General features: G+C 41.9%; 1 protein-coding gene across 1 annotated transcript; it reads right to left on the bottom strand.

Annotated features, from left to right (window-relative positions):
• Positions 1 to 2,628: 2,628 nt before the first annotated feature.
• On the bottom strand, positions 2,629 to 112,625 carry LOC139380300 (contactin-associated protein-like 5). Its single transcript, XM_071122887.1, has 24 exons — positions 112,451 to 112,625; positions 66,424 to 66,534; positions 64,476 to 64,669; positions 39,846 to 39,993; positions 35,429 to 35,632; positions 34,963 to 35,147; positions 34,665 to 34,808; positions 33,359 to 33,626; positions 32,329 to 32,472; positions 31,997 to 32,165; positions 30,080 to 30,186; positions 25,259 to 25,378; positions 23,670 to 23,870; positions 20,198 to 20,354; positions 19,596 to 19,723; positions 19,305 to 19,475; positions 18,271 to 18,489; positions 16,571 to 16,810; positions 15,480 to 15,704; positions 15,264 to 15,397; positions 14,243 to 14,330; positions 12,101 to 12,301; positions 11,769 to 11,843; positions 2,629 to 3,079 (listed from the first exon to the last, which is right to left on the bottom strand). Exons 1-24 carry the CDS (start codon positions 112,623 to 112,625, stop codon positions 2,838 to 2,840), a joined length of 4,050 nt encoding a protein of 1,349 aa, XP_070978988.1. The 3' UTR covers positions 2,629 to 2,837.
• Positions 112,626 to 144,179: the final 31,554 nt, after the last annotated feature.

The following is a 144,179-nucleotide window of genomic DNA, read 5'->3' on the forward strand; positions in this document are numbered from 1 at the left end:
TAGCGAGCTAAATGTCCATGAATGTTTCATGCCTGTTTCGACCTGCTCCCGAATTAATATAGTTTGTTCACAGTTGGTTTTTATATTAAAACCTGCGTGTCATAATTCCATCTGGTGAGGATGGACAAAATCAGGTGGACGCAAGCACGTGCCTGGTGTAGTCAGCATTTGGAAAGTGTGTTTCAGATATCTCCTTAAAGTAGTAGAGCTGCTCCTCTCCTCACAGAAGTCCTCCACCTGCAAATCCAAGGCCCAAATTGGGCTTCTGTTGCGGGTGTGGTTGTGAATCAACCTTTATGTGCATGCAATTAACATATACTGAACAAAAATATAAACGCAACATGCAACAATTTCAAATATTTTCCTGAGTTACAGTTCAAATAAGGAAATCAGTCAATTGAAATAAACTCATTAGGCCCTAATCTATGGACTTCACATGACTGGGAATACAGATATGCATCTGTTGGTCACATTTACCTTTAAAAACACTTCTAGCACTGAGATGCAGTGCCTTAGACAGCTGTGCCACTGAATTTGCCTAGTTAAATAAAGGTACATACATTTTTTTTTATTATTGCTTACACCTGCCCAAACCATAACTCCACCACGACCATGGGTCACTCTGTTCACAACGTTGATATCAACAAGCCACTCACCCACACGGCGCCATACACGTGGGACTGCGGTTTTGAGGCCGGTTGGGCGTACAGCCAAATTCTCTAAAACGACATTGGAGGCAGATTATGGTAGAGGAATTAACATAAAATTCTCTGATAACAGCTCTGGTGGACATTTTTGCAATCAGCATGTCAATTGAATACTCCCTGAAAACTTGAGACATCTGTGGCACAGTGTTGTGTGACAAAACTTCACATTTTAAAAGTAGCCTTTTATTGTCACCAGTACAAGGTGCAACTGTGTAATGTTCAAGCTGTTTAATCATCTTCTTGATATGCCACACCTGTCAGGTGGATGGATGATATTGGCAAAGGAGAAATGGTTGCTATCAGGGATGTAAACAAATTTGTGCACAAAATTGGAGAAATAAGCTTATTGTGCGTCCCACGTTCATGAAATGTGGGACCAACACTGTACATGTTGCGTTTATGTTTTTATTCAGCGTATATTAACATGCAATACCATTTCTCCCGAAAGTAGAATAACTGCTCTGGTTCTCTGCATGAAACAGAGGCGTGCTTCCCCCGCGCTGAAAGAGTGTCAGACGCTGCCGAACTAGTAGTCAAAAGTCAGGTGAGTATTCTATGGTTTCAGACCGCACTCTATCCCCGCTCTTCGAAAGAGAAAGTGATGTATTTTTAAGGTTGGTGCATCAATAGAGTGGGGTTTGAAATAGGGATTCTTTTACATCCACAGTGACATTTAAGATGACTCATTGTATTGTTCTATTTCCAACTGACTGTATCATACCTCTATTGAGCATGTGAATTTGCCTGGAGGATCACGAGAGTTTAGATGAGGACACAGGGCATTTTAAATCATGCATTGGACATTGATTTTTACAATCAACACATTTTAAATGTAAGTTACTATATTTTGGGAAGATCAGATTGACTTGCAGAATTTTAATTGACATCACAGTCAACTGAACTATTACAAGGAATGGGAATAAGCCACGTTACAACATATAATTAATAAAGTCTTCAATTTATTAATAAATATACATCTATACAATATATCTGTACAACTGCAACTATACACAACAAAGAAGTTAAGGTAAATACATTTCAAATATTGTTATAATCAGAAAAATCTGATTAGAGATCCTCTCTTCATACACACCTTTGTGACTTGAACTTTATCACAACCATACATTGATTAAAATGGCAGATATGTTAAGGTAAATTCCAGTCACAGGCATTTCTCTAAAAGGATAGGATCTGGTCCTATCAGGCTGTTATGTTTAGTCTTTTTGTTGTTGTTGTGTGAAACATATACATCAGTGACTTTACCTGGCGGAACATACTCATCTTTCTACTTTACAGCTAAATGTTTCACCTTTGAGCATTATCCATCTTTGAAACATTACTTAGATAAATTACAGCATTGTGTAATACACCGAATTACACCATCCATTTGGAATAGACTTGAACAGATGATGATTACAGTACAGGTGGTTCATGTTCAGATCTATGATTCCCTTAGCACATAAAGGAAACACAAATGAACACTAATTCATTTAAACAAAGATCTAAAGGGTTTAGAAAAAAGGAGGTTAAAACAACATGAAGAGGCACTCTAAAAGAAGGCCGTAAAGTCCTTCATTCTTTCATTCTCTCATTTCAATGTTCGGTCATTGCCACACGGCAGAGTTTACGGTTCACTTACATGCTTGACCTACATCTTTCAGATGTCATTTAGGACGTTCCACAGAACGATGTGGAACATCTTGAAGATTATTGGGGGTCACAAGAAGAATGATGTCTTCAGGAGTTTGTACGACACATTCAGACGGTGTGACAGGTGACATTCAATGTTCTCATGGTTCCTTTCCTTCTTTGTCTCGGTCCTTTCCTCTGCTGGTTGAGAGATTGTTCCGAAAACACACCTGCATATTCGCTCCATATTGTCTGGCAGTTTTACCGACCACATGATACACCTACAGCCCTAAACACCTGCTAAACGTGTAGTCCACTACATACATGTTTTGTAATAATCGGACAGTGGGCAAATTCCCGAGCAGAATCCCTGGAGAAGGGTTCTGGGCTCAGACTCTTGGCCATTTTCTTGTCCGGAATTCTGCAGTGACATCTCCACCTCCCAATCCACTTTCAGAGGAGAGGCCTTCCCTGATGACCAGGGGACTGGGACACAGGTGTTCAGATGTAGTACTCCCTGTTGTCATTGAGGGTGGAGCTATGACTGTCATGGAGGTGGAACTCTGTCCGGTAGGCTGGTTCTGCACGGTAGGCTGCTTCTCTCCGGTAGGCTGTTTCCAGGTTAGTCCGGTGCTCCTTCTCCTTGACGCTGGCGTCTCTCCGGGCCTGCCAGTGCTGGTACAGGAAACGGGTCATCACGGCCACTACACACAGACTGATGAAGACTACTGCTGACACCACACCTGCGGGGGAGCAAAGGAAGCCATCTTTATTGGACTACAGAATAAGTTCTTTAGTGGACTATATAATAAGTTCTTTAGTGGACTATATAATAAGTTCTTTAGTGGACTATATAATAAGTTCTTTAGTGGACTATATAATAAGGTCTTTAGTGGACTATATAATAAGTTCTTTAGTGGACTATATAATAAGTTCTTTAGTGGACTATATAATAAGTTCTTTAGTGGACTATATAATAAGTTCTTTAGTGGACTATATAATAAGTTCTTTAGTGGACTATATAATAAGTTCTTTAGTGGACTATATAATAAGTTCTTTAGTGGACTATATAATAAGTTCTTTAGTGGACTATATAATAAGTTATTTAGTGGACTATATAATAAGTTCTTTAGTGGACTATATAATAAGTTCTTTAGTGGACTATATAATAAGTTCTTTAGTGGCCGGCGCCGACAGAGATGGCCGCCTCGCTTCGCGTTCCTAGGAAACTATGCAGTTTTTTGTTTTTTTACGTGTTATTTCTTACATTAGTACCCCAGGTCATCTTAGGTTTCATTACATACAGTCGAGAAGAACTACTGAATATAAGATCAGCGTCAACTCACCATCAGTACGACCAAGAATATGTTTTTCGCGACGCGGACCCTGTGTTCTGCCTTACAAACAGGACAACGGAGTGGATCCTATGCAGCGACCCAAAAAAACGACTCCGAAAGAGAGGGAAACGAGGCGGTCTTCTGGTCAGACTCCGGAGACGGGCACACCGCACACCACTCCCTAGCATTCTTCTTGCCAATGTCCAGTCTCTTGACAACAAGGTTGATGAAATCCGAGCAAGGGTAGCATTCCAGAGGGACATCAGAGACTGTAACGTCCTTTGCTTCACTGAAATATGGCTCACTGGAGAGACTCTATCCGAAGCGGTGCAGCCAACGGGTTTCTCCACGCATCGCGCTGACAGAAACAAACATCTTTCTGGTAAGAAGAGGGGCGGGGGCGTATGCCTCATGGCCAACGTGACATGGTGTGATGAAAGAAACATACAGGAACTCAAATCCTTCTGTTCACCTGATTTAGAATTCCTCACAATCAAATGTAGACCGCATTATCTACCAAGAGAATTCTCTTCGATTATAATCACAGCCGTATATATCCCCCCCCAAGCAGACACATCGATGGCTCTGAACGAACTTTATTTAACTCTCTGCAAACTGGAAACGATTTATCCGGAGGCTGCATTCATTGTAGCTGGGGATTTTAACAAGGCTAATCTGAAAACAAGACTCCCTAAATTTTATCAGCATATCGATTGCGCAACCAGGGGTGGAAAGACCTTGGATCATTGTTACTCTAACTTCCGCGACGCATATAAGGCCCTGCCCCGCCCCCCTTTCGGAAAAGCTGACCACGACTCCATTTTGTTGATCCCTTCCTACAGACAGAAACTAAAACAAGAGGCTCCCACGCTGAGGTCTGTCCAACGCTGGTCCGACCAAGCTGACTCCACACTCCAAGACTGCTTCCATCACGTGGACTGGGAGATGTTTCGTATTGCGTCAGATAACAACATTGACGAATACGCTGATTCGGTGTGCGAGTTCATTAGAACGTGCGTTGAAGATGTCGTTCCCATAGCAACGATTAAAACATTCCCTAACCAGAAACCGTGGATTGATGGCAGCATTCGTGTGAAACTGAAAGCGCGAACCACTGCTTTTAATCAGGGCAAGGTGTCTGGTAACATGACCGAATACAAACAGTGCAGCTATTCCCTCCGCAAGGCTATCAAACAAGCTAAGCGCCAGTACAGAGACAAAGTAGAATCTCAATTCAACGGCTCAGACACAAGAGGCATGTGGCAGGGTCTACAGTCAATCACGGACTACAGGAAGAAATCCAGCCCAGTCACGGACCAGGATGTCTTGCTCCCAGGCAGACTAAATAACTTTTTTGCCCGCTTTGAGGACAATACAGTGCCTCTGACACGGCCTGCAACGAAAACATGCGGTCTCTCCTTCACTGCAGCCGAGGTGAGTAAGACATTTAAACGTGTTAACCCTCGCAAGGCTGCAGGCCCAGACGGCATCCCCAGCCGCGCCCTCAGAGCATGCGCAGACCAGCTGGTCGGTGTGTTTACGGACATATTCAATCAATCCCTATACCAGTCTGCTGTTCCCACATGCTTCAAGAGGGCCACCATTGTTCCTGTTCCCAAGAAAGCTAAGGTAACTGAGCTAAACGACTACCGCCCCGTAGCACTCACATCCGTCATCATGAAGTGCTTTGAGAGACTAGTCAAGGACCATATCACCTCCACCCTACCTGACACCCTAGACCCACTCCAATTTGCTTACCGCCCAAATAGGTCCACAGATGATGCAATCTCAACCACACTGCACACTGCCCTAACCCATCTGGACAAGAGGAATACCTATGTGAGAATGCTGTTCATCGACTACAGCTCGGCATTCAACACCATAGTACCCTCAAAGCTCGTCATCAAGCTCGAGACCCTGGGTCTCGACCCCGCCCTGTGCAACTGGGTACTGGACTTCCTGACGGGCCGCCCCCAGGTGGTGAGGGTAGGCAACAACATCTCCTCCCCGCTGATCCTCAACACTGGGGCCCCACAAGGGTGCGTTCTGAGCCCTCTCCTGTACTCCCTGTTCACCCACGACTGTGTGGCCACGCACGCCTCCAACTCAATCATCAAGTTTGCGGACGACACAACAGTGGTAGGCTTGATTACCAACAACGACGAGACGGCCTACAGAGAGGAGGTGAGGGCCCTCGGAGTGTGGTGTCAGGAAAATAACCTCACACTCAACGTCAACAAAACTAAGGAGATGATTGTGGACTTCAGGAAACAGCAGAGGGAACACCCCCCTATCCACATCGATGGAACAGTAGTGGAGAGGGTAGCAAGTTTTAAGTTCCTCGGCATACACATCACAGACAAACTGAATTGGTCCACTCACACAGACAGCATCGTGAAGAAGGCGCAGCAGCGCCTCTTCAACCTCAGGAGGCTGAAGAAATTCGGCTTGTCACCAAAAGCACTCACAAACTTCTACAGATGCACAATCGAGAGCATCCTGGCGGGCTGTATCACCGCCTGGTACGGCAACTGCACCGCCCTCAACCGTAAGGCTCTCCAGAGGGTAGTGAGGTCTGCACAACGCATCACCGGGGGCAAACTACCTGCCCTCCAGGACACCTACACCACCCGATGTCACAGGAAGGCCATAAAGATCATCAAGGACATCAACCACCCGAGCCACTGCCTGTTCACCCCGCTATCATCCAGAAGGCGAGGTCAGTACAGGTGCATCAAAGCTGGGACCGAGAGACTGAAAAACAGCTTCTATCTCAAGGCCATCAGACTGTTAAACAGCCACCACTAACACTGAGTGGCTGCTGCCAACACACTGACACTGACTCAACTCCAGCCACTTTAATAATGGGAATTGATGGGAAATGATGTAAATATATCACTAGCCACTTTAAACAATGCTACCTTATATAATGTTACTTACCCTACATTATTCATCTCATATGCATACGTATATACTGTACTCTATATCATCGACTGTATCCTTATGTAATACATGTATCACTAGCCACTTTAAACTATGCCACTTTGTTTACATACTCATCTCATTTGTACATACTGTACTCGATACCATCTACTGTATCTTGCCTATGCTGCTCTGTACCATCACTCATTCATATATCCTTATGTACATATTCTTTATCCCCTTACACTGTGTACAAGACAGTAGTTTTGGAATTGTTAGTTAGATTACTTGTTATTACTGCATTGTCGGAACTAGAAGCACAAGCATTTCGCTACACTCACATTAACATCTGCTAACCATGTGTATGTGTGACAAATAAAATTTGATTTGATTTGATTTGATTTTGATTTGATTTTGATTTGAAGTTCTTTAGTGGACTACAGAGGAAGTTCTTTAGTGGACTACAGAGGAAGTTCTTTAGTGGACTACAGAGGAAGTTCTTTAGTGGACTACAGAGGAAGTTCTTTCAGTTGTGAGGATTTGACAGATTTCTATATTATTTATTAAGTATTTATTAATTTAGCTGTTTAGACTCAGAAAAAGTTCATATGAATTTAACTGGCACTGAGATAATTGTGAGCTAAAACTTAAAATCCCTTGCCAAATATGATTCTTACACTTAAAGAATTTACGGTAACACTTTATTTGGCACCTAGTGTCAGAACACGTTATGACACGGTCATAACCATGTCATAATATTTCATAAGAGCTGACATAATCTGTCATAACGCTGTCATGATATGGTCATGACACACATTTAGACGTGTTGTGACATATTGCAATATTTTATGGCTGCTTATGACACTTACATAAGAGTGTCAAAGCCCACAAATCCTACCACGCAAGGCAAACCATTCCATTCTACCTATAAATAGTATGTTATATAACATTTCTCAAAACGGGCCATTTTATTACCATTGTATTTGTACACACACTGATGTCAAACATGTGCCTAGCCCAGTGCTGTGTTGACGGGGATGAATATCGGAGCAGGACAAAACACCCTTGTTGGGACTTATGACTGACATGTGGTCATGTACGTGATAGGTCCATATGGCTTACAGTATATAATTACCCGTAATAATAAACAGAAGAGTTTTGGCTGGACACTATTTAAAAGAGGATTACAGAATGATCATGCCCCCCTGTATTTCTTGCTCAATTCTTAAAATGAAGCACATTAATCCGCTTTACAACGTGTTAAAACAAACATTTAAAAAATTTTTTTTGCCTTGATAATAAAGCAATCTATGCATCATCGCATTTGCAGACTTATGTAAGATAGTCTACTATTCGTCATGTGATGAGTAGATTGCATAGTCATAATTTAGGCTAATAATATAAATCATTCACTGTTCGCAAAAAAAACATGGATGAGGCATGTAGCGTAGAGTAGGCCTAGGCTATGTATCAGATTGTCACGCCCTGACCATGGAGAGCTTTTATTCTCTATGTTGGTTAGGTTGAGGTGTGACGAGGGTGGGTCATCTAGGTCATTATATTTCTATGTCGGCCTGGTATGGTTCCCAATCAGAGGCAGCTTTAGGCAGCCATTTCCCCTTTGTGGGATCTTGACATTGCCTGTGAGCACTATAGCAGCTTCACGTTTCGTTTTGGTATTTATTGTTTTGTTTTGCTGTAAGTTTCACCTAGTAATAAAAAGATGTGGAACCCAGATCACGCCGAGCTTTGGGGTCCAGTTATTCTAACGATCGTGACACAGATACGTTTCTTCTTTATTTGCATTGGAAAAATGTGGCCTTTCATAACCCCATTTCATGGAGTACCACAACATTTTATATACCTGGAGACATTAGCAGAATCTTTTTTAATATGACACATTACAGGGAAGCCTACGCTGCTGACACTGACAAGCAGATCAATAAAAACAACGCTGTCCATATAATAGGCCTACAAGAAGGGGAGACACAAATATAATATAATAGGAAATTATTGTCAAAAAACAAACTTTTAAGTAGCACTGACCCAACAATGATAAGTAGTGAATATGCACAGTGCCACACTCAGCGGAGATATTGCCAATGCTCTCTGCTGGTGCAAATAAGATTTTGATAACAGAAAGATTAGGTTTTCATTTTCCTCTCTTTATAGCAATAACCATTTGATTTCCAAACTAGGTTTCCCTGAGATTGTATTTTGAAATATTTCAATATGCCTGGCTTGTCCTCTACTTTTCACAGACAGTCGCAACAATAATCTCCCCAAATTGCGTGCACCGTCTTTCCTTCTGACTGTAGGCAATACGATTTAATAAAACAAAGAAGAAGCTAATGATCCTCTGTGGCCAAATCATGCTTTAGTAGCCACATTTTTTATTTTTTTATTTATTTCTGTGTAGACAGGAGAAAGCTAATTAGGCTATATAATTTTGGCAATTTAAATGAATTTACATTAGCAGAAGTTTAGCTTCCCCTAGCATTATGGACACACTGCCTATGCTTACATATTAAAGAGGTAACCACACGTAACATCCCTATTCGATTGCAGGCTACGGATTATGTTTTTTTGTGGGCCATTATAAATACAAATTCATCTTGATGGGTGGGAATATTATCAAGTGCATGTCAAATTGTTTATGTTGATGTTAATTAATTGTCAATTACCACAGTTATTTGCATGACCACCACAGCCCTAGGTGAGCATACATTTACGCGCTGATGGAGCCTTTATCTGATGGTCAGTCTCAGCGGAGGAAGAAGCCAGCAGGGTCCGCCTCTCAACACCCTTTGCTCTCCCTTTCCTCAATGACCAAATAGGGACACCATCTTCCAGCTGTTAACAAAACTAGAGTTGTACTGTATTATTTTTGCTTCATGCACAAATTCATGTTGTTTCTCCTATGATCAGAAAAAATACCAAAGCTGCTAAAAATAACGCAAGCTCATCAATACACTTTCCAACTCATTCATTGCAGCTGCAGTGCTTGTTGTAGTGCAAGTGGAAGTAGTGTGAAGGTAGATTTTTATGGCTTATAAAAGTGTTGAATAGAAAGTGTTGACAGTGCTGAATAAAAACGTAAACATGAACTCACTCATAGAAACAGCAGCTCTTTGTTGTAATTGTTGACAGTCTCTCTCTAAAAGTTTAGAAATCTCACAACATCAACTTTGCTGTAGCTTTCTTTTAAACGCCTGCTACGTTACTGCAGACACAATCATCTGAGCCATCCGATTGGCCAGTGGTAGGCCTATAGTCCACTTGAATTGCTCCCCAACGGGAAGGCTGAGTTTGTGCCTTGAGACATATGAGATGGTTCAAAACGGGAACACGTTTTATACCCGGCACGACACAAATTAAAAGAAATAGGAACGCAAGGCTTATCTTTGGGTTTTCACAGAAATGTTTGGCAATCGACAAGGAATGCCTTGGAGCTCAACCAGTCAATCGTGATTGATCCGTTGGTGACCACTTAACTAGATGGTAGCTAACTGTTAGCTAGCTAGCTACATGAATAGTTGACAGCTAGCTTTAGCTATGTTATGAAAACATTGAGAAAACTGGATTGTAATGTATTTGATAATGTGTGAAAGTGTTTGCTATTGCCATAATATATTTGGTATAACGTTTTAGGTTTTCAGCTTTCTTTAGTGGTGTCACTGCATTGTAGCATACTCTATTCTGATTTCTGTCTTTACTTATATTTTTCAGAGAAAGTATTGCATCCAGGAGTGGAGGTGAAGACCTTGAAGGAGGCTGCAGAAGCAAACTTTCAAATGAAAAGAAATACAATAATACAATTTAGGAGTTAAGTCCTTGATGTTGTAATTCATTCTTTACAGTCATGTTTTTTTTTCATTGTATTTTGAAAAACTTGTAGAAAACACACTTTATGACACTATCATGAAGCATTATGACCATCATAATCATATAAGCCAGATGGACCTATCACGTACATGCCCTAATGTCACAAAAAGGGTGTCTTGTCCTGCTCCTGAAATCTGCTCCTGCATTCATCCCGGTCATCAGCAACAGAGCATTGGGGTATGTGCATGTCTGACATAAATGTGTGCGCAATTACAATGATAACTTAATATGGTCAATAACAGAAAAAGTTCTATAAGATAAACATACTGTTTACAAGTAGACAATGGTGTAATGGATTGTTTTGCCTTGTGTGGTAGGTTTTGTGGGTTTTGACACTCTTATGTAGGTGTCATAACCAGCCATAAAATAATGCAGTATATGTCACAACAGATCTAAATATGTGTCATGACCATATTACGACAGGTTATGACATATTACGACAGGTTATGACCATATTACGACAGGTTATGACATATTACGACAGGTTATGACATATTACGACAGGTTATGACATATTATGACACTAGGTGTCAAATAAAGCGTTCCCGAATTTAATTAGGAATGGTATTCGGTCTTCATTTTCCCCTTTTTTTATCCATTAGCTTCATTATCTACAAACATATCTGACTTAAAGTCAATTCATAAGACCTTTTAAATCAAATCAAATTGTATTTGTCACATGCGCCGAATACAACAGGTGTAGTAGACTTTACCCGTGAAATGCTTACTTACAAGCCCTTAACCAACAATGCAGTTCAAGAAAGAGTTAAGAAAATATTTAATAAATAAACTAAAGTAATAAATAAATAAATAAAGTAACAAGATATATACATACCAATAACGAGGCTATATAAAGGGGGTACCGGTACTGAGTTAATGTGCAGGGGTACAGGTTAGTCGAGGTCATTTGTAAAGTGACTATGCATAGATAAGGAACAGAGAGTAGCAGCAGTGTAAAAATAAAGGGGCATCAATGTAAATAGTCTGAGTGGCCATTTGATTAACTGTTCAGCAGTCTTATGGCTTGGGGGTAGAAGCTGTTAATAAGCCTTTTGGACCTAGACTTACTTTACAGTGCAAATAACAGCCCTTCTGGGTAATTACTTTGGAAGTCTCTCCAGTGCTGGAAATGTCTAAATTGTGGCATGTTATCCTGTCTTGACAGACACACATTATTCCAAGAAAACGTCTGAGGAGAGAGCAAGAGGCAGAGATAGCCGGGGCTCATTTCACAGGACACTGACTTTGGCAATTGAGCACTTTAACAACTCTGAATTGGAAATCTCACCTCCAATTACCGCATAGTTGCTTTGTGAAGCGTTCCTTAATGGCCCCCTGCCTCTGCCGACTGTCTCTGAATGATCTACCGGGAGAGGGAAGAGAGTGCGGTGACATCATGAGGAATGTATTACATCATTGATCTGTCATTTGTTTGAGGACAGGGGACCGACATAAAACAATGAGCAACGTTCCCTTGGGAACCGTCATTGTGACAATGGTAGAATCTGTAGACTGAAAACTCTATCCCGGCTTCGGTGTTGACAGTGTACAATATTAAAATGTTAGACGACATCGTCCACAGAAATACAGTATATTCTGAATACATTCTACATTCCTCACCTGATTGAGAGTGAAATATTGTTGAGTCAGCCAGCGCACCACAGTTAGACTCCACCAAGTGACCCCGTACGCTGACCAATGAGCTGGCACGGTTCAGTAGCGCTGCCTTCAGTGGAGCCATGTGATTGAACTGGACTGAGGACAGGCAGCCAATGAAGCCCTTAGATCCTGCCTGCATCACTTCCTCATCCATAGTGTCAACTATGTAAACAACAAGGAAGGTACTAATCAAACTCACAGATTTACCTGATTAATCAGAATGGTAATAAAGCAATCCAACGTCCACCGACGACCACAATGACATCAGTATCTCACCTTGACTAATGCACATGTTGGATAGCATCCCTCAAAGCAATCTCTCTCTTTGTCAATGTGAGATAGCATGAACCACTGAACAGGCCCTCTTGAGACTGTATGTCAATTGTCCCTGCTTGTTGTGTTCAATGAGACAGTCTGTAAATACATATGAACTCTATACAAATCCAATTAGAGCTCCACTAAAATCAAATTCAAAGTTTATTTGTTCACATGCGCTGAATACAACAGGTATTCCAACAGTGCAGTTTTAATAAAAATAAGTTAAGAAAATATTTACTAAATAAACTAAAGTAAAAAAAACAAAAAATAACAATAAAATAACGATAACGAGGCTATGTACAGGGGGTACCGAGTCAATGTGCTGGAGGGTACAGGTTAGTCGAGGACAATAAATTATTTTAAAGATTTCTCAGCATTTGCAGTAAATGAATCATAACAACTGCCAAATAGGATTGCTGGCTGCTTAGAGCACTTGAATATCATTAAATCAGAGATACGAGCTCTGAAAGCAATTTGCTATTTTGATTTGTGTTAAGGACAAGAGTAGATGGGCATAAGATACAAGAGAGATCAGTGTGTGCTTGTAATTTGTCTAAAGATATTAGATATTTAAATATAATGGAGCCAATCAGACCACGAGGGTCAACATTCAACAGCTTCGTCCCTTTAAAGTAATATTGTATCTAATTGGTTTGAAATCTATAATTACCATACTTCCCATAGGGGGCAATTTACTGTACAGGAAGTAGTGTAATTGACCCCAAAAAAGTTTAGCGATGATCATCGCCACCATGTTCATCATTGGTCTTTGTTTGTGGTGCTGCAGCATTCCTTTTGACTTAATAGATCCCTAGGAGACATAACCCAGCCAAGAATGCATTTCCTTTCATCCTGCAGAAAACACGTTGTAAGTAGTGGATGCTGTTGTGCTGTGCTGGAGTCATATGAATACAGTATGTGTGAAAGATAGAACAGGCATACTCTAGAGGGAATGGATGTTTTGTCCTGTATACAACAACCCAGATTTAGCATCCATAATGTGGTTTAGATTTTGCGTGTTTAACTTTACTTTCGTGACTTTTCATGAGTTTGATGAAAAATTGGAAATCATTTAAAATGATTGATGCTTAGGCCTGCCTATGTTTAGTATTTTGATTCAATCCTTCTAAATATCTAATACATCGTCAACGATCAATGTCTTAAAACAGTGTTCTTCTCAAAATAATGTACAGGTATAGACAGCATCTATTCGTACATATATGCATCCTCATCCCATAGGAGATCCCCAGTACCTTAATGATAAAATGAATACATTTGTTTTGAAATGCAAATGATGTTGTCAATTAGCATAGATTTACTCGTTCCCTAAACTATTGTGAATCTCTGTGTTAGACAAATGACGCTTGGTTTACTTAACAGTTCCCTTTATCTCCTGACTAATGTGTGAAGTGATAAGCTTGAGTACAATACTCCCAAGATGTGTGATGCGTGCAATATGTGAAACAGATTATTAGACAGATACAATGTCCTGGTGGGGTGGCTGACAACCCTCCGAATCAGCCTGTCAAATCTATATCAGATGCGAGAAGTGATTATTTGACCAAATCTAGTGCTTAGATTGTCTATATCAAGTTATATCACAGACACGACTCGTCTAGCTCTTCCAGCTTACAAGCTTTGCCTTAATTGCAAAGACTGATTCTTCTAAGCCCTGCACTGTGGTACGCTGTTCATTTACAGTAAAAACCATGACTGTAGCCTCCAGTCATTTAATCATTTCAAACTACCTCAACAAACACGTCCTAATTTCTCTGGTGGGCTCACCTGTGACCTTCCCCAAGGTCAGTGATTTGATGGAGATGAACTCTGTGTCTGATGACAGGCTGTACTTTAGGTTCATGTCCTTGTCAATCTAGTGGATAGGGAAAAAAGGACATGGAGGTGTGAAGAACACACACAACCCTCCTGCTCCTCAACCTTTTCACCGCCCTCCTCTACACCCCCTACTCCTCACCCTATTCACCCCCTACTCCTCACCCTCTTCACCCCCTACTCCTCACCCTCTTCACCCCCTACTCCTCACACTCTTCACCCCCTACTCCTCAATCTTTTCACCGCCCTGCTCCTCAATCTTTTCACCGCCCTGCTCCTCACCCTCTTCACCCCTTACTCCTCACCCTCTTCACCCCCTGCTCCTCACCCTCTTCACCGCCCTGCTCCTCACCCTCTTCACCCCCTGCTCCTCACCCTCTTCACCCCCTGCTCCTCACCCTCTTCACCCCCTGCTCCTCACCCTCTTCACCCCCTGCTCCTCACCCTCTTCACCCCCTGCTTCTCACCCTCTTCACCGCCCTACTCCTCACCCTCTTCACCCCCTACTGCTCACCCTCGTCACCCCCTACTCCTCACCCTCTTCACCCCTTTCTCCTCACCCTCTTCACCCCCTACTCCTCACCCTCATGCTCCTCACCGTCCTACTCCTCACCCTCTTCACCCCCTACTCCTCACCTTTTTCACCCCCTACTCCGCACCCTCCTGCCCTTCACCGCCCTACTCCTCACCCTCTTCTCTCTCCCCTGCTCCTCACCCTCTTCTCTCTCCCCTGCTCCTCACTCTCCTCAATCTCTACTGTTCCTCACCCTATTCTCTCTCCCCTGCTCCTCACCCTCTTCTCTCTCCCCTGCTCCTCACCCTATTCTCTCTCCCCTGCTCCTCACCCTATTCTCTCTCCCCTGCTCCTCACCCTATTCTCTCTCCCCTGTTCCTACATTTCTATTTCATACATCAAATGTAGGAATCCCATTTGTTGTAAAAATCCCATATTTATCCTTATATTTATGCTCACCTGTAGGTAGACGTCTTTTCCCTCACGGTGGATTCTGATACGGTGGAGGTGTCCGTCTGCCAGGCTGGAGGGTCTGGGACTGAACACATCTGGCCTCCTGTCCACATGGAGATGGTACCAGATCTGGATACTCCCTGTAGACCACAACACATGCTGGGTTAAACCGTGAATTCAAAGGGTTGAAGCCTACCTTGATAATCCTAGACGTGTCCCTACCGTTGCGTGCCAGGATGACTGCTATGTACTGCTGGCTGAAGGTGCTGACAGTGAGCAGCATGGCAGGGCTCTGTGTGGTCATGAAGATGAAAGCCATGTTCTCTCTGGCCCTGCTGTTCCCTCTGTAGACACTGGAGGCCTGGAAGCTCCTATTCTGCATCACAGAGAAAGGCTCCTGGAAGGTGTAGGTCACCGACGACTCTCTGTTAAACGACACAGACACCTCTGTAGGGACAGGGAGAGAGAGCATGGGTTAGGTAATGCATTTTATCATGGGTGACAGTCCAGCACAATTTGGTCCTCTCTTACTTGTTGCTAGCCATCATGCTATAGTAACTACCCCAGAGGCAGCAACTTAAATAGCATCTGTCATTCTGCTAATATGTTTACGGCTATCTAAAAGTTAAAAAAAAAACGTTTTCTAAAAATAACAATGTTGTCTAAGTTCTGTGTTCCAGATGCTACGGTAGTGGGATTGGATCAAAGTGAGACTATTGTATTTCAGACCAGTGGAATATTTCAGGCTTGTCTGCTCCATGATAATGGAGGCCTAGATTAGTGTGAATGTGAGAGCAGAGACAGACCAAAGACAGCGGAGGAGGAAGGATCTGTCATCTCATCTCATCCCTCTTTGATCTCTTCTTCAGATGGACTCCAATCGGCACTCTGCCACTGATCTCAACACCTCTACTTCAATACTTCAAGAGCAAGTGAACATTAGGACTGAGGATAAGATCTTGATAAGATCTTTGGCCTAAGATCTTTGCTGGCATCGAATATTTCACTTGAAAACACTAAATATTCAAGGTTTTCATCACCTCTGAGCGATGTTAGATTTCTGTAAAAGGGCTGTCGTGACACAGCTCTATGTTAATCAACTTCTTCTGACTGCAGCAGATTGCACTTGGCGAGGGAACTTTTCACCCAGCTCTTAGAAATGATACTATACAAACTGGAAGTGCATGTTTTGTATGTACACTTGAAGTTAAAGGTTAGAATCATAGATTCAGCATCAGAATGAATAGATGAAACAACATTACAGCTAAATCAACCCCTTAACCTCTGTGATGGAGTTACTATGCGTTTCACACCTTCCTTGCAGGAGGGTCCCCCATAGGCAGACTGAGAGCAGTCACAGACGTAGCCGCTGTTCTTCTCAATGCACCTCCCGCTGTTGTGGCAGAGACTGCTGGAGCCACTGCAGTGGCCGGGGCAGCCAGCGCTCACCCCCGGGGTCATCTTAGCCCGCTCCTCCAGGTTAAAGGTCACACCGTTTATAGTCAGAGTTCTGATGCAACCCAAGAAGCCCCTCTGCCTAGCCGCCGTTCCCCCTGGAGGAGGGACGACAGGTTATAACTAGTTCATATGTTTATTACAATGTTATAACACAATTAGTATATAACGCATCACATTCTACTGAGTACTAGCTGCTGTTCCCTCTGGAGGAGAGACGACAGGTATTACTAGTTCATAATGCTTGTTATAATGTTACAACCAGACCTGGGTTCAAATAATATTTCAGGTATTCAGGTATGGGGCGGCAGGGTAGCCTAGTGGTTAGAGCGTTGGACCTGTAAAGATACAATTTGGTTGACAATTTATTTTTATTTTTTTTATATTTAAAAAAAAAATTATATTATAATTTATTTTTTAACAGCCATTCAAATACACATTTTGTTGATTGAACAGTTAAGAACCAAATCGTATTTACAATGACGGCCTACCCTGGCCAAACCCGGACGACGCTGGGCCAATTGTGCGCCACCCAATGGAACTTCCAGGATGTGCAGCCTGGATTCCAATCAGGGACTGCAGTGACGGCATTTGCACTGAGATGCAGCGCCTTAAACCGCTGCGCCACTCGGGAGCCAAACAATGGTGGAGATGCCGGGGATTGAAACAGAGGCCACATAAATAAAAGTACTTGCTTTGTATTTGAAAATACTACATTAGTTAGAACTCATTTATATGGTTTATATGGTAACACATTTAGAACTGCTCTATGTACATATTAATCCACAGAGGGGCTGTTCACCCTAGCCCTACCAACACACAGCTGGCTGATGAGACTGACTATGAGGCCAGCCCTACCCTACCTGGCTGTTGAGACTGAGACTATGAGGCCAGCCCTACCAACACACAGCTGGCTGTTGAGACTGAGACTATGAGGCCAGCCCTACCAACACACAGCTGGTTGATGAGACTGAGACTATGAGGCCAGCCCTACCAACACACAGCTGGCTGATGAGACTGAGGCTATGAGGCCAGCTCTACCAACACACAGCTGGCTGATGAGACTGAGACTATGAGGCCAGCCCTACCAACACACAGCTGGCTGATGAGACTGAGGCTATGAGGCCAGCTCTACCAACACACAGCTGGCTGTTGAGACTGAGACTATGAGGCCAGCCCTACCAACACACAGCTGGCTGATGAGACTGAGACTATGAGGCCAGCCCTACCAACACACAGCTGGCTGATGAGACTGAGGCTATGAGGCCAGCTCTACCAACACACAGCTGGCTGATGAGACTGAGACTATGAGGCCAGTCCTACCCACAAACAGCTGGCTGTTGAGCCTGAGACTATGAGGCCAGTCCTACCCACAAACAGCTGGCTGTTGAAACTGAGACTATGAGGCCAGTCCTACCCACAAACAGCTGGCTGTTGAGACTGAGACTATGATGCCAGTCCTACCCACAAACAGCTGGCTGTTGAGCCTGAGACTATGAGGCCAGTTCTACCCACAAACAGCTGGCTGTTGAAACTGAGACTATGAGGCCAGTCCTACCCACAAACAGCTGGCTGTTGAGCCGGAGGCGGAGGTGTCCCTCAGATGGAGCTTCCAGGAAGCGCAGGGGCAGCTGGTCCACCTGCAGCGAGGCCTCCTTCACGCTGCGCTCCGCCCTCACATAGTGCCACTGCCTGTCATTCAGGGGCACGTGGGACTTAATGGCCAGGACCACCGGCCCGTTTCCCACATCAAAGGAGAACGTCACTGCGAACGGAGCTGGGGGAACAGAACGGGGACACAAGCTTACAGTCATTCAGGTCAATAGTGAATCTGAGACTCCTCTTTTCTATGGGACACCATTTCGTTCTATGTCGATGAGATACAATGTGATGCATTGATCTTCAGAGGATTTATTTGTGACCAAATCTTTACACTATTTGTTATTTTCTTGTTGGGGGGAGACGGGGGCTATAGGTGCAATACACAAATGAATATAATATGAAAAGCCTGCATCCACCTGTATGCAAATAAAATAAATACAAATAAGTGAGCCTCCACCCCCAACCTCATCCTACGTCTCCATCCATCCATCCAACCACCCACAGTACCTTACAGTCATATTATATATGCATACACGCTGCACTTATTTCAGAGCTCCAAATGGAATATTACGAAAGACTTCAAGATAAGCTTTTACAGACTCATTTTGAACTCAAGACGGTGCTAGCCAGTACATTCACAATGTAGTTTGATCATTATTTTCTTCAACAGCCGCTGTTTACATGGCTGCCAAGGAAAATGTTATTAGAGGCTTGACAGCTTGATAACAGAGCACTGTGTGTGTCATTAGTATTAAATTATGCAGCGCAGGTCAGGAGTGACATCTTGCACATTTTTCTAACTGCATGTCAAATGTAGGCTACTGTAGCTGGGAAGTGCTTTCATCAGAAAAGAGAATATTTATGATTTCAAACCACTGGCCTCCTCCAAATGGATCCTGATGTGTGTGTGTGTGTGTGTGTGTGCGCATGCGCGCACGTGCGTGCGTGCGTGCGTGTGCGAGTGCGTGAGAGTACGCCTAACAAACTCACAGCTGAGCTCCACTCTGATGAAGTCCTTGAGGCCCACGTTCTCCAGGAAGACTCCTGAGGGAGCGCTGGTCTTGAAGTAGAAGGAGATGTCAGCGCTGAGCTCTGCCTGGAGGGTGGGGAAGTGCAGGTAGGATGACTCCTGGTAGAAGGACGCTGCATTCCACACAGACTCTAGAAAACAGGAAATACACGTATTTTCTAAGTTTGAACACAGTCAATATTTACTCAGCATGTTGTTCAAAAGGACCATCTGTAAGATAAAAATGTTACAAAATAAAACAGTTCACCTACTGTCGCCATAACAACGCAGCGGGCCGATTCTGTAGAGCGCCTCAGAGCCAGTTCTGTTGGTGTCCCCAATCACGATCTCACTCACTGGTAAGTGCTCTTTGTAGGAGAGGACTCCTGTGTCATTAGACCTGCAATAAACAGAGAGAGAGAAGCCTCTTAATTTCACTACAGATAAACTAATCCAATCCTCAGTCAGCATTGAAACTTCAGAGTAAGGTCTGGACTGTATCTCAGGAGATATGCAAATTAGGTTCCCCAAATGCAAAATTACATGGGGGCACACAGGGTGAGAATAAATGTTTAAAAAATAATGTACACAACAGAATTCTAGTTTAAAACAAATGATGTAATAAAGAATATTATCATAAGAACTGCAGTTGAATATGTTTTATAGTGATTAATACCTTCGTATAGTAAATGTTTTCCAGCAGTTGAATTGTGATGAAGATATCCCTGTATTTAAAGTTCTATATGGAAAGTAAGTAATGCGCCAAAAACATTTTCATTATGATCAAAAAGACAAACGCCAAGGTCTGTACAGCCTTGATATCGATCAATGAACAGCCCAGTAGATACACAGAGATACATATTTGCCTAGTTACCATGAGTCTGTGTCGGCATCACAGTTGCAGAAGTAGTTCATGTCCATGCAGTTCTCCTCCAGGCTGCAGGAGCACTGCTGAACACCTGGCAAGAAGCCTCCCCAGTAGGTCCGTCTCTCTCCACCCTGGTCCACCCACCAGGACAGAGGGCTGCCATCTGGACCGGTCACAGGATTACAATTAGGTCCACATGTAGAGAAACAGAATCTGCACAGTGAATGTGATTAGAGCCCTGGGCATATTTTGGTATCCCATGGCATTGTGTCAATGAGTCCTCAGTGATGTCAGTTAGACTCGCAGGGCTCATTTCCTGGAGCATCTGTAAGTGGCCCTGCTACAGTCTTCTGTCCCACAACATGACTCTGCCTGAGAGACACTACAGGCCTGCAAGAAGTATCCTCTCAGCCCTCTGCATAGATATAGACTTCTATCAACACAACATGACTCTGCCTGAGAGACACTATGGGCCTGCAGGGAGCAGCCTCTCAGTTCTCTGCATAGATATAGGCTTCTATCAACACAACATGACTCTGCCTGAGAGACACTACAGGCCTGCAGGAATTAGCCTCTCAGTTCTCTGCATAGATATAGGCTTCTATCGACACAACATGACTCTGCCTGAGAGACACTACAGGCCTGCAGGAAGTAGCCTCTCAGTTCTCTGCATAGATATAGGCTTCTATCGACACAACATGACTCTGCCTGAGAGACACTACAGGCCTGCAGGAAGTATCCTCTCAGTTCTCTGCATAGATATAGGCTTCTATCAACACAACATTACTCTGCCTGAGAGACACTACAGGCCTGCAGGAATTAGCCTCTCAGTTCTCTGCATAGATATAGGCTTCTATCGACACAACATGACTCTGCCTGAGAGACACTACAGGCCTGCAGGAAGTAGCCTCTCAGTTCTCTGCATAGATATAGGCTTCTATCGACACAACATGACTCTGCCTGAGAGACACTACAGGCCTGCAGGAAGTATCCTCTCAGTTCTCTGCATAGATATAGGCTTCTATCAACACAACATGACTCTGCCTGAGAGACACTACAGGCCTGCAGGAAGTAGCCTCTCAGTTCTCTGCATAGATATAGGCTTCTATCAACACAACTACATTCTGTTACATTTCAAACCCGCACACATTACAGATGCCCTCTCATGGAACTTACTTTGAGGTCTTGAAATTAACAGAGGTACAATATTGACAATTAAACAGTCTTCTTTGGCTCCAGTGTTGCTTGCCTATTTAATCAGAGTACGTTCCAGTGTTGGGCAAACATTTGAAAGCTTAATACTAGACAAATTAGTTGTTGTTTATCGTTCTGTTTTTGTAGTCATGACAAATAATGTGCCAATGTGCATCCTCAGTACTGAAACGGTACATTTATACAGCGCATTCGGAAAGTATTTAGACCCCTTGACTTTTTCCACATTTTGTTACGTTACAGCCTTAAACTAAAAATTTATACAAATATTATTTTTTTTATCAATCTACACACAATACCCCATAATGACAAAGCGAAAACAGCTTTTTAGAAGTTTAGCAAATGTATTTAAATTTTAAAAACAGAAATACCTCAAGAGTTGCTCTGTGGAGATGGGAGAACCTTCTAGAAGGACAACCATCTCTTCAGCACTCCACCAATCAGGCCTTTATGGTAGAGTGGCCAGACGGAAGGCATTCCTCAGTAAAAAGGCACATGACAGCCCGCTTGGAGTTTGCCAAAAGGCACCTAAAGCGTCTTAGACCATGAGACGCAAGATGAAACCAAGATTGAACTCTTTGGCACCATCCCTACGATGAAGCATGGTGGTGGCAGCATCCCTACGGTGAAGCATGGTGGTGGCACCATCCCTACGGTGAAGCATGGTGGTGGCAGCATCCCTACGGTGAAGCATGGTGGTGGCAGCATCCCTACGGTGAAGCATGGTGGTGGCAGCATCATGCTGAGATGTTTTTCAGCATCAGGGGCTTGGAGACTAGTCAGGATCCAGGGAAAGATGAATGGAACAAAGTACTGAGAGATCCTTGATGAAAACCTCTTCCAGAGCGCTCAGGCTGAGGCGAAGATTCACCTTCCAACAGAACAACGACCCTAAGCACACAGCTAAGACAACGCAGGAGTCGCTTCAATTAAAGAATATACAAGTCTCTGAATCTCCTTGAGTGGCCCAGGCAGAGCCCGGACTTGAACCCGATCTAACATCTCTGAGACCTGAAAATAGCTGTGCAGCAACGCTCCCCATCCAACCTGACAGAGCTTGAGAGGATCTGCAGAGAAGAATGGGAGAAACTCCCCTAATACAGGTGTGCCAAGCTTGTAGCGTCATACCCAAGAAGACTCTAGGCTGTAATCGCTGCCAACGGTGATTCAACAAAGTACTGAGTAAAGGGTCTGAATACTTATGTAAATGTGATATTTCAGTTTTTTATTTTTAAAACATTTGCTAATTTCTGAAAACATGTTTTTTATTTATAATTAAGGAGTATTGTGTGTAGATTTACGAGGAAAAATAGGAATTTAATCCATTTTAGAATAAGGCTGTAACGTAACAAAATGTGGATAAAATCAAGGGGTCTGAATACTTTCCGAATGCACTGTAGATGAAACGGTATAATGAATCAAGAAGACGAGTCAAAATGACAGTGTCATTGTGGATGCTAATTGGCCTTTTCTTGTCATATTACAAGCTGCAGCTGTTGCCTGTGCCCAACACTACAGACACATCATTAAACAAATGAAAATGACAAACAAATGAATAACAATCAAACATATTAAACTAATGTGAACCATATTCCATTAATGCGTGCAGGTTATACATTCATTACGGTGTGATGTATGAGTTCACAAAAATACACTTTTTAAATCATGCACATTTACATAAATCCATTTGCCAAATTGGTCTAATAATTAACAATTATTGATCGCTATATTTATTGAACAGCTAAGTAACATGCTGTGTAGGACAGAGGGGCTGAACATCATTGATCTCCTATAGAGAGAATATATGTGTTGAAGCACGACAGCCAGCAGAAAACAACCTACAGTATTCATGTTCCATCTGACACTGTTCATATATAGCCCATGAAATGACTTGTTTCCTGTCTCTTATTGATCCACTGTGAAAATTAACTTGTTTGTTTGCGCACACATGACAGCCAGGGAATCAGGGAATTCAGGACTTCATGAATGTTTCATGATTTAGGAGCAAATGTGGGATGCCTGGGAGACCGTTTGCTCTCAAAGCAATTGAAGATTGATGCTCAGAAACATGCTGGGCGGTAGCCTTTCAAGTTATTGCAAGATAATGGGATCAATGTTTAGAGGATTGAGCGTATATTCACACACTCAGGTCAGAGTCAGGTTCATTCTTAGAATACTAACCAGTCATATTATGGAACAGGTCCATCTGGGAACATGTCTAAGTTTGACTTTATAAGGTGAACAGGAAGCTATCAACCCAACTCACCTCTGGTGTTGAAGAGGCGGGACTTCCTACAGCTGTACATAACTTCCTGTTGACATTGCTCTGACCCGGACACGAGGGCCAACAGTTGTTCAGGTGAGGCGCTGTAGTTAAACTTCATAATGTAGGGCTTCTGTAGTGTAGAACCCTGGACCCTGACTGGATCTGTGCTGTTGTGGGTCACTACTGTCCACACCTTGTTCTCTACAACACAACATAGAACAAAACACAAACCTGAAGACATTTTGACCTGTAACATGCTGTACATGATGTGCAGAGCCGGTTGGTTGTGTCATTGTAAACCTTTTGATTATAAAACCTTGGATACATTCACAAGCTTTGACTTAGTACAAGCCATTATCCAAATAAACATGTTGAATTAATGATTAGGTTGATTAAAAAGGGGCTTCCTGCAGGTACAGTAATCCACAGTCAAACATAAGACTTTCTGTAGGCTCTCTAACCAAGGGTGAATAGTTTGCATGATTCAATGAGGTGAGAACTTCTATTCATTACCATCCCCCCATTTGATGTACTATGGGGGAATTGGTGTTTACCTTGCCTGAGAGAAAATCCTCTTCCACTTTGTGATTATTCACATCCCAGGTTGTCAAGCTGAGAGTTATTTACATCTCTAATATATTCTTTAATTGAGGTCAACCTGAGGCGACTCAATGCAAAATTATTAGGATTTGTGGAAGGCAAAAAAAAAAGCAAACATTGTGATCTTGAGCCAGACTATCAACAGGCAGCAGCCAGACTATCGACAGGCAGCAGCCAGGCTATCGACAGGCAGCAGCCAGACTATCGACAGGCAGCAGCCAGACTATCGACAGGCAGCAGCCAGACTATCGACAGGCAGCAGCCAGACTATCGACAGGCAGCAGCCAGACTATCGACAGGCAGCAGCCAGACTATCGACAGGCAGCAGCCAGACTATCGACAGGCAGCAGCCAGACTATCGACAGGCAGCAGCCAGACTATCGACAGGCAGCAGCCAGACTATCAACAGGCAGCAGCCAGACTATCAACAGACAGCAGCCAGACTATCAACAGGCAGCCAGCCACCCAGCCAGGCAGCCAACCACCCAGCCAGCCAGCCAGCCTGCCAGCCAGCCTGCCAGCCAACCACCTCCGTAATTACTTAAATGTTGCATTTACCTCCGTAAAGGTCAGAGCTGTAAGCTCATGACAGCAAGTAATGGATATTGTCTTGAGTGCCAGTGTTGAGGCATCAAGCTCTCATTCCTTTAATCTGTCTGTCAAAAGTCTAAAGCCCTGAAGACATGAGACACAGACTTGAATCAGAGCCTTGATCATTTTGTGTATTCACTTTTTCCCCCCACTTTTTTGGTTTTTGAGTAACTTTGCACACTTTTACACAAATAAGTTATTATTTACAGCAGAGATTTACCCAAATATTTATTTGAAGCTCTCATTGTAACCAAAGGGCAGGTCCATATTGAGTAACCCTAATGATTTTCCACATGATAGCTTGGCTGTCAGTTGTGCTGTGGGTCAAAGCAATGTGATCTGTCAGTGACTGAATCGGATATTGCTTACCAAAACTGGGGGCCCCGGTGGCAGCTCACCTGTCATGTTGCAGTAGACCTGTGTGGGCGCCAGTGGACCACTGCCATCTGGATCAATGGAGAAGTAGCCTGAGGAGCTGCCAGTCAGACGGTAGGCCTCACATGATGCCTCATAGATGGCTACAGAGGAACACAAGGAAACATCATGCCTCATAGATGGCTACAGAGAAACACAAGGAAACATCATGACTTATAGATGGCTACAGAGGAACACAAGGAAACATCATGACTCATAGATGGCTATAGAGGAACACAAGGAAACATCATGACTCATTGATGGCTACAGAGGAACACAAGGAAACATCATGCCTCAGATGGCTACAGAGAAACACAGGGAAACAGCATGCCTCAGATGGCTACAGAGAAACACAGGGAAACAGCATGCCTCATCGATGGCTACAGAGGAACACAGGGAAACATGACGTCTCATAGATGTCTACAGAGGAACACAGGGAAACATTATGTCTCATAGATGACTACAGAGGAACACAGGGAAATATGACATCTCATAGATGGCTACAGAGGAACACAGGGAAACATGGCGTCTCATAGATGGCTGCAGAGGAACACAGGGAAACATTATGTCTCATAGATGACTACAGAGGAACACAGGGATACATCATGCTCTCAAATGTCTGACAGAAATTTTATAAGAAAGTTTAAAAATGATTGTATTGGCTAGCATGTAACATAATTGCAAAGTGGCTGGCAAATTTGCCATAGTTCTGAGTGGATATTAGTTGAGAAACTATTAAACACAGACATCTACCTTTGAAAATAGGAATATAATATATCGTACATAAATATACATGCTTTATACATGCTTTATATGAACCTACACATCCAAGTATAACTGACCAAATTATAAAAAACAAGCATAGTAATTTTGAATTCTGTAAAGTGAGTGTGGAAGAGGTGAAAAAAAGTATTGTTGTCTATCAACAATGACAAGCCACCGGGGTCTGACAATCTGGATGGAAAATTACTGAGGATGGTAGTGGACGATATTGAGGATGATAGTGGACTATATTGCCACTCCTATTTGCCATCTCTTCAATCTTAGCCTACAGGAAATAGTGTTCCCTCAGGCCTGGAGGGAAGGAAAAGTCATTCCGCTACCCAAGAATAGCAACGCACCCTTTACTGGCTCAAACAGCCGACCAATCAGCCTGTTACCAACACCAAGTAAACAAATTAACAAGAGATTTTCTGCATGCTTATAGGGAAGGGCATTCAACATGTCAACAAATGGCTGATGATTGGCTGAGAGAAACTGATAATAAAAAGATTGTGGGAGCTGTTTGCTAGACTTTAGTGCAGCATTTTGACATTAGCAATAATAATTTGATGATATAAAAACATATATGTTACGGCTTTACATTCCATGATAGTGTATGTTCCAGCAGGTATATCTCTCTGGTCCTCCCAAAACCAATTCCTCCTTTGGCCGCCTCTCCTTCCAAATCTCTGCTGCCAATGACTGGAACGAACTACAAAAATCTCTGAAACTGGAAACACTTATATCCCTCACTAGCTTTAAGCACCAGCTGTCAGAGCAGCTCACAGATTACGGCACCTGTACATAGCCCATCTATAATTTAGCTCAAACAACTACCTCTTCCCCTACTGTATTTATTTATTTTGCTCCTTTGAACCAAATTATTTGTATTTCTACTTTGCACATTCTTCCAATGCAAATCAACCATTCCAGTGTTTTACATGCTATATTGTATTTACTTCACCACCATGGCCTTTTTTTGCCTTTACCTCCCTTATCCTGTTATGGATGATGCGAATTTTCGCAGCTTTTTGTAAAAAATCGCGCAACATTTCAAAGTCCTGCTTCTCATGCCAGGAATATAGTATATGCATATGATAAGTATGTGTGTATAGAAAACACTCTGAAGTCTCTAAAACTGGTTAAATCGGGTCTGTGGCTATAACAGAACGTGTTTAGGAGTAAAAATCCCTGGTAAAACTGTTTACCAAAAACACAAAAAAAATATTAGTCCGCCATTCAATGTATTGTTTAAGACGACAGAAAATTTATATGTAAACGCCTACAGATTCCACACGATGTTGCCATTGCTATCAATATCTGACTCATTTATCCTTTGTTACAACACGAATAGACCCCTCCCTTCTTGAGGCGCACCATAGTATGTTGTGAAACTGAAAAAATGGACGATGATTTCCAGACTTGCTGCTATCGAATACAGATCGCCCCGTGATCAATTTGATACATCATTAACGTTTATTAATACCTAAAGTTGGTTTAGAAAAGTCGTTTGAAGTGATTTGTAAAAGTTTATAGGCGACTTTTGTAATTTTAAAAAGTGACGTTGCGTCTTGTAAATGGGCTTTTCGCAGCATCAGACTGGCGTTCAGAAAATGACATTTTGGGTATACAATGACGGATTTAATCGGGAAAAAGACCCAATTGTGATGTTTATGGGACATATAGGAGTGCCAACAAAGAAGCTCGTCCAAGGTAATGAATGTTTTATATTTTATTTCTACGTTTTGGGTAGCGCCGGCTACCGCAAAATCTGTTGTTGGTATTTTGGGGGGGGTGCATGCTATCAGATAATAGCTTCTCATGCTTTCGCCGAAAAGCATTTTACAAATCTGACTTGGTGGCTAGATTCACAACGAGTGTAGCTTTAATTCAGTACCTTGCATGTGTATTTTTATGAAAGTTTGAGATTTATTGAGTACTATACTCGAGTACTATAGGTGGCGCTCTGAAATTTCCGCTGAGCAGTCCCTGTGCAGGGACCACCTCCGTAAGTCGTTATCTTACCTAATTTGCTCACATTGTATATAGACGTATTTTTCTACTGTATTATTGACTGTTTGTTTGTTTTATTCCATGTGTAACTCTGTGTTGTTGTATGTGTCGAACTGCTTTGCTTTATCTTGGCCAGGTCGCAATTGTAAATGAGAACTTGTTCTCAACCTGCCTATCTGGTTAAATAAAGGTGAAATAAAATAAAAATGTAGAGAGTTACCTGTCTAACAGAACACAGAGAGTTCTTTAATGGAAGCCTCACCAACATAATCCAGGTAGAGTCAGGCATTCCCCAGGGCGGCTGTCTAGGCCTCTTACTTTTTTTCAATATTTACTAATGACCTGCTACTGGCTCTGAGTAAAGCCTGTGTGTCTATGTATGGTGATGACTCTATACTCTACACATGTCAGCTACCACAGCAAGTGAAATTACTTAAAGGGCTGCAGTCTGTATCAGAATTGGTGGCAAGAAATAAGTTAGTGCTAAATATTTCAAAACCTAAAAGCATTGTATTTGGGACAAGTCATTCACTAAATCCTAAACCTCAACTACATATTGTAATGAATAATGTGGAAATGTAATGAATAATGTGGAAATTGAACAAGTTGAGGAGACTAAACTGCTTGGCGTAACCCTGGATGGTAAACTGTTATGGTCAAAACATGTTGATGCAACAGTAGCTAAGATGGGGAGCTGAGAACTGTCCATAATAAAACACTACTCTGTCTTCTTAAGAATGATACCAACAGGGCAAGTCCTAGGCCCTAGTTTTGTCACAACTGGAACACTGTCCAGTCATGTGGTCGGGTGCAACAAAGAATAGGGCAGAACAGGGAAGAACAGGGCAGCACTGCTGGCCCTTATATGTACATGGAGAGCTAACATTAATAATATGCATGTCAATCTCTCCTGGCTCAAAGCAGAGGAGAGATTGACTTTTACAACTATTTGTATATGTGAGAGGTATTGACATGTTGAATGCACCTAGCTGTCTGACACCCATGCATACCCCACAAGACATGCCACCAGAGGTCTCTTCACAGTCCCCAAATCCAGAACAAACTATGGAAGGCGCACACAGTACTACATAGAGCCATGACTACATGGAACTCTCTTCCACATCAGGTAACTGATGCAAGCAGCAGAATCAGGAAAAAAAAACTGATAAAAAAAACACCTTATGCACTCTACACACACATTCACATGGATTTTGTGTTGTAGATATGTGATACTAGAGTAGTGGCCTGAGGGCACACACTTAACGTGTTGTGAAATCTGTTGTGAATGTATTGTAATGTTTTGAAAATTGTGAAACTACCTTGATTTTTTTGGGACCCCAGGAAGAGTAGCTACTGCCTACGTAGGAACTAATGGGGATTGATAATACATAGAAATACAATGGGACCTTGTCATACTAATGTTGTCGCCTACCCATATCGCATATGTCATATTGCACACATATGCATACTGTAACTAAGAAAAGGTAGCAAGCCAGACACCATTATACATTAAAAAGAGTATGTTCGAAGTAAGTGGGGGCATTTTCAATCATGTGGTGCACATTCATATCAAGGTACACTGCATCCGCTGGCGAATAAACAAGAAATCAGTATTCAGGAGCAGAGGGTTCTGAGAGTGCTCAGTGGTGAATATCGACAAGGGTATCTGTACATGTCTGGAGACGACAGATGAGAGGAGAAACTTCCATGTGTCAGACTGAGGATCTTGATGTACAACTAACAGGGATTACCTGAGACCCAGATAGTTAAGCCAGGGGACTGATCACTACAGGTTCCCTCTGGCTTTAAACCATTTCATGTTGTTACCCCTTTGAATGACACTTTATAAGGAGGGCAGCACATGGATAACAGCTCTATGTGATTGTGAGATACATTTAAATATAGTGCATATCCTGTCATGGGGTGTATTGTGCAGTATTGTCAAGAACACATTTGAGAAAGGAGTGGTGAGTGTTACTGTAAGGTACTGTATATAGTGTAGCTAAGAAGAGCATACGGGGGGGACTCACAGTTGTGGCAGGTGGCTCCAGTGTATCCTGTCCCAGAGCAGTCGCAGTAGAAGCAGCTCCAAGACTGGGAACACTGCCCTCCATGTTCACAGAAGTTGGGCAGACATCTGGAGATAGGCAACAGCAGAAATATACATGACGTTGTCATGTATAAAGATATCTATACTATACATGAGCAAATGCCAGTGTGTTCATAATAAAAAAATTAAAAACATTCTAAAGGTAGAGAATCAACTGCAAATCTGTTTTTACAATGTCAGAGATTGATGATATACTGTACGCATACTAGTTATTTGTTTTAAAGATTCTAAACTTGTTTTCCCAGTAATAAACACAAACAATCACACAATGAAAGGTCTTAGAAGGATAAAGTGTTGGCAAACAAAGAAATGCAATCAAAGCCCAACCACAGATCTCACAATCCTTTCTGTAAAGACGGGTCAAAATGTGATTTGTCTTTGTGTCCAGGCCTACTATCCTGAACCTTGCATTATCCGCTAAGGAGACTCCCTCCCGATATATTTTTCATTGCCTTGTCATTATCAAGGCACGGTCTGACACCCGAGTACTCAAGAGGTGAGACGATACAGTTTGTGCATTTTTCTTTTGCCGTTGTTTATTTATGATTTACAAGACCGCTCGGTAAATCCCAAATTAATTGGTACCCCTCAAACTCAGATTGTTTGGGCAACTGGTAAACAAACACAGTACTGTGTCATTATGTTTGAACAAAATAAACGGCAGCATAATCACATCAAACCCAGAACATGTGTTTATGGGATTTGAACACCCAGCGCTTCACAGAAATTCCTCTGCTAACCACAATTTCCTGATTAATAGTATTCTCCTCAAGCCTCCTTCAGTTTTGCGTAATTGCCCGGCTTTCAAGCACGCAGCTATACAAGCAGGCATCTACAATTTCATACACTGTCGTCTTTCTCCCATGAATTGCTATGGACCGGAGTGACCGCGGCATGGATAAGGTGACAAGCCGTGGTTTCATTATCGTAGTACTGTTTCTATTGTTGTGTTCACGGCTGCCCTCGCAGGTCATGAAATTAGAAGCCGCGGCACAGAAGTGAACACTTGCAAAAAAAACTGTCGTCATGAAATTTGATTGGACACAGAGAAAAGAAGATTAGCACTCGTAAAGGTTAATCTTCCAATCCTTTTAATGAAGCATAGTTCTGGTAGTTACATCAAGACACGCCACTCTGATGGACGATGACACATTTCCAACCGTCTGCTTGCACTAGCCTCCCTAAATAATATTGCATGGCAGTGAAATCTACAACACATTCAGCGTACTCTTTGAGGAAGGCTCCATGAGAGGCAGCCAATAATTTTGTTGTCACCAAGCATCTCATTTCCTCTTTTTACAAATTCTATTGCTTTAACTAACATCAACTAACATTTAATCTGTAATTGTTCCACACACTCCAACGGCATCTCAATCTGCCGGTTCGCATTCCGAACAGAACAATCAGGTATAGCTATGATCTGACATCAGAGGTAGGATTCCCCTCAGGGTGAATACAAGGAGAAACGCCTGCTCTCTTGTTTGTCTCCTCCCTGTAAGTGTTCCCGTGTTTCCACAACCTTGCCATGACATCCATTCAGCGTGTACTAATTCCACCCATTGGTCCCACAACAGAATGGGGCAATAAGGGAATGAGAGGACGCCCCGCGCCACACAGGAAGCAGCTTGTTAGCAGGGCCCTCAACCAGGATGATGAGGCTACAGTACCAGGCTCCATTGCATGGTCTAATTGGCTGAGCCTATCTGTAAGGCTATCTCTATTGGCTGTGGTGGAGAGAATAAATGCCGTTTTGTTTTAGTTTCCAAACACACCAAAATGTGGGGATTGGAGCCCTACCTTACTTGGTATAACATCTGCAGAAACCCTAAAGTCCAACCTGTCATGGATGCCACATGTGTCAAACTGCAGCTCCTTGAAGTCTCCTAGTCGTCCTTGGTGCACCAGGTTCAGGTCCATGGGCTGGCTGTTGATGGAGAAGAGACGCATGCACCCCTGGAACGCCAATGTGGGGTTCTCACAGCCTGAGACGTTCAGAGACGGACAACCTGTGACACAGATTGAAAAACTGTTGCAAAATCATCATATTTTCATCATCCAGCATTTCCTGTATACATCTTTAGATAATGTCTTCAGAAGCTGCACCAAAACCTGACCACCAAGACCTGGTCTCATGAGACAGTTATGCAGACAACAAGTGTGTGGCCTTACCTCCGAAGTAGAGGCTGTCTCCTGCCTCCATGTGGTCTCCCAGCTCCATAGTTGAGGACGGCTCATTGTCCAGAGTCATGGTGACCTGGAGACCTCGGGAGCTGAGACTCGCAGAGTGCCACAGTCCATCATTCACTCTGTGACCTGTGGACACAGCGAGGTGTTGTTTCTGTGCATGTCACATTTCAATGAGACACCACCAATCTCTATTACAGGCTTATCAGACATCACTCGCAGGTTCTTTCAGGGACTGTTGATATTACCCATCTCCAACATCTCCAACATGGGTAATATTTCAGATTTCGTTGTTCGTGCTAGGCCTACATATTGCAAATCAGAGCCTGTCATTGGCTGTGTGATCTATGGTCACGTGCTACGACATACTACACTGTACTATGAAGAGAAGAGGACATGGAAATACAAATGAATGACTATGTGGTTGGTCAGATTGAAGCTAAGTCATTGCCAGAGGACAGAACGTAATGCTGTGACTGTACTGGTGGTTATTGTTGGATGAAACATTGATTTGGCCGTCGGTACCAACTCAAAATAGACCTACAGTAACAGTGGATTGTGGGATATTAATTTTGATTGTCCTTTATAGTGAAGGGCTTTCCAAGCTGTGGCGGTCTTTCTGTGGGTCTATAATTCCCTCTGTGCCTGCCATCTGCTGAAAGTCTGGGCTCTGCAATCCAATGTAATTCTACATGTTATTTCTGTCTGACTGCAATCCTGCAGAACTGGCATCCAAAATACAAGATATAAAGGATGGCATTTTAACTCAAACCATTCAAAGAAGATGAAGCGTCCTCTGAGTTTATAGGGGGCAAAAGATAATATAAATGATGTAGATGAAATGTGCAAAACCAAACACAGATGGTCTCCGCCTGGATGATGGATGAGTTTTTCACTGTCTGCCTGTTTCACTGGAATGAAGAGCCTTTTATACTCTGAGTCCCCATAGACAGAACCACTGATTCCAGCATAGAGTGGGCCTGGGTCAGCTAGACTAGGGGCTGTTGGCCCTCACCGGTGGAGACCTCTTCTTTCTGCTGGGCTGACATGTGGTGGGTCAGGCGCAGCCGACTGTTGCTGATCTGCAGCTCCAGTCGCTGGGGCTCCAGGGCCAGCCGGGTGGAGAGCAGTAGCCCATCTGGGTTCCACGTTCTGAACTGGAAACGCACAGCGAAGCCCCCTGAAGCAGACAGCGTGGCCGGGAGCGACAGGAAGCTGCTGCTGGAGCTCAGAAAGGTAGTGGACACCAGCTGGGGCTCAGAGCACGAGAAGGTCACGTTGCCCTGGTGACACACACAGAGCACACATATGACGGAATGATTTACACACCATCATCAACATGATGAATAGATAATGAATCTCATGTTGGGTTTACTGTATGTTCATCTGAGCAGAATGACAAACAGTGGGCTGGTAAAGGAAGGTATCAACTGAATATGGTACTTAGATAACTAAATTGCCTGTAAGAACCCCAAAAATTATTGAGAATGCCATATAAAGCCAAATGACTATCTGAAATGTAAAAGGTGCATTACAAGACCACCACAAATGAAGAAATGTAATACAATATCAAACTATGACATTTCTGAGTTTCTCCACTCCAATCTAGGTCAGCCGTCAGGTGGGCAAAGAAAGAACACACTAATTCCAAGTGGTCCAGAGGCCTTGTGTGGTACATGGAGCTAAAGAGCAGCCATGTCAATTGAGGTCAGCGGCCCATCAATCCCAGAGCCTCAGAGGCAGGGAAGAGCAATCGGCAGCACTTGACTCTCAATGTGATCCCTCGCCACCAGACCACCACCTCAGGTGCTATTCCACATTGAAATTCCATTACGGATTCCATCATGGCAGTCAGTGAGCAAAATTGCTCACTTTCTCAATTGTAAGTAAAGGCCTTTTAACATAGCAATCAGAATTTCAAGGGAAAAAAAGGTGCCTGTGATACAATTATGTGGCACTTAGGCTTCTGTCTGATTTGATGGGGAGGGGGGGGGGGGGGGGGGGGAGTCTATTCATGTGTTTAGAATTAATGACATAGGAGTGAGGGTCAGATATAACTTAAACGGTAGAGAGAATATAGATTGGTTTTCTCACTCAATGTTTCCCTCTACGGACAGAAAGCTATGTGACTAACTCAAATACAAATGTGATTAAACATAGTCAAATCACATTGTAGGCAAACGTGAAATCTCACTGCAACAGTGCAATTAAAACAGTCTGAGTTCACAGAGGCCTTGGTTGATTAACTACTTTGTCCCCATACTATTTTAAAGGATGTACTAATAATCTATGGTATGGTTGGTTGACAATGGTTGTCATACCACGCTGTAGATCTGAGGCTTGCGTCGCTTGGCTAGGTCGATGATGTTGATCCCATTGTAGTAGAGGTTCTCCATGCAGCCATGGAAGTTCTTCCTCAGGAAGGTACCAGGCTTACCTGGCAGTGGGATGCCCCCGAAGCTGAGCTTTGATGAGGAAAAAGGGTGAAACGTTGACATCACTATTAAACGTAAACAGGATTAATTCAAATTGCCACAATTAGTAAGATAACTTGGTTGAACTATTTACTTGGTCTGAAGTGTCTGACTATTCTACAGTAAGGTGTTTGGATAGACACACCTCATAGTCCACCTCCAGGGAGTCTCCTTCCCCCTTGGTCCTGAAGTGCTGTGTGTGGGTGTCCACGGTGAGGTTGACCTGCTTGTTGAAGCGCTCGATGAGGACAGAGTGCCAGTGCTGGTCGTCCAGAAGACTGCTGAGAGTGACCGCAACACGCCCACTGCTGAACCGCAGCCGTGTGTCATCTGAAGACAGAGAACAGACAGAGAGCAAGATAATATGGTTACTTTGATATAGATCATAAAACAGTCCAGTATATTGAGGAAAGAAGAAGTCTCCTTGTGTCCTGTTACACATGACCTTTGACTCCTTGACCTCTGCGAGATGACCTTTACCAGGTTGAGGTAGAGGGCCAGCATGCCCCGGTGTGACTAACTCACCCAGGTTGAGGTAGAGGGCCAGCCTGCCCGGGTGTGACTAACTCACCCAGGTTGAGGGCCAGCTTGCCCCGGTGTGACTAACTCACCCAGGTTGAGGTAGAGGGCCAGCCTGGCCCGGTGCAGCTCCAGTGTGATGTAGTTGCCCCTCTGACCCTCTCCATGGAGCAGCACCCCCTCAGCCTGGCGGCTCTTGAAGCGCAATGAGATCACATCCTTCACCGTGCTCATGGACTTCTGGTTAAACCGGTAGAGCAGGGAACTTCTGCCATCAAAGTCTGCCACGTCTGATTCTGAAGGCAATCAACAGATAGTTAAACGGTTTGGCACAAAGAGCCTATTATGAACAGACTGCTATAGCTCTCTGCACTTCATACCTATGAAGGAAATGCTAGTGTCTACATCAATGGTAGTATTTAAATGTACACTGAACAAAAATATAAAAGCAACATGTAATGTGTTGGTCCCATGTTTCATGAGCTGAAATAAAAGATCTCCGAAATGTTCCATAAGCACAAAAATCTTATTTCTCTAAAATCTTGTGCACAGAATTGTTTACACCTGACAGGTGTGGCATATCAAGAAGCTGATTAAACAGCATGATCATTACACAGGTGCGCCTTGTGCGGGGAACAGAAAAGGACACTCTAAAATGTGCAGTTTCGTCACACAACACAATGCCTCATAAGTCTCAAGTTTTGAGGGAGTGTGCAATGTGTCGTGTGGGGGAGCGGTTTGCTGGTGACGACGTTGTGAACAGAATGCCCCATGGTGGCGGTGGGGTTATGGTATTGGCAGGCATAAGCTACGGACAACAAAAACAATTGCTTTTTATCTATGGCAATTTGAATGCACAGCGATACCGTGATGAGATCCTGAGGCCTTTGTTGTACCACTCATCCGCCGCCATCACCTCATGTTTCAGCATGATAATGCATGGCCCCATGTCACAATTCCTGGAAGCTGAAAATGTCCCAGTTCTTCAGTGGCCTGCATACTCACCAGACATGTCACGCATTGATCATTTTTGGGACGCTCTGGATTGACTTGTACAACAGCGTGTTTGTTCCAGTTCCTGCCAATATACACCAACTTTGCACAGCCATTTAAGAGGAGTGGGACAACATTCCACAGGCCCCAATCAACAGCCTGATCAACTCTATGAGAAGTGTTCCGCTGCATGAGGCAAATAGTGGTCACAGCAGATACTGACTGGTTTTCTGATTCATGCCCCTACCCTTTGTTTTAAGGTACACTATACAGTATATACAAAATTATTGAGACACGCCTTCAAATTAGTATATTCGGCTATTTCAGCCACACCCGTTGTTGTATAAAATCGAGCACACAGCCATGCAATCTCCATAGACAAATGTTGGCAGTAGAATGGTCTTACTGAAGAGCTCATTGACTTTCAACATGGCACTGTCATAGAATGCCACCTTTCCAACAAGCCAGTTTGTCAAATTTCTGCCCAGCTAGAGCTGCCCCGGTCAACTGTAAGTGATGTTATTGTGAATTGAAAACGTCTAGGAGCAACAACGGTTCAGCCGCAAAGTGGTAGGCCACACAAGCTCACAGATGGAATCGCAGAGTGCTGAAGCGCGTAGCGTGTAAAAATCATCTGTCCTCATTTGCAACACACTACCGAGTTCCAAACTGCCTCTGGGGGCAATGTCAGCATAATAACTGTTTGTCGGGAGCTTCATGAAGTGGGTTTCCATGGCCGAGCAGCCTCACACAAGCCTAAGATCACCATGAGCAATGCCAAGTGTCAGCTGGAGTTGTGTAAAGCTTGCCCCCATTGGACTCTGGAGCAGTGTGAATGTGTTCTCTGGAGTGATGAATCACGCTTCACCATCTGGCAATCGAAAGGAGGAATCTGGATTTGGTGGATGCCATGAGAACGCTACCTTCCCGAATGTACAGTACCATCTGTAAAGTTTGGTAGAGGAGGAATAATGGTTTGAGGCTGTTTTTCATCCCTTAGTTCCAGTGAAGGGAAATCTTAAAGCTACAGCAATCGATGACATTCTTGACGATTCTATGCTTCCAACTCTGTGGCAACAGTTTCAGAAAGGCCCTTTCCTGTTTCAGATGCCCCCGTGCACAAAGCGAGGTCCATACAGAAATGTTGTTAAGATCGATGTGGAAGAACTTGACTGGCCAGCACAGAGCCCTGACATTAAGTACATCGAACACCTTTGGGATGAATTGGAAAGCCGACTGCGAGCCAGCCGACCTCACTAAAGCTTGTGGCTGAATGGAAGCAAGTCCCCGCAGCAATGTCCCAACATCTAGTGGAAAGCCTTCCCAGAAGAGTGGAAGCTATTATAGCAGCAAAGGGTGGACCAACTCCATATTAATGCCCATGATTTTGCAATGAGATGTTCGATGAGCAGGTGTCCACATACTTTTGGTCATGTAGTGTACTTGGTTTTTACCTGCATTAAGTACTAATTTCAGTTCAACAAAGGCTTTCTGCAGGGCAATAAAGGCAGATTGAAACTCTGACAGAGCTTTATCAGCTGTGGGAGCAATAGCATACACCACAGTGTCATCTCTATACACTATAAAGTTACAATTTTGTACAGATAAATGAATATCGTACATTTAAATATTGAAAAGAACCAGACCAAGAATCGATCCCTGTGGGACACCTTTTGTTATGTCCATAAAACATGATTTAAAACCATCAGTAAATACTCATTCACATACATGTTTGTTTGAACTCATCCAAGATTGATTTAGACTGTATTTGTCTTACAGGCCACATACACTACAACAACAAAAGTATCTGTGACCAACAGATGTATATCTGTATTCCCAGTCATGTGAAATCCATAGATTAGGGCCAAATTAATGTTTAAATTGACTGATTTCCTTATATGAACGGTAACTCTTGTAAAATCTTTGAAATTGTTGCATTGTTGCGTTTATATATTTTTTCAGTATATATTATGCTGGAAGCCATTTCCATGTGTAACTGGATAGGGAAAATCTCTGACATAGACTTGTTATTTTTCTTAGATAATTGCAGTATCTAGCTCTTGTGCTCGCTCACCCCTTTCGGTCATACACAATTGATTCCTGTAAGTGCTCAAAAAGGCAAGTTATTAGTTTGCCATAGGGAGAATTGTCAGCCTTACCCATTGAATTTATTCACTGAGAGACCTGGAGTACATTCATCTCTATTTACATATCCATTAATGTAATGACATGAACATTGCAGAATAAAAAATAAAAAAAATGTTCATCTCTCTCCCTCACTCGCTCTTTTCTCTCTGTGTCATGAATTGATCGACCTATTTTATAGTTCAAAATGAAGATGTGTATTGCCCCTCCTTTTATTTACTGTACTTTGAGCTGCATTTATTAGCAGAGCATCCAACATGAATACAGGGATCATGCTGTGGAACCATTCGGCATGATGAAAGTGCTCACTCAGGGATAATTCTAACTGTCCAGTAATACACTAATGATATATATATTAGTATGATGGTAATTCACATGTTGATCAGAGTATTTTAATTTATTGTTGGAGCTAGTAACTTCAGCATTTTGCTGCACCTGTTGTAACACCTGCAAAATCTGTGTACACGGCCAATAAACGTTAATTTAATTAGATTGATTAATTTAGCATTACCCTGGATCTCAACTGGCATGCCTGCCTGGCTGTTACTGTCTGTCTCTATTGGTCGGCATTTTACTTTAATAATTTGTGATAAAAGAGAGAATTGCATCAATATCAAAATCCTATCTACTATATTTCTGCAGTTGTCCTCAAACATCCTGCTTTCATTCAAGGTTATACACAGAAGTAGGGTGTTCTGGATGTAATGGGTGGAGGGGCTACTTACTGTAGGCATTATGATATTAGCTGAACGTGTTTGGTCTGAATGTAAGGGATGGTGGTCTGATCACTCACTGTAGGCACAGCCTATATGGTCTGAATGTAAGGGCTGGTGGACACTTTAATGTAAGCACTGTCTATATGGTCTGAATGTAAGGGATGGTGGTCTGATCACTCACTGTAGGCACAGCCTATATGGTCTAAATGTAAGGGATGGTGGTCTGATCACTCACTGTAGGCACTGCCTATATGGTCTGAATGTAAGGGCTGGTGGTCACTTTAATGTAAGCACAGCCTATATGGTCTGAATGTAAGGGATGGTGGTCTGATCACTCACTGTAGGCACTGCCTATATGGTCTGAATGTAAGGAATGGTGGTCTGATCACTCACTGTAGGCACTGCCTATATGGGCTGAATGTAAGGGCTGGTGGTCACTTTAATGTAAGCACAGCCTATATGGTCTGAATGTAAGGGATGGTGGTCTGATCACTCACTGTAGGTACAGCCTATATGGTCTGAATGTAAGGGCTGGTGGTCACTTTAATATAAGCACAGCCTATATGGTCTGAATGTAAGGGATGGTGGTCTGATCACTCACTGTAGGCACTGCTTATATGGTCTGAATGTAAGGGCTGGTGGTCTGATCACTCACTGTAGGCACAGCCGTAGACCTCCACTCTGAGTCCCACCCAGCCACTGGGGTTCCAGTCCAGGGGGACGAAGCGCAGGAAGCGGCCTCTGATAGAGTGGGACAACTTGTGGTGGACGACACCGTCAGCATTCACATTCCCCACAAACCTCTGCAGACAGATGGAGAGAGGAGGAAGAGAGTAGGGAGGAGAAAGAGAGGAAGGAGAGAGAGGAGTAAGAGGAGAGGGAGAGGAGAACAGGCAGCAGGGAAACGCCAACATAAATATATAAATACGTATTTAATATATACACTACGGTCAAAAATTAAAGAACACCTACTCATTCAAGGGTTTTCATTTTCCTTAATTTGACTATTTTCTGCATTGTATAATAATAGTGAATACGTCAAAACTATTAAATAGCACATATGGAATCATGTTGTAACCAAAAAAGTGTTAAACAAATCAAAATATATATTATATGTGAGATTCTTCAAATAGCCACCCTTTGCCTTGATGACAGCTTTGCACACTCATGGCAATTTCTCCACCAGCTTCATGAGGTCACCTGGAATGCATTTCAATTAAGACATGTGCCATCTTAAAAGTTAATCTGTGGAATTTATTTCCTTCTTAACCCTTGTGTAGACTTAACATTTTCTATACTCCCCTTGTCCTAAGTGTCAAAAATGACCTACCTTCACTGAACCCCTATAATAAAAGCAGCTTAATTGAATTTTAAAACCCAAATCTATTTTGCATGAAGAAACCACCTGTCAAACTTTGTGAACATCTGGGTTGTCCCTCTTCACAATGCTAAAAGAATGCATTTAAATCAGTGGAAACCACTCATTTCTTTTACAACATACCTGTCATGATTGTTTTCTTTACTAAAGTAGAGGTTTATTGTTAGTACTGCTAAAGGTACTGCATAGGTGTAACCATACATTTTTTAGCAAGAGATAGCACTTGTAAAGCCTAAGAAAGTAGCCGAAATGTGCAGAAAGTAGTTTCAAATGCATTTTATTGAAGAGAAACAATAACAGTCTTGAACTTTATTTGGCAACATAGTGATAAATTCTTATATACTGTACAATGAGGAATTCAACTACAAAATACTAGTCTTCTACCATTTTTTTGAGCCAATGCTCACACCCACAAGGTGTAAAAACAACAACAATAAATAAGAATAAAATAATAGAGATACAAAACAAAAACGTGAAGAACATGAATCAATCAACTCTAATTAGCACATGTAGGGCAATATGCAAGTGTGTGTGCATGGACTTTGCAGATATATTTCCTTCTTTGGGGGGCATAATTGGCATCTCCTCCTCTTGCTTGCCCCAGCTGCAGCCTCAGGTGGATCAGGACAAGATTCAGCCCCCTGAACAGCTTTCACAAGCACTGCAGAGGCTGATGTGCGGGGGAGGCGATCCCTTCTTTGAATGTGTGGGGTTACAAGTGCCTTTCCCAGCTGTTCCAGGAACACGCTCCTCTTTTTCCACTTATCAGGCATCCAGGTAGGGTTGAACTTGTTCCATACTACAAAGTTATTGTATGAGGACACATCAATGATGTTATGGAAGATGACCAGGGGCCAGTCATCCTCCTGCAGCTGTAAGTTCAGGGAAACTTGTCCAGGTTGTCCATGCCTCCTTTGTTGTGGTTGTAGTCCAGCATGATGGCGGGCTTCCTGTCGTCGCGATCACTGATCTCAGCCGTTTTGTGCAATGTGCTCAGGAGGACCACATTCATGTTCCTCTTTGGGAGGTAAGAAACTAGAGTGATGGTGAAGGCAAACTTTGATGAGAAGGCCTCTCTTCCCCTTGTTGTGAGGAGTGCAGGGGGAAGCTTAGACTTGTTATTTCTAACTGTGCCAACCATGGTGATCCTCCTCTTCAGGATCTGCTGGCTGAGTTCAATCAGTAGCACACAATCTCAATTTCTCATTGTGTGTGTGTGTGGTTTTTGTGGTGTGTAAATTATTTGATAACTGCCGGGTCAAAAATGACCCTAAGACAATCTTTGTACCCTGGTGGTGTACAGCTTTCAATATGAACTAAAGCGATGTTTCACTTTTTCTAATGTTGTGGGTCACCATAGGAAAAAATATAATTTAGGGGGTTTTCTCTGCTGTTAAACATAGTGGCGGGTAATTTGTTACCCCGAAAACAACACAAGGGTAATGTGTTTGAGCCAATCAGTTATGTTGTGAAAATGTAGGTGTGTGTCATGACGTTGGCCTGGGGGATACGTTTATGACAGTCATAAACACCTCTTCCCCCCTTTTTCTTCTCTCTCTACCCTACTGATCTTACATTTGCAAAACCCTTGATTAACATAGAGATTCTGGGAACATCAGAAGGTGGGGGAAAATTAACTATATTCTGGTAATCCGACCAATTTAACATATGCGGTGGCACTTAATGAATATGATGTCAGTTTGGTTGTCATCTGAGACATTCTCATCAATGATAAGATGACAAATTCTACAGTGGAAAGTCTACACATCAGAGTTATCGGATTCACATGGAATTGTTGTTCAATTTAAATGTTTGAATATGAAATTATTCGTGATGGATGAAATGTGATTTTAGCTTCTAAAGTGTGAGATTTGGGTTTTCATAAGGTGGGCTCTGATCAATCAGTGGCCAGCCCCTGTGAAGGGTCATGGGCTATAAAACTTTTCAAACACGCCCTCCTCTCCCTTCCTATATAAAGCCTTGACGACAATATAACCTCCTGTTCCGAGGATGTGGGGACGACGGTCCGATGTCAGAATGGTTCAGATAATAACTACAGAACGAAGCCAACATCAGCGTGAGCTTTGGTTGCGAATGATATGAACTTTGAACTCTTATTCACTACATAAGTGATACCTCCTAGCCGTTTTGTTAGCAACAGCCGCTACAAACGAGGGTTAGAAAGGAACAGAAAGAGTATCCCGTCTATCACACAACGACGTTACTACAACGTATCCAATTGACAACCAGAGACATTCTTCAAATGACAAAGGACTCGGCTGGACAACACGGCCTTCCATCTACCACCAACCTACCGAAGTGCAGCTCAGAGTAAATATTTATTGCATTTTCCTTTTCCAAATGGGCGGTAATTTAGAATGCATAAGATACTGTATTTACGATTGCACAGCTTCGCCCTTTGTTCCTCAGTCTTCCCGCTCTTTCACTCAAACCCAGCCCCATTTATTTTGTGTAACAAGCTGTCATATCTGTTCCGCCCGCTAGGGACGTTTTCCTTTATGACGTAATTTGTAATCAAGTTATGATTTAATTATGTGTATGTGTAATTCTGTGTGATTAGTTAGGTATTTAGTAAATAAATAATTAAACCCAATTTTTTATTGCTGATTCAACTTGTTAGCCAGGGTTCGTGAAGATAACCAAGAATTTACAACTTTCAGATGAGACTGAATTAAGATGACGATTAATATTGACTGCTATTGATGTAAAATATTACTAGTGTCACGTTCGTCGTAGTGAGGAGACCAAAGCGCAGCGTGGTGTGAATACATTATTTTAATGTTAGACGAATGAACACGAAGAACACTAAACAAACAAACAAAATAATAAGACGAACGTGACCGCTATCAATACTGTGTGCAAACATGCAACATCACATAGACAATAACCCACGAACCACATTACAAAACAGGCTATCTACATATGGTTCCCAATCAGAGACAACGACAAACACCTGCCACTGATTGAGAACCATATCAGGCCAAAACACATAGAAACAGACTAACTAGACATGCAACATAGAATGCCCACTCATATCACACCCTGACCAAACAAAACATAGAAACAAACAACGCAAATAAAGGTCAGAGTGTGACAACTAGGTCTTTAAGAGTTTATTTGGAAGATAACAGCAATATAAATAGTATTTTGTGCCCAGACTCTCTAGGTAATTACATTTACATGATTAGCTCAATCAGGTAATATTAATTACGGATAAATTATTTTATAGAATAGCATGTCATATCACTTAATCCGGCATACCCAAAGACACGACAGGTGGTAAACAGAATATAGCTCTATTTGGTAAAAGACCATATTATAGCAAGAACAGCTCAAATAAGTAAAGAGAAATGACAGTCCATCATTAGTTTAAGACATGAAGGTCAATCAATATGGAAAATGTCAAGAACTTTGAAAGTTTCTTCAAATGCAGTCGCAAAAACCATCAAGCGCTATGATCAAACTGGCTCTCATGAGGACCGCCACAATAATGGAAGACCCAGAATTACCTCTGAATTACCTCTCAATTGCAGCCCAAATAAATGCTTCATGGAGTTCAAGTAACAGACATTTCAACATCAACTGTTCAGAGGAGACTGTGTGAATCAGCCTTCATGGTCGAATTGCTGTAAAGAACCCACTACCTAAGGACACCAATAAGAAGAACAGACGTGCTTGGGCCAAGAAACATGAGCAATGGACATTAGACCAGTGGAAATATGTCCTTTGGTCTGGAGTCCAAATGGATGATTTTTGGTTACAACCGCCATGTCTTTGTGAGAAGCAGTGTGGGTGAATGGATGGTTTCCGCATGTGTATTTCCCACCATAAAGCATGGAGGAGGTGTAATGGTGTGGGGGTGCTTTGCTGGTGACACTGTCTGTGATTTCTTTAGAATTTAGAATATCCCTCAAGAATTGCCCTGCATTTAACGTCATCCATCATTCCTTCAATTCTGGCCAGTTTCACAGTCCCTGCCGATGAAAAACATCCCCACAGCATAATGCTGCCACCACCATGCTTCCCTGTGGGGATGGTGTTCCCGGGGTGATGGGAGGTGTTGGGTTTGTGCCAGACATAGCATTTTCCTTGATGGCCAAAAAGCTCAATTTTAGTCTTCTCTGACCAGAGGACCTTCTTCCAAATGTTTGGGGAGTCTCCCAGATACCTTTTGGCAAACACCAAATGTGTTTTCTTATTTATTTATTTTAGCAATGCTTTTTTTCTGGCCACTCTTCAGTAAAAACCAGCTCTGTGGAGTGTACGGCTTAAAGTGGTCCTATGGACCAAGTACTCCAATCTCCACTGTGGAGCTTTGCAGCTCCTTCAGGGTTATCTTTGGTCTCTTTGTTGCAGACACTGGGGCCTTTCAGGACTGGTGTATATATACACTGAGATCATGTGACAGGTCATGTGACACTCTGACTGCACACAGGTGGACTTTATTTAACTAATTATGTGACTTCTGAAGGTAATTGGTTGCACCAGATCTTATTTAGGAGATTCATAGTAAAAGGAGTGAATACATACACATGCACCACTTACCAGTTTAAATATATTTTTTTGAAACAAGTATTTTTTTTTATTTCACTTCAACAATTTTGACTATTTTGTGTATGTCCATTACATGACATCCAAATAAAAATATATTTAAATGACAGGTTGTAATGCAACAAAATAGAAAAAACGCCAAGGGAGATGAATACTTTTGCAAGGCACTGTAAATGGAAGAAGTTTGTAACCACCAAGACTCCTTCTAGAGCTGGCAGCCCGGACAAAATTAGCAATCGGGTGAGAAGGGCCTTGGTCAGGGAGGTGACCAAGAACCCAATGGTCACTGACAGAGCTCCAGAGTTCCTCTGTGGCCAGAAGAAAAACCATCTCTGCAACACTCCACCAATTAGGCCTTAATGGTAGTGGAAGCCATTCCTCAGTAAAATGCACATGACAGCCTGCTTGGACTTTGCCAAAGGCACCTAAAGGACTCGGACCATGAGAAACAAGATTCATTGGTCTGATGAAACCAAGATTGAACTCTTTGGCCTGAATGCCAAATATCACATCTGGCACCGACCCTATGGTGAAGCATGGTGGTGGCAGCATCATGCTGTGGGGATGTTTTTCAGCAGCAGCAACTGGGAGGCTAGTCAGAATCCAGGGAAAGAGGAACGAAGCAAATTACAGAGAGATCCTTGATGAAATCCTGCTCCTGAGTGCTCAGGACCTCAGACTGGGGCGAAGGTTTACCTTCCAACAGTACAATGACCCTATGCACACAGCCAAGACAATGCAGGAGTTGCTTCGGGACACGTCTCTGAATGTCCTTGAGTGGCCCAGCCAGAGCCTGGACTTGAACACGATCAAACATCTCTGGAGAGACCTGAAAGTAGCAGTGCAACAACACTCCCCATCCAACCTGAAAGAGGCTTAAATGGATCTGAAGAAAAGAGTGGGAGAAACTCCCCAAATACAGGTGTGCCATGTTTGTAGCATCATACCCAAGAAGACTCAAGGCTGTAATCGCTGCCAAAGGTGCTTCGACAAAGTACTGAGTAAAGGGTCTGAATACTAATGTGATATTTCCATGTTTTATTTGTTCTCATGATCAATTAGCCTTTAAAATTATAAACTTGGATTAGCTAACACAACGTGCCATTGGAACGCCGATGTAGATTTTCCATTAAAAATCAGCCGTTTCCAACTACAATAGTTATTTACAACATTAACAATGTCTACACTGTGTTTCTGATCAATTTGATGTTATTTTAATGGATTTTTTTTATTTTAATTTCTTTTGCTTTTCTTTAAAAAACAAGGACATTTTTAAGTGACTCCAAACTTTTGAACGGTGGTGTATACTATACAGGAAAAAGGAAAATCTTGAGGGAACTGTGTTCTTTAAACAAAACCGGAGAGCAATTACATCTCTGTTATCAAGTGAGTCAATGTTAACCACGTATGTCTGAACTGACCTTGTATCTTGTCTAGGAAAATGCTTTTCAGCCATGAATTGAAAAGGGTTTTGTGTCTTCTAGGACAAATGTTTGGATCGTAAATATAAATGGATGTAGTTCCCACGAAATGGGAAAGGTATGAAACATTACTATGTTGCGACGAAGCAAAACTCTCTCCAAATGACTCTGCCTTAAGATGAAAAAGATCACATGTGTTGCGTGGGTCGCGTTGCATGGGTCATGTTGCGTGGGTTGGAATGGTGAGAATTTCCACCAGTGCACGACCACACTACTCAGAGGGGGGGGGGGGGGGGGGGGGGGGGGGGTATGGGCACTGTGGCAAGTAGTGACTGTGAAGAAGAAAAAAAATGGTACCACATATCGTCTTCTCCCAGGGAGATAAAAATGGCCTTTCTCTGAGAATGTGAGATGTCATTATTCTTCTTCATTTCCATCCCCCTATCCCTGTAACCTCCACTGCATCAACAACCTGTATTGGGAGGCTGAGGGTGATGAACGGAGTGAAAGAGAACGAGAGAGTAGAGAAAAAAATATAAAAGAAACTGGGATGACAGATCACAAGCGACCGTCATAACGGATTTAAGGCAGGTGACGAACTAAATGGATAATGATGTGCATCACAGAGTAAAGGAAAGATGGATTGTAGACACCAGGGCTCCAGACTTTGTGAATAGTCCAACAGGGTCATTAATTCACTTCTCCCTGCAGTTGAAAACACAAAAGCACATGGGGAGGTAGTATAAGAGGCACAAATTACACACACGGAATGCATGCAGTAGAATGGAGGTGGAGTGTCACATCTCTGAAGGAGAGTACACAAAGACTGGTCTCTTGGTAGACAAAGAGACAGTCCTGCAAGTCAACTATTTAGGCTGTTATTGTGATTTATGCACATGCTTTTCTGAGTCCATTTAAGTGGAGCCTGGTGACAGTATTTTAGAAGAGGTGCAAGCTAAGCACTTACAAATGCATTGTAACTCATGTCTATGCAGGATAAGCATTTGGAAACTCGCTAGGGTTTACTCATCCATTCAGACCATGCAGGCTACTGCAATGCATATCCTCCACAATGTAAAGTAACTCATTTAGCTAATTAAATTAGAAAATTGTTTGCTTCACCAAAATATGGCATCTATATTCATTACTGAGAAAAATATATTTCTCAATATCCATGAGATGATTACAGCAATTTACCACAATAACCACCAAACACAGGCCTACTATTATTAGAAAGAAAAATCAGCTAAACTAACCCTTATATCCTTCAGGCAGGCAGTAGAGTACAGTAGCTACTACAGTAGCTCAACCTATAATAGTTTAGGTTTTCTGCACAGAATATCGACCAGGATAAAGCCAGAGTTTAGAAGAAATAGTGAAATGGTATTTGATGACAAATAAATGTCTCCTCTTTATTGCAATTCCAGATAATTGCTTTCCAGGGAGGAACAGTGTGTAGACCTTTTGTTTTTCAGTATTTATATAATACCTGTGAGGAAGCAACAAACGGATGGACCCTGAAATAATTCCTATTTTTTTCAAGGGAAAACAGCTGAAACTGTGCTCATCCAGTCAAAACAATTAAATCTCTTATTTCCCAAAGGTAGTTTGACTGGACATTAAATTATTCCCTTGATTGCAATCAATAGTTGAGTTGTACTTCATAAGGTGTCAATATATCCATTTCCTATGTAGATCGACACAGCACTCCAAGATTACATGTTCTTTTCCAGGTTAGAGGTTCTGTCCAATTATTGTGCAGATGTAAACCAAAATATCTGGAACTCTTGAGAGGACAAAAGCTTGGACCAGAGCTTCATGTTAGTCACTGTCCACATAAACAGCTCCTAACCCCACAGTGACTTCATTATTTATATCCTGTATCCACCCTGAACCGATGGCCTCCCTCCCCGTTCATTACGACTCTACTCTTCCTCTCTCAAGACAAGGTCCCTAACGTCACGTACGTCAGCTAAGAGTACATACACTCCAATGTGAAACATCCCTATTGAAGGCTTGAATGCCAGGAAATCAACATTAATTGGGGATCAAGTACATGTACAGTATCAGTCAAAAGTTTGGACACACCTACTCATTCAAAACACAAGATATCCTTTTCTTTATTTTTACTATGTTCTACATTGTAGATATAATAGTGAAGACAATTAAATAACACATATGGAATCATGTAGTAATCAAAAAAAAGTGTTAAATCAAAATATATTTTATATTCTTCAAAGTAGCCACCCTTTGCCTTGATGACAGCTTTGCACACTCTTGGCATTCTCTCAACCAGTTTCACCTGGAATGCTTTTCCAACAGTATTGGAGGATTTACTACAAATGCTGAGAACTTGTTAGATGCTTTTCCTTGATTATGTGGTCCAACTCATCCTAAACCATCTCAATTGGGTTAAGGTTGGGTGATTGTGGAGGCCAGGTCATCTGATGCAGCACTCCATCACTCTCCTTCTTGGTCAAATAACCCTTACACAAACAGTGTGTTGGGTCATTGTCCTGTTGAAAAACAAACGATAGTCCCACTAAGCGCAAACCAAATGGGATGGCGTATTGCTGCAAAATCCTGTGGTAACCATGCTGGTTAAGTGTGCCTTGAATTTGAAATAAATCACAGACAGCATCACCAGCAAAGCACCCCCACACCTCCTCCATGCTTCAGATACGGACATCATCCGCTCACCTACTTTGCTTCTCACGAAGACACGGCGGTTGGAACCAAAAATATAACATTTGGACTCATCAGACCAAAGGACAGATTTCCACCGGTCTAATGTCCATTGCTCATGTTTCTTGGCCCAAGCAAGTATCTTCTTCTTATTGGTGTCCTTTAGTAGTGATTTCTTTGCAGCAATTGGAACATGAAGGCCTGATTCACAGTCTCCTCTGAACAGTTGATGTTGAGATGTGTCTGTTACTTGAACTCTGAGAAACATTTATTTGGGCTCCAATCTGAGGTTCAGTTAACTTTAACAAACTGTATCCTCTGCAGCAGAGGTATCTCTGGGTCTTTCTTTCCTGTGGCGTTCATCATGAGAGCCAGTTTCATCATAGCGCTTAACGGTTTTTACGACTGCTCTTGAAGAAACTTTCAAAGTTCTTGAAATGTTCCGAATTGACTGACCTTCATGTCTTAAAGTAATGACGGACTGTTGTTTCTCTCAGCTTATTTGACCTCTTGCCATTATATGGACTTGGTCTTTTACCAAATAGAGCTATCTTCTGTATACCACCCCTACCTTGTCAGAACACAACTGATTGGCTCAAACACATTGAAGAAATAAATTCCACACACCTGTTAATTTAAATGCATTCCAGGTGACTACCTAATGAAGTTGGTTGACAGAATGCCAAGATTGTGCAAAGCTGTCATCAAGGAAAAGGGTAGCTACTTTAAAGAATCTCAAATATATTTTGATTTGCTTAAAACCTTTTCGGTTATGACATGATACCATATGTGTTATTTCATAGTGTTGATGTCTTCACTAGTATTCTACAATGTAGAAAATAGTAAAAATAAAGAAAAACCCTTGAATGAGTAGGTGTCCAAACTTTTGACTGGTACTGTATATATCCCCCTGATAATCTTCATATTGTAATGGGTTCTTGTATTATCGAATCAGCCTATATTTTAAAATCACACATTGCACAGAGTTACACCGATCAAATAACTACACAGTAGCTCATCAAGCTTCTTGTAATTTACTCAACATTCTGTAGGGTACACAGAAGACTTATCCCATTCTGTTAACCAAATATTTAGAATATAGAGAAGATATGGCACAAGGGCAATTTACTCTAATTACCCAAATCTTACAGAATCCCTCTGCCGAGGGCGCTGTTCGGTTCATTTCCAGTGTGTGTTGTTGTTTATAGCAGGCTGTGTGTCAGTGGGTCACAAACCAGTAAAATACATAGAGCCGGGTGGCTCTTTTTCACCGAATGTTGACTTAATATTCATAGCTAACAGGCATGTCAATCAATGATTAAAAATATACTGAGAACACAAAACATTAAGAACAGCTGCTCTTTCTATGACATACTGTACGCTGACCAGGTGAATCCAGGTGAAAGCTATGATCTCTTATTGATGTCACTTGTTAAATCCACTTCAATCGGTGTAGATTAAGAAGGATTTTCAAGCCGTGGGACAATTGAGACATGGATTGTGTATGTGTGCCATTTAGAGAGTGAATGGGCAAAACAAAATATTTAAGTGCCTTTGAACGAGATATGGTAGTAGGTGACGGGCGTACCGGTTTGTGTCAAGAATTGCAACGCTGCTGGGTTTTTCACGCTTAACAGTTACCCGTGTGCATCAAGAATAGTCCACCACCTAAAGGACATCCAACCAACTTGACACAACTGTGGGAAGCATTGGAGTCAACATTGGCCAGCATCCCTGTGGAACACTTTCGAACATCTTGTAGAGTCCATGCCCGACAAATTGAGGCTGTTCTGAGGGCAAAAGGAAGGGTGTATATACGGCAGGAAGTAAAGAAGGAGACAAAAACAACAGCACCTCAACAGCCTCTTCCCGAAGGATCGTAGAGATGATATCTGAATAAGGTTTATATCCCCTCATTACTGTAGAGCAGCTGTAACAGTGTGTTTTCAACAGCACAACACACCAAGCTCATTAGATTGTGTTCTACACACTGTTTCACTCCAGGGGTAGAACAATTGGCAAATTGATGGAACAATTCTACTTTCTTAACAAGCTCAGAGGGGTTTACGTGAACATACATTAACATTGGAACTGCACACATAGCTTTATGATGTTATGCACATTTGATGCAGATCGCATACATTTTCTCTGAAAACCAAAGACTGTACTGAGCTTACATCCTCAAATGAACTGATTGGAAACACAAAAACCAAAAGTGAACTAATTTCCAACACACCACAGGTCACTCACTCACTCACAGTCAGTAATTTTCTTTTCTCCCTGACTTTTTCTAATTGGATCAATAGCAGCTGGTTCATGAGTGCCATCCTGTTGTTCCTAACTTTAAGAACTATACTCCGTGTTGTGCCATTGCAGTGCTGGCCTGGCTGTGTGACTCTAAAAGACAACGACAGCTGAGAGTTGCAAGAATAGATAATCATGTTGCCCTTGTGACCTGGTCTGGCACAGGGCAGAGATAAAAGGAATGAACTGTGGCTGTGGGTGTTGATGTGGTTGTGTGCGTGCATATGTGCGTATCTGCAGTGCATGCACGTTATTATGTGTGTGTCACAGAGAGTGAGAGAACGGAGAGATTGAGAGTGTTGAGAAAGTGCCTATGTCAATGTGCAACAAAACTGCTATTTTCATACGCAGCACATAATACCATGTAAACTTACAGGTGCAGAGTTGCTGCAACCTGGCAGATGCAGGCAGCTGGTGTTCTCGTTAGCCCTCTCAGCTGGCACCGCCATCAGCAGGCCATTACCTTCCAACTTCCCTTCCCAGACAGATGTCAATTCTCTGTGTGGCGTACAGTGTCAAACTGTGGTCGCCCACCTCTGGTTCGCTTTATTAGGGATGTCTCACTAATTAGCTACCACTTCTGTTTCTGTAGGCAGGTTTCAAAAGCAAATGACACCTTTTGTCTTCTTACATTAACAAAGAAGTGAATGGCATGACTATTCAGCAGATGTTGTCTCCTCTGTGTCTTGTTGATTGACACCAGGCAACTGGCATGTTCTTTGTTTTCAATTAACTAACTGAAAAATCATTAACTATTTGACTGATTTCAAAGCAGCACATTGAAATTACAACAAGAGTAGAGAGGTAGGTTTGATGGCTAAAAAGCTATAGCTTTCATAAAATAAATGGAACAGTTATCATCTATTTTGCTAGCACAGACTAGAATATGTTCCTTGATTCATCCAATGGTATTGAGGAGTATACCAGCTCAGTCACCAGCTTCATCAACAAGTGCATTGACGACGTCGCCCCCACAGTGACCGTACGTACATATCCCAACCAGAAGCCATTGATTACAGGCAACATCTTCAACGAGCTAAAGGCTAGAGCTGCCACTTTCAAGGAGCCGGACACTTATCCGGACGCTTATAAGAAATCCCGCTATGGCCTCAGACAAACTATGAAACAGGCAAAGCATCAATACAGGACTAATATTGAATCCTACTACACAAGCTCTGATGCTCAACAACTATGAAACAGCCTATAGGGAGGAGGTCAGAGAGCTGGCAGTGTGGTTCCAGGACAACAACCTCTCCTTCAATGTGAGCAAGAAAAAGGAGCTGATCGTGGACTACAGGAAAAGGAGGGCCAAACAGGCCCCCATTAACGTATACGGGGCTGTAGTGGAGCTGGTTGAGAGTTTCAAGTTCCTTGGTGTCCAACATCACCAACAAACTATCATGGTCCAAACACAACAAGACAGTTGTGAAGAGGGCATGACAACACCTTTTCCCCCTCAGGAGACTGAAAAGATTTGGCATGGGTCCGCAGATCCTCAAAAAGTTCTACAGCTGCACCATCGAGAGCATCCTGATCGGTTGCATCACCGCCTGGTATGGCAACTGCTCGGCATCCGACCGTAAGGTGCTACAGTGGGTGGTGCGTACGGTCCAGTACATCACTGGGGCCAAGCTTCCTGCCATCCAAGACCTATATACTAGGCGGTGTCAGAGGAAGGCACCAAAGAATTGTCAGAGACTCCACTCACTCAAGTCATAGATTGTTCTCTCTGCTAGCACAAGGCAAGAGGTACCAGAGTGCCAAGGCAGATGCAAAAGGCTCCTTAACAGCTTCTACCCCCAAGCCATAAAAGACTGCTGAACAATTAATCAAATGGCCACCCAGACTATTTACATCCACATCACCCCCCTTTGTTTTTACACTGCTGCTACTTACTGTTAATTATCTGTGCATAGTTACTTTACCCCTACCTACATGTACAAATTACCTCGACTACTCTGTACTCCCGCACATTGACTAGGTACCGGTAACCCCTGTATATAGCCTTGTTATTGTTATTTTATTATGTTACTTTTCATAAAATTTTTTACTTTAGTCAATTTTGTAAATCTTTTCTTGACTCTATTTCTTGACCTGCAGTGTTGGTTAAGTGCTTGTAAAGTAAGCATTTCACGGTAAGGTCTGTTGTATTCCGCGCATTTATCATAATTTCTTATTTATTTAAACGTTTATTTAACTAGGCAAGTCAGTTAAGAACACATTCTTATCTACAATGACGGCCTACACCGGCCAAACCCGGACAACGCTGGGACAATTGTGCGCCGCCCATTGGCACTCCCAATCACGGCCGGTTGTGATACAGCCTGGAATCAGACCTGTCTGTAGTAACGCCTCTAGCACTGAGATGGAATGCCTTAGACCGCTGCGCCCCTCAGGAGCCCCAGCATGTGACGGAGCTCTCGTTCTAATTCTATTGGCTCCACATCCAATTCATGTAACTCACTCTACAGCCACTTACTGTAACTCCCTCGACAGCCACTTACTTTAACTCCCTAGACAGCTACTTACTGTAACTTCCTAGACAGTCACTTACTGTAACTCCCTAGACAGCCACTTACTGTAACTCCCTAGACAGTCACTTACTGTAACTCCCTCGACAGTCACTTACTGTAACTCCCGACAGCCACTTCATGTAACTCCCTTAACAGTCACTTACTGTAACTCCCGACAGCCACTTCATGTAACTCCCGACAGTCACTTACTGTAACTCCCTCGACAGACACTTACTGTAACTCCCTCGACAGACACTTACTGTAACTCCCTCGACAGTCACTTACTGTAACTCCCGACAGTCACTTACTGTAACTCCCTAGACAGCTACTTACTGTAACTTCCTAGACAGTCACTTACTGTAACTCCCTAGACAGCCACTTACTGTAACTCCCTAGACAGTCACTTACTGTAACTCCCTCGACAGTCACTTACTGTAACTCCCGACAGCCACTTCATGTAACTCCCTTAACAGTCACTTACTGTAACTCCCGACAGCCACTTCATGTAACTCCCGACAGTCACTTACTGTAACTCCCTCGACAGTCACTTACTGTAACTCCCTCGACAGACACTTACTGTAACTCCCTCGACAGACACTTACTGTAACTCCCTCGACAGTCACTTACTGTAACTCCCGACAGTCACTTACTGTAACTCCCTCGACAGCCACTTACTGTAACTCACTCTACAGACACTTACTGAAACTCCTGACAGTCACTTACTGTAACTCCCTCGACAGACACTTACTGTAACTCCCTCGACAGCCACTTACTGTAACTCCCGAAAGCCACTAACTGTAACTCCCGACAGCCACTTACTGTAACTCCCTCGACAGCCACTTACTGTAACTCCCTAGACAGCCACTTACTGTAACTTCCTAGACAGTCACTTACTGTAACTCCCTAGACAGCCACTTACTGTAACTTCCTAGACAGTCACTTACTGTAACGCCCTCGACCATCACTTACTGTAACTCCCGACAGCCACTTCATGTAATTCCCTCTACAGTCACTTACTGTAACTCCCGACAGCCACTTACTGTAACTCCCTTGACAGTCACTTACTGTAACTCCCGACAGCCACTTCATGTAACTCCCTCTACAGTCACTTACTGTAACTCCCGACAGCCACTTCATGTAACTCCCTCTACAGTCACTTACTGTAACTCCCGACAGTCACTTACTGTAACTCACTCTACAGACACTTACTGTAACTCACTCTACAGACACTTACTGTAACTCCCGACAGTCACTTACTGTAACTCCCTCGACAGCCACTTACTGTAACTCCCGACAGCCACTTACTGTAACTCACTCTACAGACACTTACTGTAACTCCCGACAGTCACTTACTGTAACTCCCTAGACAGCCACTTACTGTAACTCCCTAGACAGCCACTTACTGTAACTCCCTCGACAGCCACTTACTGTAACTCCGGAAAGCCACTAACTGTAACTCCCGACAGCCACTTTATGTAACTCTCTCTACAGCCACTTACTGTAACTCCCTCGACAGACACTTACTGTAACTCCCTCGACAGCCACTTACTGTAACTCCCTCGACAGCCACTTACTGTAACTCCCTCGACAGCCACTTACTGTAACTCCCTCGACAGCCACTTACTGTAACTCCCTCGACAGCCACTTACAGTAACTCCCTCGACAGCCACTTACAGTAACTCCCTCGACAGCCACTTACAGTAACTCCCTCGACAGACACTTACTGTAACTCCCGACAGACACTTACTATAACTCACTCTACAGCCACTTACTGTAACTCCCTCTACAGCCACATACTGTAACTCCCTCTACAGCAACTTACTGTAACGTACTGAAGAATCATTCCAATTAACACCACACACCCTTTGTAGCCCATTTCGCTGGTAACACCAGGGTAGTGGGAACATGGTGCTGGTAACGCCAGGGTAGTGGGAGCATGATGCTGGCAACACCAGGGTAGTGGGAGCATGGTGCTGGTAACGCCAGGGTAGTGGGAGCATGGTGCTGGTAACGCCAGGGTAGTGGGAGCATGGTGCTGGTAACGCCAGGGTAGTGGGAGCATGATGCTGGTAACGCCAGGGTAGTGGGAGCATGATGCTGGTAACGCCAGGGTAGTGGGAGCATGATGCTGGTAACGCCAGGGTAGTGGGAGCATGGTGCTGGTAACGCCAGGGTAGTGGGAGCATGGTGCTGGTAACGCCGGGGTAGTGGGAGCATGGTGCTGATAACGCCGGGGTAGTGGGAGCATGTCAAGGATGGTTCATACACTACACCATTACTTCAACATTATCCCACATGAGTGTAAATAATGTATTTTTAAAGACATAGAAGATAATAAATAATTCAATAGATATTGCCATAGTGGACTGGACATGCTGTCTGCACTTGTAACTTCAACTACTGTAAATTATACACCATGTGATAGAAACTCTTGAGAATTGCTAATGTGCAAACACATTTGTCCCCGAGACATCTTAAGAAATATTCTGAATGGCAGAAAATGCAAGAATGTTGAGTTGTATTTGACATAAATGGAGTGAACACAAAAGGTTTTAAATAATGTATGTCCAATAAAACATCATGAACAGTTTATTTTTTGTTGTTAACTCAATTATGTACACGTGCTAACCAAGCACTAGCGATACAATCATATTAGAGGGCGAATAGGATGAATGTGCAGTGAGTCAGTGAGTAGAGTACAGCCACACTTCATCCCACACTACCGTCAAACTTAACAAAATGTCTCCTTCACAAGGATTTTAAGCAATGAGATAAAAAGCAAGTTACAGTCTGAATCCTCCTAATGGTTTTCCCCACAAAGCGTAGCATCTCTGATGAGAGCAGAACAAAGACAAAGAGGTTTAACCTTCTGCTCGCTCTCAAACACCCCAGAGGCTAAGGACAAAAAGGGCGTTTTCACACCTTTTTCTGAGAGTTCAAATCAGAACTTGATTATCTGCATTTTATTCATTTTGTCCTTTTGGTTTCACATTGCCAAATGTGAAGCGAACTAAAATGCCTGAACAAAACCATGTGGTCATGTGACTAATTTATTTTTTGGAGAAATATGAATCCATCTATGATTATCAAAAAGCATGACTTGTCCCAAACATCATATTACTTTTGCTTTGGTCTTCAAATAAAATCAAAGTTTATTTGTCACGTGCGCCAAATACAACAGTGAAATGCTTACTTACAGGCTCTAACCAATAGTGCAAAAAAGGTGTCAGGTGAACAGGTAAGTAAAGAAATAAAACAACAGTAAAAAGACAGGCTATATACAGTAGCGAGGCTATAAAAGTAGCGAGGCTACATATAGACACCAGTTAGTCAGGCTGATTGAGGTAGTATGTTCATGTAGATATGGTTAAAGTGACTATGCATATATGATAAACAGAGAGAAGCAACAGCGTAAACAAAGAGGGTTTTGGGGGGTGGGGGGCACACAATGCAAATAGTCCGGGTAGCCATTTGATATCCTGTTCAGGAGTTATGGCTTGGGGGTAAAAACTGTTGAGAAGCCTTTTTGTCCTAGACTTGGCACTCCGGTACCGCTTGCCATGCGGTAGTAGAGAGAACAGTCTATGACTGGGGTGGCTGGGATCTTTGACAATTTTTAGGGCCTTCCTCTGACACCACCTGGTGTAGAGGTCCTGGACGGCATGCAGCTTAGCTCCAGTGTTGTACTGGGCCGTACGCACTACCCTCTGTAGTGCCTTGCGGTCAGAGGCCGAGCAATTGCCGTACCAGGCAGTGATGCAACCGGTCAGAATGCTCTCGATGTTGCAGCTGTAGAACCTTTTGAGGATCTCAGGACCCATGCAAAATCTTTTTAGTTTCCTGATGGGGTATAGGCTTCGTCGTCTTCACGACTGTGTTGGTGTGTTTGGACCATTCTAGTTTGTTGTTGATGTGGTCACCGAGGAACTTCAAGCTCTCAACCTGCTCCACTACAGCCCCATCGAGGAGAATGGGGGCATGCTCAGTCCTCCTTTTCCTGTAGTCCACAATCATCTCCTTAGTCTTGGCTATGTTGAGGGATAGGTTCTTATTCTGGCACCACACGGCCAGGTCTCTGACCTCCTCCCTATAGGCTGTCTCGTCGTTGTCTGTGATCAGGCCTACCAGTGTTGTGTCGTCTGCAAACTTAATGATGGTGTTGGAGTCGTGCCTGGCCATGCAGTCGTGGGTGAACAGGGAGTACAGGAGGGGACTGAGCACGGACCCCTGTGGAGCTCCAGTGTTGAGGATCAGCATGGCAGATGTGTTGCTACCTACCCTCACCACATGGGGGCGGCCCATCAGGAAGTCCATGATCCAGTTGCAGAGGGAGGTGTTTAGTCCCAGGATCCTTAGCTTAGTGATGAGCTTTGAGGGTACGAGGGTGTTGAACGCTGAGCTGTAATCAAAGAATAGCATTCTCACATAAGTGTTCCTTTTGTCCAGGTGGGAAAGGGCAGTGTGGAGTGCAATAGAGATTGCATCATCTGTGGATCTGTTTGGGCGGTATGCAAGTTGGAGTCGGTCTAGGTTTTCTGAGATAATGGTGTTGATGTGAGCCATTACCAACCTTTCAAAGCACTTCTTGGCTACGGACGTGAGTGCTACGCGTCTGTTGTCATTTAGGCAGGTTGCCTCAGTGTTCTTGGGCACAGGGACTATGGTGGTCTGCTTGAAAAGTGTTGGTATTACAGACTCAATCAGGGACATGTGGAAAATGTCAGTGAAGACACCTGCCAGATGGTCAGCACACATCCGGAGCACACGTCCTGGTAATCCGTCTGGCCCCGCAGCCTTGTGTATGTTGACCTGTTAAAACCTCTTGGAACTCTGGGGGCGGTATTTCATTATTGGATAAAAAACATTCCCGTTTTAAGCGCAATATTTTGTCACGAAAAGATGCTCGACTATGCATATAATTGACAGCTTTGGAAAGAAAACACTCTGATGTTTCCAAAACTGCAAAGATATTGTCTGTGAGTGCCACAGAACTGATGCTACAGGCGAAACCAAGATGAAATTTCAAACAGGAAGTGCCCCAGATTTTGAAGGCGCTGTGTTCCAATGACTCCTTATATGGCTGTGAATGGGCCACGAATGAGCTTAGACTTTCTGTCGTTTCCCCAAGGTGTCTGCAGCATTGTGACATATTTGTAGGCATATCATTGGAAGATTGACCATAAGACACTACATTTACCAGGTGGTCGCTTGGTGTCCTCCTTCGCAATTATTGCGTAATCTCCAGCTGCAGTACTTTTCCGTTTGCTACTGAGGAGAAACCCAACTGCCACTAATGATTTATCATCGAATAGATATGTGAAAAACACCTTGAGGATTGATTCTATACAACGTTTGCCATGTTTCTGTCGATATTATGGAGTTAATTTGGAAAAAAGTTAGGCGTTGTAGTGACTGAATTTTCGGGTTTTTTTCTTAGCCAAACGTGATGAACAAAACGGAGCGATTTCTCCTACACAAATAATCATTTTGGAAAAAACAAACATTTGCTATCTAACTGAGAGTCTCCTCATTGAAAACATCCAAAGTTCTTCAAAGGTAAATGATTTTATTTGAATGCTTTTCTTGTTTTTGTGAAAATGTTGCCTGCTGAATGCTAGGCTTAATGCTATGCTAGGCTATCAATACTCTTACACAAATGCTTGTGTAGCTATGGTTGAAAAGCATATTTTGAAAATTTGAGATGACAGTGTTGTTAACAAAAGGCTAAGCTTGCGAGTGTATATATTTCTTTCATTTCATTTGCGATTTTCATGAATAGTTAACGTTGCGTTATGGTAATGAGCTTGAGGCTATGATTACGCTCCCGGATACGGGATTACTAGTCGCAAGAAAGGTCTTACTCACGTCGGCTATGGAGAGTGTGATCACACAGTCGTCCAGAACAGCTGATGCTCTCATCCATGCCTCAGTGTTGCTTGTGGGTTAGAGTCCCGCACCTTGAAAGTAGCAGCTCTACCCTTTAGCTCAGTGTGAATGTTGCCTGTAATCCATGGCTTCTGGTTGGGGTATGTACGTACAGTCACTGTGGAGACAACGACCTCGATGCACTTATTGATGAAGTAAATGACTGATGTGGTGGACTCTTCAATACCATTGGAAGAATCCCGGAACATGTTCCAGTCTGTGATAGCAAAACAGTCCTGTAGTTTAGCATCTGCTTCATCTGACAATTTTTTTTATAGACAGAGTCACTGGTGCTTCCTGTTTTAATTTTTGCTTGTAAGTAGGAATCAGGAGGATAGAATTGTGGTCGGATTTACCAAATGGAGGGCGAGGGAGAGCTTTGTTCGGGTCTCAGTATGTGGCGTACAGGTGATCTAGAATTTTTTCCCTCTGGTTGCACATTTAACATGTTGATAGATTTGGTAGAACTGATTTAAGTTTCCCCGCATTAAAGTCTCCTGCCACTAGGAGCGCCGCCTCTGGGTGAGTGGTTTCCTGTTTGCTCATTTCCTTATACAGCTGACTGAGTGCGTTCTTAATGCCAGCATCTGTCTGTGGTGGTAAATAAACAGCCACGAAAAGTATAGCTGAGAACTCTCTAGGCAAGTCATGTGGCCTGCAATTTATCACAATGTACTCTACTTCAGGCAAGCAAAATCTAGAGACTTCCTTCCAACAACATGCGTGAGGAAACAGGGCAATAGCCCCTCTGCCATGTGAATAGCCTATATTCAGGAGCAGATGGGAGAATCTCAATTGCAGACTCCTTACATCCTCCTCTCCTTCTCAAAACCCATCCAACCAATGGGGAAAACACACCAGAGTTAAGAAAAAACACTCCAAAACAAAGCCCCCAAATTAATGTCTAATTTCCTTGCAGCTTTGACCTACTCTGAGTTACTCTCTCATCCCAGTGTGCCAAGTGAAAAGAAAAGTCTGAACGTAAATTTGTTTTATTTTTAAATGTTTTATTTATTTATTTAACAACGCAATTCAGTTAAGAAAAAAATTATTATTTACAATGACGGCCTACCCTGGCCAAACCATAACCGGGGCGAAGCTGGGCCAATGTGCGCCTTCCTATGGGACTCCCAATCACGGCTGGTTGGGATACAGCCTGAAATTGAACCAGGGTCTGTAGTGTCTCCTCTAGCACTGAGATGCGGTGCCTTAGACCGCTGCGCCACTGATTCATTTAAAGTTAATGTGACCGACTGGGTTGAAACCCGGCTATCCTGCGCGCTTGTATTACCCATTGAGCTATAGCCAAGGCATTACCTCAGGAAATAGCACAGCAGTGAAAACAAGTGTACAGTGGATGGTGTTCAGTGATAGAAAGGAGGGGTTGAATGGAGCTGAAGGATGGGACTAAAAAACAAACAAAAGATACTCTCTTTGTAAAATACATATAATATGTATAAGCTGGAAGTAGAAGCCTAAGAGTTGTTGGCCATTAGTTTACTCCAATTAGGGGAGGGATGGTAGGGTTAGGGGAAAATAATACAATTAAATATATTTAAAAAATAAAAATATATAAACTCAGCAAAAAAAAGAAACGTCCCTTATTCAGGGCCCTATCTTTCAACGATAATTCGTAAAAATCCAAATAACTTCACAGATCTTCATTGTAAAGGGTTTAAACAATGTTTGCCATGCTTGTTCAATGAACCATAAACAATTAATGAACATGCACCTATGGAACGGTCGTTAAGACACTAACAGCTTACAGATGGTAGGCAATTAAAGTCACAGTTGTGAAAACTTAGGACACTAAAGAGGCCTTTTTACTGACTCTGAAAAACGTCAAAAGAAATATGCCCAGGGTCCCTGCTCATTTGCATGACCGTGCCTTAGGCACGCTGCAAAGAGGCATGAGGACTGCAGATGTGGCCAGGGTAATGAATTGCAATGTCCGTACTGTGAGACGCCTAAGACAGAGCTACAGGGAGAAAGGACGGACAGCTGATCGTGCTCGCAGTGGCAGACTACGTGTAACACCAGCTGCACAGGATCGGTACATCCGAACATCACACCTGCGGGACAAGTACAGGATGGCAACAACAACTGCCAGAGTTACACCAGGAACGCACAATCCCTCCATCACTGCTCAGACTGTCCGCAATAGGCTGAGAGAAGCTGGACTGAAGGCTTGTAGGCCTGTTGTAAGGCAGGTCCTCACCAGACATCACCGGCAACATCGTCGCCTATGGGCACAAACCCACCGCCGCTGGACCAGACAGGACTGGCAAAAAGTGCTCTTCACTGAATTGTTGCGGTTTTGTCTCACCAAGGGTGGTCGGATTCCCGTTTATTGTTGAAAGAATGAGTGTTACACCGAGGCCTATACTCTGGAGCGGGATCGATTTGGAGGTGGAGGGTTGGTCATGGTCTGGGGCGGTGTGTCACAGCATCATTGGACTGAGCTTGTTGTCATTGCTGGCAATCTCAACGCTGTGCTTTACAGGGAAGACATCCTCCTCCCTCATATGGTACCCTTCCTGCAGGCTCATCCTGACATGACCATCCAGCATGACAATGCCACCAGCCATACTGCTCGTTCTGTGTGTGATTTCCTGCAAGACAGGAATGTCAGTGTTCTGCCATGGCCAGCGAAGAGCCCGGATCTCAATCCCATTGAGCACGTCTGGGACCTGTTGGATCGGAGGGTGATTGCTAGGGCCATTCCCCCCCAGAAATGTCTGGGAACTTGCAGGTGCCTTGGTGGAAAAGTAGGGTAACATCTCACAGCAAGAACTGGCAAATCTGGTGCAGTCCATGAGGAGGAGATGCACTGCAGTACTTAATGCAGTACTTAATACTGACTGTTACTTTTGATTTTGACCCCACCTTTGTTCAGGGACACATTATTACATTTGTTAGTCACATGTCTGTGGAATTTGTTCAGTTTATGTCTCAACTGTTGAATCTAGTTATGTTCCTACAAATATTTACACATGTTAAGGTTGCTGAAAATAAACTCAGTTGACAGAGAGAGGACGTTTCTTTCTTTGCTGAGTTATATATACATATATGGGATGGCAGCGTATCCTAGTGGTTAGAGCGTTGGACTAGTAACCGAAAGGTTGCAAAATCAAATCCCCAAACTGACAAGGTACAAATCTGTCGTTATGCCCCTTAACAAGGCAGTTAACCCACTGTTCCTAGGCCGTCATTGAAAATTAGAATTTGTCCTTAACTGACTTGCCTAGTTAAATAAAGGTAAAATAAATAAAAAATATACAGTTGAAGTCAGATGTTTACATACACCTTAGCCAAATACATTTAAACTGTTTTTCACAATTCCTGACATTTAATCCTAGTACAAATTCCCTGTCTTAGGTCAGTTACGATCACCACTTTATTTTAATAATGTGAAATGTCAGAATAATAGTAGAGAGAATGATTTATTTCAGCTTTTATTTCTTTCATCACATTCCCAGTGGGTCAGAAGTATACATACACTCAATTAGTATTTGGTAGCATTGCCTTTAAAATTGTTTCACTTGGGTCAAACGTTTCGGGTAGCTTTGCACAAGCTTCCCTCAATAAGTGTGTGAATTTTGGCCCATTCCTCCTGACAGAGTTGGTGTAACTGAGTCAGGTTTGTAGGCCGCCTTGCTCACACACGTTTTTTCAGTTCTGCCCACAAATTTTCTATGGGATTGAGGTCAGGGCTTTGTGATGGCCACTCCAATACCTTGACTTTATTGTCCTTAAGCCATTTTGCCACAACTTTGGAAGTATGCTTTGGGTCATTGTACACTTACTTGTGTCATGCACAAAGTAGATGTCCTAACCGACTTGCCAAAACTATGGTTTGATAACAAGACATTTGTGGTGTGGTTGAAAAACGAGTTATAATGACTCCAACATAAGTGTATGTAAACTTCAACTGTAATATCTCTCTCTCTCTCTCGCTCTCTTTACAAAAAATCTGGGAAATGATGGAGACAATTACAGTGCATTGCGAAAGTATTCGCCCCCTTTGAACTTTGCGACCTTTTGCCACATTTCAGGCTTCAAACAAAGATATAAAACTGTATTTTTTTGTGAAGAATCAACAAGTGGGACACAATCATAAAGTGGAACAACATTTATTGGATATTTCAAACTTTTTTAACAAATCAAAAACTGAAAAATTGGGCGTGCAAAATTATTCAGCCCCCTTAAGTTAATACTTTGTAGCGCCACCTTTTGCTGCGATTACAGCTGTAAGTCGCTTGGGGTATGTCTCTATCAGTTTTGCACATCGAGAGACTGACATTTTTTCCCATTCCTCCTTGTAAAACAGCTCGAGCCTGAAATGCGGCAAAAGGTTGCAAAGTTCAAGGGGGCCGAATACTTTCGCAAGGCACTGTACATTGATTGAAGCCACAATCAATATGTCATATTAATGCTGATCGACCCCCTCGCAAGTAACAGTAAATCTACAGTATGATGCAACTCACCCCCACCCCGTCCTCCTGTCGGTACTGCTTCCAGGCTCGGCCTGTGTCACTGAACAGGAGCAGGTAGCCGCTGACCCAGTCTGAGCTTCCGTAGCGCCCCTGTGTGGCGACGGCCGTCACCTCTATCCTGTCTCTGAGGTCCAGCTGCAGCCAAGGATGTCTATCTGTCACCTGGGGAGACCAGCCTCCCACTCCTCGGGAGACCAGAGAGAGAAACATTCCTTTTAGAATTCAGTCAATGCACAGTTTGGATCGAATTGTTCTGTCTTGAGTCAAGATAACCTTTACCCTGTGGGCCTCGCCTACCTGCAATGTAATTGCTGCTAAATTATTGCATTGGTGTCTGCATGGAGAGTATCATGTGTACGCTAGGATCCTCTGTATAGTGTGTGAAGTGATTGTTGTGCAATATGAACTAACCCCCTCCATCATGCTGCATGAACTAACCTCCTCTATCATGCTGTATGAACTAACCCCCTCCATCATGCTGTATGAACTAACCCCCTCCATCATGCTGTATGAACTAACCCCTCCATCATGCTGTATGAACTAAACCCCTCCATCATGCTGTATGAACTAACCCCCTCCATCATGCTGTATGAACTAACCCCATCCATCATGCTGTATGAACTAACCCCCTCCATCATGCTGTATGAACTAAACCCCTCTATCTGGAGATATATGGATTGTGAAAACACACCATTTGGCTTAAATAACATTTCAGATGCATCAGTGCACTTCATACACTGGTGAATAAAAAAACATAAGCTACTTCCAAACACTAATGTGAAAGTGTGATATGGCAGTGCTGTGTACAATTAGTAGAGTCAGACCCCACAAGCCACCCAGCTATCAAGCTGAAGAAACAGGTCAGCTCTGGCAGGAAGGTTCATTACTCAGCTGCTTAGGGCTGGGACACACCACCATGGGAGCAGATGAGTGCAGCATATCAAACCAGGTTCTGAGCCACTGAGGAAGCATCGTTTACAGAGCAGGATCATTCTGGTTGTTATAGACACACGTACTGTAGCCGAGGTCCAAATAACCTGGAGTCGGTCACACTCCAAGTCATTGAAAATCATTATCTAGTTACAGAAAGTAGAATTATATGTAGATTAATTTACTGACCTGTGACCCTTGTTGTTAGGGCTAAGAGCAACATTTTTAAATTTGTCTAAACGGTGCTGACGTGCAAACAGGACCGCATCACGGATTTATCTGAAAACCTCTCTTTTTAAGATGCCCATGAGGTGGAGATAAACTATCTCCATCTTAATTCAATAATAACATTATAGTTAACTAATCCTGGATGAAGATCTTTTGAATATGATCTCCTAGTATTACAGCCAACAAAACTACCCGGCGGCTCTGAAATCAGTAACACTTTTTATTTGATTTACCTTTTTGTAACACAAGTAAATGGTTTTAATTCGCCAAAATAAGCATATATATTTTTTTACATATTACATATTCATAGTAACATTTAATGTTTAAAAATAGTGCCATCTGACTTTTAGCTCTAACTATGGAGCGATATGGGCTATCAACTCAGTTCCAACTGCATCTGAAAGAGGAGACTCTCGACCTGGTATAGATATATTGACTGAAAGGTTCATATATATATATATATATATATATATATATATATATATATATATATATATTTATTTGTTTTTAAATGTTGTAGTTATCTTATCCATGTATTTTTTTTCAGGGTACATAGATCTATCTACCTCTGGTGCTTATTTCACAAAGTGCATTATTGATTCAATATTTTAAGGTTTGTATACAAGAGAGAGCATTTCTATTCCTCAATATTAACACGGAAGTATTTGTTTTGTCGGTAACTAGTTACTGAACAAAGTCCTAATATGTTTGAAGGATAGCGCATTCAGGGTTAAGACTATTACATGAAATTAAAAAAATATAACTTTCCATTGTAACTCACCATCTCTTCTGTTGATCTTGGAGAAGTGTGGAGCATAACTGACAGAGGACTGAGAGGAGCTCACAAAAGAGCCCCGGGGCAGCATGGATACCAATGGGCCATTGCAGATATCTGTAAGAGTAAAATAGAGAGTACATTAGTTCATGATTGGGTATAATATTAGGACCAGCATCATCTGATAGAGCAGGGGTGGCAAACGTAAAAAATCATATAGTGGGGCAAAAAAGTATTTAGTCAGCCACCAATTGTGCAAGTTCTGCCACTTAAAAAGATGAGAGAGGCCTGTACTTTTCATCATAGGTACACTGCAACTATGACAGACAAAATGAGGGAAAAAAATCCAGAAAATCACATTGTAGGATTATTAATGAATTTATTTGCAAATTATGGTGGAAAATAAGTACGTACGTACGTGTTTCCAATTTTGTTGCATTACGGAAAAGTGGTGCGTGCATATGTATTCACCCCCTTTGCTATAAAGCCCCTAAATAAGATCTGGTGCAAACAATTACCTTCAGAAGTCACATAATTAGTTAAATAAAGTCCACCTGTGTGCAATCTAAGTGTCACATGATCTGTCACATGATCTTAGTATATATACACCTGTTCTGAAAGGCCCCAGAGTCTGCAACACCACCAAGCAAGCGGCACCATGAAGACCAAGGAGCGCTCCAAACAGGTCAGGGACAAAGTTGCAGAGAAGTACAGATCAGGGTTGGGTTATAAAAATATATCAGAAACTTTGAATATCCCACGGAGCCCCATTTAAATATGGTGAATATGCCACCCCAACAAACCTGCTAAGATAGGGCCGCCCACCAAAACTCACAGACCAGGCAAGGTTTGCATTAATCAGAGAGGCAACAAAGAGACCAAAGAACCCAGAAGGAGCTGAACAGCTCCAACGCGGACATTGGATTATCTGTCCATAGCACCACTTTAAGCCGTGCACTCCAAAGAGCTGGGCTTTATGGAAGAGGGGGCAAGTACAAAATCATTGCTAAAAGAAAAAAATGAGCAAACACGTTTGGTGTTTGTGGGAGACTCCTCAAACATATGGAAGGCGGCACTCTGGTCAGATGAGACTAAAATTGATATTTTTGGCCATCTAGGAAAACGCTATGTCTGGCGCAAACCCAATACCCCGAGAACACCATCCATGTTTTTCATCGGCAGGCACGGGGAAACTGGTCAGAATTGAAAGAATGATGGATGGCGCTAAATACAGGGAAATTCTTGAGGGAAACCTGTTTCAGTCTTCCAGAGATTTGAGACTGGGACAGAGGTTCACCTTCCAGCAGGACAATGACCCTAAGCGTACTGCTAAAGCAACACTCAAGTGATATAAGGGGAAACATTTAAATGTCTTGGAATGGCCTAGTCAAAGTCCAGACATCAATCCAATTGAGAATCTGTGGTATGACTTAAAGATTGATGTACACCAGCGGAACCCATCCAACTTGAAGGAGCTGGAGCAGGGTTGCTTTGAAGAATGGGCAAAAATCCCAGTAGCTATATGTGCCAAGTTTATAGAGACATACATCAAGAACCTTGCAGCTGTAATTGCTGCAAAAGGTGCCTCTACAAAGTATTGACTTTGGGGGGATGAAAAGTTATGTATGCTCAAGTTTTCAGTTTTTTTGTCTTCTTTCACAATGAAAAATATTTTGCATCTTCAAAGTGGTAGACATGTTGTGTAAATCAAATGATACAAACCCCCCAAAAATCTATTTTAATTCCAGGTTGTAAGGCAACAAAATAGTAAAAATACCAAGGTGGTGAATACTTTCGCAAGCCACTGTATATATTATATCATTGTTTTTTAAGGTAAAAATGAAAACAATCTAAAATGACTAAAACCAAATCGAAACTGTGTATTAATAATAATGGACCTACAGTACCAGTTAAAAGTTTGGACACACATTCTACATTGTAGAATAATAGTGAATTGAAATGCATTTCCCGGTGACTACCTCATGAAGCTGGTTGAGAGAATGCCAAGAGTGTGCAAATCTGTCATCAAGGCAAAGGGTGGCTACTTTGAAGGATCTCAAATATAAAATATATGTTGATTTGTTTAACACTTTTTTGGTTACAACATGATTCCATATGTGTTATTTGATAGTTTTGATGTCTTCACTATTATTCCACAATGTAGAAAACAGTAAAAATAAAGAAACATCATTGAATAAGTAGGTGTGTCCTAACTCTTGACTGTTACTGTAAATGTATACACTCTTAAAATAATTGACTCTGTCCAGCTAACTAAAAATCACCGAAATGACAGTCAGAAAGCATCAAAATTAAAAACAAATATGGATAGAGGAATATTTTTTTTAAATGTTGATGGCTACAAAATATTAACAATTATTACAGACAGGACCTTGATTAAGACTGAATACAGCACATGGGGCAAAAGGAGGTTGACACCCTTGTACTAGAATCTACTACCATGCTTGTTAGACAGAGCATGAAAAAAGAAGAAGTAAGAAATAAGAAAAATGCTACTTTAAGAATAGTAACTGAAACGGAATTATCATCTTGACTTCTGTTCACCATTTTGTGGAAAATAATGTTTGCCTGCAAGTACAGCACACTATGGGGTCTAAAGCCATGTATTGCTAAAATAGGGGGGTTGCCTCACTTATCCACTCCATAAATCTCTCCCCAGCAGTCCATTAACTCAAGCAGTGACCCTTCCAAAGAGGACAGTAGAATTCACAACACAATCGGCAGCCCTGTGTGTGTATGTGTATGTGGCCGTATGTCAATCGTGTTCCCCTAATCCATCAGTGTGAGATTAGAGTACTTCCAACAGGCAGAAGGAGATTAAGAGGCCAGTGATCTGAACGTGTCAGCCTCATCTTCCACTGATACAGCCCTGCCCGCCAGGCCCCAAAAAGAGCAGTGAGCGAGGCTGAGCTTGCCCTGCCCGCCAGGCCCCAATCATCCCCCTCTTCAAATGGGGAAACACTCTAACCCAAACTGTTACAAACCTACATCCATCCTGCCCTGCCTTTCTAAAGTCTTCGAAGGCCAAGTGAACAAACAGATCACTGACCATTTCGAATCCCACCATACCTTCTCCGCTATGCAATCTGGTTTCCCAGCTGGTCATGGGCTCACCTCAGCCACGCTCAAGGTCCTAAACGATATCATAACCACCATCGATAAAAGACAGTACTGTGCAGCCATCTTCATCGACCTGGCCAAGGCTTTTGGCTCTGTCAATCACCGTATTCGTATTGGCAGACTCAACAGCCTTGGTTTCTCTAATGACTGCTTCGTCTGGTTCACTAACTACTTCTCAGATAGAGTTTAGTGTGTCAAATCGGAGGGCCTGTTGTCCGGAACTCTGGCAGTCTCTATGGGGGTGCCACGGGGTTCAATTCTCGGGCCGTCTCTTTTCTCTGTATATACAGTGGGGCAAAAAAGTATTTAGTCAGTCACCAATTGTGCAAGTTCTCCCACTTAAAAATGTTTCATCATAGGTACACTTCAACTATGACAGACAAAATGAGAGAAAAAAATCCAGAAAATCACATTGTAGGATTTTTTATGAATTTATTTGCAAATTATGGTGGAAAATAAGTATTTGGTCATCTACAAACAAGCAAGATTTCTGGCTCTCACAGACCTGTAACTTCTTCTTTAAGAGGCTGCTCTGACCTCCACTCGTTACCTATATTAATGGCACCTATTTGAACTTGTTATCGGTATAAAATACACCTGTCCACAACCTCAAACAGTCACACTCCAAACTCCACTATGGCCAAGCCCAAAGAGCTGTCAAAGGACACCAGAAACAAAATTGTAGACCTGCACCAGGCTGGGAAGACTGAATCTGCAATAGGTAAGCAGCTTGGTTTGAATAAATCAACTGTGGGATCAATTATTAGGAAATGGAAGACATACAAGACCACTGATAATCTCCCTCGATCTGGGGCTCCACGCAAGATCTCACCCCGTGGGGTCAAAATGATCACAAGAACGGTGAGCAAAAATCCCAGAACCACACGGGGGGACCTAGTGAATGACCTGCAGAGAGCTGGGACCAAAGTAACAAAGCCTACCATCAGTAACACACTACGCCGCCAGGGACTCAAATCCTGCAGTGCCAGACGTGTCCCCCTGCTTAAGCCAGTACATGTCCAGGCCCATCTGAAGTTTGCTAGAGAGCATTTGGATGATCCAGAAGAAGATTGGGAGAATGTCATATGGTCAGATGAAACCAAAATATAACTTTTTGGTAAAAACTAAACTCGTCGTGTTTGGAGGACAAAGAATGCTGTGTTGCATTCAAAGAACACCATACCTACTGTGAAGCATGGGGGTGGAAACATCATGCTTGGGGCTGTTTTTCTGCAAAGGGACCAGGAAGACTGATCCGTGTAAAGGAAATAATGAATGGGGCCATATATCGTGAGATTTTGAGTGAAAACCTCCTTCCATCAGCAAGGGCATTGAAGCATAAACGTGGCTGGGTCTTTCAGCATGACAATGATCCCAAATACACCGGCCGGGCAACGAAGGAGTGGCTTCGTAAGAAACATTTCAAGGTCCTGGAGTGGCCTAGCCAGTCTCCAGATCTCAACCCCATAGAAAATCTTTGAAGGGAGTTGAAAGTCCGTGTTGCCCAACAACAGCCCCAAAACATCACTGCTCTAGAGGAGATGGAGGAATTCCATGGAGGAATGGGCCAAAATACCAGCAACAGTGTGTGAAAACCTTGTGAAGACTTACAGAAAACAATTGACCTCTGTCATTGCCAACAAAGGGTATATAACAAAGTATTGAGATAGTTTTTGTTATTGACCAAATACTTATTTTCCACCATAATTTGCAAATAAATTCATAAAAAATCCTACAATGTGATTTTCTGGATTTTTTTTCTCATTTTGTATGTCATAGTTGAAGTGTACCTATGATGAAAATTACAGGCCTCTCTCATCTTTTTAAGTGGGAGTACTTGCACAATTGGTGGCTGACTAAATCATTTTTTTCCCCACTGTACCAATGATGTCGATCTTGCTGTGGTTCATTCTTTGATCCACCTCTACACAGATGACACCATTCTGTATACATCTGGCCCTTCTTTGGACATTGTGTTAACAAACCTCCAAATGAGCTTCAACGCCATACAACACTCTTTCAGGGGCCTCCAACTGCTCTTAAATGCCAGTAAAACAAAATGCATGCTCTTCAACCGATTGCTGCCCGCACCCGCCCGCTCGACTAGCATCACTACTCTGGACGGATCTGACTTAGAATATGTGGACAAATATTAATACCTAGGTGTCCTAAATTAAATCCAGAATCGGCCTCCTATTTCGTAACAAAGCCTCTTTCACTCATGCTGCCAAACATACCCTCGTTAAAACGGACTATCCTACCGATCCTTGACTTTGGTGATGTCATTTACAAAATAGCCTCCAACACTCTACTCAGCAAATTGGATGCAGTCTATCACAGTGCCATCCGCTTTGTCACTAAAGCCCTATATCCTACCCAGCACTGCGACCTGTATGCTCTCGTCTGGTCCTCGCTACATATTTGTTGCCAAACCCACTGGCTCCAGGTCATCTATAAGTCTTTGCTAGGTACAGCTCCGCCTTATCTCAGCTCACTGGTCACCATAACAACACCCACCCGTAGCACGTGCTCCAGCAGGTATATTTCACTGGCCATCCCCAATGCCAATACCTCCTTTGGCCGCCTTTCCTTCCAGTTCTCTGCTGCCAATGACTGGAACGAATTGCAAAAATCAGTTAGTTAGAGACTTATATCTCCCTCACTAACTTTAAGCATCAACTATTAGAGCAGTTTACCGATCGCTGTGGCTGTACACAGCCCATCTGTAAATAGCCCATCCAACCAACTACCTACCTCATCCCCATATTAGTTTTTTTTATTTTTCTGCTCTTTTGTACACCAGTATTTCTACTTGCATATCCTCATCTGCACATATATAACACCAGTGTAAATTGCTAAATTGTCATTACTTCGCCATTATTGGCATATTTATTGCCTTACCTCCTTACTTCATTTGCACACACTGTATATAGAATTTTTCTATTGTGTTATTGACTGTATGCTTTTTTATCCTATGTGTAACTCTGTGTTGTTGTTTTTGTCGCACTGCTTTGCTTTATCTTGACCAGGTCGCAGTTGTAAATGAGAACTTGTTCTCAACTGGCCTACCTGGTTAAATAAAGGTGAAATATATATTTTTTAAAGAGCAGTGAGCAGGGTGGAGCTAGCCCTGCCTACCAGGTCCCGATAAGAGCAGTGAGCAGGGTAGAACTAGCCCTGCCTGCCAGGCCCCAATAAGAGCAGTGAGCAGGGTGGAGCTAGCCCTGCCTGCCAGGCCCCAATAAGAGCAGTGAGCAGGGTGGAGCTAGCCCTGCCTGCCAGGCCCCAATAAGAGCAGTGAGCAGGGTGGAGCTAGCCCTGCCTGCCAGGTCCCAATAAGAGCAGTGAGCAGGGTGGAACTAGCCCTCCCTACCAGGCCCCAATAAGAGCAGTGAATAAGAGCAGTGAGCAGGGTGGAGCTAGCCCTGCCTGCCAGGCCCCAATACGAGCAGTGAGCAGGGTGGAGCTAGCCCTGCCTGCCAGGCCCCAATAAGAGCAGTGAGCAGGGTGGAGCTAGCCCTGCCTGCCAGGCCCCAATAAGAGCAGTGAGCAGGGTAGAGCTCCTTCACCACAACTCTTCTTTGTTTTTCCACAGAGCAGTGATCACTCCTGGATCATCACCGTGTAGCTGCTGAAGAGGATCCCAGGCCATAATAAGAACTGGCAACATCTTGATTACAATAATCACTGTAGTCTGTCCATCATTTTATTATCCATCACCCATCAGTGGTGGAAAAAGTACTAAATTGTCATACTTGAGTAAAAGTAAAAATATATTAATAGAAAATGACTCAAGTAAAAGCAAGTCACCCAGTAAAATACTACTTGAGTAAAAGTCTAAAAGTATTTGGTTTTAAAAAATACTTAAAGTATCAAAAGTACATGGAATTGCTAAAATGTACTTATGTATCAAAAGTAAAAGTACACACATTTTTTTTATTTTTATTGATGGATAGCCAGGGGCACACTCCAACACTCGGACATAACTTACAAATGAAGCATTTGTGTTTAGTGAGTCCACCAGATCAGAGGCAGGGGATGACCAGGGATGTTCTCTGTTTAGTGAGTCTGCCAGATCAGAGGCAGGGGATGACCAGGGATGTTCTCTGTTTAGTGAGTCTGTCAGATCAGAGGCAGTAGGGATGACCAGGGATGTTCTCTGTTTAGTGAGTCTGTCAGATCAGAGGCAGTAGGGATGACCAGGGATGTTCTCTGTTTAGTGATTCCGCCAGATCAGAGGCAGTAGGGATGACCAGGGATGTTCTCTGTTTAGTGAGTCTGCCAGATCAGAGGCAGGGGATGACCAGGGATGTTCTCTGTTTAGTGAGTCTGTCAGATCAGAGGCAGTAGGGATGACCAGGGATGTTCTCTGTTTAGTGAGTCTGTCAGATCAGAGGCAGAAAGGATGACCAGGGATGTCCTCTTGATAAGTGAGTGAATTTGACAATTTTCCTGTCATAAAGTAATGAGTACTTTTGGGTGTCAGGAAAAATGTATGGAGTAAAAAGTACATTATTTTATTTAGGAATGTAGTGAAGTAAAAGTAAAATAGTAAAGTAAAATACAGATACCCCCCCAATAGTTAAGTTGTACTTTAAAGTATTTTTTACTTAAGTACTTTACACAACTGATACCCATTACATCATTTTGTTTTGGATGACGTCCATGCTGGAGCTATCCTCCTAGAAACATTTCCACTGAATAATGACCATTCATTTGGTAGAAAACAACGTCATGTTGAAAATGACATCGGAAGGCTGTTTGATACTGCGGAAGTGTCTTTGAGGACAGCCCACTGCATTTCATCTGACCTAAATTTGCAGCACTTAGATCACTTGCGAGGAAATGTCCCTGAACGTTGATTTACAGATCGACTGAAATGGATCGAGCTGTTCTTTTAAAGACCCAGATATAAACATGCAGCGCTATAGCCACAGATGCACAACATCAGAGACAATTCCCAACATGACTTCACAACTATACATTAAAGTTGTAATCTCAATGTTATTAAACATTTTGTGACAAATCTGTTTAAATGTTATCAATTTCGAGTTTCATCCTTACTTTAATCCATGCTTACTACTCACTCTAAGCATGACTCTCTCTCTCTCTATTGCTATCTCTATCTAACTATTGCATCTATATCTATTTATCTCTCTCTATCTATTTATCTCTCTCTCTATTTATAGCTCTATATATCTCTCTATTTATCTTTCTCTGTCTATTACATCTATATCTATTTATATATATTTATATATCTCTCTATCTATATCTATTTATATATATATATATTTATATATCTCTCTATCTATCTCTCTATATATATATATATATATATATGAGATATATATATATATATATATGTATAGAGATATATATATATATATGTATAGAGATATATATAGATGTATAGAGATATATATATATATATATATATATATATATATATATATATATATATATATATATATATATATATATATATCTCTATCCATCCATGTCTTTTTATATAATCTCACACAATCCATCAGGCTCTGGGGATCATGGGGCCCCTTCCACACAAAGCCACCACCTTTGATCCTGATGTCCTTCTCACAAACCAGGGGCTTGGCAACATCCTCATAAATGTCAGGTTAGTCTTTCACCTCCTGCTCCATTACACCAAAATATAAAACACATGCAGTATGAGACCTTGGTACAGTGGAAAGGGTAAAGCAATACAACTGTTATGCCACAGCAGCAAACGTAAAGCAATCGGTAAGGACATAACTCGTACAGGTACCTGAATACAAAGACAATATCGGAAGTTCACTTATAATAATACTTGTTTTATGAACAGTGTTTTTGTTTATAGGCTCCATCTAGTTTTTGCCACTGAGATAAAACGCTGGGCTGTCAATCAGGAAGAATTATGGTCAAAGGATGGTTTGCCTGTAGAGCTGCACTGCTCTGCTCAGTGCCTCCTTGCCCTTGGATAATTTAAAATCTCTCCAAGCTATGAATGTGATCGTGCCACGGCAAACTCGCTATGCAAAGTGGATGAGGTTGGTTTAGATCTTAAACCACACACACTCATAAGCGTGTTTGTGCACACACACACACACACACACACACACACACACACACACAATTTGAGAGAAAGGACATAAACGCACACAAAGAAAGCCAAACCATCAGGCCCTTGTATAAACTCAGAGCTCAGATCCTGTTAGGGCATACTGTAGCAGCACTGTGTGATGTGAGAACCCACAACAGTCAGAGACATCTTGATACCTCCAGGCTAGTAGAACATAGCTGGGGTTATCAGTGATTGTGTTTGGGATAAAAAGAAAAGAAGCAGCACTTCCCTCCACCCCCCCCTATGTTCCCCAAGGTGTGCCATCATGCAGTTATGCATGGTAAGATGGATGGCTGTGAACACATTTAGATGCACACAGTGAGCTCTCTCCTTCCTATTTGGCCTATACGCTGTACACCAATTAATAACAAGGACCATAAAGGACATATTTTGTCATGTAAAACAATGACCCGTATCTCATTTAGTCAAATCAAATCAAATGTAATTTGTCACATGCGTCATAAACAACAGGTGTAGACTAACAGTGAAATGCTTACTCGCAGGCCCTTCCCAATAATGCAGAGAGAGGGAAAAAATGTAGAAACAATAGAAAAAGAACGGGGTACCAGTACCGAGTAGATGTGCCTGGGTACGAGGTAACTGAGGTAGATATGTCATCTGCTTTACGTTTTAATGTACAGAGTTGCTGGAACACAATTCAAAATACATTTCAAGTTGATGTTCTGGTGCCGTTCAGGCAATTTAAAGTATTGATTAGGGACTTATTGGTGGAGGAATGTAACTGTTTTTCAGGATGATTTGTGATGTTTTATTTGCGCTTCCCATGACTGGGTTTTTGTATTTAGATTGGATTGATACAGTATATTGATAGATAGGATATAGTTTGGGTATAATGTGTATATTTACGTTGTATTATACAGGGCACATTTGCAAAAGAGACCTAGGTCTCAATAAGTCTTCCCTGTTATAGGATAAAAACAAATATAGGTAGGAATAAAGTGACTAGACAACAGGATATATAATAGACAATAGCAGCAGTCTACTGTAGGTAGGGGTAAAGTGACTAGACAACAGGATAGATAATAGACAGTAACAGCAGTCTACTGTAGGTAGGGGTAAAGTGACTAGACAACAGGATAGATAATAGACAGTAGCAGCAGTATACTGTAGGTAGGGATAAAGTGACTAGATAATAGACAGTAGCAGCAGTATACTGTAGGTAGGGGTAAAGTGACTAGACAACAGGTTAGATAATAGACAGTAATAGCAGTATACTGTAGGTAGGGATAAAGTGACTAGACAACAGGTTAGATAATAGATATAACAGCAGTATACTGTAGGTAGGGGTAAAGGATAGATAATAGACAGTAGCAGCAGTATACTGTAGGTAGGGATAAAGTGACTAGACAACAGGATAGATAATAGACATACCAGCAGTATACTTTAGGTAGGGATAAAGTGACTAGACAACAGGATAGATAATAGACATAGCAGCAGTATACTGTAGGTAGGGGTAAAGGACAGATAATAGACAGTAACAGCAGTATACTGTGGGTAGGGGTAAAGTGACTAGACAACAGGATAGATAATAAACAGTAGCAGCACTGTGTGTGATGAGTCAAAATACACAGATAGTTAAATAGTTAACCAATAGCTACCCGGACTAACTATTTAGGTGTCTTCTGGCTTGGGAGTAGAAGCTGTTCAGAGTCCTGTTGGTTCCAGACTTGGTGCATCGGTACCGCTTGCCGTGCGGTAGCAGAGAGAACAGTCTATGCCTATCTATCCACTAAACACTGCCCTTAATTCTACTTTTCACACTATATTTTGTCACTTTTTCAGAGGATCTCTATGGTGGATGATGAATTTGAAAACTAACTTGCTCTCTTGAAAATATGCAAATACTTTTTACAACACAAATGCCCATGAATTGACTTCCATCCCTAACGCTGCTCATTAGCCCGTATTCCCTCCAAACTCTTAGTTCTAAACAAACTTTGCTCCACAAAGAAATCAACAAACTGCATATTGTAGCGTATGCAGCTGTAATATTTTTTGCTCCGTTTCAGGCCTCTGTACACCTGACAATGTCTAAGCAGCATGGTGGGAGTGGAGGATGGAGAGCTGTTTAAATACTGACACTAAACAGAAGGAACACCACTATACTGTCTGTTAAGGTGAAAGTGTCTCTGTCTCAGTATTATATCTACGGAAGTATAAAGAAAGACTGTCCCCCTGAGACTTAGACGCTCAAAGGAGCTTCCCGAGTGTTAGCCACAGCAGGTGCTGTCTACCTCCTGTCAACGCCTTCTGTCCACCCCCAGTCTACCCCCCTGTCCACCCCTAGTCCACCCCCGTCTACCCCCCTGTCCACCCCCGTCCACCCTCAGTCTACCCCCCAGTCTACCCCAATGTCTGCGCGCTCCTCTACGCACCCACCTACCTCCTTGTCTACCCCACCCACCACGTCTACCACCCATCTACACCTGTCTACCCCCTCCTCGTCTACCCCCCCACCCCGTCTACCACCCATTTACACATGTCTACCCCCTCCTCGTCTACCCCCCCACCCATCTACACCTGTCTACCCCCTCCTCGTCCACCCCCCCACCCCGTCTACCACCCATCTACACCTGTCTACCCCCTCCTCGTCTATCCCCCACCCCGTCTACCACCCATCTACACCTGTCTACCCCCCCACCCCATCTACCACCCATCTACACCTGTCTACCCCCCCACCCCGTCTAAAACCCATCTACACCTGTCTACCCCTTCCTCGTCTACCCCCCCACCCCGTCTACCCCCGTGTCTAGCCCCCTGTCTTCCCATAATGCCTCAGTTCCACCAGGATCCAGAGGAACAACGGTATAATCCAGTACAGAATGTGTCTATGTCTCCGGTTGGTATAGATAGACTAGCATCTGATACCTCACATGGATTAATAGACTGGTCCATCTCATCTCTGTTCTGGCAGAGCCATGGCTGAGGTATCAGTTGACAATTAGGCTACAGACACAGGCTGAATTCGAGAAAGTGTAGGTCGATACATGTGATTGAGAAACACAGCGCTGTACTGTATCACTTTATATCCAATAATGTGTTCGATAGAGCGAGCAGCAAAACAGTTCAGAGAGAGAGAGAGAAAGTAGCGATAACTGATCTGAGGGCTGACATGTGTAGGATTACTTATAGACCGACAGATCACATGACTATCACACACTTCATTAATTCAAGTCATTTTTCACAGGTGGAGAGAATTCTCAAATCAATGCTTAAAGGACAAGTAACACAGTGGGTTCTATTTTCAGCTGGCGGTAAAGGAGGAGTAAAAAACGCATGTCAATATGGCAATTTACCTGTCAAACATCAGCTCGTATACGCTGAGGTGGGAGAGGTGGAAGGAAATATTTTAGGTGTCCTTAAAAACTTGTACCAATATACCAATTTCAGTCAGAGCAAGTAGGGATATTTAAGACCAACCAAAATCTGATGTTAGAGGTAACGCAATTGGTTATGAAATTGATTTAGCCAGCCCTGGCCAGTATGTATATCACCAATATTTAATTAAATATCACGAGCAGCAGAACAGTCTGCAGAAATTACATTTTTTTATTAACATTGGACATTATTGTTGTCCAGCTTCTGTGAAAAGTTTGGACTCAATATCAGCGACGCCCATTGCATGAAGGGGTTTCTGTCACGTTTAATCCTTCTCCGGCGCTCTAGGTCACCAGGATGCTCATAATGGCGCCAACCTGTCATCATCACCAGCGCATCATCATACTCACCTGTACTCCATCACCTCCCTGATCACCTTCACTATATACAGTTGAAGACGGAAGTTTACATACTCTTCGGTTGGAGTAATTAAAACTCATTTTTCGACCACTCCACAAATTTCTTGTTAACTTCTTGGAACTCTGGGGGCGGTATTTCATTATTGGATAAAAAAAACGTTCCCGTTTTAAGCGCGATATTTTGTCACGAAAAGATGCTCGACTATGCATATAATTGACAGCTTTGGAAAGGAAACACTCTGACGTTTCCAAAACTGCAAAGATATTGTCTGTGAGTGCCACAGAACTGATGCTACAGGCGAAACCAAGATGAAATTTCAAACAGGAAGTGCCCCAGATTTTGAAGGCGCTGTGTTCCAATGACTCCTTATATGGCTGTGAATGGGCCACGAATGAGCTTAGACTTTCTGTCGTTTCCCCATAGTGTCGACAGCATTGTGACGTATTTGTAGGCATATCATTGGAAGATTAACCATTTTACACTACATTTACCAGGTGGTCGCTTGGTGTCCTCCTTCGCAATTATTGCGTAATCTCCAGCTGCAGTATTTTTCAGTTTCCTCCCGAGGATAAACCCAACTGCCACGAATGATTTATCATCGAATAGATATGTGAAAACACCTTGAGGATTGATTCTAAACAACGTTTGCCATGTTTCTGTCGATATTATGGAGTTAATTTGGTAAAAAGTTTGGCGTTGTAGAGACTGCATTTTCGGATATTTTTCTTAGCCAAACGTGATGAACAAAACGAAGCGATTTCTCCTACACAAATAATATTTTTGGAAAAAATGAACATTTGCTATCTAACAGAGTCTCGTCATTGAAAACATCCGAAGTTCTTGAAAGGTAAATGATTTTATTTGAATGCTTTTCTTGTTTTTGTGAAAATGTTGCCTGCTGAATGCTAGGCTTAATGCTATGCTAGGCTATCAATACTCTTACACAAATGCTTGTGTAGCTATGGTTGAAAAGCATATTTTGAAAATCTGAGATGACAGTGTTGTTAACAAAAGGCTAAGCTTGTGAGTGAATATATTTCTTTCATTTCATTTGCGATTTTCATGAATAGTTAAAGTTGCGTTATGGTAATGAGCTTGAAGCTATGATTACGCTCCCGGATACGGGTTTGCTCGACGCTAGAGGTTAACAAACTATAGTTTTGGCAAGTCAGTTAGGACATCTACTTTGTGCATGACACAAGTGATTTTTCTAACAATTGTTAACAGACAGATTATTTATTTCACTGATAATTCACTGTAACACAATTTCAGTGGGTCAGAACATACACTAAGTTGACTGTGCCTTTAAACAGCTTGGAAAATTACAGAAAATTATATCACGGCTTTAGAAGCTTCTGATTGACATCCTTTGAGTCAATTGGAGGTGTACCCGTGGATGTATTTCAAGGCCTACCTTCAAACTCAGTGCCTCTTTGCTTGACATCATGGGATTTTTTTTTTAAAAGACCTCAGAAAAAAAATTGTAGACCTCCACAAGTTTTGTTCATCCTTGGGAGCAATTTCCAAATGCCTGAAGGTACCACGTTCATCTGTACAAACAATAGTACGCAACACTAAACATCATGGGAACACACAGCCATCATACCACTCAGAAAGGACACGCGTTCTGACTCCTAGAGATGAACGTACTTTGGTGTGAAAAGTGCAAATAAATCCCAGAACTTCAAAGGACCTTGTGAAGATACTGGAGGAAACAGGTACAAAAGTATCTATTTCCACAGTAAAAAGAGTCGACATAACCTGAAAGGTCACACAGCAAGAAAGAAGTCACTGCTGCAAAAGCGCCCAAAAAAGCCAGACTACAGTTTGCAATTGCACATGAGGACAAAGATCGTACTTTATGGAAAAATGTCCTCTGGTCTGATGAAACAAAAATAGAACTGTTTGGACCTAATGACCATCATTATATTTGAAGGAAAAAGGGGGAGGCTTGCAAGATGAAGAACACCATCCCAACTGTGAAGCACGGGGTGGCAGCATCATGTTGTGGGGGTGCCTTGTTGCAGGAGGGACTGGTACACTTCACAAAATAGATGGCATCATTAGGCAGAAAAATTATGTGGATGTATTGAAGCAAAATTTCAAGACATCAGTCAGGAATTTATAGCTTTATAAGCATACTTCCAAAGTTGTGGCAAAATGGCTTAAGGACAATAAAGTCAAGGTATTGGAGTGGCCATCACAAAGCTCTGACCACAATCCTATAGAAAATTTGTGGGCAGAACTGAAAAAGCGTGTGCGAGCATGGAGGCCTCCAAACCTGACTCAGTTACACCAGCTCTGTCAGGAGGAATGGGCCACAATTCATCCAACTTATTGTGGGAAGCTTGCGGAAAGCTTCCCGAAACAATTGACCCAAGTGTAACAATTTAAAGGCAATGCTTCCAAATTCAAATTGAGTGTATGTAAACGTCTGACCCACTGGGAATGTGATGAAAGAAATAAAAGCTGAAATAAATTATTCTCTTTACTATTATTCTGACATTTCACATTCTTAAAATTAAGTGGTGATCCTAACTGACCTAAGAGAGTGTCACGTTCGGCATAAGGACCAGACCAAGACGCAGCGTACATTCTCTTTTTAATGACTGAACAACAAACAACCAAACACAACATGAAGCTATACAAACTAGTGTTGACAGGCAACTAATCAGACAAGATCACACAACTAACAATGGGGAAAATGGCTAGCTAAGTATGGTCTCCAATCAGAGACAACGATAAACAGCTGTCTCTGATTGGGAATCATATCAGGCCAACATAGACATACAAAAACCATAGATGACAAAAACCCTAGACATACAACAACTAGAGCACCCACCCTAGTCACACCCTGACCTAACCAAAATATATAGAAAAACAGAGAATCTAAGGTCAGGGCGTGACAGACAGAGCATTTTTACTAGGATTAAATGTCAGGAATTGAGAAAAACTGAGTTTAATATATTTGGCTAAGGTGGATGTAAACGTCCGACTTCAACTGTATATATCAACTGTATAACTGTATATATCAACTGTATAACTGTATATATCAACTGTATAACTGTATATATCAACTGTATAACTGTATATGCAGTTGAAGTCGGATCCAAAAAAACTAATCCTAACCGACATGCCAAAACTATAGTTTGTTAACAAGAAATGTGTGGAGTGGTTGAAAAACTAGTTTTAATGACTCCAACCTAAGTGTATGTAAACTTCCGACTTCAACTGTATATATATATATATATATATAGATATATAAATAACAAGGACATTTCTCAATGACCTCAAACTTTTGAACGTTAGCGTGCGTGTGTGTGTGTGTGTACACACACACACACACACACACACACACACACACACACACACCCTTTTGCAATTATGTTAGCATAGCTGAAAACTGAGTATCAGCATTTGTGGGTTCGATTACAGGCTCAAAATGGCCAGAAACAAATAACTTTCTTCTGAAATGCGTCAGTCTATTCTTGTTCTGTGAAATGAAGGCTATTCCATGTGAGAAATTGCAAGAAACTGAAGATCTCGTACAAAGCTGTGTACTACTCCACAGAACAGCGTAAACTGTCTCTAACCAGAATAGAAAGAGGAGTGGGAGGCCCTGGTGCACAACTGAGCAACAGGACAAGTACATTAGAGTGTCTAGTTTGAGAAACAGATGCCTCACAAGTCCTCAACTGGCAGCATCATTAAATAGTATGTGCAAAACACCCGTCTCAACATTAACAACTCCGGGATGCTGGCCTTCTAGGCAGAGTTCCTCTGTCCAGTGTCTGTGCTATTTAGCCCATCTTAATCTTTTATTTTTATTGGCCAGTCTGAGATATGGCTTTTTCGTTGCAACTCTGCCTAGAAGACCAGCATCCCGGAGTCGCCTCTTCACTGCGCTCTGGTACACTCAGACAAGAGTGATCTGAAATCGGAGTAGATAGCCAGAACAAATTTACGAAAGCACCTGAATGTCCATTGAGAACGCACAATCACTATACCATTCAGCTAAGCTAAGAATGATGGGAATAATCACGTCAATAAAGGTTGCGTAGTCAGATAGCCTATAGTTAATATACTGTCAAGTTTCAAGTATAACTACTAACGTTAGCTATCTACCTAACATACCGGTGCGTACTGCTGTAATGATATGCTGTGGTTCATAAGGACAGCGTAGCTAACAAATTGTCATCCAACATAATGTGTAAGGTAACTTATTTGAAAAGTCATTACTTTATTACATTGAGTAGCAAGCTACCACGAGGACGTGCTCTATCGACTCGAGGTTTGAGCATGCTTTTGGTGCACAGTTGATTGTGAGCTGGACTCCGGGCAAGAAGGTTGAGAGTTCGAAACTTGCTTGTTTCATTTGAATTCGTGCACAATTATTTGTTTATTATTTGGTGGATGGAGTCGGCAGCAATGGATGGCCTTAAAGGTAAATATTGATACGGTAGAATGAAAAAAACAATGGCTTGTATTATGCATATTGTAACGAGTTACTTTCTGTATACAAACCCTTGACATCTCCTCATCAAACCTCCTAAGGCTGCTTTCTGTGCTGTATTGACGTATCCCGTTTTACAAAAAAATGAAGCTATTTTCTTTACTTTCAGAGTGCGAGCTGATCATGGGGTTGAAAATTTAGATATTGCCAGATGTATGGTCACTGTCCAAGGAACAGACCATGGAATCTTTATTGCTGGCAAAAGTGTCCATAACCAGAGGTAATTAAACTGTTCTGTGTTGTTTTTCTCTCTTCCTCTCGGCCTGTCTTGTTCTACATGGAACCTGTCTCACATGCATTAATTTAAAACAAAAATTAACATGTCAGCTGCTAATTTTAAGATTTACACCACATAAACACTCAGCCATTTTCACTGGACTATCAAGCCCCTGTTGCTGCCAAGTCATGAATTCCCTGGGGGTTAGCCTTGCAATAACCAAGTGGTGAGACACATAGCCCTCTATATTTAAATGTTTCAGGTACACTCAGATAGGTGTCTGTGTCACATACAGTCAGTAACCACTCACAGAGGCACACACAACTTGCATTTCTATAACCACGGTGTTCACGATTCATGGAGGAGATTAGGTCCCCCCCCCCGCAAAACCTTTTCTTTCTCTCTGTTAGAGTGGAACGCTTATGGAGAGATGTTTGGAGTGCTGTGACATGTCCGTACTACAACTTGCTGCACAGTTTGGAAGAAGAAGGCTACCTTGACCTGTCAAATTCTATCCACCTCTTCTGTGTGGGATATGTGCTCCTACCTCATCTGCGGGCAGATCTGCAACATTTCACAGAGAGTTGGAATAATCACTCTAAGAACAGAGGCGAACCTGACACCTCACCAGCTGTGGCATATTGGAATGCTCCAAGCACCTGTGTCTGAGCCAGACTATGCAGAGGTGTGTGTCTGTGTGATATCAAATCAAAGTTTATTTGTCACGTGCGCCGAATACAACAGCTTACAGTGAAATGCTTACTTAGAGGCTCTATTAGGAGAACAATAGGTAAGTAAAGAAATAAAACAACAGTAAAAAGACAGTGAAAAATAACAGTAGTGAGGCTATAAAAGTAGGGAGGTTACATACAGACACCGGTTAGTCAGGCTGATCGAGGTAGTATGTACATGTATATATGGTTATAGTGACTATGCATATATGATGAAAAGAGAGTAGCAGTAGCGTAAAAGAGGGGTTGGCGGGTAGTGGGACACAATGCAGATAGACTATTTTTATTTTTTTCACCTTTATTTAACCAGGTAGGATGTTGAGAACAAGTTCTCATTTGCAACTGCGACCTGGCCAAGATACAGCAAAGCAGTTTGACACATACAACAACACAGAGATACACATGGAGTAAACAAACATACAATCAATAATACAGTCGGAAAATCTATACAGAATATGCAAATGAGGTAGGATAAGAGAGGTAAGGAAATAGGCCATGGTGACGAAGTAACTACAATATAGCAATTAAACACTGGAATGGTAGAATGTGCAGAGGATAAATGTGCAAGTAGAGATACTGGGGTGCAAAGGAGCAAGATAAATTAATAAATACAGTATGGGGATGAGGTAGATTGGATGGGCTATTTACAGATAAGCTATGTACAGGCGCAGTGATCTGTGAGCTGCTTTGACAGCTGGTGCTTAAAGCTAGTGAGGGAGGTATGAGTCTCCAGCTTCAGAGATTTTTGCAGTTCGTTCCAGTCATTGGCAGCAGAGAACTGGAAGGAAATGCGGCCAAAGGAAGAATTGGCTTTGGGGGTGACCAGTGAAATATACCTGCTGGAGCGCGTGCTACGGGTGGGTAGTGCTATGGTGACCAGTGAGCTGAGATAAGGCGGGGCTTTACCTAGCAAAGACTTGTAGATGACCTGTAGCCAGTGGGTTTGGCGACGAGTATGAAGTGAGGTCCAGCCAACGAGAGCATACAGGTCGCAGTGGTGGGTAGTATATGGGGCTTAGGTGATAAAACGGATAGCACTGTGATAGACTGCATCCAATTTGCTGAGTAGAGTGTTGGAGGCTATTTGATAAATGACATTGCGAATAAGTCGAGGATCGGTAGAACGGTCAGTTTTACGAGGGTATGTTTGGCAGCATGAGTGAAGGATGCTTTGTTGCGAAATAGGAAGCCGATTCTAGATTTAATTTTGGATTGGACATGTGCGGGAGCACTGTTTGGTCAGACCAATTGAGGTAGTATGTACATGAATGTGTAGTTAAAGTGACTATGCATATATGATAAACAGAGACTAGCAGCAGCGTAAAAGAGGGGTTGGGGGGCACACAATGCAAATTGTTCAGGTAGCCATCCGATTACCTGTTCAGGAGTCTTATGGCTTGGGGGTAAAAACTGTTGAGAAGCCTTTTTGTCCAAGACTTGGCACTCCGGTACCGCTTCCTATGCGTTAGTAGAGAGAACAGTCTATGACTGGGGTGCCTGAGGTCTTTTTTTTTATTTTTTTATTTAACCTTTATTTAACTAGGCAAGTCAGTTAAGAACAAATTCTTATTTTCAATGATGGCCTAGGAACAGTGGGTTTGTAACGTTCTGAGTGTAGTGGGTGAGAAGTCAGGTGCAGGAAGCAGAGAGTTCAGGGGAGTGCTATTTTAATGCACAACAACGGCGAACATAAGCCAACCCCACGAAAACACAGGGCGTAATACAAAACAAACGCCCCAAACAGGGGGACTTAAACTGTCCAGAAAAAACCCACGAAATGGGAAAGCACGTAACTCACAGACGTGCACACAAGTTTACACAAAACAGAAGGTCACAATAATTAATCCCGCACAAGGAACCAGGCGGGCCGGCTGACTAATAAAGCCTCACTAATTATACCCAACTCAAAACAGGTGCACTCAATAAACACATAAGGAGGGGGAGGAAATAATCAGTGGCAGCTAGTAGGCCGGTGACGACGACCGCCGAGCGCCACCCGAACGGGAAGGGGAGCCACCTTCGGTCGGAGTCGTGACAGGGTTAACTGCCTGTTCAGGGGCAGAATGACAGATTTGTACCATGTCAGCTCGGGGGTTTGAACTTGCAACCTTCCGGTTACTAGTCCAACGCTCTAACCACTGGCTACCCTGCCGCCCCTTTCACAATTTTTAGGGCTTTCCTCTGACACTACCTGGTGTAGAGGTCCTGGATGGCAGGCAGCTTAGCCTCAGTGATGTACTGGGCCATACGCACTACCCGCTGTAGTGCCTTGCGGTTGGAGGCCGAGCCGTAGTAATTGCCGTAGCAGGCAGTGATGCCTCCAGCTGTAGAACCTTTTAAGGATCTCAGGACCCATGTCAAATCTTTTTAGTTTCCTGAGGGGGAATAGGCTTTGTCGTGCCCTCTTCACGACTGTGTTGGTGGGTTTGGACCATTCTAGTTTGTTGTTGATGTGGACACCAAGGAACTTGAAGCTCTCAACCTGCTCCACTACAACCCGTCGATGAGAATGGGGGCGTGCTCGGTCCTCCTTTTCCTGTAGCCCACAATCATCTCCTTAGTCTTGTGAATGGCTTGACAGATCTTCCTTTATATGTATCATCACTAATACAGATTTGTTAATTTTGAGCATTCCAGATTCAGCAGGTGAAGGACCTGCTTTATCAGGAGGATAATGTGGAATCTTGAAACACTGACAATGTGGTCAATGTTGCTGTGCTGCAATGTTAAGTGAAACCTAACACTGACTTCTCATCTTTTGGTCAGGACATATTCATGGATTCTCTTCGATTAGTTATGAGTCTCCAGCCTTTTTAGGTGCAGTCATTCCACACTACGCAGGATATGGTTTTAGCCCCAGTGCAACTCTTGATAATGGCAAATATTTGTATTTTTTGGAGGAGGGTGAAAGGAGAGCAGGCCCAGCTGTGAATGTGGCAATGTAGACTATTATGGATAGAGCAGGTACTTTTGTGTAGTCCATTTCTTATGAGGATTTCTGTCCTCAGATACAGAGAGCTGCGAAAGCCTGTATGCAGATTAAGAGGTCCCAATGAAGAGCAGCGGTTCTCAGTCCTGGTCCTGGGGATTCAAAGGGGTGCACATTTCTGTTTTTGCCTTAATACTACACAGCTGATTCAAATGATCAAGTCATCATCAAGTGGTATTTATGTATTAATTTGTGACACTATCCTTGATACGATCCTGCTATTGTCATATGATACACATTCACATATATCTATCTATCTGTCTATCTATCTTTCTTTATCATGATTTGTTATAAGGGACATTATACTTATATTATACAGAGAGTATTTTTAAAACCTGTTTGGAATAGGGGGCAGCATTTTCACGTTTGGATGGAAAGCGTTCCCAGAGTAAACTGCCTGCTACTCAGTCCCAGTTGCTAATATATGCAAATTATTAGTATTTGGATAGAAAACACACTGAAGTTTCTAAAATTGTTTGAAAGATGTCTGTGAGTATAACAGAACTCATATGGCAGGCGAAAACCTGAGAAAAATCCAACCAGGAAGTGGGAAATCTGAGGTTTGTAGTTTTTCAACTCTTGGCCTATCGAATACACAGTGTCTATGGGGTAAAATTGCACTTCCTAAGGCTTCTACTAGATGTCAACAGTCTTTAGAACCTTGTTTGATGCTTCTACTGTGAAGGAGGAGGGAATGAGGGCTCTTTGAGTTAGTGGTCTGGCAGAGTGCCATGAGCTTCTGATGCGCGTTCATGTGAGAGTTAGCTTGAGTTCCATTGCATTTCTGAAGACAAAGGAATTCTCCGGTTGGAACATTATTGAAGATTTATGTTAAGAACATCCTAAAAGGTTGATTCTATACTTCGTTTGACATGTTTCTTCGGACTGTAACGGATTTTTTAAAACTTTTCGTCTGCCCGCCCATCATGAATTTGGATTACTGGGCTGAACGCGTTTACATAAAAGGAGGTATTTGGTCATAAAGATGAACTTTATCGAACAAATCAAACATCAAACATGCTATTTCTGTTGACTCCAACATGGCGGATATCTGTTTGGCTTGATTTGTTGTCTGAGCGCCGTACTATTGCAAGGTTTGCTTTTTCCGTAAAAAAAAAATTGAAATCTGACACAGCGGTTGCATTAAGGAGAAGTATATCTTTAATTCTGTGAAAAACACTCTTTTATCAATGTTTATTATAAGTATTTCTGTAAATTGATGTGGCTCTCTGCAAAATCACCAGATGTTTTGGAAGCAAAACCTTACTGAACGTAACGCGCCAATGTAAACTGAGATTTTTGGATATAAATATGCACTTTATCGAACAAAACATACATGTATTGTGTAACATGATGTCCTATGAGTGTCATCTGATGAAGATCATCAAAGGTTAGTGATTAATTGTATCTATATTTCTGCCTCTAGCGGAACCCCTAGCCGTAAGAAGTTAAAGATATGCTTTACATTGAAATACAGATAGAGATGTAGTAGTCCCAGAGTTAATGATCCAAGGTCAGTTTTCCATTTCACCTCCTGATGATTATGATGATTGACCGTGTTAGAATAAAAAAAACAAGGCTTAATCATTTTCTCTCTCCATCCATGTCTCTCTTCTGCAGGTATGTTTTGATGTGAGAGAGGAAGCCAGTCCCGTCCCTCATCCGCTCTTAAGATAACCTTCGGGCTGTCTGGGAGCCCAAGGCTGGTTAGGAGACACCGCTAGAGACACTATGTAATTGTGATGAACTGAGAGAATATTAGGGTAGCACTGTAATTCATTAATCATATGCTGTCTTCCCTGCTCCTCTGTTCTTACCTCTTTCCCTTTCTGTCTTCTACGCCTCTCTCCACCTCCTCTTTCTTCCTCTTTTTTATAATGCATACCATATGTGCATTGAAGTACAGATTGAACTTGTATTTATAATATACTTTTACAATTACAATATTTATAATGCATGAATTAAGTATTTATAAACAACTGGATGATGAACTTTCAATAAAGCGTTTCACATTCTCCACTGGTTGAAATGAAGTATCCCATTGAAATACTACACCTATCCTGTGTCCTCAGATGAATGCAGATGAAGGGAAGTGTAGTGTACTGTTTTACTTCTCTATGTAGGAATTACAAATCAGCCTTGACTTAAATCATGTTTCTAGTCTATTGCATAGTTTCAATGTGTAATCATTGATGTCCCAGGAGCAGGGGTGGTAAACACTGTTGAAGTGTATAATTGTAATACATACATGCAGACACAGCATCATTCAAAGAACATAGTTTGATTCACCTGGTATTGGAAATGACTGAAAGAGAATGTCTCACAGAGATTCCTACCTGATCTAGCCTCGCTACTGTATCTAGCCTGTCTTTTTACTGTTGTTTTATTTCTTTACTTACCTATTGTTCACCTAATACCTTTTTTGCACTATTGGTTAGAGCCTGTAAGTAAGCATTTCACCTTAAGGTTTACTACACCTGTTGTATTCGGCACACGTAACAAATAAACTTTGATTTGATAACCAACTAATACCCAGGGGCAATCAGGTCTTAGAGAAAACCAAACATAACAATAACACTTACAGTAGTAACAAAGACAACATGTAGGAGAGACAGTTGGCTGACTCAGCTAATTGAGACGTGATGACAGACACTGATATGGTTTTCGATCACAGAGCAGTTTCTCAGGGGAAATGTATCTCTGCTTAAATATTTCCCAAGCACTACAGTCTGGTTTCTGCAACACCTACAATACATTGTTGTTCGTTATTAGGCACCTGTGGCTTGTTTTGGACTTTTTACCCAAAAATCCCATGGTTAGCCTGCATACTATCAGAACTTTGCTTTGTCTGTATGATACATTTTACAGACATGAAGAGTATTGTCTTCTGTCTAATGTACAAACGTCATTTATATATGAACTACCCACCGTTCTATATTAACCAATCAAGTGGCAGTCTTGTGTGACAATCAAAAGAGGAACTCTCTAGGACCTCCTCCTAAATCTGTGTGTTTATACAACTCCGTCATTATCATCCCAGTGTGTATTTTCCTGCATACATCGAGTTACTAAAGAAGTTCAAGTGAAGTTGTGATTTTTTCTCAGTTTGGATGTGCGTACAACCCTCCATAGGGCTTTAAATAAGAAATAAGGCCAGTACACCACGGCTAAGGGCTATTCTTCTGTACAACTCAACGCAGAGTTCCTGGACACAGCCCTTAGCTGTGGTATATTGGCCATATTTCAAAAACCCCTGAGATGCCTTATTGCTATTATAAACTGGTTACCAACGTAATTAGAGCACTAAAAATAAATGTTTTGTCATATTCGGTCTGATTTACCACGGCTGCCAGCCAATCAGCATTCAGGGCTCGAACCAACCAGTTTATAATCTTGCTTATCGACAACGTTTAGAATGTGCATGGCTCAGACAAATGTATTTTACAGTAGGCCTATATCAGTGTGAATGCTATGTTAAGAATATTATTTCCATACTGAAGCCATGCTACTATTGTTCAAAAACATATTTAACATATTTAGCAAATATGGGATAGGCCTACATTTTGTTATTTTGTTTCAGGTTGGCATACATGGTACTGTCGTCACTCTTTTGATTCAAATCTCTCCTGATTAGTCTTTCTGGTTGCTTCACCTCTGTGTGACAGGCTACTCCACATGGAACTCATCATTAGCCAACACTGTGTGTCACTATGCAAAGAAACCAGAGGTTACTGGCTGATTAGCCCCTGGTGAATACCAGACTGGAGCCAAAAAAGGCTCCCTTTGGACGAGAATGACAGCTTGGCTTCCATATCCCAGCAGCCCCAGATGGTGGGTCTGATACGGTTGCCCTCTCTCCTGCCTGTGGAAATGTCACCAGACCACTCACATTAAATACAGGTGTATTGAAGGCTCAACTCCATAAGAACTGGGAAATAACTCTTACAATACAATACTGTCTGGAGAAACAGTGCAAAGAATGGCAGTCTGTCATTAAAAAAAAGACAACTGGTTTCCCAATCCCAGATGTACTCATTTGGTAATTTGGTTACAGAAGCTATGCTGTTATAGCTACCAGTCTGGCTCAATCATGGGTCCTGCTCAAAATGTGTACAGGATCCACCCTAATCCCTGTATCATCGTTTGAATCTGCAGAGTAATAGCTGCTTACAGAAAATGATTGGCGGCCTTCCCAAGTTTAAAACCTTTGCTTCCTGTCTGCTCGGTCTACATTGGAGATGAAAAGTAAAGAAACATACCTTGTTATTCTTGTGACTCAGACAAAGCTCCTGCATCATAGCTCTCTTAATGGCATTGTCAATATTAAGTGGGCGTTTGTAATCCTTTGCCAGTAACACCAGAAATAAATAGAAGATGGAATTTACGGACTTTACGGCTATTTGTAGCATATTCATTGCACTCTATAAATAGGGAATTCTGTTGCACCAGTGTGTGAGCGATACGATTGGAAATGTAAATGCCTCCACTGGCACCACCATTCATCAAATAGATTTTTCCTCTCCCAGGGGGCTCCCGGGTTGCGCAGCAGTCTAAGACACTGCATTTCAGTGCAAGTGGCGTCACTACAGTCCCTGGTTCAATTCCAGGCTGTTACATCTGGCCGTGATTGGGAGTTTCATAGTGCGGCGCACAATTGGCCCAGCATCGTCCGGGTTTGGCCGGGGTAGACTGTCATTGTAAATAAGAATTTGTTCTTAACTGACTTGCCTAGTTAAATAAAGTTCACATAAAAATAAAATACAATGATTTCTCTAAAAAGCATTATATATCTCAAAAGTTGTTGCTTTGTTTGTTTGGTTTTAGCATAGACCAATACCAGTTAGCTGTCCTCTCCAGACCAAATTAAATATCTTATGATAAACAACCAAGAATAATACAACTTTGACACAATCTGCAGAGAAACATTGGAGATGAATTTACATTGATAAATTAGGGTTCATTATGCCTCCAGTATTCAGAATATACAACATACACTATGGGTGGTTGTGAGGAGATAACATAAACAAGCACAGGTGTATGGTAGTAGAACCAAAAACAACCTTTTACAAAGATAAGAGGTATACTGTCACATAACGGGGAGTACATTTAGGGTGAGTCATTTGTTGACTCCTGCACTAAACGGAACCCGTGTTTACAACACAAGCTGGAGGTTGCCAAGAACAGCTTTATAAAATGTGAAGAACCAAAGCCCTTTTTCCTCACATTTCAAATTAGCAACATGCTCCCTGAAGTCACACACCAGAGGAAGTGCAAAACAGACTCCATCCATCCATCCACATATCCTTCCATCCACCTCCATCCATCCATCCATGCATCCATCCACATCCATCCACACTCTAAATATAACAAACAGAGAAACCTGTTTCATTTCATTAACGCAGTAGTAATTGAATTCTTCAAGGAAACATTTAGAATCTGTATGAATAAGGCGTACTGAAAAGAAAATCCATTGTAATCAACCTGATTTGTTGACTTCTTGTTGCCATTGTGATGTCTTGACTGTATGTGCCTTCAGAAGGTATCCACACCTCTTTTCCCACATTTTGTTGCATGCGGAATTGAAATGGGTTAAATTGAGATGTTTTGTCACTGGCCTACAAACACAATACTCCATAATGTCAAAGTAGAATTATGCTTTACAAGAATATTACAAATGAATAAAAAATGAAAAGCTGAAATGTCAATAAGTTTTTAACCCCTTTGTTACAGTAAGCCTAAATAAATTCAGTCACATAATAAGTTGCATGGACTAACTCTGTGTGCAATAACAGTGTTTAACATGATTTTTAAATGACTACATCATCTCTGTACCCCCCAAAGTATCTGTAATGCAGTGAATTTCAAACACAGATTCAACCACAAAGACCAGGGAGGTTTTCCAACGCCTCGCAAAGGGCAGATGGGTAAAAATAAAAGAAGCATACTTTGAATATCCCTTTGAGCATGGTGAAGTTATTAATTACACTTTGGATGGTGTATCAATACACCCAGTCACTACAAAGATTTAGAGATCCTTTCGGAGAGGAAGGAAACCGCTCAGGGATTTCACCATGAGACCAATGGTGACCATCTTGCCTATGCCGTTCTGTACCATCACTCATTCATATATCTTTATGTACATATTCTTCATCCCTTTACACTTGTGTGTATAAGGTAGTTGTTGTGAAATTGTTAGGTTAGATTACTAGTTGGTTATTACTGCATTGTCGGAACTAGAAGCACAAGCATTTCGCTACACTCGCATTAATATGTGCTAACCATGTGTATGTGACAAATAAAAATTGATTTGATTTGACTTGACTTTAAAAAGTTAGTTACAGAGTTTAATGGCTGTGATTGTAGAAAACTGAGGATGGATCAACAACAGTGAAGTTACTCCACAATACTAACCTAAACGACAGAGTGAATAAGAAGGAAGCTTGTACCGAATAAAAATATTCCAAAACTTGCATCCTGTAAGCAACAAGGCACTAAAGTACTACTGCAAAAACCCTAACCCTAACCCTTCACTTTATGTTCTGAATAGAAAGTGTTGTTTTGGGGCAAATCCAATACAACGCATTACTGAGTACCACTCTCCATATTTTCAGGCATAGTGGTGGCTGCATCATGTTATGGGTATGCTTGTAATCGTTAATAACTGGGGAGTTTCAGGATAAAAAATAAACGGAATGGAGCTAAGCACAGGAAAAATCCTAGAAGAAAACCTGGTTCAGTCTGCTTTTCACCAGACACTGGGAGATGATTTCACCTTTCAACAGGACAATAACCTATCACATATACACAAGTTGATCACAAAGAAGACAGTGAATGTTCCTGACTGGCCGAGTTACAGTTTTGACTTAAATCTACTTGACAATCTATGGCAAGACCTGAAAATTGTTGTCTAGCAATGAGCAACAACAAATTTGACAGAGCTTGAACATTTTGGAAAATAATAAAATGGGCAAATGTTACACAATCCAAGTGTGGAAAGCTCTTAGAGACTTACCCAGAAGGACTCACTGTTTCTAAAGTTGATTCACTTTGTCATTATAGGTTATTGTGTGTAGTTGGGTGACAGAAAAATATATTTAATCAATTTTGAATTCAGGCTGTAGCACAATAAAATGTGGAATAAGTCAAGGGGTATGAATACTTTCTGAAGGCACTGCGTGTCCACACAGTGAACGATGCATCATATGGATTGCCTTGAGATTTTTACCAGTCCTGCCAAGCCATGCCAACTCAAACATTCAATAACCCCATCACCAGAGTACCTCATACAAGGCAGGCTTTATCAGTGGGTGCCCTTTTATTTGGATATTTGGTTGAATGTCAATGTGTTTTGCTGTATGCCATCCATATTGATCTGCCTTTCTACATCTGCCAGTGTGCTGTCCATCTCTGATCCATCCAGATAATCACCAACATTAATGACTGCACTATACACTGTACAAAATGGTCAGAATTGATCCATTACATGACGTCAGATATGTGAAGGAAATCCAGAACCATTACCAACAGGGGGGAAAAAAGAAATTGGATCGTTATAATTCAGAGAAGGCTGGTGGGAGGAGCTATATGAGGATGGGCTCATTGTAATGGCTGGAATTGGATAAATGGAACGGAGTCAAACACATCAAACATATGAAAACCATGTTTGACTCCGTGCCATTAATTCCATTCCAGCCATTACAATGAGCCCATCCTCCTATAGCTCCTCCCACCTACCTCCTCTGAGTGAATTACATACTTCTACTCCCTCCCATTGCCTTTCTATGTTATTATACATGCACTTTTCATCGACTCGTTCATGTGAGGTGATTTTGAACATTCATTGCCTATGGCGGTCTGTATATACCAGGTTCTAGCTAGCTGAGATTTTTCTCCATACTGGAGACTGGAGTCTATACAGTAGAGGAAGTAGCCTTGTACTGCTGTGTTCTGCCTCATGTATCTCTTGATAAATTCATCAACCTTTTATGAATCTCAACAACAGTAGGAATTCCTTACATTCTAGAGACTGAGTGAGAGCCTGCATTGCATGAATCATCCAGTAGAATATGTTGAGGATTCAGGACTGTTTTCACACCTGCATGCGTCGACAATACGATGCTGTCATCTCAGCTGCATTGTGGGTGGTGCAGTACGAAATGTACTGCAGTAAGTGCCTCAGTCAAGGGGTGTCATTTATTCTGAAAGGTCTGTTCAAAGAGTTAAATCAAACTGAAACCGAATGGAAAATCAAAGCAAATTAATAATAATAATATGGTGTTGTTTGTGTGACAGTTTATATAGTAGCTGTGATAGAGTCGCTGGACAACTGAAGCACTATTCCAGCCAGAGAGGACGTTTTCCTGGTGTTTGATACCATTCTATTCACTTCATTCAAGTCATTATTATGAGCCGTACTCCCCTCACCAGCATCCTGTGCCACAGAGGCATGGTGAAGTGTGTAATATCAAGAGATAGCCCTGGTAATGAAAGCCCCACTGTTTCCAGCATGGTAATTAAAGTCCTGCTGTTTTCCAGCCTGGTAAAGAAAGTCCTGCTGTTTCCCAGCCTGGTAATGAAAGTCTCGCTGTTTTCCAGCCTGGTAAAGAAAGTCCTGCTGTTTCCCAGCCTGGTAATGAAAGTCTCGCTGTTTTCCAGCCTGGTAAAGAAAGTCCTGCTGTTTCCCAGCCTGGTAATTAAAGTCCTGCTGTTTTCCAGCCTGGTAATGAAAGTCTCTCTGTTTTCCAGCCTGGTAATGAAAGTCTCGCTGTTTTCCAGCCTGGTAATTAAAGTCCTGCTGTTTTCCAGCCTGGTAATTAAAGTCTCGCTGTTTTCCAGCCTGGTAATGAAAGTCCTGCTGTTTTCCAGCCTGGTAATGAAAGTCCTGCTGTTTTCCAGCCTGGTAAAGAAAGTCTCGCTGTTTTCCAGCCTGGTAATGAAAGTCCTGCTGTTTTCCAGCCTGGTAATGAAAGTCTCGCTGTTTTCCAGCCTGGTAATTAAAGTCCTGCTGTTTTCCAGCCTGGTAATGAAAGTCCTGCTGTTTTCCAGCCTGGTAATGAAAGTCCTGCTGTTTTCCAGCCTGGTAATGAAAGTCCTGCTGTTTTCCAGCCTGGTAATGAACGTCTCGCTGTTTTCCAGCCTGGTAATTAAAGTCCTGCTGTTTTCCAGCCTGGTAATGAAAGTCCTGCTGTTTTCCAGCCTGGTAATGAAAGTCCTGCTGTTTTCCAGCCTGGTAATGAAAGTCCTGCTGTTTTCCAGCCTGGTAATGGAAGTCCTGCTGTTTTCCAGCCTGGTAATTAAAGTCCTGCTGTTTTCCAGCCTGGTAATGAAAGTCCTGCTGTTTCCAGCCTGGTAATTAAAGTCCTGCTGTTTTCCAGCCTGGTAATGAAAGTCCTGCTGTTTTCCAGCCTGGTAATGAAAGTCCTGCTGTTTTCCAGCCTGGTAATGAAAGTCTCGCTGTTTTCCAGCCTGGTAATGAAAGTCCTGCTGTTTTCCAGCCTGGTAAAGAAAGTCTCGCTGTTTCCAGCCTGGTAATGAAAGTCTCGCTGTTTTCCAGCCTGGTAATTAAAGTCCTGCTGTTTTCCAGCCTGGTAATTAAAGTCCTGCTGTTTTCCAGCCTGGTAATTAAAGTCCTGCTGTTTTCCAGCCTGGTAATTAAAGTCCTGCTGTTTTCCAGCCTGGTAACGAAAGTCCTGCTGTTTTCCAGCCTGGTAATGAAAGTCCTGCTGTTTTCCAGCCTGGTAATGAAAGTCCTGCTGTTTTCCAGCCTGGTAATGAAAGTCTCGCTGTTTTCCAGCCTGGTAATGAAAGTCCTGCTGTTTTCCAGCCTGGTAAAGAAAGTCTCGCTGTTTCCAGCCTGGTAATGAAAGTCTCGCTGTTTTCCAGCCTGGTAATTAAAGTCCTGCTGTTTTCCAGCCTGGTAATTAAAGTCCTGCTGTTTTCCAGCCTGGTAATTAAAGTCCTGCTGTTTTCCAGCCTGGTAATTAAAGTCCTGCTGTTTTCCAGCCTGGTAACGAAAGTCCTGCTGTTTTCCAGCCTGGTAATGAAAGTCCTGCTGTTTTCCAGCCTGGTAATTAAAGTCCTGCTGTTTTCCAGCCTGGTAATGAAAGTCCCGCTGTTTCCAGCCTGTTTATGAAAGTCCCGCTGTTTCCAGCCAAAGTCAACCTTCAAAATCACACTTTCACTCCCGGCAGGAAACTTTCCTTTTCAAGCACAATTCAATAAGTACAAACAAATGATAAAACAAGTCCAAACGCCTGCTGAGCTTCAATGTGTACCATGTGAAGAGGAGGGCCCAGCAGCGTACGCTGGTAATCATTGGATGAATTAGGTTATATAGATGTAGGACAGTGTGGATATTCAGTATAAATTATGAAGATTTGCTCGTGGAGCCAGATCTGGTAGCCTTCATAGGGCACCAGACCTAAGAGTGCCCCCTTGTTATCTCTCTGTGATAGAGGAGTGCATGAGGACATGCTCCTCTGAGAGAATGCGGCTGCCATTATCTCTGTCACCTGACACAGGGGCCACACAAACCTCCCATGATAGATCTATGGCTTCTAATTTTGTTTCTCAAAGGTAAATATGAGAACAGTCATTTGCTTGTCCTCTAGAAGAATCTAGCCATTTCATCTCTGAGCAGCATGTCAATCCTGATCACTGGATACATTTGAGAACCACAAGAAAGTCATAAATGAATAATGCAGCTGTCAGTTTAGCTCAGTTCACTGGGTTACATGACTAGAATAAACAGCCCATCTTACTGGAGCCAGGTCTCAGAGTAAGCAGCCACCCACCAATTCTGTTTTAGAAAACAATCATAGACTACCAGTATTTTGGTCATGCCTGGTTCTGAAGTTGGATAACACAGAATAAACCGACCATCAGCCATTAGGATAAATAACCGATAGGGCCATAGCTGTGGGAGTTAGGGGTGCTGCAGCACCCCTGGTGGTGAGATGGTCAAACTGCAACAATTAGTGTTGAAAAATATTAAACTATGAAAACTATAAAACTATTTTCCCGTTGCATTACTGATAATGGGATTTGGGTAGGGGAAAGACAAAAACATGGGATATTTATAAATGGACCCCATTGTGCATTGAGAGCTCTCAGCTCTGTTTCGTAAACGATGTGCTTATGATATGCTATAATTTGTATTTGTATTTATTACGGATCCCCATTAGCCAAGGCAGCAGCTACTCTTCCTGGGGTTTATTATGGATCCCCATTAGCCAAGGCAGCAGCTACTCTTCCTGGGGTTTATTATGGATCCCCATTAGCCAAGGCAGCAGCTACTCTTCCTGGGGTTTATTATGGATCCCCATTAGCCAAGGCAGCAGCTACTCTTCCTGGGGTTTATTATGGATCCCCATTAGCCAAGGCAGCAGCTACTCTTCCTGGGGTTTATTATGGATCCTCATTAGCCAAGGCAGCAGCTACTCTTCCTGGGGTCCAGCAAAATTAAGGCAGTTATACATTTTTAAAAACATTATGATACATTTGTACATCAGGCCCCAGATTACACAACATATTATGTTTGTGCTCTCAGGCCCCTACTCTACTACCACATATCTACAACATGTGTGTGTATAAGTTGGCTATTTGAGCCAGAAAAGGGGGCTTTACTATCCTTAGGTAGGGGAATGACTTTTGCTTCCTTCCAGGCCTGAGGGCACACACTTTTTAGTAGGCTTATATTGAAGATATGGCAAATAGGAATGGCAATATAGCCTGCTATTATTATGTTCCATCCAAGTTGTCAGACCCCGGTGGCTTGTCATTGTTGATAGACAACAATGATTTTTTCACCTCTTCCACACTTGCTTTACAGAATTCAAAATTACAATGCTTGTCCTTCATAATTTGATCAGATATACTTGGATGTGTAGTGTCAGCGTTTGTTGCTGGCATGTCATGCCTAAGTTTGCTATTCTTACCAATGAAACAATTGTTAAAGTAGATGTCATTGGGTTTTGTGATGAATGAGCAATCTGATTCAATGAATGATGGAGCAGAGTTTGCCGTTTTGCCCAAAATGTCATTTAAGGTGCTCCGAAGCGTTTTACTATCATTCTTTATGTCATCCATCTTTGTTTCATAGTGTAGTTTCTTCTTCTTTTTATTCAGTTTAGTCACATGATTTCTCAATTTGCAGTACAATTGCCAATCAGTTGTACAACCAGACCTATCTGCCATTTATTTTGCCTCATCCCTCTCAACCATAGCATTTTTCAATTCCTCATCAATCCACAGATTGTAACAGTTTTTACCGTCATTTTCATAATAAGTGCATGCTTATTAGTAACTGGGATAAGAACACGACACACCACAAATATTATTTACATCAACAACATAGGAATCACTACAACACTTATTGTATGACCTCTTACACACTATATTAGGCCCAGCCTTCGAAACGTTGGTTTTCCTAGATATGGCTACAAAATTGTGATAAATACATCTGGTGGATTTGGATTCTGCTTTCAAACTAATTTCTGAGGCATTAGTAAAGATGTGATCAATACATGTTGATGATTTCATTCCGGTGCTGTTTGTAACTACCCTGGTCAGTTGATTGATAACCTGAACCATTTGCAGGCCCTAGTTACAGTTTGAAGCTCTCTCTGGAGTGGGTGGCCTGATGAAAGACAGTCAACATTTAAATCACCCAGAAAATATATCTCTCTAATGATATCATATACATTTTTATCAAGCATTTCACGCATGTTATCCAGATACTGAATGTGTCACGACTCCCGCCGAAGTTGGCTCCCCTGCCTGTTCGGGCGGTGCTCGGCGGTCGTCGTCACCGGCCTACTAGAAGTTGGCTCCACTGCCTGTTCGGACGGTGCTCGGGGGTCGTCGTCACCGGCCTACTAGCCGCCACTGATCCCTTTTTCCTTTTCTGTAAGTTTAGTCTTATTAGTTGCACCTGTTCCTATTTGTGTTTTCTTGATTTTCTAGCCTATTTAAAGCTTGTTAGGCCCGCTCTATTTTGCGCAGGATTATTTTGTGTTCACGTTTAGTGTTGGCTGTGGTTTTGTGCTCCGGAGCGTTTTATCCTGTGTTTTGGGTTGGTCAGTGTTTTCCGCCTTGTGTTTGGGCATGACCGTTTGTGCCGGAATAAATTGCCTATTTTTCTTGAACCCTTTGCTCTCTGCACCTGACTCCTACCTTCCACTCCTATTCACCCGTGACAGAATGATAGCATATGGTGGTCAATAGCAGCTTCCAACCAAAATGGGCTTCAGGTGAGACGGATGAACCTGTAGCCATATTATTTCAACAGTATTTAACATGAGATCCTCTCTAAGCTTTACAGGAATCTGGTTCTGAATATAAAAACAGCCACACCTCCACCTTTGACATTTCTGTATTTTCTTTAGATCTCATAACCATGTATTGCTACCACTGTATCATCAACGGTATTATCTAAGTGAGTTTCAGAGATTGTCAGAATATGAATGTTACTAGCAAATTATTGATTATATGAACCTTGTTTCTTTAGTTACATATGTTAAGGTGGGCTATTTTTAACACCTTTCTGTGATGCTTAAATGTGTTTCTTGCTTTACTGGGAAGCTCAGCGAACAGGCCTTTCTAAATCGACCTGGCTGGGGTATCCTGGAATGACATTGACCTCCTCCCGTCAGTAGAGGATGCCTGGTTATTCTTTAAAAGTGCCTTCCTCACCATCTTAAATAAGCATGCTTCATTCACAAAATGTACAACCAGGAATAGATTTAGCCCTTGGTTCACTCCAGACCTGTCTGCCCTTGACCAGCACAAAAACGTCCTGTGGAGTTCTGCATTCGCATCGAATAGCCCCCATGATATGCAACTTTTCAGGGAAGTTAGAAACCAAAATACACATGCAGTTAGGAAAGATAAGGCTAGCTTTTTCAAACAGAAATTTGCATCCTGCAGTACAGTGGGACACTGTAAAGTCCATGGAGAATAAGAGCACCTCCTGCCAGCTGCCCACTGCACTGAGGCTAGGAAACACTGTCACCACCAATAAATCCACAATAATTGAGAATCTCAATAAGCATTTTTCTAGGACTGGCCATGCTTTCCACCTGGCTACCCCTACCCCGGTCAACAGCCCTGCGCTCCCCACTGCAACTCGCGCAAACCTCCCCCACTTCTCCTTCACCAAAATCCAGATAGCCAATGTTCTGAAAGAGCTGCAAAAATCTGGACCACTAAAAATCAGCAGTGCGACACAATCTGGACCCTCTCTTTCTAAAATTATCTGCCGAAATTGTTGCAACCCCTATTACTAGCCTGATCAAACTCTCTTTCATATCGTCTGAGATTCCCATAGATTGGAAAGCTGCCGCGGTCATCTCCCTCTTCAAAGGGGGAGACACTCTAGACCCAAACTGCTGCAGACCTATATCAATTCTACCCTGCCTTTCTAACAAACAGATTACCAGACATTTAGAATCTCACTGTACCTTCTCCGCTATGCAATCTGGTTTCAGAGCTAGTCATGGGTGCACCTCAGCCACGCTCAAGGTCCTAAACGATATCATAACCGCCATCGATAAGAGACATTACTGTGCAGCCGTATTCATCGACCTGGCTAAGGCTTTCGACTCTGTCAATCACAACATTCTTATTGGCAGACTCAACAGCCTTGGTTTCTCAAATGATTGCCTCGCTTGGTTCACCAAATACTTCTCCGATAGAGTTCAGTATGTCAAATCGGAGGGCCTGTTGTCCGCAAATCTGGCAGTCTCTATGGGGGTGCCACAAGGTTCAATTCTCGGGCCAACTCCCTTCTCTGTATACATCAGTGATGTCGCTCTTGCTGCTGGTGATTCTTTGATCCATTTCTACGCAGACGACACCATTCAGTATACCTCTGGCCTCTCGTTGGACACTTGTTAACTAACCTCCAGATGAGCTTCAATGCCATACAACTCTCCTTCCGTGGCCTACAACTGCTCTAAAATGCAAGTAAAACTAAATGCATGCTCTTCAACCGATCGCTGCCCGCACCTGCCCGTCCGACCAGCATCACTACTCTGGACGGTTCTGACTTAATATGTGGACAACTACAAATACCTAGGTGTCTGGTTAGTCTGTAAACTGTCCTTCCAGACTCACATTACACATCTCCAATCCAAAATTAAATCTAGAATCGGCTTCCTATTTCGCAACAAAGCATCCTTCACCCACGCTGCCAACCTACACGTAAATCTGACCATCCTACCGATCCTCGACTTCGGCGATGTCATTTACAAAATAGCCTCCAACACTCTACTCAACAAATTGGATGCAGTCTATCACAGTGCAATCCGTTGTGTTACCAAAGCCCCATATACTACCCACCACTGCGACCTGTATGGCTGGCCCTCGCTTCATACTCGTCGCCAAACCCATTGGCTCCAGGTCATCTACAAGTCTCTGCTAGGTAAAGCCCCGCCTTATCTCAGCTCACTGGTCACAATAGCAGCACCCACCTGTAGCACGCGCTCCAGCAGGTATATCTCACTGGTCACCCCCAAAGCCAAATCATCCTTTGGCCGCCTCTCCTTCCAGTTCTCTGCTGCCAATGACTGGAACGAACTGCAAACTTCTATGGAGCTGGAGACTCTTATCTCCCTCACTAGCTTTAAGCACCAGCTCACAGATCACTGCACCTGTACATAGCTCATCTGTAAATATCCCATCCAATCTACTTCATCCCCATACTGTATTTATTTATTTATTTATCTTGCTCCTTTGCACCTCTGTATATCAACTTGCACATTCATCCTCTGCACATCCTACCATTCCAATGTTTAATTGCTATATTGTAATTACTTTGCCACCATGACCTATTTATTGCCTTACCTCTCTTACCCTACCTCATTTGCACATGCTGTATATAGATTTTCCTACTGTATTATTGATTGTATGTTTGTTTATTCCATGTGTAACTCTGTGTTGTTGTGTGTCGAACTGCTTTGCTTTATCTTGGCAACTTAGCATCATCAATAGTAGGGATTAAATGGGCAGGGCTTGGGTCATTGATAAATCATTGTCTCAGTGCAGCCTTATAATTCTGTGAAAGGATCCAGGAACCCAAATGATTTGGGTGGATCCCATCCTCCATATAATACAAGCTTTGTTTCTAGAAGTTATCAAAATTGTCAATAAATGTTACACCCACAGAGCAGCATTAGTCTCGTAGCCAGTTATGGAGGGATAAAAGTCTGCTGAACTGTTCAATGCCACTAGGGCAGAGGGCCAGATATTATGGGGGGTTTGTCGGTGTCAAGTAGTGACCCAATCAGTTCTTTAAAATCCATCTTCAGCTGTTCTGAGCTGCCCTTCATAATGTAATTCGACCCCACATGAACCATGACAGTATCAGCACCAGGTGACTGATGCACAGCCTCTGGAAGAAACCTGTTGATATCCTGAATTTTTGTTACCTATTCAGTTGTGGGGTTTTGGGGGTGGAAATACTCTCTGTGGCACGATAAACAGTTTAGTACTCACAATAGTTTTCCACTTCTATTTTCTATTAGTTTGCAATTCTAAACTTGGCGAAAAGGGAATGGGAGCAATATCAAAAAAGGAACATGGCATTCTCTCGCTCTCGGCTCGCAGGCCTGCTCCAGCCCATGTCAAACACGAAGGTGTACTAGCCCACTAGCCAAGCAAGCAAGAGTGCTGGATGTTTTTCATCCGGTGCTGGATCGGGGTGAGCGCTTTTCTCCACAATGGATCACATTGCTGTCCATTTGTGCTGAGTTTTATTGGGAACAATCTTAGCTACAACACCCCTCGTTATCTTTTTCCACACACACCCGTTGTATTTATGCAGTACAAAGAAATGTGAGCTCTGTTCACAACGGTCAGTTTAAAGTTTTGAAGCTAACAATTTATTCTACCATTTCTACTGATCTGCGTGCCAGTTAAGATTTTCATATGTTCATTTTCGTGGAACAGTTTCATTTCAATAATAACGCTTTCATTTCTCAAAATGATTGTCATGTTGTTAATAATACAAATCGGAATGAAAATGATAAAAATCTATAAGTAAAAATTCCACTAATGCGAGAGCACCAGCTTCTGCCATATGGACACATTGATTCACCGTGAGCCAGTGGCGGCAAAATAAATTAGCGCATGGCACTAAGATATAGGCTAGGGCAATGTAGCAGTAGACCTATAGACCTATTTTGTCAATTAAGAGCATGACATTTTGCTCTTTCACACCAGGGCCTGATGATTATTGAGGTGGAGAGTGTTTGTAAAGAATGTAAAAAAAAAAAAACTGCTGACTTCGTTGACTTACTAATTGAGGTGAAGAACAATGACTTAGCTTATTAGTGCATATTAGCTGAGTGTCACGATCCTCTTCCTGTAAATGACTGGACCAAAGCGCAGCGTTGTACGTGTTCATGATATTTTATTCAAATCAGAACACTTGAACAAAAAGAACAAAGAGGAAAACGAACAGTTCTGCAAGGAAACTAAACCATACAGAAAACAACTACCCACAAAAACCCTGTGGGCAAATGCTACCTAAGTATGGTTCCCAATCAGAGACAACGATAGACAGCTGTCCCTGATTGAGAACCATACCCGGCCAAAACAAAGAAATACAGAAACATAGAAAAAAGAACATAGAATGCCCACCCAAATCACACCCTGACCAAACCAAAATAGAGACATAAAAAGCTCTAAGGTCAGGGCGTGACACTGAGCTTATTAGTTAAGGCAATCAGAAATCACACATCCCCAAATAGGCACTTCCCAACATTTATTTCAATTTACTTTAGGCTGCATTGACTACTGTTACCGAATTAGATATTTTATTGTTAGTAATAAAGCGAAGAGCGCTATGGAAAATAAAGGTCAAATTAAAATGGTAGACGGCATTAAATGGTTTAAGAGTAGTGGCTGCTGCATTCTGGTAAATGGTGTCACCATAATCAAGAGCTAGCAGGAAAGTTAACTGTACAATCTTCTTCCTGCTGTTCTTGGAGAGGCAAGATCTATTTTTTTTAAAAAGCCTACTTTAAATCTTAGCAAATCAGTATGTTTGTTTTAAACGTGAGGTCTTTATCAATCCAAAAGCCAAGATATTTAGAGGAGTGAACCAGCTCGATGAGAGAACCACCCAATGAGTGAATATGTGGCCATCTGAGATTTTTTTCTGTGAATTAGAGAAAATATACAGTATTTAGTTTTGCCCGCATTAAGTACACGTTTTAAATCAACAAGGGCTTTCTGTATTATAACAAAATCAGATTGCAGCTCTAACATAGCTTGGTCAACAGCATACAAATGAATATTACAGGATTTAATACATAGACCAATATTTTTTATCTAAATAGTAACGAGAACAGGTCCCAAAGTCGAGCCCTGCTGTACACCTTTTGTAATATCGAGGAAACTAAACTTGACACCATCTGAAAGCACACTGTGTCCTGTCTGTCAAATAGTTCTATAAATGGAAATGTCTATGAATAAGGCAGCACAATGAGTTTTATGATCTAGGCAATTTAACAAATATAATACAAGCATAGTGGCTGAAACAGTGCTGTCCAGATCGGTGCATATTTAGAATAGAGTGAGAACTTAAAACATTTCTTAGTCAGGAGTTTTCAGGGATTCTAATTCATTGGCTAGGAATGACCATTTTGAAATTATATTTCAAAATAGTAGGTATATGATCTCTTTTATCATTAGTATTTTGTACGGCGCATGTTTATCTGCAACAGAGTTAAACAATTAAGGGCCTAATCACATTGATAGTTGACATAACCCACCACTCACTCAACCCCAGCCAGAGTATGTGAGCGGAGTTGAGTGGTTGGAAATCGTGCTCATGGAGCGGTGTTTGGGCTCCAGTGCGTCACATCCTTTCCAACCTCTCTGCTAAAAAAACGCTCTTACAGGAAAAACAAATGCCGCTCCATTAAAATCACAATTTAACCAACACCCATCTACACTACATACCAAAAGTATGTAATGCTCGTCGAACATTCCAAAATCATGGGCATTAATATGGTGTTGGTCCCCCGTTTGCTGCTATAACAGCCTCCGCTCTTCTGGGAAGGCTTTCCACTAGATGTTGGAACATTGCTGCAGTGACTTGCTTCCATTCAGCAACAAGAGCATTAGTGAGGTTGGGCACAGATTTTGGGCAGATTAGGCCTGGCTCACAGTCACTGTTCCTATTCATCCCAAATGTGTTCGATAGGGTTGAGATCAGAGCTCTATGCAGGCCAATCAAGTTCTTCTACACTGATCTCGACAAACCATTTCTGTATGGACCTTGCTTTGTGCACAGGGGAATTGTCATGCTGAAACAGGAAAGGGCCTTCCCCAAACTGTTGCAACAAAGTTGGAAGCACAGAATCACCTAGAATATCATTGTATGCTGAAATGTTAAGATTTCCCTCCACTGGAACTAAGGGGCCTAGCCTGAACCATGAAAAACAGCCCCAGACTATTATTCCTCCTTCACCAAACTTCACAAACTGTAGCATTCTCCTGGCATCCGCAAACCACGATTCCTCCGTCAGACTGCCAAATGGTGATATATAATTCATCACTCTAGAGAACGCATCTCCACTGCTCCAGAGTCCAATGGTGGTGAGTGTTACACCACTCTAGCCAACCTTTGTCATTGCACGTGGTGATCTTAGGCTCGTGTGTGGCTGCTTGGCCATGGAAACCCATTTCATGATGCTACCGACTAACAGTTATTGTGCTGACATTGCTTCCAGAAGCAGTTTGGAACTTGGTAGTGAGTGTTGCAAGGACAGATGATTTTTACGTGCTATGCGCTCAGCACTCAGCGGTGACGTTCTGTGAGCTAGTGTGGCACACCACTTCGCGGCTGAGCTGTTGTAGCTCCTAGACATTTCCACTTCACAATAACAGCACCTACAGTTGACCGGGACATCTCTAGCAGGGCAGAAATTTGACAAACTGGCTTGTTGGAAAGTGGGCATCCAATGACAGTGCCACATTGAAAGTCACTTAGATCTTCAGTAAGGCCATTCTACTGCCAATGTTTGTCTATGGAGATTGCATGGCTGTGTGCTCGATTTTATACACCTGTCAGCAGCGGGTGTGGCTAAAATAGCCAAATAAAGTCATTTAAAAAGGGGTGCCCACATACTTTTGTATATATAGTATTTTTGTGACTACCTGGACCTACCATTAGGTTCTGAAGTATTGAAACAAAATCTAATTATTTTAATGAAAAGTATTTTGAGAAACAAAAAGGAAACTACAAGTGCTCATCATTTCAAATAGGCTACATGTGTAACGGCTCTCGTTTGTAGAAGGCGACCAAGGCGCAGCTTGGTAGGCGTTCCACATATTATTATTGATGACACCAAACAAAATAACAAAGACAAAAAAACGAAAGCGCACAGTTCTGTCAGGTTCAGCTACTAAACAGAAAACATAATCCCACAAAACACAAAAGGAAAATGACAACTTATATATGATCCCCAATCAGAGACAACGATAGACAGCTGTCTCTGATTGGGAACCACACTCGGGCAAAAACAAAGAAAGAGAAAACATAGACTTTCCCACCCGAGACACACCCTGACCTAACCAAACATAGAGAATAATAAGGATCTCTAAGGTCAGGGCGTGACAACATGTCGTATTAATCAGCATATAAACACTCTAAATAGGACCCAGACAGGTAGCCTAAGAAGGAACGAAAATGAATTATGTATTCTATATTATTTAAATTATTTCAAGACCTACAAAGAAATGCATTGTGAATCATTTGTGAGTGCGACACACTAGGCTGGTAGGGACATAAAGCACTCAGAATTTAACATTTTGTTGTATTAAATCATTATAGTCTATAAATTGCATTGAATTATAATTGCACTGAACAAAAAATATAAATGCAGCATGCAACAATTTCTAAGATTTTACTGAGTTACAGTTCATACTGTATACCTTAGGGGTGTGGATCAGAAAACCAGTCAGTATCTGGTGTGACCACCAGTTGCTTCATGCAGTGCGACAAATCTTTCACAGAGTTGATCAGGCTGTTTATTGTGGCCTGTGGAATGTTGTCCCACTCCTCTTCAATGGCTGTGCAAAAGTTGCGGGATACCGGAACACGCTTATCGTACACGTCAATAAAGAGTATCCTGAACATGCTCAATGGGTGACATGTCTGGTGAGTATGCAGGCCATTCATTCATTCATTCATTCATTCATCCATTCATTCATGCTTTTTATATGTTCTATTTATATCTTTAAATTAACAAATGATCAGGCCACACCCGGCCATGATTACAGACTAGAGGTCGACCAATTAATTGGAATGGCCGATTAATTAGGGCCGACTTCAAGTTTTCATAACAATCGGAAATCGGTATTTCGATTTGCGGATTTTTAAAATGTATTATACCTTTATTTAACTAGGCAAGTCAGTTAAGAACACATTCTTATTTTCAATGACGGCCTAGGAACGGTGGGTTAACTGACTTGTTCAGGGGCAGAACGACAGATTTTTACCTTGTCAGCTCAGGGATTCAATCTTGCAAATTTACAGTTAACTAGTCCAACGCAATAACTACCTGCCTCTCTCTCGTTGCACTCCACAAGGAGACTGCCTGTTACGCGAATGCAGTAAGCCAAGGTAAGTTGCTAGCTAGCATTAAACTTATCTTATAAAAAACAATCATAATCACTAGTTAACTATACATGGTTGATGATATTACTAGATATTATCTAGCGTGTCCTGCATTGCATATAATCTGACTGAGCATACAAGTATCTGAGTATCTGACTGAGCGGTGGTAGGCAGAAGCAGGCGCGTAAACATTCATTCAAACAGCACTTTCGTGCGTTTTGCCAGAAGCTCTTTGTTGTGCGTCAAGCATTGCACTGTTAATGACTTCAAGCCTATCAACTCCCGAGATGAGGCTGGTGTAACCGAAGTGAAATGGCTAGCTAGTTAGTGCGTGCTAATAGCGTTTCAAACATCACTCGCTCTGAGCCTTCTAATAGTTGTTCTCCTTGCCCTGCATGGGTAACGCTGCTTCGAAGGTGGCTGTTGTCGTTGTGTTGCTGGTTCGAGCCCAGGGAGAAGCAAGGAGAGGGACGGAAGCTATACTGTTACACTGGCAATACTAAAGTGCCTATAAGAACATCCAATAGTCAAAGGTATATAAAATACAAATGGTATAGAGAGAAATAGTCCTATAATAACTACAACCTAAAACTTCTTACCTGGGAATATTGAAGACGCATGTTAAAAGGAACCACCAGCTTTCATATGTTCTCATGTTCTAAGCAAGGGACTCAAACGTTAGCTTTCTTACATGGCACATATTGCACTTTTACTTCTCCAACACTTTGTTTTTGCATTATTATTTAAACCAAATTGAACATGTTTCATAATTTATTTGAGGCTAGATTGATTTTATTGATGTATTATATGAAGGTAAAAGAAAAGTGTTCATTCAGTATTGTTATAATTGTCATTATTACAAATAAATGATTAATCGGTATCTGCTTTTTTTGGTCCTCCAATAATCGGAATCGGTATTGGCGTTGAAAAATCATAATTGGTCGACCTCAAGTATAGATAGAATGAAAATGAACAAAACTTTTAAGAGATACGATTATTTATTTATAAATACTTTGCTACAATGACACACTTAGCTAGCTCTCCACCTTGTTCCTTTCTGTTAGCATGTGCACGTAGTAAGTACACCATCATACTTTTGGGATACCCATCTTTTCAGATTACACCATGATTGTTTAGTTACTACATCACCACACACCCTCTCTTGGTTCTCCATATTTTTCTAAGTCACCTTGATATTTCACCTGTGTGTTTGATCAGTTTCTTTATGAAAATATTTAGCATACTAGATGGCAGTAGCTAAAGCAAGGGGCTATTGTAGCACACAATTACAAATGCATGCTGGGGCAGGCATGCCCTGAGCTTGTGAAGTGAACGCTACTGGATCGAAATTGGAGCGGGCGAGAAGGCTGATGCTCCAGCCTTTGGGAAACTCGCTCCATGCGACAGTCAAATTGGGCACACTTCACCCCTCTCTCCAACCCCAGCTCAGACCAAAAATATTGCTCATTAAAATTCCTACAATGTCTCGTTGTAATAATGCCTAAGCGAGATTTAGGTAGCTTAACATCTCTTATGCAGGCAATGGGACAATGGTCACTGAACTCATTATCAAATATCCCATTGGCTGTAAACTTACAAGGGACATTTGTTACAATAATATCTAACAGTAGATTTTTCAAGGTGTTTAAAGGCTAGTTGGTTTAGTTATCAGCTGAATTAGATTTAGCTCAGTACAAATACCTTCCAGCCTATCAGATACCTGCATCCACCAATCCAGATTAAGATCATCCTCTATTAATAATTCTGAGTTAGCATAGTTAGACAGCAGGTCAGACAATTTGATAAGAGCACATATGGAGGCAGAGGAAGGGCGATAACCTCAGATGGGCATTATTACCAAGGCCCACATTTAAGGCTAGACATTCAAATAGCTCAGGTACAGAGGTGGTAATGGATACAGAAACAAATACTGTATCATAAAGGTGATATTTATCAACAACCCACCCCCGGGCTTTGTACAGGGCCGTCCTAGAAAAATGTGGGTAATCGTTAATGTGACAATTGATAGCTAAAACATTCAAAGTAGTAGTAGTAGTTTAATTGGTCTTTTTCTTTTATAACTGTGGTGCACATTAGAAACGTATCATTACATTTCGTTATCATGAGAATTGAGTAAATTTATCGTGAAATTGATTTTATTCAATATTTCCCAGCTCTACCTGGTTCCTATTTAGCAGATAGGCAACACACACACACACATATACATATATATACACACACATATATACACACATACATACATACATACATACATACATACATACGTGTATATATATATATATATATATATATATATATATATATATATATATATATATATATATATATATATACACACATACATACATGTAATTGGTTAGACAATACACCATTTATCCTCCAACTAAAAACTCAGATGAGGAATGATGACCTCTAGCGACGACAATATCAAAACAATTGGACTAATACAGTTCATTAAAAGGGATTTTCGCACAGCAAAGCAAAAACAAATGAATGTCGATGTAATATAAGGCATACCAGAGAGAGAAACAGATACCAACGATGGCGTGAATGACAACAGAATTTTATATAATTTCCACAAGATGATGTTACTGCTAATTGTGCTGCTATGACAATTGTGTTGCCGACGGATATTTAAATAGCCAAGTGATTGAATCATCCGAAGATAAGCCATCTAGAACAATGTATATCAATGTATATCACAGATAGTGGGCGAAGAAAGCACATTTCTCACTTTATAGCTTCAACAAATGGCCCTACACCTATAGCCTACATAAAAATACCCCTAGAAACAACGTTATTAGCTAGGCTATTGCTTCATCAGGCACATCTGTTTTTTCATTCATTCGAGTCATACGACTACTGCAAAATGCATGTCACAAAACGCGCGCTGTTTCATTTCCAACTTCTGATACTCACGGTGATTGGCAGCGGATGCAGAGCTGGAGGTTTTCAAAACACAGACAATGAAGAAATATAACCGTGACAACTTTCTCAATTCCATCCTCGCTACTGTGATATATCCTTGTTGTAAAAAGAGATTAAATCTCATGAAAGCGATGCCTCCAAATGTCTCAAGCGCGGACGGAATCATGCGCTGTGCTTGAAGCGAAGTGAAAAAGTAAACCACTCCCCCGTTAACAGTCCTTCCCGGATGCACAGGGAATATCGAAGAATATCTCTCTCTCTCTCTATCAATTTCTCTCTTTCAATTTCTCTTTAGGGTGGGTGGGGGTACTGTAGTGTGTGTTTGTGTGTGTTTACGGTGCCTTCCGAAAGTATTCACACCCCTTGACTGTTTCCACATTTTGTGGGTACAGCCTGAATTTAAAATATATTAAATTGGATTTCGTGTAACTGGCCTACACAAAATACCCAAATAATGTGGAATTATGTTTTAAGAAATGTGTACAAATTAATTAAAAATGAAAATCGGAAATGTTTTGAGTCAAAAACTATTTAACCCCTTTGTTATGGCAAGTTTAAATGTAAGTTTAGGAGTAAAAATGTGCTTAAAAGTCAAATATTGCCTCCCGATTGGCACAGCTGTCTAAGGCAGTTCATCTAAGTGCTAGAGGCGTCACATCAGACCCAGGTTCAATTCCAGGCTGTATCACAACTGGCCGTGATTGGGAGTCCCATAGGGCGGCGCGCAATTGGCCCAGCATCATCCAGGTTTGGCAGGGGTAGACCTTCATTGTAATTAAGAATTTGTTCTTAACTGACTTGCCTAGTAAAATAAGGGTTAAATAAAAAAGTCAAGGGGTATGAATATTTTCTGAAGGCACTGTAACTAGTTTTAACACTCTGGCTATGCACTAGACAATTTCAGAACCACATTAGTGGACAGCTCCTCGCCATCAATAGTTTTTTTTATTTTTACCTTTATTTAACTATTCAAGTCAGTTAAGAACAAATTCTTACTTTCAATGACAGCTTAGAAACAGTTGGTTAACTGCCTTGTTCAGGAGCAGAAAAACAGATTTTTACATTGTCAGCTCGGGGATTCGATCTTCCAACCTTTCGGTTACAAGTCCGACGTTCTAACCTCTAGGCTACCTGCCACCCCAGAGTATGCCAATATTACACTCTATTGGATTTTTTTGGATTAAATCAGTTCAAAATATGTCTGTGTATGATCAAATAAGATTAGGAAATTATATTCAGGAATTTAGTAGGAAGTTAAGTTTTATGAATTATCTCTTCTCCGGGCAGCTATTAGACTAAGGCATCCCTGCTGACACTGTGCCACCGGCTGTATGTTAAACATCCTATAGGCTCTGATTACTGATACAGACCATGGTTTATAAAATAAATATAGCCTGGTCCACTTTTTTTTATTTATTCCCACGTATCAGCTCAAGTCTTTCATACTCATCACTGCCAGTGGACGGTCACCAGACACTTAGAGACATGGATAAATTCTCTCTAAGGTACCGCCTGTACACCGTGTAGAGAATATTGAACTAATGTAACCAACTGGGATTGAACTCAGGTTGCCTGAGCAGCACAAGCCTGTTCAGCCCATTGAGCTTAAAGGAATTGTATTTTACGTTTTTATTTAATGAGGGAAGTCAATTAATAACAATTTCATATTTACAATGACAGCCAACCAAGAGGCAAAAGGCCTCCTGCGGGGATGGGTCTGGGATTAAAAATAAAAGTGTAGGAAAAAACATCATGACAAGAGAGACACCACAAAACTATGTAAAGAGAGACCTAAAGACAACAACACAGCATGTCAGCATCACATGACAACACAGCATGGTAGCAACACAACATGACAATGACACGGTAGCAACACCGCATGGCAGCAATACAACGTGGTAGCAGCACAAAACATGTTACAAACATTATTGGGCACAGACAACAGCACAAAGAGAAAGAAGGTAGAGACAACAATACATCACGCGAAGCTGCCACAAGTGTCAGTAAGAGTGTCCATGATTGAGTCTTTGAATGTAGAGATGAAGATAAAACTATCCAGTTTGAGTGTTTTTTTGCAGCTCGTTCCAGTCGCTAGCTTCAGCAAACTGAAAAGAGGAGCGACCCAGGGATGTGTGTGCTTTGTGGACCTTTAACAGAATGTGATTGGCAGATCGGGTGTTGTATGTAGAGGATGAGAGATGCAGTAGGTATCTCAGATAGGGTGGAGTGAGACCTAAGAGGTTTTTATAAGTAAGCACCAACAAGTGGGTCTTGCATCAGGTATACAATTTACAGAGGAGTATAGAGTGCAGTGATGTGTCCTATAAGGAGCATTGGTGGCAAATCGGATGGCCGAATGGTAAAGAACATCTAGCCATTCGAGAGCACACTTACCTCTATAAAATACGTCTCTGTAATCTAGCTTGGGTAGGATGGTCATCTGAATGATGGTTAGTTTATCAGTTGGGGCGAAAGGGGTGCAATTATGATAGAGGAAACCAAGTCATTGGACATTCTTCTTACCAAAACACATTACCTTTGTTTTGGAGGTGTTCAGAACAAGGTTAAGAGCAGGGTAAGCTTGTTGGACACTAAGAAAGTTTTGTAGAGCATTTTTACACAAAATCCGGGGAGAGGCCATGTGAGTATAAGACTATCATCTGCATATAAATGGAGCGTGGAGCCTAGGTTTGAGCCCTGGGGTACTCCCTTGGTTACAGGCAGCGGCTGAGACAGAAGATGTTCTGACTTTACACACTGCACTTTTTGAGAGATGTAGTTAACAAACCAGTCCAAAGATCCCTCAGAGACACCAATACTCCTTAGCCGAACCACAAGAATGGAATCGTCTACTGTATAAAAAGCTTTGGCCAAGTAAAAAAAAAATAGCAGCATAACATTGAATCAAGGGCAATGGTGACATCATTGAGGACCCAACCTTTACTACCCCCTGACTAGGGGGTAGTATTTTCATTTTTGGAAAAATAACGTTCCCGTAGTAAATGGGATATTTTGTCAGGACAAGATGCTAGAATATGCATACAATTGACAGCTTAGGATAGAAAACACTCTAAAGTTTCCAAAACTGTAAAAATATTGTCTGTGGGTATAACATAACTGATATTGCAGGCGAAAGCCTGAGAAAAATCCAATCAGGAAGTGACTCATCTTTTGAAAGCTCTGCGTTCCAATGCGTCCCTATTGAGCAGGCTATCAACCAGATTACTTTTTCTCCGTATTCCCCAAGGTGTCTACAGCATTGTGATGTATTTTTACGCATTTATGTTGAAGAATACCCGTAAGCGGCTACATTGCGCAAGTGGTCACCTGATGGCTCTCAGAGTGATTCTCGCGTAAAATACAGAGGTAGCCATTATTCCAATCGGTCCTACTGAAAAACCATTATTATATCGAATAGATATTTGAAAAACACCTTGAGGATTGATTATAAACAACGTTTGCCATGTTTCTGTCGATATTATGGAGCTAATTTGGAATATTCTTTGGCGTTTTCGTAACTGCAATTTCCGGGCGATTTCTCAGCCAACGTGAAGAACAAACGGAGCCTTCAAAAATAATATTTTGTGAAAAAAGGAACATTGGCTATCTAACTGGGAGTCTCGTGAGTGAAAACATCCGAAGCTCATCAAAGGTAAACAATTTAATTTGATTGCTTTTCTGATTTCCGTGACCAAGTTACCTGCTGCTATCTGGACAAAATGCTATGCTAGGCTATCGATAAACTTACACAAATGCTTGTCTAGCTTTGGCTGTAAAGGATATTTTGAACATCTGAGATGACAGGGTGATTAACAAAAGGCTAAGCTGTGTCTCAATATTCACTTGTGATTTTCATGAATATGAATATTTTCTAGGAATATTTATGTCCGTTGCGTTATGCTAATTAGTGTCAGTCGATGCTTACGCTCCCAGACCCGGGATGGGGAGTCACTAGAGGTTGGGTTGCCATGATACATCCATAATCTGAGTGGAAACCAGATTGCATTCCAGAGAGGATATGATAGACATCAAGAAATCCAGGCTGTACCACATCCGGCCATGGTTGGGAGTCCCATAGGGCGGCGCATAATTGGCCCAGGGTTATTGGAGTTTTGGTGGGGTAGTCCGTAATTGTAAATAAGAATTTGTTCTTAATTGACTTGCCTAGTTAAATAAAGGTTACAAAGCCAGTCAGTTGATTATTGACAAGTTTTTACAGCACTTTGGATAAACAGGGCAAGATAGAAATGGACCTATAAAAGTTAGGATCAGCTTGTTCTCCCTCTTTTTAAATAAAGGACTCACTGTGGCTGTTTTCCAAGCACTGGGAACCTCAACAGAGAGGATAGACAGGTTAAAAAGGTGAGAGATAGGCTCGGCGATGATAGGGGCTGCAACCTTATAGAAGAAAGGATCTAAACCATCTGACCCAGATGTTTTTTTATGGTCAAGTTTAAGAGGCTCCTTTACCACATCAGACTCAATGACTGCCTAGAGTGAGAAACTGTGTAGCGGGGCAGGGGAAAAAGAGGGAGGAGCACCAGGGATAGTTGCATTGGAAGGGCTGGGAGATGAGGAAGTGAAAATACTACCCCAAAACTATCTTTTGGTATTTGTTTCATTAGTCTATTGTTGGCAAAGTCCCAAAATGTTTTGCATGTCAGCAATCAAGTTCTCAAGATATGTAACTTTCATAATACAGAAATCATCCCCGTGTGCATTAGCTCAGGGAGTCTTCTGTTTTCAGTCATGGGTAGAATTGTTACATCGTCAAAGTTGTTATGTACTTCTAGAAAAAAAGTAGCAGGAGCGCTTCAGGTACTCCAAAAACAATTTATGTTATTTATTGTTATTTAACTAGGCAAGTCAGTTAAGAACAAATTCTTATTTACAATGACGACCTACCAAAAGGCAAAAGACTTCCTGCGGGGACAGGGGCTGGGATTACTTTTATTATTATTTAAAAACAACCACAGGTGCTCTTGGAGGGAATTTATTGGAGTCACAAAAGGAAAAAAATATATCCACAAATAGTTGCTAAGTGGCATACAAACTCAAGTCCAGGCACTCGTGTGAGTTTGAAAGTTAAAACACCTTCAATGTATGGGTTAAGGCATAAGTCATGTACTGTAGTCAAAAGCATCACTTTGAAATACTGTGAGAGACATGTGACATGATTGCTGTAGAAGCCCTTTGGACTTTACCTATGGTTATGGGTCACTGGTCACATGACCAGAAAGTAGGGAAGCCCAGGTATGGATGGAGAGCAGGCCATGCAGCTCTTACCATTCTCACAGTTAACACATTGACTACTGTAATTATATCAGCATTAAGGGAAGTCTTGCTATGTTTTTACCTTTTGCTGTTAATAAATTGGTGAAAGACCTTAAACATCCCCTTCTGGAAAGCAGTTATGTTTATGAACATGTGCAATCCCACTGTCTATCTATTGACCAGGTTAGCAACTACAAAGGTAAGAATTTACCTCTCAAGGGAGATTGGATTAGTTCATGGACATTAGATGAAATCCTATTTTCTGTAACGGATTACAACTGAATATTTAGGTTACCGACCAACAGGAGGAAAGAAAACTAATGTCCCGCACCAAAACGCATGAATGATGGCGACGGATCAAATTACTATTATATGCCAGAAGAGGAATTGGATGTAAGCTTCAGTGTGCAGTGTTCTTCCTCTTTGGGGTTTATAGAAGGATTACAACCAGCAAATAAAGGTATTTTGCCACCAGCTGCTGTGCAGGATGAAAAAAATAAGACACAAAAAAATAAATATTCATACTAACTACCAGAAAAACCACTGAACAAAATGCACCATAGCCAAATATGTTCCCTGCACAGGCTGAGAAGCCTGGGATGGTAGCACATCTTCCATTGCCGATACCCGTTGCAGATCTTCCGCTGTGAACTCTTGAAGTTCCAGATACCGTTCTATCGCAGCCACAACGATGTCCAATTTCTTCAACTTCTTTGACACTTGATATGCTCTGTGTAAGAAAGGTGGATTTTGTGGTATTCATTGCAACTGTTATAAACATTCACGGGCTGTGGTGCATCCAATGCAAGGCAATGGCTTAGACCGCTGTACCACTCGGGAGGCCGTGACTATATCTGGAACACTATTGTCACTTTCCTTCTTAACTCTTTAGATGGCCTCCGCATACAAGATCCAATGGACCGCCTGACTTTTGCCACCTCAACTTCCTTCAACCTTACAGGGCCATCCAAGACCTCTGAATCATGAACCTTATCACAGTTACAACTCTTGACGTTCTTCACTCTGATCTTCAGTATACTCGTTTCATCTGTGCACATTTGCAACATGGCCAAATCAGTTACAGTTTTTACAATTTATGGAACGGAATGTACAAAGACAGACAACTGCAGACCACTATACACCACAACAGCCTCATAAGTGGGCCCTGACCAAAATAGCTCCTTTATCCGTGATGATGTTACACTGTGTTGTATCTCTGTGTGTAAAATGTTTTTTATCTCTCATCAAGTATAGATTGTACTCTTTAGGTTCTTCCAATTGAACGTGCTTTACAAAAGCTTGGCTAACGGAAATGCTATTTACGCTCCTTCCCATTGTTACAGTCATGCTGTACTGCAACAGAGGGAGAGGACCAGAGCTAATATGAAAAGGCTAATGCAGCGACAATTAGATGAGAAATCTGCCCCCTCTCTGGGAAATACAATAGTTGAGCACTCATGTTGCTTCAAGATCCCGGCAAATATATCAGACAAAGAGAAAACAAGGATTTATTTACAGAGTCATGAAATCTGATGGATTCACTGTAAATGGACCAATCTCGGGACTCATCTGCTGTAGAGTTCCTATTCAACGTTTATTTATATTTATCCGGTTGCCACAGAAGGTAATTGTAGTTTCTGAAAGATACACAGTTTCTACCAAGTAAATTATAGCATTTTTCAGTCAAAAGGCAGTTGTTAGCTCATTGAAAACAACAAACAGAGTCCAATCAGTTTAGCTGGATGTTGAAGACAGACAGCAGTGTCTCTGCTTTGTGGATTAGGCTGAGGTTTAATTACATAAAATCTTTTTGTAATCAAGAAAGAATACAGTAATGTAAGCTGTTTGTATAATTACCCTTTCACACTAACAAATGGTAATCCTCAACAATAGCACATGCCAGAAAATCATAGAATAATTCCATTCGACTATAGAAACTTTTAAAATGGTACCCTCATCCAGAGACATGAAAGTATGTTTTCGGCTTACTTGGGTCTTGTGATTGTGTGAGAGAACAATATTTCAAGGGCGTCGTCATCAGAATCACTCAGCCCTAAATGTGAGAGTTCTTTGCATCTTAGATCTCAGCCTCATCCATCAACCATATGAGTGGAACTTTAGGGTGTCTCTGTTTCCCAAATTAAATTCTCCACCGTGCCTCCATCTGAGGGTGTTCACAGAAGAGTGATGTGATGGAGAGGAGAATCTGAGAATGCAGCAATCAGAGAGGTGTCAAATCTCTAGGTGATCTTTGAGTCATGAACCCAGAGGCCATCTTGCCTACTGTTCTCCTCAGGTAGCGGCAACATTTCACACATTACAACCTCACACACACCTCACACAAACCCAAGATTCCTATGTTGGGCATGATTTCAAACAAAATACGTGAGACATGCAGCATCTGTAATTTTTTCCAATAAAAGTTTTAAATCTAGCACTACTGTAGGTTTCTGTGCCACAATGCAAGCACAGCACTATCCCTATGGTGATTGTAATTGTCTATACATCTCTTCCACTTGCCGTACTGGGACGACTTTGCATGGTGTTTCTGGACAATGCCACACATCAGACACACAGAGATCAAAGGGACCAGTTGCTGAAGGATTCTTACAAGACCAGTGCTGCAGTAGCACAACGGAAACAGCTAACTGTCATTGTCAGCCATTTTATTTTAATTGGATGGATTATGGAGCTCGTTTCCAAAGATAATGTTTCTTGCTTCATTGCCTTCCACCCTGCTTTATTGCTTTCCAATGAAAAGCTTATTCATTTCCTCCTTGTATTCATCAGATTCACACAGCTCCTTTCATTTGCTCCAAGGCCAATGCCCAAATGTGAGATCCGGAAGTGCTTATCATCACTTGAGTAGAATACGGTATGGGAAAACTGGGAGAAATCAATGGCAAGTGATTTGTTTTAAAAGTAGGTGCATCTAGAGCACTGAGGATATAATTTACTGGATTGTTATTCACAATGTTATACCAGAGTTTGCCACACAGCATAACCGAGAGAAGGTAAAAGAGATGTGGGGTGGCAGGTAGCCTAGTGGTTAAAGTGGGCCAGTAACCGAAAGTATTGCTGGATCGAATCCCCGAGCTGACAAGGTAAAAATCTGTTGTTCTGCCCCTGAACAAGGCAGTTAACCTGCTGGTAGGCCATCATTGTAAATAAGTTCTTAAAATGACTTGCCAAGTTAAATAAAAAAAGAAAACAAATGTCTACAGTATGTGTTATGGAAAATCTCAAGATCACTCGTTGATCGAGGAGAAAATTGTAATTAAAGGGTCCACAGACTATACCGTAGGGGTGTTATTCCAAGAGCCATTGAGCTAAAAGTCAAGTCTTTTTCACAGCTTGTTGAAAAGACAGCATGGAATATGTAGTAGCTCCAAGCATCCTTGTGAGTTTTTGTGTTGCAACCACACATTTGAGGTCTTACCAGGCTTTGATTCAACATGGAATTAATATTAATATAATATAAAATAGCTTTTATTTTAACTGTTCTAATTAACTTGGTAGCCAGTTGATAATAGCAATAAGGAAACTCAGGGGTTTGTGGTATATGGCCAATATACCATGACTAAGGGCTGCATCCAGGCACTCTGCGTCGGGTCGTGCGTAAGAACAGCACTTAGTCGTGGTATAGTGGCCATACCACACCCCTCGACCCTTATCGCTTAATTATATAATGAGAACACATCATCATAGCAAGTTATAGTAGACATTGTGTACACTTAAAACTTTATTTTACACAATTACTTTTATGAACCGTTTCTTAATGAAATTATTCATTTTTTGTTATAGACTCATGCTCAAATGTCCTCTAACTGTCAACTGTGTTCATTTTCAGCAAACTTAACATGTGTAAATATTTGTATGAATATTACAAGATTCAACAACTGAGACATGAACTGAACAAGTTCCACAGACAGGTGACTAACAGAAATGGAATAATGTGTCCTTGAACAAAGGGTGGGTCAAAATCAAAAGTAACAGTCAGTATCTGGTGTGGCCACCAGCTGCATTAAGTACTGCAGTGCATCTCCTCCTCATGGACTGCACCAGATTGCAGGAAATCACAAACAGAACGAGCAGTATGGCTGGTGTCAGTGTCATGCTGGAGATTGCCTGCAATGGCAACAAGCTCAGTCCGATGATGCTGTGACACACCACCCCAGACCATGACGGACCCTCCACCTACAAATCGATCCCACTCCAGAGTACAGACTTCGGTGTAACGCTCATTCCTTCGACGGTAAAAGCAAATCCGACCATCACCCCTTGTGAGACAAAACCGCGACTCGTCAGTGAAGAGCACTTTTAACCAGTCCTGACTCGTCATTGTTGCCAGTGATGTCTGGTGAGGACCTGCCTTACCATAGGCCTACAAGCCCTCAGTTCAGCCTCTCTCAGCCTATTGCGGACAGTCTGAGCACTGATGGAGGGATTGTGCCTTCCTGGTGTACCTCGGGCAGTTGTTGTTGCCATCCTGTACCTGTCCCGCAGGTGTGATGTTTGGATGTACCGATCCTGTGCAGGTGTTGTTACACGTGGTCTGCCACTGCGAGGATGATCAGCTGTCCGTCCTGTCTCCTTTAGTGCTGTCTTAGGCTTCTCACAGTACGGACATTGCAATTTTTTGACCTGACCACATCTTCAGTCCTCATGCCTCCTTGCAGCATGCCTAATGCACGTTCACTCAGATGAGCAGGGACCCTGGGCATCTTTCTTTTGGTGTTTTTCAGAGTCAGTAAAAAGGCCTCTTTTGTGTCCTAAGTTTTCATAACTGTGACCTTAATTCCCTACCGTCTGTAAGCTGTTAGTGTCTTAATGACCGTTCCACAGGTGCATGTTCATTAATTGTTTATGGTTCATTGAACAAGCATGGGAAACAGTGTTTAATTAAACCCTTTACAACGAAGCTCTGTGAAGTTATTTGTATTTTTACTAATTATCTTTGAAAGACAGGGTCCTGAAAAAGGGACGTTTCTTTTTGTGCTTAGTTTATTCTTAGATCACTGAAAAAAAATAAAAAGGATATGAATGAATAAGAAGTTTCTTTCATTCAAGGGCAGCACTTCCAGAATAATAAGTCCAATGTTCTCTGTTCAATTGCTGAGGCATTGTCTTGAATGAATGGAATCAGACAGACAGTATTACTAATTTTCATCATATTCCAACCTTGGTAAAACTTAAAAGGATTTTATATTGTACTGAGCTATTGTTGTATGATAAGCCATCAAAAAGCACATGAAGGAAAGGTTTAGGGCTGTAATTACACAGTCTGCTCCGTCTCTTTCATCCCTAAGGATTTCTTGTTATTTCCTGTATATCCCAGCAGTCAGCTACTATATTGCAGTGGGTGCTAGGCTAAAGATAAATATTTGTTTATCAGGTTGTATTTTAGGTGACTAAGGGGTTTTATTATCTCGCTGTATGGTGTCTGCTTCGCAGGTCACGGTTTCTTCTTTTCCTTATTAACCTGGGACCTGGCCTAAACACAGTGACGACCAACTGTGTTGACTCACTTACTCACTCTATAATAACAGTAACACCTCTTTGTCTGGCTTTAATCGACAAACACAATTTTCTCAGTGTGTTGCTGAACCAGGGGTCAATTGTAGCCGACTACCAAAAACACACCTCTAGATGTGGCTTCAGTAGTTCGTATAGAAAGCTAACTGACAGGTTGAGGGCTGTAATGAGGTATTACATTCATTATTCCAGCTCATTATATCTGTTTTCACTGTAGAGCACATAGTCACTCCACACCTTTAATAAGTTCCCAATGAACCGATGGCACACTCACAACTTTCACCCATCAGTGTAGCATTAAAGCTATCTAAAGGTATGTTGGACACGGTAGTCTGCTTTCCCTGTAAATAAACCATACAAGGATTGACAGACTCCACAAAAATCTCACATAATGTTCTCAGTTTAGGGAAGCTTTTTTTATAAAAACATTTATTTGACCTTTATTTAACCAGGAAGGCAAGTTGAGAACAAGTTCTCATTTACAATTGCGACCTGAACAAGATAAAGCAAAGCAGTTCGACACATACAACAACACAGAGTTCCACATGGAGTAAAACAAACATACAGTCAATAATACAGTAGAAAAATAAGTCTATATACAATGTGAGCAAATTATGTGAGATAAGGGAGGTAAAGGCAAAAAAAGGCCATGGTGGCGAAGTAAATACAATATAGCAAGTAAAACACTGGAATGGTTGATTTGCAGTGGAAGAATGTGCAAAGTAGAGATAGAAATAATGGGGTGCAAAGGAGAAAAATAAATAAAAACAGTAGGGGGAGAGGTAGTTGTTTGAGCTAAATTATAGATTGGCTATGTACAGGTGCAGTAATCTGTGAGATGCTCTGACAGCTGGTGCTTAAAGCTAGTGAGGGAGATAAGTGTTTCCAGTTTCAGAGATTTTTGTAGTTCGTTCCAGTCATTGGCAGCAGAGAACAGGAAGGAGAGGCAGCCAAAGGAAGATTTGGTTTTGGGGTGACCAGAGAGACATACCTGCTGGAACGCGTGCTACAGGTGGGTGCTGCTATGGTGACCAGCAGGGTCTTGTAGATTACCTGGAGCCAGTGGGTTTGGCGATGAGTATGAAGCGAGGGCCAGCCAACAAAAGCGTACAGGTCGCAGTGGTGGGTAGTATATGGGGCTTTGGTGGCAAAACGGATGGCACTGTGATAGACTGCAACCAATTTATTGAGTAGGGTATTGGAGGCTATTTTGTAAATTACATCGCCGAAGTCAAGGATCGGTAGGATAGTCAGTTTTACAAGGCTATGTTTGGCAGCATGAGTGAAGGATTCTTTGTTGCGAAATAGGACGCCAATTCTAGATTTAACTTTGGATTGGAGATGTTTGGTGTGAGTCTAGAAGGAGAGTTTACAGTCTAACCAGACACCTAGGTATTTGTAGTTGTCCACACATTCTAAGTCAGAACTGTCCAGAGTAGTGATGCTGGACGGGCGGGCAGGTGCAGGCAGCGATCGGTTGAAGAGCATGCATTTAGTTTTACTTGTATTTAAGAGCAATTGGAGGCCACGGAAGGAGAGTTGTATGGCATTGAAGCTCGTCTGGAGGGTTGTTAACACAGTGTCCAAAGAATGGCCAGAAGTATACATAATGGTGTCGTCTGCGTAGAGGTGGATCAGAGACTCACCAGCAGCAAGAGCAACATCATTGATGTATACAGAGAAGAGAGTCGGTCCAAGAATTGAACCCTGAGGCACCCCCATAGAGACTGCCAGAGGCCTGGACAACAGGCCCTCCGATTTGACACACTGAACTCTATCAGAGAAGTAGTTGGTGAACCAGGCGAGGCAATCATTTGAGAAACCAAGGCTATCAAGTCTGCCGATTAGGATGTGGTGATTGACAGAGTCGAAAGCCTTGGCCAGATCAATGAATATGGCTGCACAGTATTGTTTCTTATCGATGGCGGTTAAGATATCGTTTAGGACCTTGAGAGTGGCTGAGGTGCACCCATGACCAGCTCTGAAACCAAATTGCATAGCGGAGAAGGTATGGTGGGATTCGAAATGGTCGAAATATGTTTGTTGACTTGGCTTTCGAAGACCTTAGAAAGGCAGGGTAGGATAGATATAGGTCTGTAGCAGTCCGGGTCAAGAGTTTCCCCCCCTTTGAAGAGGGGGGGTGACCTCAGCTGCTTTCCAATCTTTGGGAATCTCTGATGACACGAAAGAGAGGTTGAACAGGCCAGTAATAGGGGTTGCAACAATTTCCGCAGATAATTTTAGAAAGAAAGGGTCCAGATTGTCTAGCCCGGCTGATTTGTAGGGGTCCAGATTTTGCAGCTCTTTCAGAACATCAGTTGACTGGATTTGGGAGAAGGAGAAATGGGGAAGGCTTGGGCGAGTTGCTGTGGGGGGCGCAGTGCTGTTGACCGGGGTAGGGGTAGCTTGATGAAGACAATTTAGAATTGTGAATGCAATGCTATTTTTGTTGAAATTGATTATTTGTCCAAATACATGCTTTTTCCTCTATCTGGGTACCCAGACTTTAGATATACCATGAAGCTTTCACAGACTTCAAAATCAATCTCTACACAAGGTTTTCAGCTTATGAAAGGCTTATGAAAGCCTTATGAAAGACATATGAAAGCCTTTTGAAAGCCTGATGAAGACAATTTACAATGAAAATATGTCTACTATGATACTGTGATTTCATATCCACATCATTTTCAAAATAACAAAGCAACTGGAAATAAACGATAATGCAAACAGTGATCAAATGGTTGGCAGGACTGAGGATACTGCAGGGTCATTGTGAGATCCAAAATCGTCCAATTCATGTGTGGCATCAATGTTAGTTCTTGACTTTTGAATGTGTCCTCTATTCAGTACAGTGTAATACTTAAATCAAATTATGTCCCTGCCCCTTAGTTATTCAATTTGTCCTATTACCCAAAACATTCAGTCCCCTTTCTTTAAACAGGTTACACCAGGGAGAATGTACAGTGGGGCAAAAAACTATTTAGTCAGCCACCAATTGTGCAAGTTCTCCCACTTAAAGACTGGCCACCCCACATAGCCTGGTTCCTCTCTAGGTTTCTTCCTAGGTTTTGGCCTTTCTAGGGAGTTTTTCCTAGCCACCGTGCTTCTACACCTGCATTGCTTGCTGTTTGGGGTTTTAGGCTGGGTTTCTGTACAGCACTTTGAGATATCAGCTGATGTACGAAGGGCTATATAAATAAATTTGATTTGATTTGATTTGACTTAAAAAAATGAGAGAGGCCTGTAATTTTCATCATAGGTACACTTCAACTATGACAGACAAAATTAGAGAAAAAAAAATCCAGAAAATCACATTGTAGAATTTTTAATGAATTTATTTGCAAATTATGGTGGAAAATAAGTAAGTAAACAGGTTACAGCAGGGAGAATGTACATACCAATGCTGTACTATACAACCATAGAATAGAACAGAGCTGAGAGGCAGCGGAGAGAGACTCCATTATATGTCTGGGATAACATCAGTCATTTTTGCAGTGTAAAACCTGAATTAAACGCTATCACCCAGGAATGAATGCCTGCTTTATACCCATCACGCTGATGATGTGTCGCTTTAGTTAAATTGCCCGGAAAACCAGCCCAATGACCCAGGAAACAGGAGAAAATCTCAGAGCTTCCAATGACAGGAGGTAAATGACATGGATATTACGCTTTTCTGAATGTCTACCTCAACATGGGGATTGTTGCATTTCAATATTGGATTTCACTGAGTTCTTCAGTCCAAATGTATCTGATGGGGAAATAGCAGCATTATTACAATAAGAAGTTATTCAAATCTTAGATGTAAAAATTTAAGTTTTGTAAGTATAAGTTTATCCATCTAAAGTCAAATCAAAGTTATATCCAAAGTTAGAGGCATAAGGACACACAAATGTGTATCATCCACAAGAGGTTGGTGGCACCTTAATTGGGCAGGACAGGCTCACGGTAATGACAGGAGCGGAATTGGTGGAATGGTATCAAATACATCAAACACATGGTTTGATGGCATTCCATTCACTCCGTTCCAGCTATTATTATGAGCCGTTCTACTGTAGCTAGTCTGACCAATGGCCATTACTAGCTACTGTCATATACATATATATGTTAACATTCATACACATAGCTCATATATTATACAGCGCCAAGCCAAACTTACCAAACTTACTTACTTACCCCTGCTAAAACAGGAACCAGCTCACTCACCCAGCAATAAAACTACCCCCCCTCAGGTCTGTTGTCTTACCACCCCAGGAAACAAAGACATTCCATCGCAAGAACACATACACCCAGCCATAAAACTGACCCCCTCTGTTCTCTTCTTTCACGACCCCTTCTGCTCTCCTGTATCAGATTTCCAGATACACAAATATCTCCTTGTATAAACACACATCTCAACCCCCTCTACTGGTCGGGTGCTCAGAACAAGACTCTGCTGTGCACCAATGAGGCTCCTGCTCTGGGTAGAGCAGGCCCGCCTCCATCTCTTCAGGACCAGTCAGAAGACCACCACGACAAGACTCCACCTACATCATTCTATGTATAAAAACTGTTGTAACCTTTGTCTAGGCCTCTTTTTCACCTGACTCCTTACCGAGTTATATGAACTAGATCCGTGCACGTAAAACTGCGGGACAAGATATCTTTTGACTCATTAAAACTGCCTTTTGTTACAACTGAAATCCACTCTGTCCAGCGTCCGTGATTTGGTCTCGACTCTCCAGTAATTGAACATCAACACTACTGAATTACTTACATATACTGTATACTTAATTAAGCAATAAGGCCTAAGAAGGTGTGGTATATGGTCACTATACCGCGGCTAAGGGCTGTTATATGCAACGAAAAGTGGAGTGCCTGGACACAGCCCTTAGTTGTGGTATGTTGGCCATACATCACAAACCCCCAAGGTTCCTTATTGCTATTACAAACTGGTTATCAACATAATTATGATACCCTGATGAAGACAGCTTGTCTTGTGGACGTAAATATTTTTGCATCTGAGCTCCTAGAGTGTGCGGCTCTCCTTTATTTATTTTTTAAGTGTTCCACTCCGCTAGACAGCACCTCGCCTAAATAGGTGTGCTTTTCTTTCGACTCTAGATTATCAACATATTTAGAGTTGTAAAAATAAACATACCCGTGGTATACAGTCTGATATACCATGGCTTTCAGACAATCAGAATTCAGGGCTCCAACCACCCAGATTATAAAAGTAATAACCATTAGGCTATATGAGAGGGTATAAAATCAATATTAAAGAAAATCTTGAGTCCTTTCGTTTGAGAGACTACCCCTGCATACATGGCTGGACTGCAGGTCTTTCTCTATGGTCACGGAATTAACACAACCTGACAGCCCATTTGCAATTTGCAAGTGTTTGCTGAAAAGTGAATTAGAAAATCTAAATAGCTGGCAGCATGTAGAGTGATAGAAAGGATAATTAGACATTATGAATGTGTTGCACACACATGCATCTGCGCGCGCGCACACACACACACACACACACACTGACATGGACTGTCTACGGTGTTCAGTTTAGGCACAGCTCAGTCTGTGCTCTACAAAGGAAGGGAATTGCAGAACAGATAACCAGAGGCTGATTGGCTTGTTAATGAAAATGGTTAGAGGCAGAATAATGGAGTAAAGCGTTTCCTGAAAAAAACTCAAGGGGGATATAACATTTGTTTAAATGAGTAAATTGCCATGTCAAGATTATAATTTTTAACCCTCATACTACCAACATACATGTACAGTGCAATCAGAAGTATTCCGACCTCTTGACTTTTTAAAAACATTTTGTTATGTTACAGCCTTATTCTAAAATGTATTAAATTGTTTTTTCCTCATGAATCTACACACATTACCCCATAATGACAAAGTAATGGTATGATGCTACACGCATGGCACACCTGTATTTGGGGAGTTTCCCCCATTCTTCTCTGCAGATCCTCTCAGGCTCTGTCAGGTTGGATGGGGAGCGTCACTGCACAGCTATTTTCAGAAACATCTCTAGGATGATCAATGGAAACAGGATGCACCTGAGCTCAATTTAAAGTCTCATAACAAAGGGTCTGAATACTTTTTATTGAATATTTGTATTAATTTGCAAAAAACCTGCTTTTGCTTTGTCATCATTGGGGATTTTTTGTAGATTGATGAGGGAAAAAATATTGTATCAATTTTAGAATAAGGCTGTAACATAACAAAATGTGTAAAAAGTCAAGGGGTCTGAATATAACTTAATGTTGTGTCTCGAGAGGAACCTTGATTAAAAAATTTTTTTTTTTTTGATTTCCCCTAGAATAACTACTTTTAGAGAATACAAAACAATTAGTTGTTTTTGGATGGGGTCAAAATGACCCTGAAAGATTTGGATGTTTTAAAATTCCATATTGATACAAAAACACTAAACAATGATTTAGATTTATTAAGAACAAGTTCATTGACAAAGTCATAACAATTTGAAGAATGGAATAAACAACCTTTCGGCTATGATAATCAATTATACCTCTTGGGTAAAAATGACCCCATTCGGTTGTATGAGGGTTAAACAGGAGATGACATACCAAAATCGAATTGCCTGTAGCACAGGACCTGAAGCAAGGATATGCATATTATTGTTACTATTTGAAAGGAAACACTTTGGAGTTTGTGGAGATGTGAAATTTATGTAGGAGAATATAACACAATAGACCTGGTAAAATGCATTTTCAATTTTTTCATCATCTTTGAAATGCAAAAGAAAGGCCATAATGTAGATGTCCACAACAGGACAACAGTGTGTTTGCAAAGTTTCAGACTGATACATTCAATATTTAGTATGAAGTCTCACAGGTGTGCCTCACAAGGCCGAATTGGTAAATTAATACATTTTCTATATAATACATCTGACATGGTAATACAACATTTAAGTTTACATATAAAGATGCAGATCCTGGCTGCCTTTTAAGTTGAAATGTTGATGGAAGTGGCTCAACATCATCCTCTAGCACAGTGTGCCAACGGTCCTCTCCCTCGATGGTAGTTGCCGCTGGTGCACTGGCCCTCCTCCACTTCTGGGCCGGACTCATAACACCTCTAGATGGCCTGGTGGGGGTGGGTGTGGAGCCAGAGACAGCAGCAGGGGTCAGACTGGAGGAACCAGTTCCTACGTTTGAATGAGTAGGGGATGGAGGACTTGAATGTGGTTACTTTGGAGTTGGCTCCCAGAGGTCATCTCTACCACAATTGAAGATGTGGGATATACATTGTCCTATCATGATGGAACGGTGCCAACCCCACAGTATATACTAGACCTGAGCTACTCACCCACTATGGAGAAGTCCTTATCTGTTTTATAGGTCTACTGCAATTAGACTAGACAGCCATGACAGAAAGGTGATGAGACCCACTAAAGCAACATCGCCTCCCCTTAAGAGTCTGAACCTGTCTGACAGGGTTGGTCCAAAAACCAAAGCCCCCGGATGGGTCAGAATAATATACAAGGATTTTCTCAAAGCTGCTAATGAGAACCTTGACGACCTCGTACCTAACCAGTAGGAATTTCCCTGGAGTATCCCACTCAGGTAGTGGCAGTGCTGGCACCACTGGTTGCAGTAACCCATGGAAGGGAGTCACACACTGACAATCAGAGAGGGGGCATATTATTGTGGCCCTGGCGGCACAGAATAACCAAACGGTCTGACTGCCCAGAGGTGCTTGGGAAGATGGGTCACAATGGGGACCAGCGTGTGCAAGTGTTGGGGGGCAATGGGGGTATCCAAGCTCCATTAGCTAGGACTAGATATTGGTTAATCAAATCTTCCCATTCCTGCTCAATTGAATTTGGCATGCCTTCGTAACCACCAAACACTTTACGCATTCACGCATCAAGTCTTCTCTTGAGTTGGGCTCGGGATGGAACAACTGTTGAACATTTGACTTTGTGCTTGTGTGTGGTTGTGTGTGTGTGTGCGTGTGTGTGTTTGTGTGTGTGTGTGTGTGTGTGTGTGTGGGGGGAGGGTGTAGATCGATCTATGGGTGGAAGGGGGAGAGGGGCAGAGGTGTTTGTTTGGGTGGGGTGTGTGAATGTATGCATCTGCTGACAAAAATGTAGAATTCCTACTACCTGACGTTGTTATAGGTAATAATCCTTCATCGAAGTGCTTATATTATTTGTGAGTTGTGGGAATAAATTAAGATATATATATATATATATATATATATATATATATAGATATATATATATATATATAATAAAAAAAAATCTTACATATCACTGGAACGACAACAACTTCGAATGGGGGGAATATTGGAGGACAATTATTGGTTTACTTAGTCGCAGATACTGTCACGACTTCCGCCGAAGTTGGCTCCCCCGCCTGTTTGGGCGTCGTCACCGGCCTACTAGCCGCCACTGATCCCTTTGGTACTTCTCAATGGTAAGTTTACAAATATGTACAGTGGTGAAAAAAGTACCAAATTGTCATACTTGAGTAAAAGTAAAGATACCTTAATAGAAAATGACTCAATCAAAAGTGAAAGTCACCCAGTAAAATACTACTTGAGTAAAAGTATTTGGTTTTACATATACTTAAGTATCAAAAATACATGTCATTGCTAAAATATACTTAAGTATCAGAAGTAAAAGAAAAAGTACAAATAATTTCAAATTCCTTATTTTAAGCAAACCAGAAGTCACCATGTTCTATACACACGGATAGCCAGCGGCACACTCCAACACGCAGACATAATTTACAAACGAAGCATTTATGTTTAGTGAGTCCACCAGATCAGAGTGAGTAGGGATGATAAGGGATGTTCTCTTGATAAGTGTGTGAATTGGACCATTTTCCTGTCCTGCTAAGCATTCATGGTGTAACTGGTACTTTTGGATGTCAGGGAAAATGTATGGAGTAAAAAGTACATTATTTTCCTTAGGAATGTAGTGTAGTAAAAGTAAAAGTTGCCCAAAATATAAATAGTAAAGTGAAGTACAGATAACCAAAAAGTAGTACTTTAAAGTATTTTTTACTTAAGTACTTTACACCACTGAACGAACACATATTATGATAAATATCATTGAAACGTGTATCTCAGTATGTTAAGTGTTGAAAGATGTATAGGTAGTTAGAATTGTAATGGCTTAGCAGATAATAAGAAAAGAAGATAAGTATTTACGTGGCTAAAAGAAGAAACTCTTCCATACAACTTTAGAAGAAGTTGTATGGAAAAAAGGACTCAAAATGATTCATGGCATTAATATTAATTAACAAAAATGTTGATCTGAATGTGCACTGTTCAAACAGATCCGCGAGTAAAGTGGATCCTTTTAAATATGCTGTTAGACCATAAACACATTTGGTTCCTTAATCTAATTGGTCCAAATAATGAGGATCCACGCATCTTAGAAAATATATAGAATCATTTATCAAGCTTACAGGCAATACATTACTCAATAAATGACTCAATTATTATGGTGGGAGATTATTATACACTTTTAAGTACCTCAATGGACCGTACAGGAAATCCCACTATGAAACTATCACCCTCATGCACCTAAGGAAATTACGAATATTATAGATATAAAGGAACTAGTGCATATATGGAGGCTTAAAAACCCCTGAGGTATACATGGCGGAGGCTCAATGAAGCTAGTCGTCTTGACTACTTTCTTATGTCATTTTTCGCTGGCACCAACAGTTAAAAGAGTTTTGACAGAATGCTGTCAGACAATCAAATAATTGGTGTACATATTTCTCTTCCTATCACGCCTACTCCCGCTCCCCCTCCCCAGGGCTCGAAGTCGCCAGTCTACTAACCACCGGTCCTGGCAGCGTCATTGCACACACCTCCCCATCATTATGCACACCTGGAGCTCATCATCACCTTGATTAAATATCCCTTTATTTAGCCCTCAGTAGCCTCTGTCAACAGGCAGTGTCGGTTATGTCTCGTTCTCCTGTTCTTTTTATCTGCCGTTTATAATTATTAAACTCATCTTCTGCACCTGCTTCCTGACTCCAGGCGAATACATTACATTTACAGTATTTCTGCAAGGGCGAGGATATTAGAAATGTAATAAAAGCCTACTGGATGACAAATAGTTTTTAATCAAGACAGAAAAATAAATAACTTACTTTTTCCTACATAACATAGGTACAGTAGATCCAATTATTGTATAGGACACTGTTAAATGTGCCTTTAGAGGCCATGCAATTCAGTTCTTATCTTTAAAACAAAAACCATTTTTAGGTCAAAAGAGTTCATCTTAAAAAAAGAAATAGAGGAACTAACAGAACAGAAAGATAACAATAAAAATAAACAGAGGCACAGAATAAGTTGGAGGAAAAATGTATGCAAGAAAGATCAAGTGTCATATATTATAAAAAAATAAAGCAAACAGGATAGAACATGGGGAAAAATGCACCAAATATTCTTTTAAATCTTCAACATAGAAATGCTACAAAAAAATCATTTAAAAAAACGTATTACAAATATCCCTGATTCACCAAACAATAATTTGAAAGAGGAAGCAAAGACCTTTTCATTTCAGTCTCCTCCATTTCCATTAACTGAAGTTCATTTTAAGGATTGTTTTTCTATTAATGGTGTAAAATGAACAGCTATACAGAAAAACTGATGTGAAGGCCTAATTACAGAGAATTCCAGATGCAAATAAAGCCTTCAAGTCCGGGTAAACTCCAGGGCTGGATGCATACCAGTTGAGGTACACTATATATACAAACGTATGTGGACATCCCTTCAAATGAGTGGAGTTGGCTGCTTTAGCTAGACATGTTGCTGACAGGCCTTGCAAAAGTATTCATCCGCCTTGGTGTTTTTCCTATTTTGTTGCATTACAACCTGTCATTTAAATGTATTTTTATTTGGATTTCATGTAATGGACATACACAAAATTGTCCAAATTACTGAAGTGAAATTTAAAAAATTACTTGTTTCACAAAATTCAAAATAATAAAAAACAGAAAAGTGGTGCGTGCATATGTATTCACCCCCTTTACTATGAAGCCCCTAAATAAGATCGGGTGCAATAAATTATTTTCAGAAATCACATAATTAGTTAAATAAAGTCCACCTGTGTGCAATCTGTCACATGATCTCAGTACATATACACCTGTTCTGAAAAGCCCCAGAGTCTGCAACACCACTAAACAAGTGGCACCACCAAGCAAGCGGCACCATGAAGACCAAGGAGCTCTCCAAACAGGTCAGGGACAAAGTTGTGGAGAAGTACAGATCAGGATTGGGTTATAAAAAAATATCAGAAACTTTGAATATCCCACAGAGCACCATTAAATCCATTACAAAAAAATATTGCACCACAACAAACTTGGCAAGAGAGGGCCGCACACCAAAACTCACAGACCAGGCAAGGAGGGCATTAATCAGAGAGGCAACAAAGAGACTAAGATAACCCTGAAGGAGCTGCACAGTGGAGATTGGATATCTGTCAATAGGACCACCTTAAGCCGTACACTCCACAGAGCTGGGCATTACGGAAGAGTGGCCAGAAAAAAGCCATTGCAGAAAGAAAAAAATAAGCAAACACGTTTGGTGTTTGACAACAGGCATGTGGGAGACTCCCAAACATATGGAAGAAGATGCTCTGGTCAGATGAGACTAAAGTTGAGCTTTTTGGCCATCAAGGAAAATGCTATGTCTGGGGCAAAACCAACACCCCAAGAACATCTTCCCCACAGTCAAGCATGATGGTGGCAGCATCATTTTTCCGACCATCGCTGGAGGCTCCGGACTACGGATCAACGCTGGAGGCTTTGTGCCATGGCTCCTCACTGCAGGCTCTGTGGCATGGATCATCACTGGAGGCTCTGTGCCATGGATCATCACTGGAGGCTCTGTGCCGTGGATCATCACTGGAGGCTTCGGGCCGTGGATCATCACTGGAGGCTTCGGGCCGTGGATCATCACTGGAGGCTTCGGGCCGTGGATCATCACTGGAGGCTTCGGGCCGTGGATCATCACTGGAGGCTTCGAGCCGTGGATCATCACTGGAGGCTTCCTACATGGAGCCGGACCAGGTCTGAGGAGACGTACGGGCAGCCTAGTGAGTGGAGCTGCCACAACACGTCCTGGCTGGATACCCACTCTAGCTAGGTGAGTGTGGAGAGCTGGCACAGGACGTACTGGGCTGTGACGGCACACTGGAGGCATAGTGCATAAAGCCAGCGCAGGACACACTGGACCGTGGAGGTGCACCGGAGGTCTGGAGCGCAGAGCTGGCATAACTAGTCCTGGCTGGATACCCCCCTTAGCCCGGCAAGTGCGGGGAGCTGGAACAGGCTACACTGGGCTTTGCTGGCGAACCGGGGACACCGTGCGTAGAGCTGGCGCAGGATAACTTGGGCCGAAGAGACGCACGGGAGACCAGGAACGCTGATCCGGCACAATCCGTCCTGGCTGAATGCCCACTCTCGCACGGCCACTGTGGGGAGTTGCACAGAGCGCACCGGGCTGTGGATGCGCATTGAAGGCATGGTGCGCAGAACCGGATAACATGGTGCTTGACCGGTCACTCACTCCCCACAGTAAGCACGAGGAGTCAGAACGCTCCCCATGTGCCCCTTGGGGTCTGCCTCTCGTGCTTGCCTCTTTGCCGTGACTCCTGGTATCGCCGCCGTTCCTCCCTTGCTGTTTCTGCCTGTTTCCATGGCAGGGTCTTGTCCCCTGCCATAACCTTCTCCCATGTCCATGAGGTCCTCCACTCACTCTTCCCCTGGGCCCAGGATCCCTGCTCCTCCTGGCCACGCTGCTTGGTCCTTTGGTGTGGGTAGTTCTGTGACGTCTCTCGTCAGAATGAGGATCGGACCAAAGCGCAGCGTGGAAAGTGTTCATGATTTTTATTTATCAAAACACTCGAACAAAGTGCACAAACAAACAGTTCTGTAAGGCAAATAAACTATCCAGGAAACAACTACCCACAAAACACAGGTGGGAAAAAAGGCTGCCTAAGTATGATTCCCAATCAGAGACAACGATAGACAGCTGCCTCTGATTGAGAACCACACAACCACAGAAATAGAAAACATAGAAATAAAGAAACAAGAATGCCCACCCTAGTCACACCCTGGCCTAACCAAAATAGAGAATGAAAGCCTCTCTATGGCCAGGGTTTGACAGTTAGGGGAAATAATAAAGAAGGAATATATAAAAAATGTATATGGGGGATTGGAAAAGATGCAGAAAATTACATTGATAGAAGCCACAATCTATCTGCATTATTAAATCTGGTCTGCCCCTTAAAAATTTAAAATATATAAAAATATAGTAATAATAACTAAATGTACTGAATAAAACTCACATTCCGTTCACTCTTTTCCCTAGATTTTAGCAGCGGTAAAATGGGATTTTGTGTTTTTCTCAGGAATTCCATATATTCCACAGAAATGAGAAATTCATGGCAGGTGGCTGGATTCACTCAGGGTCTTGAAACGCAGTCTCATTTTGAAGGAGATTTGTCATAATACCTGAATCGGCCAAATGCATTCCCCCATTGTTAAAGCTTTTCCTGCTCAATGGCTCTACCTGTCAAATATAGAGAAATGTACTCTTTGTTATGGCCGGCTCAAAAAAATCCCACAAAAACCAAGTGGATAGAAAAGTAATTTGGCTAAAATCCATGGATCTGAACGAGCTGCTTCGGTGGCCAGCACTGCTGTATACTGTATCTTTGGATATACACTGTAGCTGAAACATTTCAGGTATTTATGACCAATGTTCATTTTGCCCCCCTTACGGGTCATATTGTTTTAAACAATCTTACATCTTACAATTTATTTAAAAGAAATAGATGCAGTTCTTTTACATAATCATATTGGGAAATAACTCTGTTCTGTCACACCCTGACCATAGTTTGCTTTGTATGTTTCTATGTTTTGTTTGGTCAGGGTGTGATCTGAGTGGGCATTCTATGTTACATGTCTAGTTTGTCTAGTTCTATGTTTGGCCTGATATGGTTCTCATTCAGAGGCAGGTGTTAGTCATTGTCTCTGATTGGGAACCATATTTAGGTAGCCTGTTTGGTGTTGGGTTTTGTGGGTGATTGTTCCTGTCTCTGTGTTTGTACCAGATAGGACTGTTTAGGTTTTTGCACATTTATTGTTTTGTTAGTTTATTCATGTATAGTTCCTTTATTAAAGAACATGAATAACCACCACGCTGCATTTTGGTCCGCCTCTCCTTCACCACAAGAAAACCGTTACATGTTCTCAGAAGGGTCCTGATGGCTATGAACCAGGACAGGACTATGGTTCAGTGGTATAATACTTGTTAATTTCCCTCAAGAGATCCAATACTGCCAGACAATCAGCTAATCTTGCCTTTGTACAGCACATTAAGAAATTGTCCATCCATGCCCACTCAGCCTGAGCAATTAATATGATGTAACTTTTTTTGAAAACGTTTCCACTAACATGTATAGTGCACCTTGGATTATCTTACATTATATCACTGAGAAAATTACTGTCAGTAGGCATAAGGGAGCATAATTTAAGCATACTGCAAGTTTCTTTCATTTTGTGTCAGTGAAAAGTGAGATTCAATTATGAAGACGAAACCTAAGTTGTCAGTGTCAGCTGGCTTTCATTTAAAATTCCCAGTGGGGAGCTTAGCCCCCTCTAAATTATACCCACAACAATGTGATGGCACTGCACCTCGCTGTGAGTCACCCTCTCTCTGCATTGAGACTTTTTATAGCCGAGCCGTCGGCAGAGTGAACTCACAACATTCTCTTTACTCTCTTCTCAAACAAAGAGGGAGAAAGTACAAACTGAAAAAGGGCTGACTAAATAAAACATTAGCTATTGTGTTTCTTCACATATTTTGTGAAAACAGAATATTACACTAAAGAAAACAGAAATAAAACAGAAACAGAAAATATACTTTTTCAATACATTTCAACTCAGTTTTTCACAATCCCTGACATTTAGTCCTAGTAAACTTTCCCTGTCTTAGGTCAGTTAGGATCACCACCTTATTTTAAGAATATGACATGTCAGAATAAAAGCAGAGAGAATGATTTATTTCAGATTTTATTTCATTCATCACATTCCCAGTGGGTCAGAAGTTTACATACACTCAATTAGTATTTGGTAGCATTGCCTTTAAATTGTTTAACTTGGGACAAACATTTTGGGTAGCCTTCCACAAGCTTCCCACAATAAGTTGGGTGAATTTTGGCTCCTCCTGACAGAGCTTGTGAAACTTAGTCAGGTTTGTAGGCCTCCTTGCTCACACATGCTTTTTCAGTTCTGCCCTCAAATCTTCTATAGGATTAAGGTCAGGGCTTTGTGATGGCCACTCCAATACCTTGACTTTGTTGTCCTTCAGTCATTTTGCCACAACTTTGGAAGTATGCTTGGGGTCATTGTCCATTTGGAAGACTCATTTGTGACCAATCTTTAACTTCCTTACTGATGTCTTGAGATGTTGCTTCAATGTATCCACATAATTTCCCTCCTCATGATGCCGTCTATTTTGTGAAGTGCACCAGTCCCTCCTGCAGCAAAGCACCCCCACAACATGATGCTGCCACCCCGTGCTTCACTGTTCAGATGGTGTTCTTCGACTTGCAAGCCTCTCCCTTTTCCTCCAAACATAATGATGGTCATTATGGGCAAATAGTTATATTTTTGTTTCATCAGACCAGAGCACATTTCTCCATAAAGTATGATCTTTGTCCCCATGTGCAGTTGCAAACAATAGAATGTTTTTTTTATGGCAGTATTGGAGCAGTGGCTTCTTACTTGCTGAGCGGCCTTTCAGGTTATGTCGATATAGGCCTCATTTTACTGTGGATATAGATACTTCTGTGCCTGTTTCCTGCAGCATCTTCACAAGGTCCTTTGCTGTTGTTGCACTTTTTCGCACCAAAGTACGTTAATCTCTAGGAGACAGAACGCGTCTCCTTCCTGAGCAGTATGACGGCTGCGTGGTCCCATGGTGTTTATACTTGCTTATTATTGTTTGTACAGATGAACGTGGTACCTTCAGGCGTTTGGAAATTGCTCCCAAAGATGAACCAGACTTGTGGAGGTCTACAATTTTCTTTCTGAGGTCTTGGATGATTTCTTTAGATTTTCCCATGATGTCAAGCAAAGAGGCAACCTCCAATTGACTAAAATGATGTCAATTAGCCTATCAGAAGCTTCTAAAGCCATGACATAACTTTCTGTAATTTTCCAACCTGTTTAAAGGCAGAGTCAACTTAGTGTATGTAAACTTCTGACCCACTGGAATTGTGATACAGTGAATTATAAGTGAAATAATCTGTCTGGAAACAATTGTTGGAAAAATTACTTGTGTCATGCACAAAGTAGATGCCCTAACTGACTTGCCAAAACTATAGTTTGTTAACAAGACATTTGTTGAGTGGTTGAAAAACAAGTTTTAATGACTCCAAACAAAGTGTATGTAAACTTCCGACTTCAACTGTAAGCCAACTGGCCCTTTACATCATGGACAGTATGATACTTGGGTCAAATGTCAAATATACTGTAAATGGCCGCTTACCAGGTAAGTGATGCTATTATTATCAATTTCACTTCCTGTCCAGGAGACCAGGTGGTTGAGACGGGTTTTAATGAGGACAGAAGGTCTCTTTTCTGGCGAGCTGTTACGTGAACCCCTGGTCGAGCATTTTTCAGACATACTGTTAGCTATGGTCTGATACCAGAATCTTTTCTGAAACGTGAACATGAACTATAACCTGTGTACAGTATGTTCAATTACAATTGGTGAAAGGCAAGAAAATTGCAATTACTATCTTCTTGAAAATACAATTTTGAAGGGCGAAGATGTTTTGGTACTGTAAGACAGTGTCAAGCAGCAGAATTCATCCAATGATCAAAATAAGTGGAAGCTCAAGCTCAGCTAACAAGACTGGTTATAACAAAGCCTAATGAACCACAAAAAATGGAAACAATTATCAAGATTCATGTCTTATAATTAGACTAAATGGAACTGTAATGAAGTGTGACAAAAAAGACATCCAGAAGTATGAGTGGCCTTTTGATACTGTAACTACACATGCCTGGCATTTCTAATGAGAAATTGATTAATTAATTTGTTCCTTCCGGCATTATCGTTCCTCATACAGTCATTTCTCAGCAAATGTGGACAAAGACAGATAACCTTCATGTGCAGGTCAGTGGAAGCATCACAACAAGGAAACCTGACCCTACATATAATATTCAACTTCAAGAAACAAAACAGAAGAAACTGATGTTAACATCAGTTACTGAAGACAAATTATATATATTTAATGTGTCGTAGGTCATGTAAATTATTTGCCGGTTGTGGGAACCCTGAATTTATTCTTTAATAAGTTCATGTAATTTTATGAAGGTTCCTTGAGACACTCTTTGAAAAAAAGGTGTTATCTAGAACATAAAAGGATCCTTCGGCTGTCCCAATAGGAGAATCCTTTGAAGAACCCATTTGGTTCCAGGTAGAACCATTTTTGTTCCAGATAGAACCTTTTTGGGTTCAATGTAGAACCCTTTCCACAGATGGTTCTGCATGGAACCCAAAAGTGTTCTACCTGGAACCAAAAAGGGTTCTCCTATGGGGACAGCCGAAGAACCCTTTTGGATACTTTTTTTCTAAGAGTGTAGGTGGGCTGGACTCTTCGCTGGTCACTCCCTAGCCACACTTCCTGGTGTGAGGTCACTTCCTAGTTTGAGTAAAATGGAAACGAAGAGGGAAGCCATCTTGACTGTGGTTTGTGATCAGAAATGTTTGGTAACTGGGAAACTGTTTATAGATTTAAAGCCTAGTTTTTTCACTCCATACAAGTGAACATTTTCTCAAAAACTTGAAAGGAATATTGTATTGATCATCAACAGAACGATCATAAGGTATATGGTTGCTCACAGTGCTAACTGATCGATATAAGGTTGCTCACATCCCAGGCTCACTGCAGTCTTTTTTTCCATATATGAATTCAGGGAACAATATAAATATATCCAGTATACCTTGAGGATACAGTCTACCATCTGGCTTATCTGACACTGGATCTGCTGAGACTGTAAATTCTGATGTGGGAGAGAGCGATGACTAGAATGCTCACATTTTTTTATATATTTTTTTATTTCACCTTTATTTAACCAGGTAGGCTAGTTGAGAACAAGTTCTCATTTGCAACTGCGACCTGGCCAAGATAAAGCATAGCAGTGTGAACAGACAACACAGAGTTACACATGGAGTAAACAATTAACAAGTCAATAACACAGTAGAAAAAAAGGGGAGTCTATATACATTGTGTGCACACACCAGTTCAGAACAGTCGCTGCATGATCAGACATACACAACATTGAAATGAAAATAGAGCGACATTATGCGTTAGTGTCTGAACAATACCAGTATGGATATACGTGTTACTATCATGGCAAGGAAACAAAAACAAAGCAGATTTAACTTCTTTAGGAGAAGAATGTTGGAAAGAAACATCATTGTGTTGTCATCGAGAGTCACAAAAAAAAAAAATTCCATGCTATAGAACACACATACTTTACATACAGCAGGTTTGTAAAGGACCAAAGAGTTTGGTGTGCTTTGTGTTTATATTTTTGCAATGGATTTCTTTTTTGCAATACTGGCATCACCATAGCCCTATTACTCATGTACATTCATTTCCATTAGCAATGTATCACTTTAAATAAATGTTCCACATAAACACTTAACACTTTGATGAGTCTAACATACACTACATGACCAAAAGTATTTGGACACCTGCTCGTCGAACGTCTTAATCAAATCAAATCAAATGTTATTTGTCACATGCGCCAAATACAGTGAAATGCTTACTTACAAGCACATAAGCAACAATGCAGTTGAAGACATAGAGTTAAGAAAATATTTACGAAATAAACTAAGGTAAAAAATAAATAAAATAGTAGCACAATAAAATAACAATACCAATGTACAGGTTAGTCGAGGTAATTTGTACATGTAGGTAGGGGTAAAGTAACAATGCACAGATAATTAACAGTAAGTAGTAGCAGTGTAAACACAAAGGGGGGTGATGTGAATGTAAATAGTCCGGGTTACCATTTGATTAGCTGTTCAGCAGTCTTATGGCTATGGGGTGGAAGCTGTTAAGAAGCCTTTTGGGCCTGGACTTGGCGCTCCAGTACCACATGCCGTGTGGTAGCAGAGAGAACAGGTTATGACTTGGGGGACTGGAGTCTTGACAATTTTTTATATACCGCATATTGGTCCTGAATGGCAGGAAGCTTGGCCTTTGTGATGTACTGATCCGTACACACTACCCTCTGTAGCGCCTTACGGTTGGATGCAGAGCAGTTGCCATAACAGGCGGATGTGCAACAGATCAGGATGCTCTTGATGGTGCAGTTGTAGAAGGTTTTGAGGATCTGGGGACCCATGCCAAATTGTTTCAGTCTCTTGAGGGCCAAAAGGTGCTGTCGTGCCCTCTTCACGACTGTCTTGGTGTGTTTGGACCATGATAGTTTGTTGGTGATGTCGACTCAAAGGAACTTGAAACTCTCGACCGTTGTCCCCTACAGCCCCGTCGATGTGAATGGTGGCGTGTTCGCCCCTCCTTTTCCTGTAGTCCAAGATCATCTCCTTTGTCTTGCTCACGTTAAGGCAGAGGTTGTTGTCCTGGCACCACACTGCCAGGTCTCTGACCTCCTCCCTATACGCTGTCTCATCATTGTCGGTCATCAGGCCTACCATTGTTGTGTTTTCAGCAAACTTAATGATGGTGTAGGAGTCATGCTTAGCCACTAACACGAATGGGCATGAATATTGAGTTGGTCCCCACTTCACTGCTATAACAGCCTCCACTTATCTGGGAAGGCTTTCCAGTAGATGTTGGAACAATGCTGCAGGGACTTGCAGCAACAAGAGTGTTAATGAGGTTGGGTACTGATGTTGGGCGATTAGATCTGGCTCGCAGTCAGGGTTCCAATATATTCCAAAGATGTTTAATGGTGTTGAGATCAGGGCTTTGTGCAAGCCAGTCAAGTTCTTCCACAACGATCTCGACAAATCATTTCTGTATGGACCTTACTTTGTGCACAGGGGCATTGTCATGCTGAAATAGGTAAGGCCCTTCCCCAAACTGTTGCAACAAAGTTGGAAGCTCAGAATCATCTAGAATGTCATTGTTTGCTGTAGCGTTAAGATTTCCTTTCACTGGAACTAAGGGGCCTAGCCAGAACCATGAAATATAGCCCAGACCATTATTACTGCTCCACCAAACTTTACAGTTGGCACTATGCATTGCGGCAGGTAGAGTTCTACTGGCATCTGCCAAACCCAGATTCATCTGTCTGACGCCAGCTGGTGAAGCGTGATTCATCACTCCAGTGAACACGTTTTCACTGCTCCAGTCGACGCTTGGCATTGCTCATGGTGATCTTAGGCCTGTGTGTGGCTGCTCGGCCATGGAAACCCATTCCATGAAGCTCCTGACGAACAGTTCTTGTGCTGACGTAGCTTCTAGAGGCAGTTTGGAACTCGGTAGTGAGTTTTGCAATCGAGGAAAGATGATTTTTACACACGCTACGTGCTTCAGAACTCGGCGGTCCCAATCTGTGAGCTTACCACTTCGCGGTCAACCATTTCGCCTGCTGAGCCGTTGTTTCCCCTAGGAATTTTCACTTCACAATAACAACACACAGTTCACTGGGGCAGCTCTAGCAGGACCGAAATTTGACCAAATTACTTGTGGGAAAGGTGGGATCCTATGCCGAATTGAAAGTCACTGAACTCTTCAGTAAGGCTATTCTACCGCCAATATTTGTCTATGGAGATTGCATGGCTGTGTGCTCGATTTTATACACCTGTCAGCATTGGATGTGTTTGAAATAGCCGAATACACTAATTTGAAAGTGTGTCCACATACTTTTGTATATATAGTGTA

Source organism: Oncorhynchus clarkii, chromosome 22, assembly GCF_045791955.1.
Source record: "Oncorhynchus clarkii lewisi isolate Uvic-CL-2024 chromosome 22, UVic_Ocla_1.0, whole genome shotgun sequence".
NCBI lineage: Eukaryota > Metazoa > Chordata > Actinopteri > Salmoniformes > Salmonidae > Oncorhynchus > Oncorhynchus clarkii.

Coding starts and splice junctions, on each gene's coding strand:
- LOC139380300 (XM_071122887.1), bottom strand. CDS start 112,625: ATGATTCCGTCCGCGCTTGAGACATTTGGAGGCATCGCTTTCATGAGA. Junction 35,148..35,428: donor GGCCCTCTACCTCAACCTGG/GTGAGTTAGTCA, acceptor CTCTGTCTTCAG/ATGACACACGGCTGCGGTTC. Junction 34,809..34,962: donor CCCTGGAGGTGGACTATGAG/GTGTGTCTATCC, acceptor TCCTCATCAAAG/CTCAGCTTCGGGGGCATCCC.